This window comes from Physcomitrium patens, chromosome 11 (genome assembly GCF_059467195.1).
Source record: "Physcomitrium patens ecotype Gransden chromosome 11, ASM5946719v1, whole genome shotgun sequence".
In the NCBI taxonomy this organism is placed as follows: Eukaryota; Viridiplantae; Streptophyta; class Bryopsida; order Funariales; family Funariaceae; genus Physcomitrium; species Physcomitrium patens.
The window spans coordinates 3,186,663-3,330,841 of NC_143420.1; the positions used below are offsets into that span (position 1 = coordinate 3,186,663).

Genomic DNA, 144,179 nt, shown 5'->3' on the forward strand with positions numbered 1-144,179 from the left:
TCCAAATCTTATGTCAATGGTAGGAAAGACAGCCGAAGGATAGAATGGGCAGAGCAACTCATACGAAAATATCAGGATGTCTTTCCAATTGACCTACCTAGTGGTCTACCTCTTGATTGAGGTGCCTCATTTCAAACAGAACTATTGTCTGGAGCCAAAGCAACAAGTCGACCAATTTATCACCTAGTACCAAAAGAATTTAAAGACTTATAAAAGATATTGAATAAATTCTTGAAAAAATGCCTCATTTAAGAAAGCACATGACCATAGGAAGCACTTGTATTCTTTGCAAGTAAGAAAGATGGTAGACTTTGTCTTTGCATCGACTATTGAAGTTTCATTAAACAGATTGTTAAAAATGCATATCCACTTCTATATGTGGATGATCTTCTTGACCAACTTTGAGGTGCAATCATCTTTAGTAAATTGGATCTTCGAAGTAGATATTGACAAACACTTATTATAAAAGAGGATGTGAAAAAGACGGCATTTTGTACATACTATGGACATTTTGAATGGCTATTTTTTCCTTTGGCCTCACCAATGCTTGAACTTCTTTCATGGGTCATATGAATAGATTGTTTCAAGACCTTTTGAACAAGTGTATAGTTGTCTTCATTGATGATATCCTTGTATATATTAAAATCTTTGAAGAGCATGAGTAATACCTACGAGAGGTGCTACGCTCATTATAAGATAATCATTTTTATTGCAAGCAATCAAAATATGAACTTTGGAAGTTGAAAGTCATTATTTTGGGACATGTGGTGTCCTTTGAAGGTATGCGTATAGAGCAAGATAAGATAAAAGTATTAGAAGATTCACCAATCCTCAAAGATGTTTCTAAAATTCACTCATTTTTAGGCCTTATTGGATACTATTACAAATTTTTTTTGGCAATTTGCTTACATTACTGCTTTATTAACAAACATATTAGAGAAAGGTGCCCCATTTGAATGGAAGTTGGAGCACCAAAACACCTTTGATAAGTTGAAGGATGCATTCATTATTGGTCCAATATTGCAACCATATGATCCTAATCTTTCTTGTATGCTTGACATTAATACTTCTGACTTTGATATTGGAAAGGTCTTTCAACATGACTTTAGTAGGGGCCTTCAACCTATGCCATATAAATTTTGTAAGCTCAAAAGGACAAAGCGTAATTACTTTGGACGTGATCGAGAGGAATTAGCAATTGTACACATCACAAAGGTGTGGTGACACTATCTATTGAAGAAGTCAATGGTTGTTCAAACTAACCATCAATCCTTGTTATATGATTTGTATTTGGAAAATATGAAATAGTGACATTATTGTTGAGAAGAACAATTGCAACTTTTTGATATCTAGTTGGAGTATAAACAAGGGCAATAACATACTCTGTCAAATAGTTTATTATGGAGACTAGACTTAAAAGAAAACTCGGAAGAAAAGGCAAAAGTCACTCTCATTAGTAGTATCATTTCAGATCTAACCTAAGAGGGAGAATGGAAAGAAGCTATGCAATGGGGTACTTATTTCAAGATGGTTAGTAATTGATTGAAGGTGGGTAATATATAATATCAAAACTACACTTTTAGTGAAGGCTTTCTCTATTTCAAGAAGCAAATTATATATCCAACAATGCTAAATTCTAGACGTGCATACTTCAAAGACACATGACATTCCAATATCTGGATATCTGAGATGAGAAAAGATCCTAGAATATATCTCAAAAGATATGATTTTGGGTAGGTTTGGATCGTGATGTTCAAGCCTTTATACACTCCTATGAGTCATGTTAACATAACAAAGCATGCAATATAGCATCTCTTAGACTATTACAACCAATTCTATTATCTACAATATGTTAGGAGCAAGTGACTATGGATCTCATTACATATTTGTTGCAAATGCCTCATAAACATACCATGTTTATTGTCTTTATGGATCGGCTCTTAAAGCAACTTTACTTAGCCATGGTGCGCTTGGATCTTGATGCCTTAATGCTTGCACGAGTCTTCTTTGATACTATCTTTTATCACCATGGATTACCTTATGTCATCATTTTAGATCTTGATTCATACTTCATGGGAAGTTTTTGGCAAGTCTTGTTCAAGCTACTAGGCATATAACTTGTCATGTTTACAACCTTCTATCCTCAAACAAATAGAAAAATAGAGTGTACAAATTGAACCTTGAAAGATATGTTGTGAGTATTTGTGGCAGTTCATCATAATGATTGAGATGAATACTTGACACCTTAGGAATTTATTTATAATAATAGTATTTAAGCAAGTACTTGCCATTCATTATTTTTCCTTAATATCAATCAATATCCAATTGTACATGTAACTCTTCATTGTCCTATCAACACCAACAATCCGATAGTGGAAGAATTTATACAACAGCTTACAAGAGATACGACATTGCCGCCTTATTGCACAAAATTGATAGAAGCAATATATAGATAACCATCGATAACTCAAGACCTTTCGAGAGAATGATGAGGTGTTACTCTTTAATGCCAACTTACCACTTGCTATATCAACACAAATCTGTAAACTAGCCCCTCGGTGGCTTAGACCTTTCCACATTTCTGTAGTAATATTTCATGTCACATATTGCCTTGAGCTTCTACTACATATTTAGGTCCATCTTATCTTCCATGTTTCGCAATTGGAAGAATTTCATACCGAATCAAAGTGCTTTCTGGATTGACATCAACCACCACCACCACCAGTTGTATTTGATGACTAATAAGAATATGAAGTGGACAACGGTTTGGAGCATCCACCACCTAAGAATATTCTAAAAAGTCTAGGATCATAGGATAAGATATAAATAGGACTGGTTAGGGCCATTTGGAGGCATCTAGTTAGGTATGGCTTTGGACCCTTTCTCTTAGTAAAGTTTGGTTTTCCATCTTTTTGTTCAGATCTGTTCTGTTTTGTTTCTGTTTGCTTAGTTTTGTCTTTCATGTTCTATTCTATTTAGTTTTGTTTAGTTTTGTTTTGGTTTGTTTTGTCCTATTTTGGGAAGAGGCCTTATGTTGTTGAGGATTGGAAGGATCTTGGGTTTTTGAGATAGTCTAGTTCTGTTTCATCACAATTCATTAAAGTTTTTAAGATAATTAAAAACGTTTTATTTTTAATTTTTTTTATTCTACCTAATTTTATTTTATTTTTTTATTTTATTTTATTTTATTGCAACAATATATATATATATATATATATATATATATATATATTTAAAAATAAATAAAAAAAACCTTAAATCCTACCTACTAAATATTTTAGTCTTTCTTTGAATTTTTTTAATTAACTTCTTTCTTAATTGGACCATCCTTAACTAAACTAGGTTCTCTAATTTTTTTTTTTCTAAGATATATTATCATATTTAAAATATTTTTTAACTAAATATAATAAGAAATAATAAATAAAATTAATATATAATAAAAAAGATAACAAAGTATGTATGTTTTTATTAAAATAAATATTAATTATAAATAAAATAATAGAAGAGGTTAATTTCTTCTATATAAAATAAATAAAAGTTAAATTTTTTAAAAAAATATATAATCTTTTTTTTATATATACAACAAGGTTTTATTTTAGTTTTATTTTAATATTTTTAGTAGATGCTTATAACATTTAATATTGTTTTAACAATTCTTCAAAAACTTATAAAAAATAATGTATGAAACATGAAAGATTGATCAATAGATCTGGTAGATGGAAAATTCTTAGAAAAATAGAAGATCAATAGAATAATGCTAACATATAATTTGAGGATATAATTTGCTATAGAGAAGCAAAAAGATATTACAATTTTTTTTTGTTTATATCAAAAAAAATAAATAGAAGTAGAAAGAAGTTAAGCAAATAATAATTTCTCTAATAAATATCAAAGATGCTTTCTATAGAAGTATTGTATTTATTTGTGGCCTTACATGGACGATGTGGCTATAGAAACTATTATTTGGAATTTTTTAAATATTAAAATCTATTATAGTAGCATCCTACAAGTCATGCATGTAGCTTATAAGACTCATGGTTTTTAGAAAGTTTATCTAAGTATTTATTAGTCAATAGATATATAAAGACCAAACTAAGACCATCTATAATATTATCAATGCATTTCTTGTATTCCAATATTGGTTCAGAAGACTCTACTTTCTTTATACAAAGCCATAATCATTCTTGTAGCTTATTATTTTACAAGTATATCTTGTCTAGTTTTATCTTTTTTTTTGTTTTTGTTTTTGTTTTTTTTTTTTTTTTTTTGTTTTTTTTTGTTTTTTTTTTTTTTTTTTTCTTATTTCTTTCATTCTTATTAAATTGTCACCAATAAGTTTATTAAATTTTATATTCTTGACAATAAAAAAAATATCAAATTTACATATATAATTACTTAATATACACAAAATCACACAAGATTACATCTAATCTTATTCCAATTTCAAAATCAATAACTATCAAAATTAATCAAATTTCTATCATAAACATTAATTACACATTGTTTTCTTTTGAACCCCACATTCAGTTTCTACGGAAGTTTACAAGAGTAGTATATTCTGAAGACGATTATGTCAATAAATATATATGTGTTGTTCACAACGTAACAATCCACCCAGCTTCATTCACCAGCAAAGAAACCATATCTCAGTTCTGAATCAGCACCTAAAATCCCAACACGAAACGTCGAGTTCAATCCACGCAACAGTCCCGCATGGGGATTGCTTGCAGTCACCATCTAGACTCTGCTTCTACTTCGGCTGTGTGGGATTCAGATTCCAGCACAACCTGAATGCTTAATCACCATTAAAGATGGTAGCTTGCTTGTGATCTCTCCAGATGGCAAAAACACCGTTTTCTCGTAGCTAGCAACTCATGAACCATCTGTAGAGATCACACAAGAGCAGAGCTGTTTAATTTTTTAATTTTTTAATTTTTGTTTTTTGTTTTAGTTAGTTAGTTATTTATTTATTTATATATATTTTATGTAACGGATTGTGAGAATGCCTTCGCCATCGGCAAATGCTGGTTGCGGGGAAGTGGAAGTTTGATGAATCAGGTCCTTCGTACCAAAAAGTGGGGTACACGAGAAAATGCAAACTTTGATCGCCTTCAAGTTGTATTTGTTATTACGTTACGAGGGGCGTGGTGTGAAGAATCTGGACACATCATGGATGTTACCTAGTGGGCGAGAGAAAGTGTTGGCGACGACGAGTGGGTGAAAGGAAGTTGGACAAGTTCCACGTCCGCCTGACATGGCCATCATGAAGTGCTTCCCATTGATCTGTGCTGTTCATGTTGTTGGTTTTCGCCAGCAAACGGCTGCTGACAACATCTGAAAGCAACGGCTGACAACAGTCGAGCGAGGATTTTATGTCTTCGCTGTCACTGCTCATCTTCTTGACGCAAGTATCTGACTCGGGAAATTCTGAAGGAGACTCGAGGTTTCTGAGAAGCGTGTTTCAGGGCCATGGTAGTCCTTATTTTCGTTGGGTTCTTTGTGTTCAATTCAACCAATACTATGGCTTTCCAAGAATTAAGGGGTAACAGTCTCGAGGAGTAGCAGGATAGTGTAGTCCCCGAGATGAGAGATGCTAGAGGTTGGCATTGTTTTCATTGACACTTTGTGAAAATTTCCCCAGTATGTCGCCGCACGCGGCGAATATGTCTGAAAAGAAATGCAGAGCAAGGATTTGGTGAAAAGGAAGCGCAGAAATGAGCATCTTGCTGTGGGAGATCTGATCAATCGTGCAGTGCCAAAAGAAACGAGAATTATTTCACCGAATCCAGGCTAGTGTCAGTGCAAGTTTCGACTCTAATCTGGGTTATAATATATTTTGTGGCCATGACGTTGCGTGGCGCTAGCAGAACGCTTCGGCCTCCTTCAGGCGCCACTTGTCGGCTTCCATTGTGCAGTGCCAGCTACCCTGTCCCGACTAAGTCCGATCCCATCCAGCTCATATATCAAGCCTTATCTCATCACTGCCCATTGAACTCCCAGAGCTACGTTTGTCAATTCCAGATTTCAAGTTTTTGTGCAAGCAGGTTGATATCGCAAGCAGGTTGGTATCCCAACAGCAAATTGAGCGAGTTTGATAACCATGGATCCGAATGTTGAATACAGTGGAGAAGGGAACAAGTATGGAGTTGCGAAGTCGGTCACCGACGTCGAGGAAAAGTCTACTCCGCAGTCAGAGAATGTAGAGACTGAGTCCAGAGGCCTGTTCGGATTTGGGGTAAGTCCGCATAACTTGAGGTTTTTGATTCGATCGAGTGAGTGGCAATATCCTAGTCGAAGAGTTTTGGGAGTTGGGTCTTTGCCCAGTCTAGATTTTGCCTCTCCATGCTGCGAGCTGCCAGTGATGCGGCCGGGTCCGATGGGTGGATTCAAAGAACATGCATACGTGTTGGGGAATCCGACTGATTAGGTGGGTTGCAGGGTCGATCTGACACCTCCAGCAGCTCCGAATCGGAGTCAGAAGAGGGAAAGGACCGGCAGAGGCGTCGTCGTGATGAAAGAGCTGCACGTAAGCGCCCAACTACAATGACCACGACCGAGGAGCATACTACTGTTGGAGCTGGTACCACGGAGGGAGCACCTCATAAAGTCAAAGCTGCCAATGAAACAGGAACTGATTACTCCTTGGATTCAATCGAAGGCGGTAATCCAACCGGAGGAACTAACTACTCTGGTGCAAGCATGGAGACGGGACACCCGACGGGAGGCACCGACTACTCGGGTGCATCGGCAGAAGGGGGACATCCCACCGGGGGCACGGACTACTCCGGCGCCGATCTCGGCCTTCCTAAGCCCACTCCAGGCTACGGCACCACCGGCTACTCGGCCGAAGAAAAATCCAACAACGGTCAGAAGAAGCACCACGGATTCTTTGGCTAGAAGATTTGGAACATATGCTCATCAAAGCACCGAAACGGAACATTGGGGCGGTAGCCCCGTGATCGGGATTGGTTGTGAACAATCGTGTAACTTAAATATTTGGGCGATCTGTAAATGTCACCGAAGCCACGGGACCGAATGAACTATACTTTTGCAGGTCTCGGCGTTGTTCGAGCTGCGCTACTCAAATGAAACGAGATAATTATGCTGATTATGTGTACTCAAATAAAGATTTTCTATCTGTAAAAATCTCATTTCGATAGTTGTCGCAACAGCCTCACAAAGCGATGCCGCATCCATGAAAACCAGCACAAATGACAGGGTGAATTAGGAAAAGTTCCAGAAAATATTATCAAAAAATGTATGAAAAAGCTTCCACTTGTCAGCATTCCATTTGATGGCTACTACAAACTACATAAAGCACAACTTAATCTGCAAGTAATATCATGTATCAACAAAACCAAGGTACTGATTTAAGGCACTAACCACTGCAAGTGGGTTTGAGGGAGGGTACGGCACAAGAGAAGGAAGCTCCATGTTTTTAAGAGTTTCTATCAGAGTGGCGGGACTGCTGGCATACACTAGATGTTTCCTTGCAGCAAGCTCTTCCGCTAGTTCGCACTGATGGTTGTCCATCAACAGGTCATTCACCACTACCACGAGAGGCCTCTTGGCTCGTAAAGTTTCAAAAATGCTGCCAGAACCTGTTAACGCACGACACGGCATTGTGCTAGAGTTGGTTTAAAAGTTCCTTCAGCTATAGTCACGTGTGAATAATATGAGGACCAATCCAGAAGACAACCACAAACCATCCTAATACTGCTAAGATCACAGTAGTTGCATTGCGAGACACATCCCAAAGTAAGAGTCGTGTTTAGAACAAGCTAGTCTTACAAACCTGACTAAAATTTCTTACACTAGCCTACCATGACCCCCGGCACTGCATGACAAGATTTCATGAGAAGGAAAATGAAGCTACAAAAACTATGATATCTTAACAACAAAGTTTGTTTGACGAAGCTACAAACACTATATAGTGTTATTACCTTCTAGGACTAAGTCTGCTTCATATATATGACAAGACTTCTCATTAGACGAAATATGATAATAAAAACGGTTACGTACCTGCATGACTGATTACTAGGGCAGACGAAGCTATATGGTCCGACAAATTCGGTTCAAAATCAAAAGAAGTCACTTTCAATCCTCCATCCTTGCCATCAGACTTTGCACACAGGAAGATGGATCAAAAAAAGTCATTTGGTTTGTAGAACAACAATTGCCAACCGAATCCCTCCATAGTTATCATCGGGCAAGAACAAATTATTCATGACGAATCCCGTTCTTATCAAGGGCGTTCAAGTGCACTGGATTGTCTAACTGATTCTAGCCACGAAACACCTTACAGATTCAAGTTCATCAAGGTTCATACAATCTATTCCATAAGCATGTATAACAAAAAAAAAAAAAAAAAAAAAAAAAAATGCGCCAAACGTTGCAAGCAATTGCATATGGTAAATCAATGACTAAGTTAGAGATCATGAAGTGGGGCTGAGTAGACTATACCTCGACTGGAATGAAAGATCCCTTCCCACGCTGAATAACGAGAGAAGAGTAGCCGAAATCGGCAAGAACTTGACGACAGGGCTGCGAAGACGCCTCCCTAACCAAAGCATCAAAGAGCGTGGTTCCCACAGTGACCAGCACTTTACCTCCTCTGCCTTCGACCTCGGACATAGCTTATCCCTTTACTCTCTCCTTGTGCCCACGCCTCGTCAGGCCCTCACAAAGCGGAGGGCCTGATCATCACGAATTGAGCAGAGAAAAACTTGGGTTGCTGCAGAATTGATGGCCCACTCAAGTAGATACCAGATTAGCTAGTTGGCACGTCGTAAAACCTATACCTAAGAAAAATAAAGCGATCGGAACAGAAGCGTCAGCAAGGGTATCATTGCAAGTGTTTAGGGCACACACAACATGGGTGCGCGTACACTCCATCGCTGCAAATCCTACTTCCCCAACAGCAACCCATCTACCTTAACACGGTGAAGTAAGAAAGTAAAAAGCAGATCTATGCTAAACACAACACTACGAGTATGACAACGCCAAAATTCGTATGTGCAAATGACACTGGTGAAGAAGGGTCCCCACCATCGCCAACTCATGCTCTCCATTATGAAAACAACACTAGAACCGAACATTAATCTGCCACCTTCAACCGATGCAGTGAAGATTGTACAAATACGGTGAATGGAAATTGCAAACCTCGACATTCCACCTGAAGAATATCATACCATACATCAACTCCAAAGCCTTCAATAAAATTCACCAACAATCAACATCCGTCAGTTCGGGGACCAGTTAAGCCCCCGCACCAGACAACTGCCCTTAAACCCTAGAAACCACGGCATTCAACGCGAATCCCCAACCGAGGAACAAAATGTGAAAGGCTTGCCCCAATTAGACTAGCTCGAGGCCCTTCTTCTCAGCAAATCTGGTATCGATCTGCGCGGGTCCGCGACACTCCATAAAATTTGGACTCCGAAAATTGTAAATTGTCAGAACTGATCTATGATTCGAGCAGCTGCGTGGGTAAGACCAGAAGTCTTTCACAACCCAAAACTCACCATACGGAAGGAACATTCCTTGTACTATACAAGATACTCTGAAGAAAATATCAACGAATACAATGCAAAGACCGCAGCGAATGGTTGGTACTGGCTGGCTGCCAAGAACACTATCAATTCACCAAACGTACCGAGAGATCTCCTAAGCTCTTCGCGTGAGCCGCAAACCTCCGCATGTGTCATGAGTGCCGAAGAATTGGGTCATACTTCGGCTCTGGAGAAGAGCTAACTGAGAACAACATTCAGGAAGACAAAGGAATAGATCGACATCGCTTGTGAGATGTGTCGGTGGGTGTAGGTGTAAATGTATTCGGTTCATCGCTGCAAATGAAACGGAAAATTTCGGTAGTTATTGTCAAGGTTGCAGAGGAATCGAGCACGCCAGCGAAGGTGGGCCATCCGATGCGGGCGGCGACCAGGGGGTGTAGCTCAAATGGTAGAGCGGTAGGAGCGAGGGAGGGGCGGGACGGAGCGGCGGTGGCGGTGGCGGCGACGTGACTGCGAATAGGTTTAGCTCAGTCGACACGCCAGAATTAGCTCTAATCTTCTCTTAAACAGCATTAGCAGCCAGTTATGAAATACTAGTTTTCCGGAAATTAGGTTACGCCTACATTATCGTTTCCATACAGAATCATCGCTGTGACTGCTTTTTCTGGAACTTGAGGGCTGCTATGGCAACAAGTCAGGGCGCTGTTCTTCCGTTGGAGAACACCCAACAACACGGGCACACCTCATAGATCCAGAGAAAACGAGAGCCCCATTCACCGATCACCATGGAATAGATTGTAGTAGTACCGGCCAGACGCCCGCGCATCCTGCTCCCCTCAGCCCAAGAATAGGGGACAATGCAACACAGTCGACTTGCAATACTGACACACTTCAGGTGACATTTTCTACCGAAGAACTCCTCATCATTATTGCAATCCATGACCAGATCGCGTAACACACGATTCTGGGATATATATCAGGCAGAAGCCCAGGCCAAGCCGCAGTGAAAGAGTGGGCATACTCCATTCTACATCACTCGATTCAAACATGCTCTCTACTGGGAAATGGTTTTTTCGAAGTTGTGTTTACCTCCAGTGAGGGCATACAGCACGCGCTCCAAACAGCATTTACATTTGAAGGCAGGGAGATTCCATTTGCCCCATAGAGTCCATATTTTTCCGCAACTAATCCAGACACCTATAAGTTCCTGTCATACCCGGTATGGATTCAGTTTCTAGGGCTAAGCCACTACCTTTGGCACGAAAGTTGTCTGAAGATCATAGCCTCTAGACTAGGACAAGTCCTCTTTATAGAAGAATCGTCCTCCTACTCGCACAAGACCGTAGGACCACATATCAAGGTACTGTTACACAACATCAACAAGACACCTAAACCTACCCTAGACACGCCGCTCTTACATAAGATACTAGCATCAGGCCACCCCCACCTCTGTACAAAATGCAAAGGACTAGGACACACATCGATAGAGTGCAAACACAGACCCCTTCTACAGCCTCCCCCATATAGAGGCCAGAGACAACAAGAACATACCAAGGACAACCAAGGTAAGACACAAATAGGAAACAACACCATCTCCAACATATGGGGAAGAGGAGCCACTGGAACACGCATCCAATAGCATACATCACCTCCCAAGGAGCACAATCCTCCCCCCACCAAGGACAGGACTGCCCTCTCGGAGGAGGCTCCAATAACATAACAACAAATCAATACATCACAGGAAATAGACATGACATCTGAATCCTTCCCACCGATTTCTATGTCTTCTAGATTGAAATCAGTAATTAGACAAGAAGGAGTATCCTCCTGCCAGAGCATGCCCTCTCCATCAACGCCTCATATGATCTTTAGTGCCATGCTTCAGAGACACCGTCCCACGCACCGAGGAGACATCATAGTATCAACCACGCCACCACAAGGGGAAAAGACAGTCAAGGGACCACCCTGACAGAACTAGAGCTCTTCCCTCCTCAACGTCTGCCACCACAACAAGAGTTATTTCCGGAGTCACCACAGCAGAGGCTAAACAAGGATTTTATCAACCAACTGGAAAATGAATCCAGATCTCATCTAGTATGAAAACAATGTCCTACTCGATCACAACTACCCAACAAGGACCAGGTGGATCCAGGCTCCACCAACTCAGATAGCAACAAAAGAGGCCACCGTACCTCCTCGCTATCAGAAACGTTCATTCAGAAGATACCGCTTACACCAATTGTCCATACGCAAACCTATCGGTGCCGGGTTTTTTTCCTTTTTCTTACAAAATCAGGAAGTCCATACTACTACAACGTCCTAGTATGGATGAGCATTAGTAACCAACCCATTTCCTACCAACAAATCATAGTGTTAGAAGATCAATCGACTTGGATAACTCAACAATCAAGGACTCTACTTTTAGACGAAATGGCGCAAGCACTCTCCATGATAATAGTGAACACCCACAACAAAAAAAAATCCACTCCGAAAATGAGAGGATGCAAAATGGGGCTACAAATGGAAGAGAGGAGACGAGAAGACAAGCCACTGTTTATGCGTGGCTTTCATTTCAACCACACTCCCTGACTCCAAACTTCAGAGGCCGCACAGACACCTCTGAACATCCTTGCCCCGGCCCTTAGGATCTTTAGAACTTTTGGAGTACAAGGAGAGATCCGCCTGCTCCCCAACACTGCTATCCATACTCTTTAAGAATTATTGGGTTTCAGGCAGTTCGGCCCTGACTCCTCACTCCCTAGACCAGCCAGAAAGAAACCACACATGCAAAGTAATGTACACCATCTCAGATGTGGGATAGACAACCTGGAGGAAGAGGGTAATGCCATGGCCTCCCCTCAAACCATTCACCTAGAATGATTTTACAAAACCTGGTACTAGCCTCCTGTAATGTTTGATCACTCGGGTAGGAACTACAAGGAGCAAATAAGAAGACAAAGATTCAAAAGTTTTTCTAGAAAGTAACCGCAACCGCAACCGAAACCGAAAATAATATTGGTACAAGAACATCACTACAGCATTGTCGATTGTTTACACCGCACCAACCAACTTCAATTCAAAGAAGGAACTAGCTATTGGAACAATGCCACATATACGACGGAGGGAGGATGATTCTTAGGAGGTACCACAATCGCCATCTCCAACCATCTCGCCCCACAAGTCATCTCATATGGGGTTAATATTGAATTGGGAGTACAATACGTGATTCTTAACTTAAATGGAAGACACACGGGCATATTAAATATACATGCACCAAACACGACTGGTCAACAGGCTCAGATGTGGAGTATACTCTCACATCATCTGTTTCACTCCATTCCATGGATCATTAGAGGAGATTTCAATATAACAGAAATCCCCGAGGATCGTAGTCAAGGGTCTAATCTTAAAAGCATGGACAGACATGAACACACAGCGTGGACCAATTCCGCAATAAGACTCGGAGTTAGCGACACCTTCTATATGGACATTTACCGCTGCCTCCGACAAAAAAACTTCACATGTAGACAAAACTCGACCTCCTGCTCGTCTAGAATAGATAGATTTTATATTAGCTAAGAGCTACAACAAGACGGGGCGCACATGACATCTGGCCTCACCTAACCTACCTATCAAACCTCTCAGTAGTGTTTTTCTCGATTCGCTACAGCTCAATCAAAAGAAAAAAGCAGACGCAGTTCAATCAGGCACTGATCTATGATGCTGCAGCTAAGCAGAGATTCACCAAAGCATGGCGCGATGCCATGGATAATAACAAAATAGGACCCATTGGCAGCCGCATGGCTACGGCTTTGGAACAAATTTGAAGAGTCAACGTGATAATAGCTAGAGATTACAAACGACAACATCGTCAGCTCTATAATGATCAGTTTAAGGAAATCGACAATTCAAAAATATCACTACAAGAGGATTAGACAGACATGTATACGTAAGAGCGAATAAACAAAGCCCAAGCAAAACTGGAATCAGTTAGGATGAGCAAGCTGGAAGAAATTAAGAACACCTCGGTCGCTAGATGGAACTGAGTAGGAGATTGGTGTTCCAAGGATTTCTTTGAGTTCCACCAAGAGAAACGACAACATACAAATATACAATAATTAGTAGACGGAGAACGCAGCCTCTTCACAGACGAGGAGAAATCTAATTTCGTATTGTTTGGTGTATTATTAACATACTTCTATCACAAGAATCGATACACTAGGCCAAAGAAAACAACCAAAATTTAGTAATCTTCCTTCTAGATTTTGACAAAGCCTATGACAAAGTTAATTGGACACTTTTGAAGAAAACCATGAAGAAACTTGGCTTCTCAATGGAATGGATAAAGTAGATGGCAACACTATATCAAAAAGCCAAATTAATCCTACAAAAGTCGTCAATGGGTACAAAAGCCACAAATTCATTTTACAATGGTCAATTAGACAAGGTTGTCCTCTAGTATCATACATCTATCTATTTATTTCTTATATTTTGTCATATATGGTAAATAACCAATATTATGGAATAGAAGGTTTAAGTCTTTTAGACAGATCAATCTTTTGAGATCAATGCTTTGTAGATGACACAACTCTCTATTTAAAAGGCACCTCAAAAATCTCCAATGCACCTTCAATGTACTAGAATTGTTTTGTTGAGTATCAAGTTCATAGTAAATTGAAACAAATCCAAAGCTATTTGGATTAGCAACACACCTTGACAATAGCAATAGGGAGAGGAGAAGGCCTTAATATGGCTCATACAAGCAACATCAACTAGATATCTAGAATTTTTATTTGGAAATAAAATACCACAAGCTACCAAGGATGCTACAATAATCCTTTAAGTCCACAATAAACTCTTCCAATGGACAAGGTGTTGCCTCTCCTTTCTAGCAAGAGTATTAATAACCAATCATTTTATCTTCAGAAGTATCTAATATATAGCATCTTGCATCAATATATACAAAAATATATACTTACAATTCATAGTACTTATTCAAAAATTCATATGGAGAGGGAAACAAAAAAAAAACAAAACAAAACAAAACAAAAAACAAAAAACAAAAGTGGTTTGAGATAAGGCCATTATACCTCAAAATTCTTAGCCCATTTGGTCAATTAAGAGCAGTACTTGCAAAAATTACCTCCAAAGCCCTTCTTTTAGAGAATAAATCTTAGAAAATACTTATAGAATATAGAATTTATCAGCTTCAATTCTACTAAGATAGAAATTGGAAAAAGAATGTAAGATCTCTATTTATCCCGTCTCTCCCTCCTCCTTTCCCTCTCCCATTAAACAAGAAGGATTTAGATTGTAAGAGGCAATTTGGACAGAAAAGGTACAAGTATATAGGAGCCTCACCAAATCTCAGGCTATAATACCAGCAAAACAACTTTGGCAACCTTTGTACCTAAATATAGAAATAAATCATCCATATAATATTATTTATGAATAAAATTAAAATCACGATTCAAGAATTAATTGAAGAAAGATATATTCAAAGTCAAGGACCTATAAAAAAAAAAATAACAAAACATACAAAAGTACATAGAGGATTTGATAACAAACTAGATTGTAGTGAATAACAAATTTGATTATATAAGCTATAAAAGCCATTCAATAGAGCCTGGTTGCTACACTTCTCCATAAAATTAGAAATTTACTTTTAGATTACAAAGGATTCAAGAAGATAAGTCTGCTATGCTTCAAGACATTCATTCTAAGGTTGGATCAATACTAGATACAACTAAGAAAGAAAAAATAGTCACCTTTGATGCCAAGCCTCAAAAACATTCATCTTTAATAATGCCCTCTAAGAGTCTAGAATCATTATAAAAATATCTATGAATAGATTTATACAATATAATCTTATATAATCAATTGAGACAACAGAATTAATTTAGATATATAAGAAAAGAGATATCTAATTACTAAAAATAGATCTTAAAGAATAAAATTAAATAAAAAAAATATATTATAGGAAGTCTTGCTTTTTAATTATATAATTAAAAGATAATATTATATATTCTTCTTAAGATAAGGCCAATGATTCAAATTTGATCCCAACCTATAAGATCAATGCTATATGCATAGCCAACGAAAGAATTATTTTACACGATTGTAGCATCCATAGCTATCAGGGAAGATTTTTGCAAAGATTTCGTTGATTATAGCAAAAGTACTTTCCATCAACGCATGACAAACTAAGATCCAATAATCCAACCATTGCTTATTTTGCTTGAAACAATTTCTAGAGAAGATAGAACATACCTTCTACAAATACCTACAAGTAATATTAGTATAAAAAAATTATATACAAATAAGGTGCAAAATTGATCTAGACAGCCTAGAACCTACATGGGAAAGGATGTTATACAACATGTCCTACTCATATCCACAATCAAATCAAACCACCAACAATACATTCTGAGATATCAGCAACCCGTGCAAGATATCCAAGGATATGCCATAGAACATTCTGAGGTGGTCAATTATCTAAAATATATAATATTAAAGGTACAAATATGACTATTGAAAAGGTTGATTTTATATAAAAGTAGCATTATATTGGACATGGAAAACTATTGTATAAGTAGGAATGAGAGCATGGAACAAATAATAGAGATTTAAAAAACTCCATGTATTAAAAATAAATAAATAAATAAATAAATAAAATAGATATAAAAAATAAAATTCTTGCAATATAGGCACAAGCTTCTTTGTTTTGCACTGGCCATAATTGCCTCAGTTGAAAACCACTTCTTCATCCAAAACTCTTATCTTGTTTACTTGCATATAGTTTCTAGTACACATGCAATATCCTACTAAGAGTAGATCAAAATTTGGGTTCTTCAATATCTTCACTGATCACCACACAAGCTTTACTCAATGTCCTTCTACTGCCTATTATAATTCTAATGCAGCAAAAATATTGATTAGATTAATAGACATAGAACAAAAAGAAATAGCCAAACAACACTAAAGAAGGATGGTAAAGAAAATTTTATCCTAGATAATACAAAAAAATAAAAATGGATTCTCTCAAGAACACTCCATCCAACCTATCAAACTAAAAAACTACTACAATGGCTCTTTTAATTACCTTTCGACAAAAATAAACTATTCAAATTCTTTCTATCTAATAAAAGAATCCACATTTCTTCTCAGAATTCAAATCTAACTACTAAGAAAAGTAATAAGATTGTAGCATTCATAGTCTTGAGATGACAAGCATATACATACTTGATGTCACCAAAAAGCTAGTCACTCCAATAGCTAGACTTTAGCTCAATACCAAAGCAACAAAAGCTTGGCAAATAAATTTTATTAATATATAATTAAAGTATAACTAAATAATTTTAAGACTATTATCTTAGAACTATCAAGAATATGCTTTGGATATCCATATGAATGTATATTTCTATTAACCAAACTGGCATTTACAAGCTCAAATGTTAGAGCACTTACTTAGTATGCAAGAAGTATGAGAAATGATACTCCACTTTTCCATTGTTTTTATAGCTCAATTGGTTAGAACATCTATTAAATAGAAGATCCTAAATTCAACTTTTAATAGAAGCATCAACAATCTTTTTATCTATCTTTTCTTTCTTTTTTTTATTTATTTTCTATTTTTAATTTTTTGTATATCCATCTTATAACCATTCTTTCATTCATTATATAATTATAGTTAAGTACTTCAAACTTTTCAATTATACCACTCTCACTTTTATAGATAGTACCTTAAATAGTCCAAGGATTTGGATGAGTATATAAGTTCATGAATATTCTAATAGAATATTTTATGTTTAAGTAATATACATCAATATTGATTTCTAAATGGATGTATAGAAAAATATAGCATTGAAATAAGAAAATAAATAAATAAATAAATAAAATCAAGCAAACAACAAACAAAATAAAATAAAACAAAAAACAAAAAACATTACTTGCTCAAAGACATACTATGAATCCTAAGATGTATCAATCCAAAAATTGGACAATCTCGTACCATGGATTAAATCTATTGCTCTTAAATAGACAACGGCTCAATACTTAAAAATAATGCATAAGTTTAATATGCTATTGACAAGATATCAATTCATTAAGGCATCATAATTTTTACTTTTTGCATAAGATGCAAACTCTTTTAAATTTTGCCACTTAACTTTTCTACTCCACAAGGCCATCATATGTATTAGTACCATTACCATTCAAAAGTGCCTATAATCCAAAATATAGTATTTGAAATAGTTATAATCATTGCTCCCTTCACAATACATGCTTAACTGACTTGAATAGATATTGTATCTTTATAGGTCGCATACTTTATCTCAAAAAGTAACTATGGTGATGTTGCTTCCAATAGTAATATAAGTGTGCCACCTTGTGTCTACCAATAAACTATCTATATACAAATGTATAGTAGTCATCTTTCTAAATAAGTCCATCTTTGATATTAGTAAAGGACTTTATATCCACTACTACAACACATTGATGCCATGGTGTCATATACTAATATGGCTATTATGTGAAAGAAGAAGAAAAATATTTTACTATAGAAGAGCCTAATTAAAAATATATAATAAAAAATCATAGATAAATAATTAGCAAGTAGTAGAATTTATTAGTGTTAGAACTATCTTTTGTAAAAATTGATTCTATTTACTTTGTAGAACCATAAATAAAACAAAACAAAGTAGATTAGAAAATAAATAAATAAATAAAATAGGAATATATAAGAAAAATTGAAGAATTGATTTTAGCAAAAATTACCTCAAGAAAATAAGAATTGATATCCAAAGGAAACCGGTTGCCAATCAAGATTGAAATTAGACCTTGAGGCACAAAAACGAGCACCTATGGTGACTCTAAGATTTTTTTGTAAATTGAAGAGTGGGATTTGAAAATAAACTCAAAGAAAGATTTTTAAGTATTAGATTCATGTCATTTGGATTAAAATTGAGATTTTGAGAAATTTTCAATGTTGATGATGTACTTGGTGGCTTTAGATTTTAGGATTTTGTGAATTTCGTAGCATATATATATGTGAAAATTGATCAATTTTTTATTGTGAATATATATGAAGAATTTGAGGCCAACCAAGTGGTTAGATTGAAGCATTTTGATTTTTATGGATTATAATTTCAAAAATTTGAGTTTCAAGATAAGTGAGTGATTTTTAGATCTAGCAATATTTGCTAGTTTAATTGAAGCAAAATTTGGTGAAAGCAATTAAGACTTGAATATCTACACACAATCTAATTTTTGAAGCAATAGAATGATTTAGCAAGAAGAAATTGGTATTGATAGATCAACATTCAAGTCAAAGAAGAAGGGAGACAATTGATCAAGAGGTTTTAAAAGCTTTTTTTGCAATTAGTAAGTTTGATTCTGTTCAAAATTTGTTAATTGCTTATTGGTTGAAGTGTGGGTGAATGTGAGTCCAAATTTCACCACTCAATGAAAGTGATGCCACGTAATAAGTTCAAGAGGTGGAATAGAAGAACTTTTAATTGTGTAATTATTAAGTTGATTTAAATCTTAGTGTTAACAATTCAATTAATTTTAAACCTTTCAAGAAATGATTGCCAATATTAATTAGAAAAGAAAAAGAAAAAAATTAATAAAATTACTATGGTCTTTCAAGGCTATTTACATGATCTCCACTTAAATTTCAATGGTTTGTTTAAGATCATTTATATAATCCTTAATTACTAATTTTTATGTGATTACAAAAATATAATTGATTTGATTAAATAAATAATCAATTATTTGAAGCTTATATAATATTATCCCTTAAATAATTGATGGTAAAAGTAATTGATCAAATTATTACCATTAATCTATAATAAAAGTAAAAAAATCTTAATGATTGAATTAAAAATAAAAGTCAAAAGTAAAAGTAAAAAATAAAAGAAAAAATATTAAATGTTAAAAGTTAAAAATTAAAATCTAAAATTTGAAATATGAAAGTTACAAATTACTGTAAAAATAAAAGTAGAAGTGGGACTAAAGAGAGATAAAAGCAAAGATACCTTGATAACGCCCAAGGATTAAAGGCAGCAAATCTTTTCTACTCCAAAATTTTTCAAAAATTGTGATTAATTCCAAATTGAATTATTTTTAGTTTTTTAAAAAATTAACTTAAAAGTGCTCTTGTTCCAATAAAATTAAATTCAATATAGTACCTAAGCCGTGAGAAATGCTCCTTCAAAGTTGAATGACTAAGACTGCCTTGGCAAGCAACCTCCTTCTACTTGATAATTAACCAAAAATTAAATTTTCCTTTAAATTTAAATTTAATAAAATTTATGTCATTAAAAGATTAGCTTAAAGATGTACTTACTTCCAAAATTTCTTAATAATTTATTTAGGAAGCATTGAGAAATGCCTTTTCAAAGGTAGGTGATCTTAGCTATTAAGGCAGTTGACCTTTGCCCATTCAAAATTCTACCAAAATCTCGTCCTTACTCCAAATCAAGCAATTCTTATTTTTTTGGAAAGCTAACACTAAAAGCTACAACTTAAAAAAAATCATTGAAATTCATTGAAATTCAAAAAATTGAATGACTAATTGAGGTAAATCTGAGGCTTTTGAATCTTTGGGATATTTGGAAGACACAGGAAGCCACTCTTATACAATTGAATGGTGGCTTGTGAGAGGGCAACCACATCTCCATCCTTGATCTCTAAGATCCCTAATATAGATCTATGGCCTTCATTCATCTAAAAGCCAATTTCGTTACTAAAGCTGATGGCTCTTATAAGTAGTCAAGAAAGCATTTTTTGGTAAATCTAACTTCATCATTGTATTCAAAACTTCTTTTTATGCTAGGATCAACTACTCACATGCCTCAATCCATATTCAATTTTAATTTTTATGAAAGTTTTTACCTAAAAGAATCTTGGCAATTCTTATAAAATTCATCAAAATGAGAAATTCATTGCTCTACTTGTATTTTGAAGGAGAGGATGCTGATCTTGTTTTCTTCACTCCACCAGATAAATCCAATGCCACCATTGCATTAAAAAGTCTGCTTTTAATTAGAAGAACCACTATGCCACTTGATTTTGTTGAATTTGGAAGAAATTCCAAAACTATCATTGCTAAACTTCACTAGAATTTTTAGAAAATTATAATTCTAATTCACTTTAAATCATATGAAATGATTATAGGCAAACCCATAGGCTTTTAGTCAACCCTCATAGTAGTGATTAAAAACCTTTAAATTATTAAAACTAACTAAATTGCTATTCTAATTTTCTAATTCTTATCATTTTGGTCCTACTTAACCTAACTCAAGGAATTATGCCATGATTTATATCATCAAAGATTGCAATCCTAAAAATTCTATAAAACTCAATTTTACTTATATAAATCCTAATCTAACATGCTCAATTATCATAAACTAAGGAAATAACAAAAATTTAAAATTTAGATCATAATTAAGAGTTCACAATGAAATTTTAGTTAAGATCTATAGTTTAATTAATATTTAATGAGATTTCAAATAGCCATAGTAATTAATTAAAATTTAATTTGGATTTTTTTAAAATTATTTAGGATTTAGGATTTTATTAGAATTTGGTGTAGAATTAGGATTTAGAATTTGTTTAAGATTTGATTAGGTTTTTTTTAGGATTTGATCTAGGATTAAGATTTAAAATTTAATTAATATTTATCTAGGATTTTATTAAGATTTCATTAAAATTCATCTAAGATTTTATTAAGATTTATTAAAGATTGTATTAAGATTTAATTAAGATTCAATTAGGATTTTTAATTTTGATATTTTTTAATATTTTTTTATTATATATATTTTATTAAGATTAATTTATGATTACTTTATTATTTTTTTGTAAATTCTTGTGACTTTATTAAAGATTGATTAATATTGTTATATTTTGATTGAAGTTTGTTTAGAATTTTATTAATGTTGTTAAGATTATCTTATTACAAGTTTCATTTTTCTTTCCACAACTAGATGTCTAGTATATTCTTAAGCAAACTTCACATAATACAACAATGGTAGCTCTACTCTACTAATGTGGCACCTTACTAAAGATACTACACTCATTATCTCTATTACTTTCAAAAAGATTGACTTATATACAAAACTTTCCATAGAAAGATTGTTAATTAGTAGTGTATATTTACTCTACACAAAAGTATAGAATATGTCTATATATTCTATCTTCATACAACCTCCCATCCACTCATTTTTCCAATATATCAAGTCTCAATCAAAAGTTGGTCATAACTTCGATATCACAAAAATGAGAAGCTTTGGATATCATCTTTATTAATAGCTTTTCCATCACAACTCACTACAATTATACATATACAGACAAAAACTATCTATTCTTGTAATATTAAAGCTTAATACATCAAGAAGCCTTAGTTTACATTGAAGCATCATATAAATAGGACTGTCTTTTACACTTATGTGAAGAATCTCAAGCAAAGAAAAGCAGCAAATACATTCCAAGGTTTGATGATCCAGCTCATCCAAATCAATCTATAGTCATGAGCAAACCACATGGAATAGAATGATATTAGATTGAATTAATCATAACATAGCCAAGAAGGTGTGGCTTTAATAAGTTTATAGATATATATATATATATATATATATATATATATTGTAAATTTTAGGATTTAGCTTTGCTTGTTGAAGATTTTTAATTACTTTGTAGCATTATAATGTTTATTAAAAAAGAGTATTAATCATTAAGGACTTCTATTTGTTAGTCCATGTGTCTTTGTTGTAGATTATTTATTTAATTTGGAAGATGTATCTTTATATCATCTAACAAATACTTGTGTATTTTATATTGCTTCATCTTATTGTTAAATTTTGATATAGAATTAGATGGTGATATATATAGTCTTAAATATGCAATTGAAATTTTTAATGGTACCAAAAAAAATTACAATAATTTAATAAATTTGAATATATTAAAAATCAATCTCTATATTCTTATCAAATTAAGATTTTAAAAAATTAGTGATTAGTTTAGAATCATTCATTAAAGTAATCTAATAAATATTATATTTTTTTGATATCCAAATCCTACTAATAAAGTTGTCAAACTCTATACTTGAGAATTAGTCAATAGAATGTTAATAAAAACAAATATATTAGATTAAGACTAATAATGATATTATTTAAGCCAAGCTATGATAAAATAGCCTTGATTTGATATTAGGATTTTGAAAATTTTGAAAGACTTTTTAAACTTTATTTGGAATTTATTTTTAAAAATTTAGTAATATTTTAAATAATATTTAGAATATATTTTAAAGATTTTGGTACAAATAAATTCATCATCTTTGGAGCCCTCTATGAAGAATTAGAATAAGATTTGATGGCTCCAATAGGTTTAGAGGCTAATTGGATATTATAATAACTTGAATTTTCTTTTATATTATTAAAAAAATATTCACATAAATATTTGTTTTTTATTTTTACCATTTATTAAGTAAAAATCTGATAAATTATCTATAAATAGTTTAGAGTGTATATTTCTTTGATTGTATTTTTTTCAATTGTAATTTTTTTTCTTTTTGTTGATTCTACTTCTTATTTCATACCACCAATTACAAGAAATTCTTAATTACAACCATCTTATAGTTAGAAATAAAGAGTGAATTTTAAATTCATAATTTTATATTAAAAAAATATCAAAATATATTACAAATATTTTATAATTTATTTTTAAAATTTTAAAATAATAGGTAATATAAAATAAAAATAATAAATAGTATCAATATTAGTATAATAAAGAATATTCTATTTATAATATATATATATATGCAACTTAGTGGTTTTTTAATATACTATTAAATTTTGAATAAATTGGTGAAATTGGACAATAGTATTAGTTGTCTTTGTATTAGATCTCCAAATAATGATCATTAAACATTACAAAAAATTTAAGTAATTTCATCATTTTAGAGAAATAGAGATTAACAAACTTAACATTTGTTAAACAACTACAAATTGAAAAAGAAAAAGAAAAAGAAATAATTAATCAATTAATCCACTTACAAAAAACATACATATAAATGAATCTCAATAAGCTAAACTAACAATCGATAAGGTAGTCAATATAGAAGATAGAAACTTAACATTGAAGGTGAACAATGAAAATGCTAAAGGTTGTAAATTATTCAAAATTTATTCTACAAATGCATCCATTACGTCTTAATAAAATTCCACATTTGAAATAGGGTTACCATGAATTTGCAATCAAACAAGTGGTTGGACTAGTTCTACATACTGGAGTAGAACAAAGACTGCGAAGGGATCAAAAAGACTGACATCATGGGAGGAGGGAAGAGTGACATGAAATCACGCACTTTCAATGCTATAAGTTTTGCACTTCTAGAATCCACACTTGGAAGGCAGAAGAGTGTCTGCCCAACATCTCCAGTTCATTTTTTGATTGTCCCCTTTTAACTTTCCAACTTGTCCATCTTAACATTTAATCACTGGGCATGGCCCTCAAAATAATGCACAACTCAACACAATCACATACAAATGGCACCTCCAAACCTCCAACGAGTAACAAACACTCAATTATGCTCTATCAATAAGCTCCAAATGCAATAGAGTACAAAGCTCATCACACCATGCCATGCACGCTCCATAACAAAAATTTCTCATGTCATGATGGTGAAATTCCCGAGGTCAGATAGGAATATATTTGTGAAGAAATAATTGAATGTTGGTTGTTGGAATTGATATACTCGCTCCGTGTAACAAAGCTGTCAACCGCAAGCAAGTTTAACACGTTAATACCGGAGGTTTGGTAATGTTTGACCCAAAAACCACTGCTAATCATATGTTTGAGACCCTATGTCATGAGCATCTCAAGGATGATTGTGCATACAAACTCCAAGTTTGTATGTCACAAAACTGCCCTCTACGACCATCGGGTTTTTGATACATTTTGAGCTTGGTCGCACACTATCGTCTGTGCGACCCGAGTGAGAGCACATTATGCACGCACCTGTGATCGGACAGCAGTCCACTCGTAGTTGATGGAGATCCTGTGGGATGTGCCAAAACAAAGGTTCTGCAGTGCGAGGCCATCACATGCACTAGTCACATATTAGAAGAGCTGGTGATTCTGTGTTGTGATTTATTACACGAGGCAGAATTCAGTACAGGAACTTGGAAGGATCTGCTTGAGGGAATGTACACAACGTCCATTGTAGCAACAACACATTCCTAAAACAAACCAAAAAACACACCAAGCATTCCAGAAAGTACCAAATTCTTGTTGACCTGTACTTATCGAATTCGTTGAGGCTAATCAGTTTTATGCATCATGTCTCGAAGTTGGACCGGTGCAGCACCTCTTACGAGCATGCTCTGCGCTTCTAAGAAGCTCGGCTTCACTTTCAAACTCTGATATTCGTGAATCCTGTTCGTGAATTCGAGAGTTCAAGAACCGAATTTGGAGTGGTTGTTGTGGCTGTTCGTCTTGTTGGCGTTGAAACGTCGAGAGTCGAGATTCCAGCTGCTGCATTTGAGACTGCTGCTGGTGATTTAAATTTTGTTGACCCTAGTGCTGGCTTGTCAACTGGGGAATTTCAGATTCCAACTGCTGATTTTTGAGTTGCTGTCGATATGCTTGGCGTTGCGATTCTCTCATGTGCTAGCAACAGAAACACAAGCAGAAGAAGACGAAGACGAAGCGGCAGCAGCAGCAGCAGCAGCAGAAGTAGAGGAAGTAGAAAAAAGAGGAGCTCGGCGATTGCAGTGTGAGATCGGGGCAGCAGGATTTGAGCAGCGCGTGTTTCTCAGGAATTTAGTTTTTTGCAGTCGTTCAGCCACGAGTTCAATCGCTGCTAAGCCCCTTGCTGTGCACGCCTGCATTGAACGACCGTGTCTACACAGGAATATCCACAGCATTTGAAAGTCAATACACACTGAATGAATTACAGCTCGTGGCATATATTTTGTGTTGTAGGGGTTCTAGGGGCAGTGCGGCCTTGTTCCACTACGATGCTGTTCGAGAGTCGAGGTTACAAGCTTCGGCCCTGAAGCCTGATCCCATATAGTTTCCTCACTCATTCTGCTCTGAAACCATTAGTTGCTCTGAAAGTCTGCCTCGCAGCAGCACAACTTGATAGTTCTCCCGGTTGAAACCTTCTCTCGTACCCCGAGAAGGTCAGTGAGCACACTCAACTGGTGTGTTGTGTGGAGAGCAGTTGTTCGCTGGCTGGCAGGCAGCAAGTTCGTTGCTTGTTGTTCCAGCTGATTGTTCCAGAGTTCCTGAGAAGGTGCTTGAGACAGAGAATGGCAGCTTCTAATCCGATGGGTCCATCAACAATGCAAGTTTTGCGGATGACGGTGGCCGTTGCCATGTTCTTCCTGAGCGGCGAAGTGGACGCTACTTCATACAACCTGCTTCGACCGAATTATTACTAGGGCAAGTGCGGCAAATATGATGTCGAATCGGTCATTTACTATGCCATTGCAAAGGCATTTCAACAGGACAATGGAGTCGCCCCCGGCGTTGTGAGGCTGGCCTTCCATGATTGTTTCGTTCGTGTAAGTGTGGACTCTCCCTTCGTCCAGTGCTTGTGTAGCTAGTTTGTGTAGGCTTCGTCAATGTGCTTGCGTCTTGACGAGTTTACGGGTACACGTTTTGAGGATCATGTCATGTCTGGAATGGTGTGGTTTTGCACCGAAATTACTTTTCAGAGAGTGAGGATCCATCTGAAGTTGGACGTTGCTCTTCCTTCCAGGGCTATGACGCCTCATTGCTGCTTGACATATCCAATTCTGAGAAGAATGCAACCATTAACCTAGGGCTTCGGGCGAGCGCTTTCAACGCAATCGACGCTGCCGAAGCCGCCGTGGAAAGTGTTTGTTCAGAGATTGTGTATGGCGGTCTAAAAGACGGAACTGTGTCCAACTCTGCCGACCACCCCCCCCCCCCCCCCAAACAACCTGCCAGTGCCAACAATGACGCCAGCTCAGATGATTCCTATTTTCGCAGGCAAGGGACTGAGCGCCGATGATTTGGTGGCTTTGTCAGGCGGTCACACCATCGGAATTGCTCACTGCGCTTTCGTGAACCCTCGCATCTACGGGAACAACACGGATCCTACGATTCCAGCCGACTTCTTGACGTCGTTGAAGAGTCAGTACCCTGCGGATTCTGTCACTACTAACCCACCCATTGGAGCCCCGATCGACCTCGACCGGGTTTGAGCAACCCAGTTCCACTCGCAGTATTTCCAGAACATTATCGACAGGGAGGGCTTGCTTACATCCGACAAAAGTCATCTGGACGATTCCAGAACCAGTCAAGCCGTATACAAGAACAAAGGGAATTTCTTCAATTGGGAATTCGGATGGGCCATGCAAGCCATGGCTGGAATCGGTTTACTCACTGGCGATGAAGGCAAATCCGCACCAATTGTCGGGCTCTTAACCCTTAGATGGAGACTTGCACTCGACGTGGTTCATGAAATTGGAATTCACTCATGGACGCTAGAATCATGAGTTTCTTTAGGAGAGGTAGTGAGTGACTCAAGCTTAGATGACGAGGATGGAGTGCTTTTGATGTATAAACCGCATTCGATGTACCAGTGTTGCTGTCAACATGAACTGTGCAGTTTTGTAGATGGATCATCGTCTGTAGAGTATAATGTTGGTGTATCCTAAGCGCAGTGTGGTAGAAGAATCATGTTTCAATCTAATAAGCTGGGTCATTCTTTCTTGTACTCTTGAGTTGCGTAGACTCCCTCGTGCTGCATATTCTGACATTTGAGCCGAAAGGGGTGATGTCTCATTGCAGCTGTGACATCTTGTCGCTCAATATGAACTGTCCCGTTCGCTCTAAACTAGGCAACCAAACTGGGGAGAAATCCACCCTTAATGAATGATGAGTTCTTTCGCAACCTCAGTTTGCTAGTAAAAATCTTTGAATTGGAGTTGAAGCTTCAGAAATGAGATGAAAGTAACTGGGCAGAAGTAAAGTCCAGTAGAGTAGCATAATGATGATAATGTCCCCGATGACATTTACAGATATAGAAAACCCACTCCAAAAGCTACATGAACTGCTACCACATATTCCACTCATGAATGTTGCCAAAGACATAGCATGCAGTGATCATGGTACCATTCCTAAACGCATACAATTTTATACCCAAGGAATAAATAAACGCAGAAATTAAAATCCGCCTCCATGTAATGACGGTATTCTTTGACCCCATCATGCGGAACATTTCTTCTCAAGCAAGGTGGACGTGTGTGCAACTTGCCAAGTGGTGCTGACCTACGTCGCAGCCGTCGGTGAAACTCTAGAAGACACACCGAACACAACAAACAAGTACCCTGCTTCATTCCTTGCTAGAAAATACTATTCTTGATAGAGTCAATGTTGTGAGGATTAAGAAGTACTAGTAAGACTGCTCAAACAGGAAGGTTTGGTTCTATGTAACTATCACATCAAGACTGGCAGCTTCCTTCCTTACTATTCGGTAAACTTTGAAGTTCAACACTTCCAGGAACATTTCAATGATAAGGTATAGTTGCTTGAAAGTTTATGGTTCATTGCAGGAAGAGTTCTGCTGCCCGTCAAAGTTTTCCAGTTTCGAAGGGTGATGGGAGCAGAATTGCACAATGCACCTTTGAAGGCAATCCTTCAGAAGTAGGACCTGGTAGCGTGTTGGTGTGGGCTGGGCTTTTAACCAATGAAGCAACTGAACTAGGATTGGAGATCAGTTCTAAATTGGTAGGCTTTATTCGATGATCTTCTTCTTTCTTCCTTTTTTTCACATAAGTTGCTGTTCATGAAAACATTACGTGTGTCATTGTGTTCAGATCATTTTTGTGTTTGATGAGGCGTACTACCAGCACGAACTTAAATAGGGTTGCTTGGCTACTTTGTGATGCTGAGATCGGGTGCACAAATGGGTTTGGCAGTGGGAACGCCAACCTCGGAGGACAAAAGAAATGATAGACAATGAGCCATCTGCCAGCTAGTCGACACGTTCAATTTTGAAGGGTAATAGAAATGAGGCCGCTTGTAGGCATGACAACAGGAATGCAATCGATTCAGAACAACTGCGACAAACTTGGGTGTTTTTGTAGGTATTAACCTGTTGGATTTGTGAAGTGATGACTTCATATCCTTTTTCATGCTGTCAAGGCAACCTAAAGAGGTGGACCAACAAAGAGGATGCCGCTGTATTTTAAGACTGCTGGTGTTCACATTTTCACGCGTCACAAGTCAGACTAGTTCGTCTTTAGGAGTGGTTTGAACAGACAGTCCATCGGCAAGATCGTCAAATCCTAAATTTACTCCGCATGATGCAGATGACATAGACAATACAAGTTTTCGTACTGATGAGGAAGATGGAATCACCAATGCCTCGGGAAAAAGGAATGAGACCCTGGGGTACTATTCAAGTGATCAAGAAGATGACCTGCAGCCTTTTAAACTTTCTTTAGCGTTCACATTAAGCAAAATCTGTGTTTTCACAGGCTATAAAGGCACGGTACTAAATTAACCTATCAGCATGATCTTGGTATCAATGCAGTTGACCACAACTAGAAAGAGTAAGACATGGAATAATTTGTGAGATAGTCTCTACGACCTCTTCAAAACCCTAAAAACAATACAACTTCAACAAACCTTTCCATGGGATAAAACAAATTCAGAGACAGCCATAGTTAACTCAATAGTAGCACAAAAAATAGCTAAAGCCATTTAAACATTGGCACAAATAGCAGCACAAACTTCAGTTCACTTTCACTAAGATTAAGATACGCAATGACCACATATACAGCTGATTTCACCTGAGCATAATAGTGGTTCCAACATATTGCTTTCAAGATTGTTCCTCGGATTCAGGCCAAAAAGTGCTTAACAGAGGATGCGTAAAGCTTTTCCTTGATCAAAGTAACACTTTACATTTCACCACATTCGGCGATAGTGCAAGCAAGCTTGGGCCGGTTGTTTTGCCCTGTTTGCACATTCTCCAATTTCCTCACGACCAGCAAGCCTTCCCCAAGCACGCGCTACAACAAAAGACACCAAACCAGAAGCACATTTAGCTCAACCCCAAAACCTTAATAGAAGAATAAATTTACAAAAGATACTTCGAACCGTCTCAAATCAATGGGTGAATAAATAGAGAGGAAAGTGATGGACACATTCCAGTAAAATCCTAGACTACAATAATTTCTTAATTAGAGCTGTACGCAAATAAAATTTCAATACAGATCACAACTTTGAAAAATAGAATTTCGTGCTTAAGCATCACGCCAACGTACATAATACATGCTAATTGTAGCACGGTATCTATGCGAGAATCTATACCTGGACTTTCCGCAACGAAGAATCAAAAAATTAAAAAAATGCAAGCCGGAAACGAAGGTACAGATGACCTACCCCGAAAACAACGTGTTTGTTGTCCAGCCAGTCGCACTTGGCACATGTGATGAAGAACTGGCATATTCCACCAACCCCGTCAAAGCAGAAACACCTCAAACCACTAAATGGAACTCTTGTTGGTACTTTTACCAATTACAAACAAACTCTCAAGCAACACTACATCAAAAAGCACAGAAAGAATACCCTGCCTCGAAGGGAAAATGTAAAGATGGAGTATTGAGGATTACTGATCCGGATAACCCAAGTTTTGTCTATAAGAAGTAACCAGTTCAAAGTTGAATACCTGACATCCATTTGTATTTGGTCCGCTATTAGCCTACAAGACACGAAACATAGAAAATGTAAATACTTTACCAAAAAATAAACAAATAAATAAATAAGGAAAAGCAGGCTAAGCCTTGCAAGCACATGCAAAAGACGGAAAACACAACAATTCTATCAAAATTAAAATAACATATGTCGATAACAATTGCTAATATGATTTCAATAAGTAAACTACTCAGATTCATAAATCTTATGAATCACTGAGTCTTAAGCATGAAAGAGCGGCATAAACACAAAGGAAGAGGAACACATGCATGTTAGCGTGTGGTCGAATGAGAAGTAGTTTGTGCAAGCTGTGATTACCATAGAAAGCAGCCCTGGACCGGTGTGCTTAGCGATAAAGTTCTCATCGTCAAATTTACTTCCATAGATACTGGTGCAGCCACTTCCATCTCCCTTCACGAAGTCACCTCCTTGGATCATGAAATCCTTAATAACACGATGGAAAGTGGATGTTTTGAACCCAATGGGATTATTACCCTTCCTGCAAAAACCAATGCCGCCGCAAACACAAACTTCATAAATTCAATACGAAAATTCCTTCCACTACAACCTTCCAATTGAGGCAGATCATCCATGTGCTAAAAATATTAATATCAATGTTGACTTAGAATAACAAAAAACAAGAGCAGACTGTCAAACTAAAAAAATATTATTACCTGAATTCCCCAGTGCAAAATTGCCTGCATTGCTCACCACCAGAGTGCACGATCAGAAGAGAGAGGCGAAGATTTTCGTGCTAAAGAAGGAGAAAAAATATCTAGAAGTTAATCCACCCCCTTGACATCGTAGCACGTATTAAATTTTTAGACCTTGAAAAAGGATCTTCTTTTTGGCAAAAGTTAATAGTCACCATGACCACCATTGCGTTCAATTACGATAACGGCCCGTAAGTTCGAAGCTTCGCAAACAGCATTCAATAGACAATCTCTACCCACTCTTATTAAAAGTTATCAGCAGGCCTATGTGAAAGTTGAGAACGACATATAACGACCGGCCAAACTCTGTTGAACCAATGTGCAGAAGACACAAAAGGAAAAAATAAACGATTTGAAAAAACATAACAAGCTGCTCCGGCACTCAATCGCAAACCCTCAAACCCTAATTTAAAGCTCCAACTTGACGCGCTTGCGACGAGCTGTAATCAAAACGAAATGCTGGGATTAAGGCTTGTATACTGCACCTAAAATTCTCTGCGGTTTTGGGCACAATGTCAGCGAAGAGCTCCATCTTAATGCGACCAGCAGGCAGGCTACCAATTGTCACATCGAAAAATACTATAGGGTTTTTGGCATTGGGCGGTCTCAAGTGCCATTCCACTGCAGCTGCTCCTCCTCCTCCCGCTGCTGCTGCTGGTGCCGCCATGTCCGCTCTTCCTTTCCTCGCTCCTCTCCCGGCAAAGCACACACAATCTATCAATTAACTGGGTTGGTGAGTAGCCCTTCCCTTCTCTAACGCTTGATTTCGATGTTGTCGAGTATCGCGCAGTCCGTGTACACGTTCAGCCTCATTCCCATGCTCCTTTTCCTTTTCTATGCTTGAGCAAGCAGCGATGATATTTTGCAGATCCAACCCAAAACCCAGAGGCTTGCGCGGATCTCCCCGCTACAACCCAGCAATCACAACGTGGTTGTTGTTTATCAGGGTCGCGGAGCTTGGCCTTCCAGACTTCCACCCGAAGTCCCAAGGAGAACGAACAAACAAACTTCGTTGGAGAACGAAAGCTGTCGTTGCTTTGAGGAATAGATGAACTGGGACAGATTTTAAGATATATCTCTATATATATATAGATATATATATTGTAGATTTTAATTTTGCAAGTGGTATTGTACATAGAAAAAGATATAAAATTATGTATTTGCATGTCATGTTGGGTTTTTTTCAATTGTTTTCATATTTCAATTTTTAGATTTAAAAGTTTTGCATTTTAGTTTAGCTGTTTTAAATTTTAGGAAATGTCTTTTATAGAAATGATAGTTCTTTTGTAAAAGAACTATTTTTTTATATTTTTATATCCAATAAATATACATTAAAGAATATAATTTTAAAATAATTATTATTGATAGTTATAGTTAAGATTTGTTAATGTTAATTAATAATGAGTTAATATATCTTTACTAATTGATATACCATCTTTTGATTAAGTACTTTAAAACGTTAAATCATAAAAAATAAAAAATAAAAAAGTATTTTGCAAGAAATTAAAGAAAAAACTCAATGACATACAAATCTTTAAATTTATAATATTGATTGTTTATTTAATATTAATCCTTATCCTACAAAAGAATATTATATTGTAAAAATTAAAATCACTATATAGCATTGTGATAAAAATAACAAGTTTAAATATATAAAGGCATTAACAATAAGTATACTAATAAACATCATTAAGCATCATTATGTTTACCATGTAACCCCTTAAAAAATGTGTAGAAACCTTTTAGATTTAGAATGTCAAGGAACCTACATAAATTTGTCAAAAAAGAGGTTGTTTATAAATATGTAAAGATAAGTAAAGAAGATCAAGAAATAATATGTTTTTAGAACCTAAAAGGATCAGAATGGCTAATGTCAAGCACAAAGCAACTAAAAAAAATCTATAAACTAGATTAGAATTCAATAGAGGCTTAGATTAGATAAAGTGGATTTTTGTACTTGAAAGAAAGGTTGAGAGGCCAAAACTTATAAAACTTTTGATTGGCACAAATTAAAAAGCCTCACTTAAATGGCTTTACATTTTGGAAAATCAACTTAAAAGGTTTTTTATTTTTAAATATATGAGGTGAAATGTATTTATTTTCTACATAACATAAACAATGTTGTATCCCTAAAATTTGCAATAAGCCCACCTTAAGAGGTGCCCTTTTACAAAATAATCTCAAAATCTTGTATATAATTGCTGAAAATAATTATGAGAAAAATAAATCATTTTTATTGATATTTTTTATAATTTTTAAAATCAAGATATGAGTTGATTTGTGCAGTCTTAAAATATAAAAATGGTTTGGTATATTTTATGGCTTTGTTTTTTACACAATGTTGAAAAGCCAAAGCCTCCAAAAGAGAGTCTGTTTTTTGCAAAGTGCAAACTTTTATAAAGCTTTTGTACCATAACATTTCAAAGTGGTGGACTTCCAAATAAAAAAAACATTCTAAGAATATTCTCATTTTTGCTTTTATGCAGTAGATGACAAATAGATCATATCCAAGCTTTCTAATAACTACAAAACATGTAAAAAAATATCTCAGATTCATACCCTAATTTAAAGTTACAAAAACATATTGATCAACAAAAAACTTGAATAAATAAAATATGTACATATAATGTCATTATTTTCTAAATTATTTGTTTGATTCGTTTCTATTCCAAATATTCTACTCTTAAATACTCTAGGCATTTCTGACTGTGAAACAGTCCATTGAAAACAATTGCAAATCCTACACAACTTTGCATTGCCATGGTTTGAAACAAATTCAAGTTCCACATTTATATTCCATATCATAAAAATATATATTGGCAAAACCATAACTAATATTCATTATTGAATTCAAGTAACATATTGCACTAAACCAAGATAGTGAATATCATCATGAGCATGTCTGGCATACCCTAATTAAAGATAGTCTGCAACAGAACAAAACACTCAATAGATTCAGATATCTTCCAACTACCAGAGCCACAAGACAAGCCTCTACCCGGAAGCTGCAACATGAGCAAAGCTCAAGTAGCAATAAATATAAGAACCTCAGCAACAGTGAAAACTTAACTGTAACTACCGAACAGTCAACTCGTTCCACTTCGGTAGTGAAGGAAGAAAGAGAAGAACGTCAAGACTAGAGGACTAACCGCCACTGCACAACATGGAAGCTGTAAATAGAACCCACAGAATTTGCTTCTGAAAGCCAGCTCAGAATTGGCAGCCCACGGTGACAACGCCCAACCCAAAATGCCTTCTGAACATGTTTGACGACTAGCTATTGTACAAGTTCTCTGCTCACGATCCAGAAAAGCATGATGTGCTTAACCGAACAAAGAGCAACTAGTACCTGACGAGGGAATATGAATATAATACAGTCCTTGAAATGGACATAAAAATTATGAAAGTTTCGTGTGAATATTTTGGCAAACTCAACCATACCCGCAGGGCTATCCAAATCCAATAAACAAGGTCGAACATGTTGTGCACACGTGATTTCCGCCTTCAAGCCTGCTGCAACGCACACCCTCGACGCCTTCCAGCTCGATAGTTTTCAAAAAGTACATGTCTGCTAGTTTGTCAAGAAACACACGTGGTAACAAGAATTTACATGCATTGGTGGTGAACTTCAGTAGGTCAATACTATGTCAACAACCGATAATAGAAAAGAAGATCACCCACTAAGATTAAAGAACAAGAGTTAACGTCACATATATCCCAGGCCTTCAAATCGAAACCAAAATCGTTTGATCAACCTTCAGAAATCAAGGCTGGAAAAGATGCATTGCTAACAAACTATTTCATTAGAAAGATTACTAGGGAAAGGATACTTTGAAAACTCAAGATGATGTGATATGATCCCGCTAAGAATAAGCTCCGATTTGTACACTTTGGCTCCTACACAACAGCAGAAACAAATTAAACTGTAATGTGTCAGGAACAAAGAAAACCAAATCATAAATTCAATTGATTTATCAAGGCTTGGAGGCTAGACACACTTGACCACAAAACGTAAGATGTGCTCGCCAACTGCCAAGCTATCAAAAAAACATCTAAACGCATTCACGTGAGCCCTGCAACCTGCTAGTAATCTATCTTCTATACAACAGTTTGACTAGCAGACAATTGTTTCTGTTAAAATTGCTGCAAAACAGAATGTAGAGAAGTGAATGAGCTTTTCTATGTAGAAAATGAGAACCTCGCTCAAGGAATGGGACACAAATGTCCCTGTCGTTCTCGTTTGCTAGAACAATACAGTAATCTTCATTCTGAGATTCTGGTGCAGGACCCTCATACTCCTCTACGACCTGCAAGATGTGAAAATAAGGCTTTGAAAACCACCTCTGATCCTTGTACTGAACTGAGCGGGTTTACATGAATCAGAAAATATCTTGGTTTTTAAGTCAATTCAATCAAACAAATTAGCAAATAAATATTTAATTATTCAAAGCATCCTTTCGTTTCTAAGAATGACTATTACATTCATCTCACACACCGACAATGTAATACCTAAAATTGGTAAACCTAGGCAGACGAATAGAATCATAAAAGAGGCAACTTGATACCTGACCACCAGCTGCATGGATTATTGCAGCTATTGCAGGAGGCTTGGGAATAATACTGGGGGTCAACAAAACCCTGACTCCCAGCAATAAAGGTTTGTATTGAGCAGCCAGAATTGTGGCACGCATTGAGAAGTTTAATTCTCTCTCCTTCCTTTCATCTTGCAAAATGAAATTTCTCTCCTCAATGAAACAATTCGCTAACTGGCAGCTTTCCAACCATGCAAATGTGACAACGAACTTCCCTCCTGCCATGGCTTCGAGCATATTAGCGGATCTCACAAACTTCTCTGCTACAAAATGAGTGCAATCAGCAGCCTTTGTTGTTATTTTTCCATCGAGCTTTTCAACAATCTGTGCCAGAAAAGATCCCAATATTTCAAATTGTCTCCTGTCCATGCAGTGCATAGAGAGTGATAATATATCCAAGTTAAAAATACGTATTAAAGAAGGAAAACGAAAAAAGTGGCAAGTATATCTTCCGAAAATGATCCGAACCTTGCGTTGTTTCTTCACGGTGTCTTCCAGCAAGCCATGGCTGAATAATACTGAAACCTTTGTTACTCTTCGACTCCGCAAACTCCCTTCTGTGCTTACAGAAGCACTTCCCTCTTGAATAGAATCCCAAGCATCCTCCGACGGTAACACCAGCAATTGAGGATCTCGTCTCTTGCGTACAGTCCTCATGCGAGGACCCTTACCTGCTGCAGGTACCACAAATGACGGATCGGAGCACTGCAGATTACCGTCCTCAATAATTTCAGGTTTCACAACTGCACCCCGTCCTCTTCTGCCGGTAACCAGCGGGAAGGGTGCCGGCAATAATACTAGTGTGGAGGGACTGGATACATCTGCGATGCTCCTAGTCCGTTTCACCTTCATACGACTAGCATCGTCATCTTCAATTGGTTCGTCCACATGACTAGCTCCCTGATCCGAAATTTCCTCTTGCTGACCTGAGCTGCTAGCGTCATTGGCCTCCAGCTCGTCATTGTCACTATCGCCCTGAAATGATGCAGACCAAGTACCAGTGCTAGCATCTTGTTCAACCTCATTATCCGCCTCATTCATTTCATCTATAGTCGAGGTTTTAGGAACTTCATGACCTCCTCCAGAACCTCTTCTAGCACTCCGCAATCTCTTCTGGACTAGTGCAATTGAAAAGGGCTCAGCATGGTTGTCATCATCACATCTTCCGCGCAATTGCCTTAAACTTCTAGTTCTGACTCCATCCTCACCAAGAATATGACCTATGTCTTCAACCCCTATTAAGAGCTTCGAAGCTTCTGAGATCCTCCTTCTTCGCCTCTTTTGGGGCCTTTCTGGCTCCACAACTGCAGTCTCTTCGTCTTTGTCTGTACTATCTTCGGCTACTTGGGGGGTTCTCTGTTTTAGTCGGCTGCTTGAGGGTTTTTCAGATAGAACGAACTGCACACAACCCAATAATCCAAAAAATCATTACAAATACATATCACAGGTACACAGGATGCAAACTTGTACAAACATGGGTTCAACAAACCTTGGATCACATACCATGGGGTCAGCACCACTGCTTGTGGGACTTGAAAGAGCGTCCGCATTGTCATTGAGTTCATTCTGATCCTCAATATCTTCTTCATCCGTTAACCTCGCATTTTTGGCGCTTCGATCTCGTAGCATGATATTAAGACTTCTCCTTTTCCGAGCTGCAGCTGAGTTCTTTCCCATTTCACAATCCAGGAGAGAATTCTCCTCAGGTGAAGAATAATTCCTTGAAAGGAGCACCGCTTCTGCATCACAAAGACACTCTATTGTAAAACCAAAATACATCAAGACTTCCTATGTGCCGGCTTTGTTAGTGATTACTGCATTAACTGTTCCGTACAAAAGTAAGCAGTTTTCATCATACACTAACATTGCAAGCTTTCTGTCAGATGCAACTCAATACGAGGAAATTGATTGACTAAGTTGCTCAGATTTTGAGACCCACAAACATTTCGTTCAAATTCCAAGTGACCTTAAAAAACCTCGAAACTTTCCATTAAAAAGCCAATGTCCTAAAGGTGCTCCGCGTTATTCAGCAAGAAAAATGACCCACATCCCATGTACACAACGAAACAGAAAAAAAAGTTATCAAATTATTCAAATAAAAAATAAAGGAAAAATTGTAAACCAGCACCCTCCACAAACCTGGAACGCGAATATGCTCACGCCGGTTCCTACCCTGCGACCTTCTCTTGGTCAGAATTTGTGCTCCGTCGAGAACTTTTTCCTCTCTATCTTCTTGGACCCTACTATGCTCCAAGACTTCATTGGAACTTAATGTACTCAAATTAGAGAGCTTCTGCATCCCATCAACGACAACATTTCGAAGTCCATTGTCAGCCACTTGTCCAGGCTCTCCTGAATTTCCTTTCAGTCTCTTCACCTCATCGGTAACAGAGTCTACAGCAGGGCTCTTCGCTAATAAAGGGGTCCTCCCAGTTTTAGGGCTATGCGTTGTTGAAAGGTTCTTCACAGTTGCAGGACTTTTTGTCTTTGTCGCGTCAAGACATGCTTCGTCCTTGTCCTGTTGTAGTTTTGCCGATATACGCTTTGTGCTTGCCGCATGAAGCAGCAATCTAGGCTCATTAATTTTCTCGCGATCGTCGTCTGTTAAGAGCTTACTCAACCTTTCTCCTTCATTCAACAATCCTGTTTCCTTCTCTTTACCTTTTTTTATTGTTAATGCACGATGACACTGTTCTGTTTTCTTTTTCCACTCAGCTTGAATTTCCTTGATTAGGCTCACATCATTGTATGATTGTGAACGCTGTGCCACTGGAGTATCCTCAAATTCAAATACTTGCAAAGCAGGATTCGCAAGAGTGGACGAAGCTGGAGGTAATCCAGGGAAGGACTTCCTATATTTTCTAGGAGGAGATGCCTGAGGAGCGTCAGCACTGTTCAACCACACCAGCTTGTCCACCATGTCCAACGCTTCAGCTTTTACCTCTTCGCCTGGTTCCTGCGATCGAAAAAACATATAAGTAGAGAATGAAGTGCAACCAATAAAGGTATTTCTCACAGTTGTAATGCAGGGATGATACCCAGTGATGCACCAGAGAAAATCTAGAACAAGTTGCTCAATTCTCATAATTCCAAAAGCTCAAGTGATTTTTTAGGCCTGCTAATGCAAACCAAGAACTATTATGGGCAGATACTTCTAATCTAGAACACATTGTGACAAGTATTGAATCACCTTCAACTAATTTCTATAAAATCTGAATGAAATACCAATCGAGGTTCACTTGAGAGATGGACAAGAGAAGTACCACAGAGTCTAAATAGTTCATGCTACCCGTTGGAGATGACAATCTTGGCCCTGATGAGATTCGACGCTGCAATGGAGTTACCAAACCCCTGCCTTCATATCCTAGCTTACCTATGGTGCCTTTATAATTCATATTTAAGATATCAGGTCCAAAGAGAGGTCTCATTCCAGAAAAACAGGTCTGGCGGCCAACATCACCCTGTTCTACCATGACCTCTTGCTCACAGGTGAGGATCCCAGGAAGCTTGCTATCCTTTGGCAATGAGGAATCTTGTACAGATACTCCAGATCTTGGCCCCAGAGCACTGATCCTTTCATCCCGAAATTTGCTCATTAGGAAGTCTCCTTTACTCCCATAGTCTCGCATCCACTCTGGCTCATTCGAAGGGACTTCTGCCCTATCAACGCAATTACGAGCATCAATTCTGTTCCCGGATGGCTTAAGAGCCTGAGGGTTGAAAAAAGTGTAATCGTCAAGTTTCAGTTTTGAAATCCACTGTAAGGGCTGCATGGCTGCAATTCGGATGGACTCGGCACGAACCGTCCCGACACAATTTTGGAAAGAAGAACTCTCTGATGCTTCAGATACTGATGGAACTACTAACAGCTTACTCTCAGTAGTGAGACTCGGTAAGTCCATACAAGAGGAAGAGAACGTTTTGTTTTCTGCAGTTTGTTTCGTAATCTGAATACCGCCGGAACTTACTGGCGTAAATGCTCTCCTATTTTTAGTTTCAAAACCATCATTTTTATCACACGGCATGTCCTTGGAATCGATAGCTGCCACCTTACTATGCCTGCTACTCATGTTGTCAAGAAACTCCTTCCCAGTTGTCGAGACTAACTGTGTGTCACCTTGCCAGTCACGATAATCATCAACCAATTGTGTCTCAGTATTTGTGACCAGCTGAGTGTCGTAATTCATGGGTTCTCCATAATACTCACAATCCATGTCCTCCTCAAGTCTGACATTGAGATCCATTTCAAATTCACACATCCGTTCTTGACGAAACTCCGAATTCGGTTTCTGTAAGCGCGGCGCTTCCTGCTGGTCTAACAAGACAAAGCAAATAGCAAAATGAGGTTCATGGTCCAATTGAACACGATTGAAAACGTAGACATTACAAAAATGCCGTGAATCAGGGCACTAATTGTTCTAGGAATAGCATCCATCTTTTCTTATCTTGACTGAAAATAAGCGAGTTAGGTCAAAAAGCACGCTAATCTATGACTACTGATTCCTCGTCGAACGAAAACCTAGCTCGGAAAGTGAAGAAATAACTTTTCAAGTACCTCAAAGTTAGGTGATAAAACACACTTTTAGTTGCGATGATTTTTCAGTAACTCACCTTGCCTGGAGGTGGTAGCTTCATCTTCCGTGCTCGCTTCTGAATCGACAACCTCAGTCGGTTCTGCCTCATCCGCGGTCTCGGCATCTGAATCAACAGTATCACGCTGAAACTTTTCCAGATCTACACATTTCAGTTGCACGTCCTTGTCAATTGAAGTTACATAAAAGTGTTTCCATAAATCAGTAGCTTGCGAATTACTCATTTCAGAAAAATTCCTAAGTGAAAAGCAACAAGATCCTTAAACCTCAAAGAGTAACTTCAAACAGAAAGCCTAAATGAATGATGTTGAGTATATTCTATACGACAGTCGACGATGCATATATGATCTCTGAGACAAAAGGATTCAAGCGAAGTGAACATACGTAACACCCTCACAGAGGTTGTTGGCGAGACCTTCAGCAACCCCATGTCAACAGCTGATCATTCAAAAATGGTAACAGTGGATAAAGTTATTTATAACAAGCTGTCCTACTCATATCTGTGCAGCGAATGCAATGCTGCGAATACGAAACTAAATTTCAACAGAGCAGCATGGGACTCAGAATTATGATAATAACGTTAATACCTTTCGTATGAACACCATGAATCGCCATATTTAGTGGCAGGTGTATTGGCTTGCTCTTCTCATAATCCGCTTTACCATAGTGACTTATATCATAATTCTCAAGCAACTGAGTTTCCCCAGCATAATTGACCTGTTTACAACCCAATTTCTGTCTGAAATTCCCAGCGGAGAGCGGCAAATCTAGTGCTCCCCTGCATCTAAGTTTCACTTCATGATCAAATTTACTGTAGTGAGCAGCATTATACTGCTCCACTAGCTGTGTTTCTTCATAAACTCCGTCATAATCACTTTCTGAGGCATCCTCTTCTCCATTCGGACATGCGTATCTTTGCAATTCCCGATTGACACCAATTTCATCCCTCTCTTCATCTGAACCCTCTTCAAAATCCTCATCAGATTCCTCTGGTCGCTGTCGGGAAAATTGTCGTGTATAAAAGTCATTACTTAGAAGCTGTTTTGGCTTCATTCCACCATATCCTCCTGCACCACGGTAGCGATTGCTCAGTACGCACTAACCTCATGTAAGTCTAAGCGAGTTATCAAGCGTACGAAAACAGCTCATGCTCTAAGCCAAGTTGCATAAGAATAGAGAATAGTGCGTGAATCAGTAAAGACCATTGCGTGCGCCCAAGTACTTCTGATTACCAAATTCAATTAAGAATAGACTTATTATGAAACATCGCAGTACTTCTAGTAGGAGACGTTTGATAGACAAGGAATCTTTTGTAATCAGATGAATCTTATTTGCGTATTTCTCTTATAGAAAAATTGGAGCTTTCCCCTGATTCTAAAATGATTTAAAAGTTCTGTGAAAATTATGATAGTTACGAAAAGGAAAAGCATCTTACCATTAAGCCAAGATTTTAAAGGAAGGAAATGCAGACCTTCCCGGTTAGATACATGCTGATTAGTCTTATGGGACAGACCCGGCGACCAGCTCCCTGAACCTCCATCACTTGAATTGAAAGATGAACTACCACTTCCTTCATCCTCCATTATTGCAGGCCGAGGTCAGCATTTCAAGTGCACAAACCTTCGAAATTCGTTACTCTAATATTTGGATAGATGCATAAATATCTGTATTCTTTCAGCCTACTGGTCGAGCCTTAAATCCTGAAACAAAAGTGAATTCACTTGTTTCAGACGAATTTGAAACGCGAAAATTCTGCGGTGGCGCAGCAATCTAGAGAGAAAGAGCGAGCTGACACGAAAATACCATTCGAAGAGACGACCAAATGTCTATAGTATACGCTTTCCTCTCAAGACTTGTTGAAGTCCCTCAAAAAGCCATTATCAAAAACGCACACTACTTAAGTAAAAGCGAACAAAGGCGTCACTAGCGGAGGCAAACGGAGTAAAATAATCAACCTAAGAGAAACACGAGTCTGCAATGCACCGGGAACGGGGTTGGAGCTATTCAAGGCAGACGTCACCGAAATCCCGACTTCGAACACCAAGCAGTCTCTGAAGAGTATCTCTAAGAAGTCTCAAGAAGAAAAAAAAGATGAACTTTCCTAAAGCGGAGAGCAAGCAGCCACTCTCTTCACTTCTCTTTCAGAATCCCAAACGAAACGACTATAGGTGTAGGAAAACCAGACATGTTCCGTAGCATGAAATACCCTTTGTCCCTTTTAGTCCCCCATGAATATTTTCACGAAGTACAGTGTCCTAGAGATAGCAAAGCGTAACTGTGAAGCAATTCAAGATGGAACCCCTAAGGTGTTCGCCATTTCTGTGCTGAATAGGGGACCAGGCATACTCCGCACGCATCAACCGATCCAGGTTTCCGAGGACAATAATTGCGAGCACTAAGGAGATGTGAAAGATACCCTCAATCACACCTCCGCCTATCTCCTTGACTCTGTCAACCCTCTGCTATCTCACACCAGCAATCGCGAAGCCGGCGCTGGCCAATCCCACCAGGGAATATGGTCAGAAAGAAATGAGGAGGTTTTCGGCGCACTTATTGCTAGAGCCGAAACACTTTACGTAGCACCCCACAAGCGGCAGTGAGGATATCTACTAACGTGGATGAAACACCTACGATCGCAAAAAAAACTGATTCCCGAACGACCACACGAAAACCTAAGTCCCAGTCTTCCACAGGCTAAAAGTCTCAACCAACAGCCGGCGCTCAACTAAATCAACGCAATGCACAGCAGCACCAAAACTATCCGCGCTCGTGAGCCAGAAAATCAACCTCCCAAAAAACACCGGCTAAGAAACCAAGTCACTTCACCCTAACTCGCCCTCACGCATGAAATCACGCGAAAACCTGCACAAACTTCACAAAACTTGCCATCTCCTTCCGCGTAGAATTCATGCACCTCATCAACAAAATCACTAGCCCCTCCCTCGCTTCACTCTTCACTCCGCTCCCGAATTCCAACACTGGCAACGCGGCATCACCCATAACATTTTGCAGTCACCACAGCTTAAGAGGGGGGCTAAGAGCAGAAAAGAGAGCTAGGCATGGCCATGGATGGGCAAGGGTTGGAATTGACCATGCTGGCTATGGCGGTCGGTGCTCATCAGTGCATTGCAACAGGGCCTCGTAGTCAGTCGCCCAGAATCCAGAAAGACTTCTTATTACCAGTATTAGAAATAGGAAAAATTCCAGCATCACCTTTTAAAAGCGACCAGCATACCCCACTCCGAGTCCGGCTCGCTGAATGAAAGCAAGCTTGCTGGAAGGTGAGGGCCCTGTGCGAGGCAATACCCCTCCATCCCTGCGATTGGTGCCTCGGAACCCTGCCACCACCACCATCACCACTTGCGGGTCTTCTTCCTCGAGCTCCATATTCCTTCGACGTGACCCAGTTTGTCTGTTGCAGGCCATTAATCCTCAGCAACTTGTGGGAAAAGCTTCCCCTAATAGCGGTGATCAACCGTGACTCAACAGGAACTAGGGTGACGGGTATAGGGATCTACGAAGAGTGAGGGGGGCGATAGGGGGTGAGGGGGAGTTCTTCTTCCACATCGCCCCACTTGTGAGACTCTTCCTTTGTGGGGGCCTTGTGTTGTTGCAGACATTTCTCGTGCGAACCCTTTCTCACGTTGTTATTGCTGCGGTTTATCAGTTGGATTTACCAGCTTTGAGCGGTTGTCGGATTTGGTCTGTCAGGATCTTCTACGCAGCAGGTCATGCGAAAGTGAAGCAACAGATAGCAACCCCCTTTGTCGCTCACCGTCACTCTCTAGGCAGACTTGTTTGTTTTGCATGAAACGAGCTACTTGGTGCGCCTTCAATTCCGTCATATTTGTCTAGAGCAATCGTCGCGTTGATGGAACGTCTACCTTCGGCTTCCACCTCCAGTGCAGTTGGTGATGGGACTAGATGGAGAAGTCTGGGTGCAAGTTTTCTCGAAACTATGACGGTTTGTTTTCACGTCGGAGTTATCGTGTTCTAGCTCGTAGTCCTGTTTTACCGGTCACGTGAACCAGATCAATTCTACTCTCAAAAGTTAATCGGTACTCTGGTTGTGTCGAGGAATCCACTTTTTCTCAAGTTGAGTTCTTCGTAATCGTACTCGCTCATCTCTTTGAAAGATAATTTGCATTCATCTAGCGCTCTCGCAAGAATCCTTGCCGGCCTACCACCAACCTGCAAGTTAAGTTTCCGGAGCAATGTAAGATTGAGATAGTCCAGGGATGAACTCTGAACGGCTTTGGTCAATCGTGTGGCCATCTCCTACTCAACCACATAAATGCGCTAGTATTCTGATGTTACGCGGCACTCGGTTCTTTGCCGACTAGTTAAAACCTCCAATATTGGAACCCATCTGCAATCCTCTTTTTCTAAGTTTTTTGAGGCAGGAAAGCTCTGGGACTCGAACGTCGTCAAAAGGGGGCGTTGAAACTTGATCAAGAAGAAGTACGCGAATTCAATCACAGTTTTCGTTCTTTTCTGGATCGATACACGCACGTCTACGTCTAATCAAATGTGTTCGATTCTGAGTTTACCACGGCGTTGAAATGATACCCAATACCCATCTGCTGGTAGGCATGTACAGGGAACGCAAAGCTGCTGGGCTTTTGCAGACTTGGAGGAAGTTTTTCTTGCATCACTTGTATTGTAAAATCATGCTTGAGACGGGAGAGATGGCGTGCCGTGTTGGTCCTGCTGATGCGTCCCTTCGTTTGATTTCAGATCCTGCAGTCATATCCCCGGCCGTTGTATTCGGTGCCAATGCATTGAATGTTCTTACAAAAACCAATGCATCGTGGGAACTTTTGTATCACCATGTGTTAAAATTTGAGCGCTGATTTCCACGGTGATGAGTTAGTAAGCAGAGACTGATACTTCTTACTTGACATACTTCACCGTGGGTGATTTTGAGATGAGGTTTTCGTGGAGTTCTGCTAACTTCTTCATCTTTAGAATCTGTATAGGAGAAACGTTGTTTTGGGATTGACATATTTAAAAGTGCATGAGTGGTACACTTACTGCAAAGCCAATCGTGGTGTACAGGGTTTTGCGACATGGGGTTGAAGTGAATGAAACAGATTCTTTAATATGTAATAATAGCAACCGAACACTACACTTAAAGAATCAGTCCGCCATTTTTTTTATTCTAAGTGTAAGCGTGTTCGGGACGCTAGTCTTCGTCCCTTGAGGCAAAAGGAACCTTTCTGGCTTCTGGTTTCGAAGGTTTTCAACAGGATTCGGTGATCTTGCAAGCGCACACTCCCAACCAAAAGGCTGAAATGAGGGAGTGCAGCATAAGCCCAACGGTGTTAGGCGATTATTTTCATCTTTTTGTGCCCTTGAACAAAAGCTCCGAAGAATACACTGATGTGTGCGTGCAGAAATGGCATCCAAAGTGGACAATGAAAGAAATGTCGCTTGGTTAGTGGAACGTAACGAAAATAAGGAACACATGCGTGATCATCTCTGTGCAGAGTGTTGGCCCTACCTATGCTGCTAACGTAGGTTCCACCATGAGGCTGTGGAAGAGTGGAGGCTCACTCGTTGGCAAATATCAATGTTCTGCTCTGTATAAAATACGGGCACTGAGTGAAGTACAAAATTCTCTAGTGATCCGCAAGGCTGATTTCTTCAACACCAAAATACTCCTGCCACATCTGAGGATCAGCGAATCCCGGAAAATGGTGCCCAAGAGATGTCACTTGTGGATTCTGGGCATGAAAAACAGGGCGTGAAGGGTGTTCTCGGATCAATATCATCCTCATTAGCGTCTTGACACTTCTGCTTCCTACGAAGCTTAGTTTTCACTTTCCTGAGGGCCCGAATGACAACAATGGAAGGCAATTTGATGCAAGCAAAAGTCAAAAGATGAAGAAGAGAGAGAGGGCAACAGCACACGGCTGTACAATCAGCAGCTATCCCCGCTATACACTTGAATACTCCATCCCTCTTTGCATAAAAACCATTGGTTTTCCATTCTTCACCACTCAACTCCCCTTGCTGGTAAGGCTCACCATTGCGGCCACAGGAATAGTTCGACTCCATACCTTGGCCTCTGGGTTTGTGAGGAGAGTTCAAGGAAATCTTGTGAGGTGTCTTTGAAGACCCAGAAATCGTCCCTTCCAACTGACAAACGCACATCGTGCTCCTCGGGCGAGCACCAACAGATTCCCCTATGAAGAGTCTTTTAGATTCGCCATGCCGCACCAACCTCTGCTTGACATGCTCCTTAGCTTGGTTTGTTCTTGATATGCTTATCGAGCGAGGAGATTACGCGGCAGTAACTTCGTTCCCAAGTGATTCCTGCACATACATCGAAACTTAATTGAAATTCCATTGACGAAGTGAATCACTATTACATGTTCGACTTTAACTCTTATTCATTCAAGGATCAACAAGATTCGTAATATAATATTCGACTGAGAATCGATGCTTGGAAGCTTCCCATGGATGTCAAAGGATGAACAATACCATTTCATGTTTAATACAGGTCGGATCTGCAAACACTCACAATATGAATGCTGCGATACCGATCATGAAGGGTGAGCGAACAAGCGAAAAACGGGCATTCTCGAAAACTTCCATCTGCAAATTGCGGAACAGTACTGCTCGTCTCTGCGGGCACTATGAGTTTGCACAGACACACGCTCTCATGTACAAAATCCTTAACTTCTGCAGGCTCTAGATATTCGAAACCTGCAACTAAGCAACACGGCTGGAAGTGCTCACGATCACCTCTTGCACAAAATAGCCGAAGTATGAAGCTTGAAGCAGCGGCATTATGTCATAAGATGACAATTCGTAACGAATTGAAAAAACGCGCGCTTGTTGCTCTCAAACGAGCAAGTATCTTATCCCAAGCTCCTACCATCACCTAAAAAATGTTTTACATATGTATAAAGAGGATGCGGGAACTTCTAAATGAAAGAACCGCAACAGGTTCTACTGTGAGAGTGCGAATGGCAGGAGCTCTCTACATTTCAAAGTCCAACTCAGTACCCAATTTTGTCAACATAGATGAGAACAATTAGCCATCTGACATCTAATTCTACAAATCCAGAAACACAAAAACGTCCTGCATCATGTTAGATTCCAAACAAGGTGCCAATTGCATTATCTCACACAAAGAAATTCTTGAAAAAACAACAACCTACACACGTCTTCAAAAAAGCATGTCCAGCTTCACGACCGAGAATATTTGATCAGTCACCAGATTCTAAGTCAGTGCTCAAAACCCCGCATTACAGAAACACCAACGCTCATCGCAAGGAGCTTGGAACAAGAACCTACCTCCAGCTAGTCAAGTCCACAAGTTGCCTCCGATGACAACACCCTCGAAATAGCTTTCACCTCCAAGAATGGGTCCTGACCACCGGCAGACAACGATGCTTCGGCCACAATCAACACCACGCAGGCACTACCTCCGCTGCGGAAGTCTATACAACACCAATCATGATGAGTACCACACCGTCTACCAGAAAACCTCGCGAAAATAAAACCAAAAAACCGAATGAAGGCAACACCTCGCCACGACTAAACACAGCCTCCATCACTTTCTCCTTCCCATCACTCAACTTCCCACGCCATAGCACCTCTCCCTCTCTTCCTCTCTCTCGCTTTCTCCTAACTCCGCTCAACTGCCAATCCCCACTATTCTACACGGATCTGCTGTATCGCAATGCGGCAGAAAACGACGACAAAACACGTTGAAAGCATGTTACAAGATCAAGAAAGCCGCTGCAATCAAACTAAAGACTTGTGCACGCTACAACAAGGGAAAATTCTCGCTCCCGCGCGCCTCTTCACTCGAGAAGAATCCCCATTACAGACCTCGACGGCATTCAATGAACACCGAAAAGCACAAATCACAAGGGCCAGAAATAAACCGACACTGCAGAAGGTGGTAGTGCAGGGTCGAAAGCTCCAGAGACTAACGACCTTCCTCGCAAATCATGAAACCCCTTCGTGGTTTGGATTTCCTACCGACCTACTGCTCAGGAAAGGGCACTGTGGGTGGTACTGATTGGTGTTGTTCGTGCGTCACTGCGGAACTGGTTGCATCCTTGTAATTCTCACAGAAGTTACGTTCCCCAAAAGCGTTCTCCACTGCGTAGTATAATCAACTTTTGGTTGGATGGTACAATCTTTTGTAATACAAAAGGATAACGCACAATTCAACCTGAAGTTTTAAACACAGTTTTTGTAATAAACTAGAAGGCAGTAAATTTGAGCTTTTTATTTTGGGTTTGATTGTGTCACAATGCTCAGCACCTCTGAAATTTGTGGCGCAGGTCAGAGTTACTTAACACAATTTTTGTGGTGGTTTCATGAATTGATTTCTAAATGCTATGTGTGTATGTGTATATATAGGGTATTGCTAATGCTATCACAATCCTCTTTTATTGTTGTCACTAGTCACTTTTGTTCAATACCCTTCAAATCATTTGATTTGAAATGATTTTTGATTAGATTTTATTTTTTAAAAAAATTGCAAAAATATATCAAGTAGGTGGGTAAATGCAATGGCAATAGCAAAAACTGTGGTGGCACTAACAATACCCTGTATATAAAAATATATAGTTATTGGATGTGATTTTAAAACAGTAATGGATTCATTAAATGAATAAATTTTAAAAATTAAGAAAATATTGGATTCGACTTTTGAATGGATAATGCTAATATTTTGCAATAAAAATGAATAAAAACAGAAAAAACATATAAGTCCTCCACAATAATATCAATAAATCAATAAATTAATTTGAATGTGTTTCCAATGAGGTGGAAAATAAATAAAAAGTAAAAAAACAAAAAACATAAAAACATAAATATCTTCTCACAACCATAAAACATTTTTGGGTGCAAATGTTCTTCATGTAAAACAATCCCATTGAATACCCCAATATGAATGAACTCCCAAAGACTTTAAGATTTGTACATATTTTTCAGAAAAAAGTATTCTTCCATCTTTGATGACTTTTGGGATATTTGATACTTGCAACAATGTCCAAAATGAGCGAGAAATGAAATTTAATGTGGCAAGCATAGTATATAAATAAAAAAACGGACAGAATGTATGTATTATTATATATATATATATATATATATATATATATGCAACTAAATAAAAATTGAATAATAATCGAATAAAAAAAGATTAAAAAATTACCTATTTTATTTATTTTCAGTCAGAAATTTTATTTATATTTATTGTGTTATTTATTTTATATATTTATTTATGTACTTATTTATATATTTGTTCATATGTTTTTAAATTACATATATGTTATACATTGCATTTTTAGACAACAATTAATTTTATTGAATTTTTTTAATTGATTTAATTAGATATAATACTAAAAAAAATTGAATCTATGGATTTCATTTAATAAAACATTTTGATGTTTGATTTTGTTCACATGATATTCTTTCAATCCACTATTTTAGAATAATAATAATTAAAAAAAATGTTAAAGTGTAAAATTATTAAACCCAAAAGTAAATTGTACCAAATTATTTGATTTAATATACTTGTGACTTGGCATCCTTAGGGGCACTCTACACATAGAAGTATGCTTTGGAAGGCCATTGTTCAAAAGCCTCACCAAAGTCTCATGCTTGGTGAAGAAAAATATTTTTTTAGAAGCTCTCCTCTTTGGATATAATACAAAGTGAAAAGAGACAATGAAATTATGTTTATATATATATATATATATATATATATATAAAAATCTAAATATTTTAGTCCATATCTTCATTCAAACAACAAAAAAGAGTATAAAAAAGACTCTTCATTTTTTTTTTAGAAACCATCTTTTAAGATGGGTCCAATAGAAATTCCAAAAGACAATACTATTCATGCCATGCAGAAAAAGATGTATTTCATCTCATTCTTTCCTCTTAAGGCCTGTAGAATTAATTTCCAACCAATGAAAATATTTAAATATTAAGGCCTCTGACCTCATCTCTTCAGTATAAAGTGCCCCATAATTATTCATACTCGTGTAATTTTTTTTGATGTATTAGAAAAATAAAAATAAAAATAAAAATAAAAATGATACATCAGCGCCATATTCTATTTTCCATGTCTACAAAAATAAATATGATCGTAAATTTATTTATTTAATTATTTATTTTCTAGTGGGATCCTGTTAAGTTTGATTAATGTAATTGGTCCCGTTCCCCTTGACTGGGAACACAGTAACTTCGCAATGGGATCAAGATCCATGGAGAACGGGGTCAATGGAGTGGCAGCCACGCAAGCATCCAGCACGGCAGCAGAGGCTGAGCCTCTCAAAAAGCGTGCCCCAAGACCGAGCCCGGTGGGGAGGACGGCCTCGGTTTCAGGCCCAGGATAGACGAGTTCCTCATACGGCGCCTATGGGCGTCCCCTCCACACACCCAGGCGGGGTCCACGTAGGACTGCCGACTCACCTGAGCCCGGGTCATAGGCCCTATTCTCCTGTTCGAACAGGTGGTTGCTCTCCCCCCGCCCGGGCCACGCCACGCTGACTCTTATGGGTCCCAGGAGCTGCAGGGTTGCAGTCCACCTGGGCATTACACCTGGGCATTAGTGTCACGTCATGATCCGCTGGCATCCACGTCACCTGTCATTTTGATAACGAACAGATGAGCGGAATATAGAAACTTTTTCTTTTTTCTTTTTCTGTTGCTTTGCTTTTTCTAAATGTTTTTATATTGAATACACTATTAGAGCAACAGAAATATTTGGTTGACGTTGGGAAGAAAGATATTCTTAAACAAAAAAATAGAATATTCCAAGCATCTGGAAATGATACCATAGGATATGTATTTTAAAATGTGATTAAGAGCATGCAGTGTACTTTATTGTACATATATATGAATGAACATATAAAGAGGGGGGAGAAGATATTTAATTTAATCTACTAATTTAAAAAAGAAAAAGAAAAAGAATGTACATGTTTGAATGCAATGGTATTGTTATGTGTAAAAACATTTACTGCTGACTCTTACAAAAGCATTCTTGCACTTTGTGACATTTTGAATTATTTAATACAAAAAATAAATAATTAGTTTAAACAAATAGTGAAAAAAATGTATTATATTTAGTGAATCATGGTGGAATTATTCACAAAGCATCCATGCCATCCAAAGGAAACATATCAAGGTAATGATTTTATAAATTGTTCATTCTATACACTCAACTCTCATATTGTTTGGAAGATTTTTGAACTCAAATTTTAGAAGTTTGAACATTTGAAATCATCTTTTAAACTGGGAGTGTTTGAGTGTTTGAGTAAGTGTGCATATATTTATAATTTTAATGCAGCAAAATTAGTGTTGTGCTTTTAGATTTATTAAATAAAGGGAAAAAAAAGAAAAAAGTATCATGAATAATTATCACAATGACCCATTACAATGGTAAACTGATAATGCATACCAAATTTGTTTTTAGATGCATTATCGAAATTATGTGTTTTTTTTTTTTTTTTTATTCATTTTTTTTTTTCATTTTGTTTATGGTCATCATATGTGTAAGTGTATGTATGTATATTGAAATTATGATTTGATATTTTAAAAGATCTAAGATTTTTTTTTTTTTTTTTTTTTTTGTTTTATGTTAGAGTTTTTGCAACAAATAGAATATTTTTGGTGATTTGTATAGCTTTAACTATCAAGCATTGCATAATATATATATATATATATATATATATTATGTTACTATATATGTATAGCATGTAAGATTTATTACATTTCTTAAAAATAAAGTTCATCATTTACTTTGGATTATTTAAATAGAGTGAGAACACAACTTTCTAGATATATAGTCCCTTGAACTAAACCAAGTGCTTAAAACATACAATTACAAAGTCATCATAGATTCTTAAGTTAATTGATTGCCCATTGATTTATTATATTTATATGCAAATAGAGGCTGAATTGTAAGACCTTGCTACTCCATCTAATTTTGTATTCCGAATTGTACTCTTATTATGCCTTTGACCATTTGTGGTTTGTTGTACAGCCTCAAGATGTTGCACAATTGTTAGGTTGTTTTTTTTTTTTTTTTTTAATATTGATGCAAATGATTTAAAAATAAATAAATGAATAAACAAATAATTCTACCATATTCAATCAAGTTATCCCAGAATAATTTCCATATGTTGTGTTACTATGTTCCACACCTTCAAAAAAAGAGTTATAAGGCATCTTGATTATGGCATCAGTTCCTTAAATACAAATTAATTAACAAATACGAGATTCATTATAATTTACTTATACATGGACTATGACACTCTGTGAAAATATGACTATATCATCACTTTGTAAAATTACTCGCAACAATAAATTTCAAGAATTTGATTGTTTTCTATAAATAGATATACATTTTTTTAAAATTATTATGATGATTAATATTATTATTATTTTGTGTGTGTTGATTAAATGTACACACACATGTATGTAAATAAACAGTTAAACAATATGTTGCTTATAGTCATGAAATTTTCATTTTTATTTATTTTTATAATTTGTTAAAATTCATGTTAATATGAAATCCGGGGATTTTGTCATTAATAAATAAATAAATAAATAATCTATTGATATTTGTAGCTGTCAATCCTATTTAAACTATATACTATTGACACATTGTCACTTATCAGTATTTGTGAGTGATTTATTTTTTAATAACTTTCTGTGTTACAATTAGATGGTAAGAGATGCCATTTAAATATATATATATATATATATATATATATCTTCACAAACCATTAAACCTTTTTTTTGAAAAAATATACATACATACATACATACATACATACATACATACATGCATTTGGAATAAAATACATATATACATAAAAAATATATATATATTCTTTCATACATACATACATACATTTGAATGCACACTTATTTTTGTGTGTAAGGATATTGGTTAAACACCTTAAACATCCCTTGGCCTATATTTGAATTTTAGTGTTGGAAATTGAGTAATGAATTTACATGCTATTAGTGAGTGAGAATATTGCACATTGAAGGAAGTTGTGTTTTTGACACAAACTTCCTTGAAGGTTGTTGTTGGGTACACAATAATTTCTAATTCACGAAAAGAACACTAAAAAGTAGCATCTCAAACATGAAACACTATTCAGATAATCAGTATGGCACAACAATACTTCTTTTTGTGTAAATATGTGACAATTAAAAGGTATGCACAGGCTAATCTTAAACCCAGACTGAGACCGCATCTTACAAAGAGGGTGATATATTAGCACAACTCAAGGTTGCCACCAAGTTCTTTTTCAGAGGTTCAAAGTTGTCTCATATAATTAATTTTGAGGTCTACAGTCCAACATTACAGACTAACACTCCAAACACAAGCATGCTATGGATTAGGTCTCATAGATTTCAAAGCGGCCTCGCATCAATTTTGTGAAGTATCGGTGAAGGTAGAGCTTATCAATCTGTTAAGCAGCACTCGCACAATGGTATCGTGTGAATTGATTTGAGAATGTCAATACATTCGTAAATTACTTGAACCCATTGTCATTTTTAAATCCCAAACGTTAAGAAATCTCTCAGACCTCACTCAGTTGTTTATGACACTTCCATAACTACCAGTTCCCCCGACTGGTTTTCCATTAATCTGTGAAGTTCAAGCCCTTACATGTGCATTTAGATATCAGACCAGAACAGAGACACGGGCGAATACAAGCAATTGGCTACTGAACACGAGCATCAGGTCTATAATACGAATGAGATAACATCACAAATAGAGGAAGAATTAATCAGCCGTGTATGAGATAAATTGGCATACAACTTAGAAAGGCTCTGCGTCGGTCGAAAAACAATGCCTACGTTTCCAGTCAGCGAATCTGAACTTTAAAAAAAAAAACACAATCGTAATTCACTTAAAAAAACATTGATTCCTAACTATTTAGACTACCTCTAAAAGTCTAGACCAGCTTCACGAGCAGCATCTGCCAACGCCTTGATTCGTCCGTGGTAAACAAAGCCTCCCCTGTCAAAGGCCACCTTGCTAATCCCTTTCTCTAAACAGAGCTTGCCGATAGCCTCCCCAACTTTCTTAGCAGATTCCTACAAGAATGACACCTCTGTTAGGGCGTATCCAACTGCTCTGAAATTCAGTCACCAAATGATATATTCAAACCCTAATTCCCATCTCTTCAGTTTTGGTAACGAAGGAGATAACCTCCATGTGCAAGAGTGCTTTCATAAATGATTCTGACAATTGAGTATTTTAATACAAAGCAAACACATCATGTTAAAGCTGAGAGGACAAGCCAACGAGCGCTCCAACCCAAAAGAAGGAAAAATACTTACAATGGTTGGGCCTGCTGTATCTTCAATAGATTCACGGATCTCCTTGGTGAGAGTAGATGCGGCGGCCAGAGTGTGCTGCTTAGTGTCGTCAATGACTTGGGCGTACAGATGTTGGTTGGTGCGGAAAACAGCCAATCGAGGCCTCTCAGTGGTACCACTCAGCTGCACGAAAAAAAAAAAAAAAAAAAAAAAAAAACAAACAAACAAAACAACAACCAACCAACCAATCTTGTTCGTTAAAGGGATCCGGAAAGGGTTTGAATTCATCACAGATGGGGCCAACCTTCCTTGCTATTTCGAGTGATTGAAGCAGGGGCACATGAACTCAAAATCACAAAAGTATTTTGCAAACTACGCCAGAGAGAGAATTGACAGTTGCACAATAGACATGAAATCACCTTCTTCCTCAAACGCCTGTGACGAGACTTCAAGGATTCCCTCCGAGTTTGATCCTTCAGAGCCTCTATCGTCAGCGACTCCCGCAAGATAGCTGCAAGGGGATTATAAAAGTTTGGCAAAAATATATAAATAATTGGTACAAAGCAACGCCAAACACACGGAAAGACCAAAACCCACAATGCAGTTCAATGGAAAATCCGACCAACTCAATCGCGAACTCCACCCTATCCTCAAATTCCAGTTCTAATGGCCAAAACGAAGCTCACCTGGGCGTGTGGACGTCGGCATTGGAGCGTGGGAAGACGGGGTGGCAGCAGCCAAGCCATTGAATTCCGTGAATGGGGAGCTTCGCAGCGACAACGACGCCATGGACGCCGATGCTCCAGCCATCACCGCTGACGCCATAGCTCGCAACAACAACAACAACAACAATAAACAAGCTATTCAATCGGTGAAGAATGCGAGGAACGAATCCTCGAGTCCGCAACAAATCCTGTTTCTACCTCGCCGAGGAGGAGGCTCTACCGGCTCGGGCATGGGGTGGCGTGGAATTAGGGGCCTTATCCACCTGGGGTGCGAGACGATGTTCCCTTTGTGTTCCCGAAGTTCGACTGCCCACGACGGTTCCGTGGCGGAATCCTGCATCGCTCCTGCTCTTGTTCCCTTGCTTGGTGTTGTTTGTTGTTCCCTTGTTCCCCACGACGAGTTCCCGATTGTGCTCATTGAGTGCGAGATGGTGTTCACACTTGCCCTAGTTAACTAACTAATTAATTAATAAATTAGCTATTTGGTGGATTAAGAAATTGCTTCTTTATTAGCATCCAAGTTTTATTGATATATTATGGATTTCTTTGGGGGGTTCTACTATATCGTTTGATCAAGATAATGGCGTGCATGGATTGCCAACTTTGCACACATGTAATACATATATATATAAATAAATTGAATTGATGTTGCATGTTAATTTCAAATGTTTAATTGTAGCATTAATAATTATTTTTAACATTTTTAATGAACGGTATTTTTATTATATTCAATTATGTTGCATATTTGAAAAGAATGCATTTTTAGATGTATGTCCATTTTGGTCATATAAAACACTAATAAATAAAGAAATAAATAAAAGTCTTTATGTTTATATGTCTCGTTGGTTTACAATTGATGCATGCAAAAAAGAAAAAAGAAATTAAACTAGAATCGTACACACAATATTCTTTTTGATAGCATAATTATTATTCTTAGCATTCTTTCTAACTTTATGAAACAATCTTGTTGTGCACATATATTTCAAATCATATTTACATACTCTACACACAAGAAGAATAAAAGTCAATCTTTGCATAAAACACAATATATATATATATATATATATATAATCTATCCAATATTTTTAAAATTAAATAAGAGAATTCTTATTGGTCAAAATTCACTTACACTCCTATTTCACTCTTCAACTAGATCAATCACTAAAATTCACATAAAATTCACAAACGAACGTCTCAAAAACCAAACTTCAAACAAGACCTCATTACAAAGCTCAAAAAACCCAACTTCAATCCACAACAAAACAGAACAAAAAAAACCATTTTCATCCTAATGAACACAAATCAACAAAACTTTCTCAAAAACAATGAAAATGAGAATGAACTCCCTTTCAATCTGCTTTCACACATTTTGCTTCTTCTTCTTCATCACATGGTTGAATTCCTTCGGAAAGACAATAGCTTCTTCTTCTCACGAAGGCTTCAAACCCAGCAAGCAAAGCTGCATTAGCACCACTGTTGTTGTTTTTGCTGCTCTGCACAAGATTGTTTGTTTAGCCACACAATTGCAAGCATGCGTTGTTGTTGCAGGCCAGGAATTGTATCTCCACAACTGAATCTGCACCACCACCAACAACATCAACAACAACGATCGATCGATCGATATGGAGGCAAGAGCCATTGTTTGTTTGTTTGTTTGTCAATGGCGGCTCCTCTGAAGCAGCAGCGGCAGCAGAATGGCTCCATGGCGAGACTGAATTTCATGAGAGAGCAGAAGCATCAGAGTTTCGTGATGCTTAAAAATCTGCACTTTACGGGGTTGAAAGTACATTCATCGAGGAATGCGGGTCACGGGGTTGAAGCCATTCATTCTATAATGCAGCCACGTCCGAAGCCATGATACAGTCAGTCAGTGTTTTGTCCAATTGTGGTAGAAGTGGAGTGGTGTTAGTGAAACTGGGCGAAAAAAGAGAGCGAGGTTTAGAGAATAATGGTGGTTTGATCCACACCGCCTTTTGAATTGCACATCAGCAACCTCCGAAGGTCGTTAGGGACGAGTCCAATCGACCCCTCGGATATTGTTTTGCAAGTTGTTTGTTAGTCCTGTTCACTGAAAGCGTTTTGTTGTTGTTGTTGGTGTTGTTAGTGGTGGTGTTGTCTTTTTGGGTTTATTTTATTTTATTTTATTTTAGTTTGTGGGTTGTAGCTATGGCGTCCTGCTACCCACTCTCCGTCTCGCGCCCTATGTTGCTGCACCGATGTCGATCGTCCGCTTGTTCTCGCGTACCCAGCTGTGGGACTTCCTCTTCTCTCCAAACACACCTGAATTGTGAGATTTGGTTGGGTATTTTAGCGTCGGCGTGTTGTCGAAGAGTGGCCCCGGTTTTGCTGCAAGAGCTGTTGCAATGGAAGTGGGTCGGGAGGCGGAGGTTCGAGTGCGAAGGAACTGAGTTTTGCGAACCCTCGTGTGGCCTGAGGTGGAGGCGGAGAGGGGGTCGAACGAGGGGATCGAAATTGGCGTGCAGAGCGGGCCTGATTGAGCCCGCGGTGCGTCTGGTGCTGGCAGACATGGATCCCGAGAATTTGCAGAATTTGATCGTTGGAGCGAGTGTTCTGGCTGCCACTTCTGCTTCCCTCTACTACGGGCTCAAGGTGATTCACCCACCGGCTTTTTCATCCTCGAAACTTTTTCGCACTTCGAATGATCAATGTTGTTCGATTTCGTGGAGCATTGGAAGGTTTCGTCTCGTTTTAACGGGCTCGAAAGTAGCTCTCAATTCATGTCACCATGGCCGGCGAGTAATTACTTGTCGGAATTGAGCAAATTCCAATGAATCTGCGGCGATTAGGGCTTACTCGAAGGAGGAGCGAAAGGGGTTGCAGATGGGATTATGTGAATTGAATTCGTGGAGGGGATGCTTTGTTGGTAGACTCTTTCGTTAGTCAACAGTCTGCGTTGAAGAAATCATTTGGCTAGTCAAAGAAGAATTTTCTTTGTGTGATATTTCGTTTGATAATTGTTCTTGTGTGACGGCAATCCAATGCAGGGTGAACCCGAAACGTGTGCGAAGTGTGCAGGGAATGGTGAGCTTCGTCTCTATCCTCACATTTTGTCTGACAAAGCAATGTTGTACTTCAAAAGTATGTTGTCGAAAATTGTAACCAACTTGGCAAGTAGACCAACCTTCTGTAGACCTAATCGATATAGCATTGTGAATCTAGAGTGGGTATTCTTGTTTTGAGTCTGTTTACGTTGGTAATGTCATTGCAATTTATGCGTCGCTTCTAAAACTCGGTGCGGTTTTATGACCCAGGTGGAACAAAATGTGTATTCTGCGTTGACGGGAAAATGAAGACTGAGGCTGGGCTGACGGATTGCCGTGTCTGCAAAGGAGCAGGTTGAATTCTTCACAGTCAAAACTCTCATTGATGTAAATTTTTGCACGAGGTTCTGGAAGAGTCTTCACATTAGAAAGATTCAATCACCTAAGAAGGCCCATTAGCTTCATTCTGTGGAAAATGCTTATGCAAACCTTGTTTAGTCGGCTAGCAGTTTGCAAAGCTGATCCATAGCAATTGCAGTTAACTGACGTGATGTATGGGTGTGTGTGTGGGGTTGGCAGGCCTAATTCTTTGCAAAACATGTAAAGGGTCGGGGTATTCACGGCGCATGTGATAATATGTACAAGGTAGAGTCCATTTTTAGCTAGTTCTTTAGAGTCGGTGAAGACGCTGAGGTTCGGACAAATGTATTGTAGTTCCCACTCATCTCTATCCGTTCCACCAGAATTATTTGAATGGGCTTCAACCAGAGAACACAACGGAGTCCTAGTAATTGCAAATCATGGGAAGAGGCGCAGGAGGATGACGGACCATGAGGTATAAACCGCCGTCCACTCCGCCCGCCTAATCACTGAATTTTTGTTCAGCCTGGTGCATTCAGCAGATTGCGGTTTCTTCAATTCAATTAGTTTCTGAGACCAAAGCCGACAGCACATAATGTCCTTATCTAGCAACTCGTCTAAGTAAACCAGCTCCCATGTCCAAGGACGGTGACTCGTTAGCTTTATATTGCAGAAGGTGAGAACATGTGATTTCCGACTCAAAACTTCCTGTGCAACTTATGTAAAACTGACACGGAGCCAAGCCTGCAACGCGACACAACTGCTCGTGCAGATTCTCGAACGTAGGATACGAAGACCACGATTTATTCTTGGCCTCAGACCCCCAGTAAAATGCACATTTTTCCCCTCTCCTGCAAACGCCAGGATAAAAAGCTACCTCCAATACATACTTAGTGAGTGAGTTGTTTCAACAGCGTTTCACGTAGTTCTTGGAAGATGTTAGGGTTCTCAAATTAGGTGAAGTTGCGAATAATCTTAGAGCACGTTTGAATTGACGCCAAGATAGGTATCCTCGTTGGATTCAAGATATGAATTCATCAGCATTCATATTCTGCACGTCCCAAGGTGAGTCGTCTTTCTGCGTTCATTCTTCTCTGCTAGATCTTTCTCGATTTACCGATTCTGGGTCCACCCCATGATAGTAAATGAAACAGAAAAAAAGGAGGGAAATATGTTGGGGACTTCAGTTTTTTTTTTTTCTTCTTCTTCTTCTGCTAAGGAGAGAAGCGTTGGTTGCGTGCGCACCGTGCTTCGAGGAACGGAAGAAACAAGGCGGCCCACGGAACTGGCCACGTTCCTCCGACTCTCATCGCTCAAGGGTCCACTAATCTATCCCCTCGTTCCTCGTCAACAACTTCAGAAAATTGGGTTGTTTTTGGTGACAACAGTTGTGTCTGTGTCATTGTTGTTCACACATCAGGCACCACCGCAGATCCCACAAACAGATGTGATGGATTCCAAAGGTGACGACACTGAATGAGAATGGTGCTAACGTTGGAAAACCTTAAACCGTCAACTTAAGTTTTTTCAGCTATTTGAGGGAGTTTTTTTTTTGGAAAATAATAATAATAATAATAATGGAAAAATAAGGTTTTGATGCGTTCAAAAAGAAAAAAATAGAATTGCTGCAGTGGTTTAATTGATAAAAATTAACAAAGCATTTTTTGTATTTGATCCTTGAACTAAGGCATAGACTTGAGCAAAACCATTTGTAAAAATAAGTTAAACCACCTCCTCTATCACACTAAACCACCAACTTCATCCTTGTAAAGTTTGCCAATCATTGGTGGATTTGGAATCAACTTAGAATCTTTTTACATTCTTTAAAGCGATTTTGGATTATACAAGGGCAATTTTTGTCAAGGTCTATGAGTTGGTTCAAGGACATGATTGTGTTTAAAATATTTCAATGTTACATCAACAAACTATAGTTTTTTATGCAACCCTTCTCCTTGCGAAGAATCTAAGCACACGGCGTGTAAAGATGCAAGAGTTTGGAAGCTTTGTGTGTGAGGATCTACATATTTGGGCATGGATTCTCTCTCCTTTAGCTAAAGTCTTGTTGTCTCTTTCTCTCTCTCTCTTTGTTGAAGAGTGTGGGATATGAAACATTGTCAACTTAATATATATCATTATTTTTTGTAAATGCTAAAACATCACAATCCTTAATTCTATCCAATATATTCAAGTATTTTTATGGCCTTACTCCTTCCAAATTGTAAAACATCAAATTGTATATTCTATTACTTATAGAACTTATAATCTACAAAGAGCAATTCCAATCTCTCTTAAAATTACTAAATAAAATAGTGGTATTAATAGTTTATAATCATTTTATCTTTTCTAAATAAAGATTAAAGTTGATTAGCAAGCTTTCTAAGTAATATGCTAAAAATATTTAGCATATTTTATAGCATCATATACATCTAAAAAAATAGATTCTTTTTTGTATTATTGTACATTTATCTACATTGGTTACATTGAGATTAAATAGTACTAATTTCTTCCTTGCTTGAGAAGTACATCTTTTAAATGTAGGAATATCTTTTATTAATTGTTTTGCTAATTGTAAGGATTATTTTTATTTATTTTTGAATAAATAAAATAAAAACAACTAGGAATATGTTTAGAAGTTCCTTGTCCACAAAACTAGTAATTGAATAATTTCTTTTTAACTGCAATATTTCTTATTTCACAACTTTAGTATCAACTTTAATTATTGTATTTAGGATTTGGAACAATAAACTTCCAAAGTTGTCAAAAATTGTTTGAGTAGTCCTTCTCCCAAAATCAATTTACAAGAGTTTAGATCTCCAATTGTTTGTATAATTTATAATCTTTCTGTAATTGTTTTTATAAAAATATCACCATTCTAAGATCCTTCAGCTCTTTCATAATTTGGATTTGTTCTTTCTAATGTGATCTTTTGATATAGATGTCTAATGAATTTGTTGTCCTACAAACTTGTGTTGTGTAAGTTTGGTGATTAAATGCTATTATTCAATGCCCTCTCATCCTAAACCCTAACTTTTTTTAATGTTTATAATTCTATTCTTACATTAAACCACAAGCAAGTAATGTCTTTGCACTTGCTTGTGATTTAATATACAAATTGATATGCCATTACAAATCCAAGCATACAATCCTAGAAGATTGTTATCATGTTCTGAGAGTTATATATATTTTTAACAATTATAAGCATTAATATCCAAAGTATTCTAAATAGATGACTAAGTTAGAATGTACATTATTATTACAAGTTTTGTTTTATTTTATTTTATGTGTTCAGTATATAGAGAGACTATAAAAGGTGTGATGTTAATAATTGAACTAGTACTGTAAAGGACTGAATTTCTAATATTTGTTAAGTATTTATATCTGGAAAAGCAAAATAACATTATAAATCAATCAATGTTGGCAATATGAACAATGAAACAAAAACATATAACAAATTGCCAACATCATGTCACCTGCAAGGCTTCTCTTGTTTCTACAAACCAAAAAAAAACCAAAAAAAAACCAAAAAAAACAAAATTAACAAAATCAAAATATATTATACCATGTAACACTGCACCAATTAATAACAGCAAGGAAGTAATCGGATCAAACCCAATGACAAAGAAATCTAGAAATCGTTATCTGATGTCAAAGATATTGCGCAGGAGGCAAGCAGTGGCACTCAATTAAGAAACACATTTGCACAGTAGAAGTTAAGGATATATTGGGTTATAAAAATAATAAGTTCGGTATGTGAAATTACTGTCAAAAAAAAAAAAAAGAAAAAAAGAAGAAAGAGGGAAGTTTCACAACAGCTGCCAAAATTGTTGAGAATCATGTACTGAAGTAAACACCTACAAGAGAAAAAAAAAAAAAAGAAAAAAAAAAAGAGGTAAGGATTGAGTGGCTGCAGTTAACAACTAAACCCTAATTCAATAGATGATTCCAGCTCTTTGCGACTAAACCCTAATTTTGTGAAGAAGACGAGGACAGCGTTGTTGCAGTGAAGCTCGGCAGGCCGAGACAACCCCTTCGCCGTCTTCGTTGTTGCAGAAGCCTCGCGATCGGTTTCAGCTGACATGGAGATTCTGGAAATTGCCTGGGAGAAGACTCGACGGGGAAGGGGTGTCAGCAGATTCGAGGCGAGACGACGGCGCCGATCGCACTACAAAGAGCTGCTTGGACACACTCCAGTGGCGCGGCATGGGGTTGAAGCCACTCCCCCCGCCGCACCCTGCTGCGTCGGGTGCCGCGTCTTGCCAGAAGAATTTCGTGGCCAGGAAGATGTTGTAGCCTTTGGAGTGTAAGCCGCTGACGAGGTCTCGGAAGGTCGTGTCGCGGGTGGCGGAGATTAGAAAAACATTCGAGGGTGCTGGGTTGCTGATCGCCCACAGAGCTATGTCCACGATCATGGTCTTCAGTACTGCTGTCTCCGATCCTGGGAGCTTGCACGGCAAGATGCGGTGCTGTAAAATGATGCCGCTGGCGATGAGAGTGTCCAGCCCTGACTTCGAGCCTGGCCCGCCGTTTCCGTAGACGTTCACCGTGACGCGAATTTGGTCGCAATTCAGGTGACTCTGGAGCTCTCGTAATAATCTGTGTGCCTGGACGGCTGCGCCGCTCGGTGGTGAAGCTTCGAGAGGAGAAAAAGAGCAGGTCTCAATGTCCCACCACACTATAACATCTCTCGTGCCAATTGAGGTTTCACTAGGTTTCGCGCGTCGCTTCGGCTCTTCCAAGCTCAACAATGTCTGGCACGGCGGGCTAAGCTCCTGTTCTTCGAGAACATTGCCAGTGGATACTTCCATATTGTGACTACAAAAAAAAAACAGAAAAAAAAAAAAAAAAAAAAAAAAAACTCCTCACGGTGTCTTCGTTTGAGAAGTCCAAGCTCGGCGGACCTGATGGTTTCTACAGGATTACGACAAGATTTGTGTTGGTAACGCCAGTAATCCAACCTGTGTGGGATCTTCGAGCAATGGAGGAGAAACGGAAGTCCAGGATTCTGGAGTAATCAGATCCCTTCGCACTTGTTCTGACACTCTAACCTCTCTCGTCGGAACATCTCAACACACACGAAAGCAAACTAAACTCTCTGTTCCGAATGCGCGAACTAACGCACGCTCACGACTAAAAGTGGCATTTCGTCTCATCAAGGCTACAGAAGAGAACAGTGCAGAGAAACGGTGTGGTCTGCGTAACTTGTCTTACAAACGTAAGAAGAATGGGTACATTACCTGATGTTGTGGAGGAAGTGGAGGCTACTGTGACGTTCTCACATTGTCGCATCCATGTAGCGCTGCACGCACTCTACTGAACGATCGAAAGCTCTAATGCTCTAATGACCGAGAGAAATCTCAGGTTTATTCTTCGGAAACTGAGGCAAGGTTGCAACAACTTGCGATGATCGATTGCATAACTTGGGACCATGTTAACGGTTTCTCACCAGTTCACTGCTCACAAACAGCGTTTTCTATATTTAGCATCCCTTTCATCGGAGCCAAATCGAATCTGCCAAAGGCTGTAGGAAACTGATATGATTTTGAAACAAGATTGCATCTAGAACGCTAATATCAGCATGGAAAACGCAATCGTCGCTTTTTGTGACGATACTTTGAGCTCAGCAAGAGATCTGTGTCGGTTATGTATCAAAGCATCATAATATCGAAGTCTAGTGATCGGATATCAAATTTTCCCGATCGGATATCAGCAATTGTTGCAGTCCTCTTGGGGAAGACTGCATCCAACGAAGAGATTGTTGCGGTAACTGCACTTCACTATCGACTCTTCTGTTCGCTGACGACAAAGAACAGGAGTGATTCGCCTCGAAAATGTAAAATGGCAGCAATAGAGGGCCAGCCTTAGAAAAGCTTCGGCAACGGAAGGAGAGGATTGCAGGTGACAGCCTCTAGATACGTGCAACCACGCAGCAGGGTTTAGGAATGTTACCCTCGACGGTAGTTTGTTCTGTCCCGGTTCAATAATTTTGTGGGTCATTCAAAACTAAAGCGGACAAGGTTGAGTGTTCACACCCACATGCTCTGACAACAACATGGCGTTCCTGAAACCCAACCATACGCTCCGACATCTCTGACAAACAAGACATGGCGAATCTCCTCATCGCACAGCAGCGTCTCAGGAAAAGCTAACTGAATTCGGCTAAATCCTAAATTCTCTCCCGATCTCACTCAGCTGAAGAATCTCGCATTGCAACTAGATTTACAAGAGTGTTGGAGTGTCAGTAGCGACACCTGCTCACAACCCCGAGTTAGGAACCCCGGGTGTTCGGCGTCCGACGATGTGCAATGAATAGTTGGTGCAACGGAGCAACGTGAAAGATTAAGTCCTGCGTAAGGAGATGCAGGGAGATGAAACCCTAACGCTACGCACCAGGAACTACAAGTGACGACCATGCTTGTGTTCTCTGTAACAGACCCCCGCACAAAAATGATGACACACAACTAGGGTTTTGTTTGTTGTCGAAGAGCTCGAACCCAACCAAATGCGAAGCGGATGACGCGCTCGAGGTCAAGGTAGAACAGTGCCGAAGCATTCCGAGTCCAGTTCCAGTCGGAGAAAAAAATTAGGGTTTCTAGTCGACATAGCCATTTCAATCGTATCGACATCGCTGTGGACGTGAACTCCAAAACCCAGTGCGATTTCAAAATTAGAGTTTCGGATTTGAAGCTCATAGGATAAGAAGTGCAAACATCGGTTTAAAACCCTAAAATCCTAAACCTTGTTCTAGAGGAGAAAAATTTCTGCATGAAGGAAACAAAATAGTAGAAAGATAATCTCATGAGTCTTTGTAATCAGGAGACAAGGTGAGAGAATACAACTTTAAATCTTATTGATTGATTGAAATTACAATGTTTAGAGAAAAAGGATGAGTTGGAAACAAGGGTGATTCAAAGGCTCCACTTCCTCTTGTAAAAACATGTAAAGACAATAATGTTTCTCAAATGAATGAATTGGGTGTTGTTCCATAATGTAGTGGTTCTAGAGGAGTAATCGATTCACTTACAAAACAAGGCATTAACAATAACTTTTCCTACTCACTCTCAATTGCTTGTTAGACACTTCCTTGGAATAACATTTTTTGACATTTTCTCTTACTATGATGCCTACAAATAGTACCTAGTAGAGTTTCTTAAGAAAAAGTATATATTTTTTAAAGTAAATTTGAGAACTTATAATTGTGGTTTCTTCATGATTATAAAAGGAGAGGTTCTAAAATAATTTGCTACTTATATGGTTTTATTGTATGTATCTTTTACATAAAACAGCTAAGGGAGATAAACCAAAGAAGACAAAAACCATCTTTGATTGACAAAAACCATCTATGATTAAAAACTATATGTTGTTGTTGTAGATTGCCAAGAATAGCATTGCAAGATCACTAGGCATTGAGCTTGAAAGCACCACAACATGGAATGACATGCAACATGGAGTTTCACATTATATGAAACTTCAAACAAAAGATTAGTTGTACAGTGTTTTTTTTGTGGCCAATGGTACAAATTTCCACTAATTAATAAATATCTATATATATATATATATATGTTATAACATGAATGTACATAATAAAATTGTTTAAAAAAAACCATGATGATTTGATGTTGCAACATTCATGAGTTACAACATTTGAAGATTCAAGGAAAGAGCTCTTGGGTCATACAATTATTACTATCTCAAAACATTAAGACTGATAGACTTTTGCAAGTACAACATTGTGGAATATATATACTTACTCATCAAAGTAAAATAAATTGTTGTTGAGCACAGTGATTGTGTATACCATTAAATCAAAGTCAAGACAAATCAAAGTCAAGACAATCATTACATTTGATTAATTTTTAACACTTCTAGAAGTTAGACACTTTTGTTGTTTTTTAAATCATTAATTTGTCCACAATTTGATATTTTTTGTAGCACAATATACCAATTTTGTCAAAAAAGGAAAATCTATATCTCTACTTCAGAGTTAACTTTTTTTAAAATAAATCTCAAAATAATAATTAATGTAACCCAACAAATTAGTGGAGTCATTTTAAATTTTAGAGTCTATATATTTGTATATTATGAGATATATATATATATATATATATATACATATTTGTAAGTGTGCATGATTGTATGGTTAATTATGATTTGTTGCATGTAGAATTTAACTTGATTTTACAACATGAATGTTGAAAAAATATTAAACTACGCTCACATTCATGCAAATATATAAATATACAAGAAATACGAGGTTGTTAAGTAATTTAAGTATATATATACATAAAATAAGTTTTTATCTTTGTTTAAAAACAAGTTGGTTCATAAAAGTTAGATAATGATTTTCATACAAACCAATACTTTTATAGATGAGTTACTTTTACTTTTCAGCTTTAATAACTCAATTGAATTTTATAACTCTGTTACTAGATTACCATTTATTTTAAAATAAAATGTAACTAATATTTGAAATCTGAATGTTTAGAGCTAATAAACCAAAGGGACTATCTTTAAAATTATCAAATTAACCAATTTTTTAATAAATATGATTGAAACTTTAAAATGACATGCAACATGCTAAAACACTTCATTTAGTTGGTAGGTGTATGTGTATTTGTAATACATATTTACACACAATAAAAACATTGTTTTGAAGCAATAAATTAAGTTATTTTTGTTAATAAAGTGTTGTAAAAATACACAATTCATGCATGTAATCCAATATATATACATGGATGCTTTAGTTTTTTATTTTAGTTCATTGTTATGACCAATTTGATTTGATTCTGTAGTTGATATTTTGATGATTTGATATTAATTTTGTAATTGATAAAATGTTAATCAAATTGTATATTCTAAATGAATTTCATGAATGTTTTAGTACGTTTTAAAATTAGCCTGTACATGTACATATATAGCATATTATGTCTTGAAATATAATTCTTGGGATAATGACTTTTTAAGTTGTAGTTTATGCATTTATTTATTTTCATGCATAATTTATTTGAAATTACTACATTGCATGTGTAATTTGAAATTATAAATGATATTAATCTTTTACTAAGTAATTTTACTAACAGCTAATCAATTAATCTACAATTTTATAAACCTCCTGAAAATTTGACTACAATAACTTCAATTCAAATCCACAAAATATCACATTAATGTTAAATATCAAATACTCTACATTAATCATTAGAAAAAACTAGCTCAGTAAATAAAAAATGTATTTCAGAATTGAGTATGTGTATATGTATATATAGCATTTAAACCAATCTGTAAATTCATTTAGTCACTGTTAGTTCTGAAATAATAAAAATTAAATTGTAATATAAAACTTACAACTGATATTGTTGTGATTCAAATGTACTTCACAAGCCTTAATTACCATACATTGAACATGAATGCAATACAACAAAATAAAAATTATACTTCACAAAATGCAATTCAATACTACTTAATTTTGATTATTTTTGAATTCACGAATCCACAAACAAAAGCATTCAATCACGAAATCATAAACAATCTTCAAGATAATATACATACTGTGAAACATAACCCACATTTTCTATTTGTTTATTTTACTTTTGTTATTTTTTTACTTAAGTTCTGTTTCAAAAGTTTTTTTAGATTATTGAAACCCGAAACCCCACATCCCGAGCACACTAATCCACAAAACCGCAAACGCAGCATGTGGAAATCCGATGTGGATCACGACGGAAGGGATCGTTAATCATCGTCATTCTTCAAATCAGTGTTGGCTTCGATAAAAAAAAAGAAAAAGAAAAAGAAAAAGAAATGTTTTCCTTTCTACGAGATTAGTTTTTAATAAGCATGGTGAAGTAGGTTTCACGTTGTTGTGGATTTTGGAGATAGAGTCTAAAGCAGCAACAGCAGCAGCAGGAAGAAGAAGACTAAGAAGACGCAACGAAGAAGAAGTAGCCCTCGGCCAAGTTTGTAAAGGAGGGAGAGAGCGAGAGAGCGGGATTTGTGTTTGGGTTCTGAATCACTGCGATATATCTGAGTCGTTGAGAAGCTGTGCTGCATTAACGTCCTGCATTTGTTGTCTTCCATGTGCGAAGTTGTACGCTGTTGCAATCGGACGTGAAAGAGTTCTAATTCGACAGAGCAGTCGACCATGAATTGTGAGGTGTTCCACCTGAAGGAACTTGTAAGCCCTATTTTCATATAACTCAACTTCAATTGTGGGTTGGAAGATGGAGCAGCTTGGGGGGTTTTGAAAAAAAAACGTGTTGCGTATGGGTAAGGCTGGATTTGTTTCTGGATGAATTTGGGGGTCGATTACGATTTGGGTATTAGGGTCGTGTGTTGATGCAGGGGTGGGTTGTGCAGGAAGTGGAGCAGTATCAGATTCGGGAAGTTTTGAGATGTATGTTTTCTTCTTCTGTTGTGGGGTTTTGAATAGTTTTCGCTCGTGTCTGAATTCGGTTCGAAATCATGGACGTGTACAGGAACGAAAGAAGGATTGCATAATGACCTAATTTGGAACAGGAATTCATAATTTGGGGTTCAGTGGGAACCTGGCTTCAGTGGTGTAGCTTGGCCGCTAGGCCCTGCTCTTTATTTTCGGTTGTTTAGGTTTGGAAATCGTGATGCCCCATCAACGTAAATTGAGGAACATGTTGCTATCTTTAATTATTTGCGTTGTGTTAAGAGATTGTTGAATGTTGCGGGTCGATATCTATCATTTTACAGGCATTCTCCACACTATTATGTTCAATAGAGCACTTGGATTGGTGCGGCCTCGTGAAGTTGAATGTGAGCTTTTCGACATCACCTATGTATGTTTCATTCTCTTCTTTATACCTCCAGTTTAGGGTTGTGATAGGGTTATGTTTGAATTCAATTGAGTGACCTTGGATGTCACTTTGTATTCAACGAATTTTTGTAGGAGATATGTGGTATCAGGTGCAGCTAATGGAAGTCTTCTCAATATTTAGAGCAGTAGCATGACTTTATTTTCAGAGAAGGATGCTTGCTGGCGCGTATTCATCAAATAGTTTATGAGATAGAAAATTTACCAGGCTGTTCCTTGACAGTGGCTTTAAGATCTATCCATTCACAAATATTTATGAAACGCACGTGCATTTTGCGCTGATACATTTGTGTTGATTTCATTGTCTAATGCAATAAAGCGCATCGTATGACGAATTACTTTGTGTTAAGTCGCGTGAATTTCGGGTATTCAGGTACAGTGCGGGGATTCACATACGGAGAAGAAGATTGAGGAGAAGATTGACCATTTCTTGACATGGGTTGAAAAGCATCCAGATAAGAAGTCTCGGGTCTGCTACCACAACCCCCGTCCTTATCCACTTGGTTGTTTCTTTTGTATCCCGTTTTTTGTATCTAACCACCTTGCACATTCCCTGTCAGAATTGACTGAAATGTAGATGTGGCAGGTATGTTTGTCATTCTATGAAACAAGGAATAAGCATGTGGGGTGGTTCAGCAAAGTAGAACGACTTTATTGGGAACAATGGTGCATTCAGCTTCATGTACTCCGTGCTGGACCTCACGAAGTGAAGAAACAAGTCTATGACGGTGCTCCATCCGGAAATAATGGAGGTGGGTTCCAGTCAGGCACGCTGGCACTTGCTCTCACTTTCATAAATGTCTTCCCTGTTTTTTTCCTTCACTTACAACTATCACATTGTGAAGCGCGTGCAAGAGTGTCGTGGTTTCTTTATCTCTTGGTTCAAGCCTGTTATCTTGGAGCTTTTACAATGAACCATCAAATTTCTCATCACTCTATGCTCTCCTTGTGCTGTTTTGTTCTCGTTTGACCGCAACCACGCTTAATGACTTGTGGTCATATACTTCCACAAGCAGAAACTGTGTTGGATGAACGGCAAAGACGGAATGCAACTCTTGAGGCTGCACTACGAGACGTGATCATTGAGGTTTTGTCGATCGTCAACGAGAAGAAGGATCATATTCCTCCAGTTCAACAACCAGATGTGGTTGTCTCATTCCCGTTTGAAATTTCTATTCCCAGGTACAAGATGGATGGCAGGAATTCCTCCTGTGATGCGATCTGCTTAGTTTGAGTTTTATAGTGCCGTCTCTTGACATAATTGTTCTTTGTTTTGCAGTTGTATTGTAGCAGAGCATGGTAATGTGCTCATTCACAAGTGACACTTTTTGTTGCCCTTTGCAGCTCTTCAGACTCAACCATGGACATAATCAAGCGTATAATACAATCTGGACCTCCTACGATGCTGAACTGAATCCTTCCTTGTAAATATTTTGAAGAATTCTGTGTACATACATATGAAGGACTTGTATCGAGGTCTGCCCACGGATCTCTACACAAACATGTTGTGCAGAACCGCAAATTGATTTTTATCTAGTTATTCTCTAGGAGCGTATTTGAACACCCCCAAATGAATGATGCATAGATATTACTGTACTTTTGGAGTTATGCAATATTTCATGTTCCTAAATCCTAAAAGACTACTCATTTGAAACAGTTTGCGGTTATTAAGAGAACTCTGATGCAGTCCCTCCGCCTTGTCTGTACGCACACGTCGGACTCCATTGGGTTGCTGACTGAAATTGTATCAGGTGAATTTGGTCACCTGTTTGTGAGTAGGCTCTAGTGTCTGAAAGCCTACACCCGGTCTACAATCAGAAGTGACGTAGATTGAGTATTCAGGTTATCTGTCTAATTTTCTTGCCACCTATCCTTGTTCTTTCACAATACAAAATCTAGATACTATTATAGTACTCATCTCTTCACGCTCCTCGCAATGACTCACAGGAACAGTTGTCTGGTTGACATCACCAGTAGCAGTGAGTAATGAAAACAGTACTGTGCTAAGAGACATTTATCAGTACTGTAAACCACCCATCTCTGCCTTGATGGGAAAACTTAAGTCATCTATTACTGAAAACATGAATTTAACTTGCGTCTCGTTTTATGTCGGTTTATGAGGCGATCTAGTGCAGTGTATTTACTAAGCTCTATTCGGTTTTTTCTTTTTTAAGTTTAAGTTTAAGTTTTTTTTTTTTTTGTTTAAATTTCTGCTTCAACCACCTTTCACGTGGATATGAAGCTCGAAAGGTTAAACCTTGACACCAAATTTACAGTGCTCAGTAAGAGCGTTAGTATTATGCAGACAGGTAAACATCTACCATTGGTGCTAGTTCCAATGCAGATTTGCATGAATGTGTGTGTTTTATGATCCATCCAATGTCCTATTATTCTGCCGGACTCCAGTTTGGATACTGGAAACTGTGTTTTGTGAGACCTTCTCTTGTATAAAATCATACTTTGCAGACAATCTTTGTGGGCATTCTCAAGCCTTTGCAAATTTCTCACTCCAACTACTGCGTCCATGCAAGAAAAAAATCGGTATCTGAAGTGACTTTTAACATGAGAGAACTAGGATAGGTAGCAGGAAAATTTGTTACTGATGGAACGTTTGGTGGATGGATAGGGAGTCTGAAGTTGTCTTGTCAAATGTGTGCCAAAAAAAAAAAAAAACAAATACACAAAAAAAAAAAAATAAAAAAAAATAAACGATTATTGGTTCCCTGACTTAGAGTAGCCTATAATTTATTACAGTCACGACCTTCTTATTCAAGATGAATACATATATATATATATATATATATATAGATTTGTTCTTCAATCTAGTCATTGCTTTATCAGCTGCAATCTAAAAGTAAGCAAAATTGTAAAGAAAGATCATAAATTGAATTATTAATTTTGTGAACAAAATTAAAGGTTTTGTAGTATTATACTGCTCATATACATTAAATTAATTACAATAATAGTTGTAAAATAAAAAAACATGCCATATATATATATATATATATATTTACTAGTGGAAACTTGTGTTGTTGGTCACAAAAAAACATTGTAAACTAAGTGTTGTAAATTAATCTTTAGTTTGAAGTTTCATATGATGTAAAACTCTATGTTGTATGCTGCTACATGTTGTGGTGCTTCCAAGCTCCATGTCTAGTGATATCATAGTGCTACTCTGGACAATCTGGATGCAAATTTTGATCTTTGATTGATTAAAAATTGAGTTATTGTTTCACTTTTGATGAAAACAATGGGATATGCAACCAATCACAGATCGCTTTTGTTTCCTTTGATTTATCCCATTGGTTTATCCCCCAAAACTATTTTATATAAGAGATATCTAGTCTAAATAACAAACTATTGTTTATTGTTAAGAAACCCAATACAAGTCCGTCCAGTCGATTAATGCGGCACACATTACTGTAGAAGATCAGACTTCGAAGGTCCGAGGTGGACGCTGACGTGGGAAAGAATTCGACGAGCTGGCACGTTGCAGAACAGGTCAGCAGTCGGAGTCGGGGTGGAGCCCATGTTTTAGCGCCATTCAACAAGACGTTCAAATTGTTGCTCATCTGTTCAGTCAACCCTGCTTTTTTGTGAGCAAAATTGGAGGAATATGGAGAAGTTTAGGTGGAAGGAAACGTGTGTTGCTATTTTTTTCATGCTTGCTCTAGAATTAGAACTCTTTTCTTCAGCTTCTGCACGGAATTTCAATACCGCTGGAAATATTTGGCTTCACCGACTTCAGTCGGACAGCGCACCTTAGTTTTGGTAACCATTTTGGTGATAACTTGTATGCGAATACTGGAAGCTTTTCTAGACTTGTAGAGTAGCATCGTCATAATACCTCCAATTCTACATTTCCATCCCCGAGCAGACATCGTCATAATACCTCGGGGATGGCGTCTGGAAGGAGCGCGGGTAGTCAAGATCGATGCGCAACGAATATTCTTCTGTTGGAGTTGGCGGTCAATCGGAGCAGAGGATTGAAATAGCCCGCCGCCGACCGTGAGTGAGGACGAAGTTGCAGTTGAGTTTGTTTACCGCTCTTCACCATCGTATCACTATTTTGTGTAGCCGGAATGCGGTAGCCTTCGGTCAATCCTGTGTGCCTGTCATTCCTGTGACTTGGTGCTTCAAGGTTTGGTGACGCGATTCAGGAATAGGACTCGCTGTATCAGGGCTCTCAGGAAACACTATAAGGCCATGGATCTGAACGTCTCCACTGCTTATCACACACTTGCAATTTGCTTCAATGCTCTTTGCACATTCTTGTTGTAGGTCATTGTTGTCAGCTTTGAGAACTTGAGTATTTTAGCTCGCGCTGATCCCTGCTCTGGCGTGTAGTGGAAGGATTAGATATCAAGGAGGAGGAGGAGGACACTCATCACTAGAGATCTTATTTAGGGAAGAATTTCCAAGAGGTTGGCTTAGCCTAACATAATGCAGATGATATTGGAATCAGCACTTGTAGGACGGCAGTTGCAATTAGGCAGAGCATCGAGGATTAATTCATGGAATTCCTCACGGACTTGCCTGCAGTACGACGACTTCTCGGCCAACCATAAAACAAGTTGGGATGTGACCTGTAGGTTGAGTGAGGGGATAGAGAAATCGCCAAGAAATCATGGGGGTTCCGAATACAAAACGCTGACGTTGCCGAAGTCATTAATAACATGTTCATCGGCTGCGCAGACGTTAAAAAAGCTGAAGAAGAACATGGATCGGGGTTTAAGACAGCTGTTGCAGTCCCCGCCTGTCCTGTATGAGGTAGAATCAAGCCTGGTTGATTTAAAGGCCACCATTGTCTTGTGCAAAAAGGAATTCTTCGAATCGTCGGTTGCGGCCGAGGACGGGAAGGTTTGGGACTTGGAAGATGAACTATCAGGGAAGCGAGTGTATCTGCAGCTTGTCAGTAATGACGTTGACTCAAGTGAGTCCTTTCATCCTTCCTACACACAGAGATGCCTGTTCATGCTGTGATGAGGACTTGGGATACTCTTCTGCTATTAGCTGGGGAATCGGACTCTGACTGTGGGCCGTTGCTAATTACAGGTACGGGAAAAGCCATGCGTACCTCGGAAATGATGATTGAAAATTGGACTGAATCGTCTACTTCAAGCAGTCACATTGCATCAACATATCCAACAAAATTCGTTGTCAACTTTAGAGTTAAGAAAGAGTTTGGAGAACCAGGTGCTCTTTTCGTTAAGAACTTTCATCGTAATGAGTTTCTTCTAAAAGAAATCACTGTTGAGGTTCCAAACCGCTCAAGCTTGCATTTCATATGTGATTCGTGCGTGTACAACGTGGACCATTACGCAGCTGACCGCGCCTTCTTCACCAATAAGGTCACTCCTCCACCACCTCATGGCTACCCTCGCTAAATTTGAGGAAGTGCATGACAAACTGTAACTCGTGCAAGAACTACCCCAGCGTTAACCTTCAGTGGATTGTTCTTCATGCCAGAATACGTCGTAAGGAATTTGATGAGCGGAACGATATGAATAATATGGTCAAGCTGTCTGAACATGTATTACATTGTAACAGGTTTACTTGCCACGAGAAACACCAGCAGGTTTGCAAGAGCTGAGGGAACATTTATTACAACAACTCCGGGGTAATGGTACTGGGGAGCGGAAGGAAGCTGACCGAATCTATGATTATCATGTCTACAACGACTTGGGAGACAGCTATCGTCATGATAGCCTCAAGAGACCAGTCCTAGGAGACAGCGACGAGTTCCCATATCCTAGACGGATGCGCACAGGACGACAACGCTCAAAAACTGGTGAATCACTCGGCTAGTTCAATTCGAAACCATGTTTACATTTGCCAACGTTGAATCTTCAACGTTTCCGTTTTAGAGGCACTAGGTTATTACCAAAATTGTTGAAGCATGGTTGAATGTCTCCAGACCCTGAGGCGGAGGACCGAGGTGACTTGTGGACGAATTTTTACATTCCACGAGATGAAAGATACACAATGGTGAAGTCCGAAAAATTGCAGGAAGACGCAATTCAGACAGCGTCTAGAAAACTACTACCGGCTATCCAAGCATTGTACTCCAGGCAGACAGAATTTGAAAGCGTACGCGAAATTGCGGACTTGTTTAAGAAGGGCGTTTCATTGACCGTACCTTCAGATTCAGATATCGATTTAGATTCCGATCGTACAACACCAGAATGTGAAATCATCCTCACGTACCCTACGCCTAAAGTCATCGCAGGTGAGCGCGTAATTCCATATCTAACTATCAGTTTGATGAAAATCCAATACTTCTCGTCGAACATAACAATACACTTCCTTCGTATATTTTCCAATGTTGGAAGCACTAAATATGGGCATGATGCGAGTTATTGTGTAGTTGATGAGACGGCGTGGACCATGGACGAGGAATTTGCCCGTGAAATGCTTGCTGGTTTAAACCCAGTTGTTATAGAGCGACTGCGAGAGTTTCCTATCAAGAGTAAACTAGATGAAGACACCTACGGTGACCCTGTGTCTGCGATCACAGCTGAACACATCGAGCCATTTTTGGAGGACATGGATGTGCGGACAGCACTGGAAGGTCACAAGCTATTTGTCCTTGACTATCACGATGCCTTCCTTCCATTCGTGAGCAAGATCAACGAGAACCCTGCTTGCAAGGCGTATGCGACGCGGACCTTTCTATTTCTAACACATGAAGGCATTTTGAGACCTGTAGCCATCGAGGTGAGCTTACCTCAAGAAAGTGAACCTGGCACTGTAAAACGAATATTCACGCCTCCTCCAATGGGTATGAAAGATTGGATGTGGGAGCTTGCGAAAGTTCATGTGCTCGCTAACGACGCTGGATATCACCAACTCTCCAGTCATTGGTAAGACATAGCCACTCACATCTCCATCTGTCCTTTCTTGATATTCATGATCTACTAGAAGAGGCCTAAGAACTCTTATTTTAAGCACAAGATCGACCCACTAGCGAGAGGGTCGGCGTAGCCGCTGTAGTAAGTGGACAGGGAGACAGACCAATCCAGGTACGCACTGAAGGGCGTCAGTCATGATTCGATGGTAGAAAGTGCAGCTCTTTCCTTGCCAGAGATGTGGTGAAGGCTGCGACGCTTGAACTCTTCTGAGAAGACGGGTTGATCATAGCAGACATTCAAATGCTGCTATGATCTCATTCAATATTTACGTCGTGAAGCGCGTCAATATATTTTAATTTTTTTTCTTTCGTTGAGGTGCTTTTGAAATCAATGGTGGAGAGCTTTATTGGAGGAAACTGTTATGTATGTTTCGGATGGCCGGGTATGTCAGATTAAACGTAGGTATATTTTATCTATTTGCTATATCTTCTCTAGGAGTTTATGGTATTATTACAGCGGGCTAGTCCAGTAATTCCAAATATCCTTGTTTTGGAGCACTACAACCTGCAGATCAATTGGTTTCTTATGAAGTTTCTGTCGGTCTTATTAATATTGCACTAATTTGTGTAGGGTCTTGTGATTTTAGTGAGATTGTAATCGCTCAAAAGCACAAATGGTTTCGCATTTCCTCTGTTTCCTGTATTTATGATGTTCATTTTTTCGTGTTTAGCAGAAACTAATCGAGCTCTTCCGTGGATCTTTTCCGTGGATCTTTTCCGGGAATAAAATAAAATAAATAAATAAAAAAAGATCCACGGAAGCGAGCATAAAGAAGAAAGAGCCAAGCGTTTTGTTGGCCAAACGAAAAAAAGAAATAAAATGAATTTAAATTTCTTTCAAATAAACCAATAATATTCGTTTTTTTTCTTTTCTGCTCAAATCTGCAGGTTGCGGTCTCATGCAACGATGGAGCCCGTGATCATTGCAACTCACAGACAGCTCAGTACTCTGCACCCCATTTACCAGGCTCTGGTGCCCCATATGAAGAATACTCTTGATATCAATGCTGCGGCACGTAAGGCGCTCATAAATGCAGGTGGAATCATTGAGATGACCTTCACCCCACATGCTTACGCCATGCAAATAAGCTCTGCTGTGTACAAGCAATCGTGGCGTTTCGATGAACAGGCCTTGCCGACTGACTTGATTAAAAGGTAATTAGCCTACTTTTTTTTTTTCTTACCAGGTAGAGCTTGAAGTAGATTTGCAACGTTTGGTATTGCTTATGATTTCGTGTTGGTATCCTAAATCGTGGGCTATGACATTTGCAGGGGCATGGCAATCCCAGATAAGAACGGGGACAATGGATTGAAGTTAGTGATAGAAGATTATCCATTTGCAACTGACGGACTCGAGCTCTGGGGTGCGATCAACGAATGGTTGCGTGAATACGTTGACCTCATCTATTCGGATGATGGGGAGGTTGAGGAGGACAGGGAGCTTCAAAGCTGGTGGTATGAAATTCGGTATGTAGGACATGGCGACAAAAAGGACGCTGAAGGCTGGCCTACGTTGAATTCAAAGGCTTCGCTTGTCCATACCTTGACCACCATTGTTTGGATCGCCTCCTGCCATCACGCAGCTGTCAATTTCGGCCAGTATGAGTATGCAGGTTTCATGCCGAACCATCCGACTATGACGCGACGACTTATTCCTATGGAGGGCTCTCCAGAGTTTCTGGAGCTTGAACAAGATCCTGAAGCATTTTACTTGTCAACTATTTCAAATGAGACTCAAGCTACAGTTATCATGACCACAACAGAGGTGCTCTCCACACACTCGAGTCACGAGGAATTTCTAGGACAACGCTCCACACCTAACTGGACAAGCGATGAAAAGGTAAATTAGTTTGGGTCGATATTTTACAATGAAGATTCTGCATCTTACCATATTATGAACTATGCATACTCTGTACAAACACAACATAAAATTGAATGACTGGAGCTGTTGCAATTGGACGGAGCAGATTTCGGCTGTTTACGGGAGATTCCAAGAGAGGATAGGTGAGATTGAGGAGCTGATCAAGGCACGAAATCAAGAGAAGAGGCTCAAGAATCGATATGGCCGTGTTCAGTTACCATATGAACTACTGTATCCATCATCTGACCACGGTCTGACAGGAAAAGGCGTTCCTAACAGCACTTCAATCTGACGATAAGAAGCATTAGTGCATTGCCACGAACTCATTCTGATCGAAATATCACCTAGATTGAAGATCAGTCTTGCAGTGAGCCAGACAGCAGACGATACACTTGTAGATAGGTTTCACCGTTGACATCCAGCAAAGCAACGTCATTGTGGTCACCAGATAGTGACGTCAATACATGAGGCGAAGAGCCAAAAGTTTCTGCACGCACGTGTCTTCGACATAGTAAAATATTGTTATAAACAAAGTTTTAGATTCTGAAGGGCCCTCCATAAGTAGAAACTTCGTTTCGAACAGATACTAGTGCAGACTTAATCTGTTGATTATTTTACACTAAACTGACACCCTAAAAGGACGGAACTCCCCATGAAGTACCCCTTGAATCAAAGCCCGGCCATGAAAACTGCACTTAGGCTAAAACAATACACAACTAAGAACCTAACAACATGGTTATTCTTGTAAAACGCGCATATCTGGAGGCAACATAAATTACACGTCTGAAATATGCGGCGACGCAAGAGTCGGCCATTTCAAAGAGCAACGTTGGAAGTCTGTATGAAAGCCCATTTGGGCAACATGGGCAAGTTCCGTACATGTCCACTTATTAAACCAACACAAATTTATCTACGTCCTAAATACACTCCGAAGGAGTGCGACTTAGATAAGAAGCAGACATCAAGGAGACAGTTTGAAGCTGCTTAAGTGGTACGCAGTTGGCTTTATTGATATGGACAACATCGACGTGAATGAATGCCAAAGTTGGATGTGGGTACAAACGTACGAAGTCTAAACAAGCCTCCGAACCAACTAGCAGGAAGGAAGAGGCATCGATCAAGAGCACATCCCTCACCTGCATCCTGATATGATACGGGAAGTGAATATCCGCACACAGTTTCATTCGGTGTTTGAGAGTGTAACAAATACAATAAATGGACTTCGGGACGAAAAAATGAAGGTTATCGGAAATTCTTCCCAAGATTGGAAAACTGCTTTGGAGTTGCGAAGGTGGAGCACTTAGACTGAGTAATTAATGAATCTTTCCTCTTTGTTGGAGGCTCAGCAAGTGTTGAGAATGAAGGGGCCACTGCGGAGATCGCTTTCTTCTTTACTTTCTCTTTAAGTTTTGGGTGTTGCTCGTCGCCCTGGAAAAGAACAAACACAAGCACTTTCAGCTCAATCATCTGAAAGGACAGTTACAAATTCAATGAGCATTATCTACATCTAGGGGTGTACCCTGAAAACTCGGCCACAGTTTAGAATGAAGCCTCTATATCGTGCTGGAGGGGTATTGAGAATAAGTAGGAAATCAAACGCAATCCCACCTGTACAGCGGCGAGTACATTGGTGATGTCTTGCAGGGGTTTTCTAGTATACCACTCAGGCAAGGGACTGGAGCTCTTCCTGCCATCCCAGTTGCCGTTGGGATCCCGATTCTCCTTACCACGATCATCCTTGCCAAGACCCTCACATGGTTCTTTCATATCTACTCCAGGTGCTATCTTCCGCAGGACAGGAGAAGAAAAATCCAATTCAGACTCATTCATCAAGCTGTGAGCACTTACGACTCCCTCAGGGGGATCTTCGTAGATCTCCAGCGTTACCTTCGGTCCCTCCTTCGCAGGCAATGTCGAGTACAAACTACTCTGCAAAGTTCGCAATACGTAATCTCTAGCACCGGCCATGTTTGCAATACTCTCTTGCATGCCGTTGGAATTTCTTAGGGGAGCCCTTCGATTTGATTCTCTCTCAGATAATACGAGCTTCAAATCTTCTGAAAGTGCTCTCTGCAACGTGCTGTGATCTCCATATACTCGAGAGCAGATACCCTCCACGGTGACTTCTGCTGGACTTCCCCTGCTGAATGAACTAGTGAACCGGAGTTTGCGAGTGGTCATACCAAAATTCCTTGACACTGGACTTTGCTCCAGAATTCCTGTCTCCAGAGATGCGATGGGTTGTTGCATCCCGAACTCGCGGTGGTCACGATTCCGCTCAATGAGATTACCCCTCCTCATGATTTCTTCAACTTGATATCAGTACTATACACAGTGGCAACAGAAAGTGGAAATAAAAAGTGGCAACTTCTACTACTCGATTCGCGAGAACAAACTCGGTGACTAAGTCGTGTCACCAATAATGATTGGCAGTGTAATACTCGAAATCTACATCAGCTACAATGCAGAGCTTACAGAGGGAAGGAAAAAAAAACTGATGTGTAAGGCAAACGCCGGTACGAGGTGTTAGAGAAACGCCAGGTATGTTCTCAAATTATACTCAATACAGAAACACACACACACAAGCTAACTCTAGCATTCTCCAGACTTGACACAAGCGAAAACTGCTTGATACCAAAGCTGACAGGTAACAAAGCATCCGTCACTCAAGTCAGCAGCTCACACCGACTCAATCTCCACGCGCCAAACCACTACTTAACATTAGGCAGCTTGGCTGTGCGCCAGAGCATAGCCAAAGGTTCAATGCAAGTAGCAATGGAGCCAAAGTGCACCAACTAGCTACCAAAAACAGCAACCCTAGACACGACTGCAGCCTGCAGCACCTTCAGGAATCGCAAGGCCGCGCTGCAAACCACCGCATCACTCCTCCTCGCGAGTCCGGAAACACGCACTCACTCACATTCCCACGCAGCGCAGAAACATTCCGCAACCAGGTGACTCTCGCCCTCAGGAGCAGCCCCTACCTCGGCTCTCTCGAGAATGGAGCCTCATCGCCACAGCCACTCGCGTTCTCGTCACTCGAACCAGGGCGACCCCGCGAAACATCGGCCCAAACGGGTGTGGCCCATGGTTATCCCTCCCTGGTCACCCGCCGTTTCGCCCGGTCCAGGGTACAATTCAAATTTCGACCGTTCACAGCTTGTTGTGCCCTGCATTCTACCGTTACAATTATTTTTTAGAACAAAGTGAAATGGGAATTCCCTTCGCCTCCAAAGCATACTCCTGGGAGCACACGTGTCGGTTACAGGGTGTGACAGGGATACCTGGCGGCAATGTGATGGCTCTGACCTTGCCTGTCCCTAGTGAACTTTTCCACACTTTACTCAGTTTTATTTCACATTTTTCTATATAATTTTTAGTGTATTTATTTAGTGTGTACTACGTTGAACTGTGGTGGTGATGTTGGCTTTTAACCTCGGGCACGGAGATGGGTTCAGGGGCTAGGTTGGCGAAGTGGGTGACAATCTGAACGTGGGTTCGGTGGGGATATCGGCCACTGGGCGATGTGAGTGAATGCCGCTGCAACAAGTACTTTTACATGAATTCTTCCAGGGTCCTCGTGCAGATTGGAAAAGTCTGCAGAAGTATACCACTGAAATAGGAACGAGGCGATGAAGGTTATTGAGGGCTGTACCAACTCAATCCAATTGTGTTATACATCTTCGTGAACGGACTGTGGGACATCTGTCTTCCCCTGTGAGTGCTGTTCACGACGGCTGCAACATGAAAGGGAAGAGTGCAACAGGGATAATGGATTCGCACAGGCGCAACAACAGATCAGTTAGGCACACTTGAAATGTGTGCAAATGTGATGGACTATTGGACTCAAGAGGATTTTTGAACGAGTGTATAATACAAAGGGTTAACAATGTCAACATTGAATGGTATGTGCTACATGTTCAGACAATGCTCATCAGGAAACTGTGAACATATGTCAATTGACGATACATGCACTTGAGGCCACAAGCGATTGTGTACTTGATACCCAAATTAAATCCTACCATTGGGAAACAAATAACAGGAACTGTCGACCTGCAGATGGTAAAATTTTCATAAACCAGGGCTGCACCTTCGTGATATTTCCCTTCGGGATTAGTGTACATGTGCGATGACCGCGCTACGAAAGCTACATAATAAGTGTGATTCGAAACTTAAGCGCGCACTATAAGAATTGAACATACTTCTACCATGGTTTAGTGTACCATACAACAATGCGGAAGTGTCATTAATGATAGCTCCTATAAAGCATGACGCAGAGTGTCGGTTATTCACGTTTTTTCAGGTAGGCATCATCCATGATCAGGACTGTTGGACCAAATTTTGAGTCCAGCTCTCAAATGAAGGGGTATGTCATCTTGTAATGAGATGACTAGTCAACAGGGGCGAAAGAGACATTCACCAGCAGTGAATCTCTCTTCCGCTTGTGTAGTCATCAGCAGCTTGAACTATATTCAATTCGTTTTTTAAAGTGTCACAAACAGTGACCAACTAAAGAATATGCTATCACCTAAAACCTTTCCTAAGATTGAACACTTGCCTCGACGCTACGCCGCTCAACACCGTCGGTCGACTGACACCTAGACACTGCTTCCTGGGTGGAGTCTCAACCAAAGTTAACAGTGATGATCCCGTACCATCAATCATGTTCTTGTTGCGCTTTTTCTTTGGTGGTGGAAGTTTATCATCCTGTTACAGACCTCAAAGTCAATGACATCCAACGGATTGACACAATGTTATACTGGTTTCTAATAATTTGCCCATTAACTAGGCTACTACTCACATGCAAATCCTTGTCCAAACTCAATTCAAAAGATTCAACAAATGGACTCCGTACAGATATAGATACGCTCAAGTGACTTGAAGCAGATGAATCATTAGAATGAGTAGGCATGCTGTTCGAGTTACTCAGCAATGAATATGTAAACAATACCGGATCGGAAACCAAAACATTGGTGATGTCTTGTAAGGGCCTCCTCGGGTACCACTCCGGCAAGGGACTTCGGGTGTAAGTCACAACCCCCTCAACGATAGGGTCCTGATTTTCCTTATCAGCGTCATCTTCGAATTTACTTTCGACTACCTTATCCGATCCAACGCCGGTCCCGATTCTCCTCAAATCGATAGGAAAAATTGAGTTGCTCGACTTACGGACCACTCTCTGGAAAGTATCTTCACTTTCAGCCGGATCATTGTCCTCATACACTTCAAAGACAGGGACCTCGGAATCATTTAAGAGACCGTAACCTGCACCTGACACGCTAGCATCATGTTCGTGTAGATCATTCGACCTTTCATCGAACCTATTCCCCGTAAATTGTGCCCTTCGACTTGCAATCATTTCAGACAGCCGATCCACATCCACATCTCCCCTAGTCCTGTGGGTTCTTCTGTGATAATCACCCTCTGGATAGGCTGAATCCTCCAGGGCTGACATATCCTCTACGCACTCTTGGCTCATCGCAAGAGTGAACCTCAACCTGCGAATGGTCGTGCCGAAGTAACTTGGCACCACACCATAGTTTAGGACAGCATCCGCGGACACAAATTCACAGGGAATTACATACTCCCAGTGTCCGCAATTATCCTCCTCATGCTGGTTCCTCTTCATCTCTGACAGATCCCTTGAATCCGTTTTCCCAATCGGCTGGAGTATATGTAGAGCCTGTAAAACGCCAGTGCAGGTGGAACAGCACTCACAGTACCCGCACTTGATTCACGATGCGAACAACAGTACCTTATTTGCCCAATCCTTTCATCGTCTGGGACAACGAGCGAGTTGTTTTCTTGTCAGATCGGCAAGTTTTGTCGAACACAGTGTCACCAGGTCATTATATTGTACATCCACGACAGCTTTGCAAATTTTAGCAAACACGTCAGTGTGCAATAGTTTGCACTGCCATATCAAATGCCAAAACGCGACGACGTCCCATGGCCTGAATACAGGTGATCGCAAGCAACGACTACAACATCCACAAACGAACTGCCTCTAGGAGCTCCGAGAAAGCGAAAGTGCCCATAGACAAAGACACCCCACACGTACAGCATGGGGCTCCGTGTCAAACAACCTCCGACACAGACACACCCGTCACCATAATACGGAATCGGGAAGAACCAAGACTGGCCTTACCACAGCCTGCCTTCGTCGTGCACCTCCGCTCAAATCAGAAAACCCAGGCACTGAAACTTTTAAAAGAGAATCAAGCTATTCCGTATTAAACGACCAGAAACAACATACCAACTCTTCAAGACTATCACATCAATTCACACATAGACTGAAACGGACCGCGGGAGAAGCCACGCACGCTTGCTCTCTACTCAAGATGTGTCAACAGATTGACTCGTCTCAGGCGACATACACTCCCAGCAATAGAGAGGGCCAGTGTACACATGGAGAACCGGTGGGCGGGGTGGCCCAAAGAAATGGCGGCTACAGAGATGAAGCTGGCGCTTCCCCGCCCAAAAATTTGAAATCAGATCGAGGGGCGGCATATCGTTTTACCGGGTGGGGGTGGAGGGAAGGACGATCTCGCGCCAATTTCAAATTTTGAACCTCATCCGGTGCGGCCCGGTTTTTGTGACTGGTGATATCCAGTCGATTGGACTAACCGTGATGGAGTTGGCAAGGTCCGTCCGGTGGGATCCACATTCGTCCAAGTTAGAGCTCTGTTCATCCACCTTGCAATGATTGGAGCGAGGAGGAACGTGGTTTGGACTATGTGCACCATATCACAACATTGTTGTGATATTCATATTTTCACGTTAGAAAATAAATTATTAGAAAAAATAATAATTAAATAAATTCATGATCTTGTATGCAGAAAGTATATTGGAAGCTTTAGTGATGTCCAAAAATTCATTAATATTATTATTATTATTATGTTTTTGTATGAATTAAGATTTATGCACAATGTAAAAATGAAGGAAAGATATAAATATATATATATATATATATATATATACCAAAGCGTATAAAATAATATATCTTGTAAAACTTCACTGAATTATATATATATATATATATATATATATAATTGTGTTTAACTCAAAGATCATTTAATTCTCAAAATGGATTCACAATTTACTTTTTTGAGACACTCTTAGTAATGAAGTTGTGTGTTTGATCCTGTAAATACTAAATAAAGAAATAAAATTTGACAAATTGACTATATTTGTGCTTAATAAAAATTAAACCTCTTATTCAATAAAATATTATTTTTACATTTGATTACTTGTATTATAATAAAGTTGATAAAACAAGATGAATCGTCAAATAATATGTTTACTTAAATGCATTAACCAAAATCATAGGAATGTAATAAGTCAAAATTAAAACCAGGGAAAAACAAATATTATTTAAAAAATCCTATTTGTATGAAAAGATATTATTTTTTTACAAAATAGTTTTTGCATAAAAATGCTTCTTTTAATACAAAAATAAAAGGTACTAAGATTGAACCATTTAAGAAAAAGAAATATTGTCTTTCCGAAAATCTATATGAATTTATATATATATATATATATATATATATATATATATATATATATATATATTACAAAAAATTTACTTAGGAAGCTAAATGATTGTATAACCATTGCAATAACCTTAAATAATTAATATTTATATCTAAAAGAGATGATTTGGAGATGAAAATGTATTATAAAATAGTTACCAAAAATTACTATAATCTTTAAAAGTTGTATAATATTTTTTCTTAGTTGAGAATAAAAAATTATAATTATTTAAACCTTCTTAAGAATTTAAATTGATAAATGAATACACATAAATAAATCAAGTCATTGAATTAATTTACTGTTATTTTTATATAGATTTATTTTTAAAAATATTATTAAAAAAATCCCAAAATTATTCACAATATACATAGATATGTTAGATAAAAAGAATGTGATAGATAAAACTATAAAAGTTATTGTATTGTATATGTATATTAAAAATTGATTAAAATACTATTATATATATATATATATATATATATATATATATATATATTTATAAATTTGTATTTATATCTCTTTATCTCTAAAGAAGGCAATTTTAGAACTTTAAAAACTTACTATAATATTTAACAATTTTTATTTGTAAGGTGTGTACCATCAAGCTCTAACCAATTCAAATAGTAATATGGCTTAAATTAGTGGTTTGGTATTCACATAGGTAAGTTTTTTACTTATAAAGGTTAGACAAGTAATGTAATTGAAAGACTTTCTTTAAGTATTATCTAAATACCTTTAGAATTTGAAGAGGTTTTATAACATTTTAGAAGCTTCCAAAAGTTTGCAAAAAATATGGAACTTTTTAACATTACAATACTATGAAAGAAGCAAGAATAAATAGTGGTATTGAAGAACATTGGATTTAAAAGGGTGTGATGGTCAAAAAAAAAAATCTTTGTATATCATCATAGTTTGACTATTTCCAATTCACTACTAGTTTTATATTACTCATTTATATGTTTAATAATTTTTTTAAAGATGTATATGATAATATTGTATAAAATCAAAATTGTCTTTTGTCAATACAAGAAAGATAATCCTAAGTTTACATATAATCAACTTAAGGACTAGCTCAAAAACATATTCAATACCATGGTTATTTAAACAACCATATCCACAATCCTCAAGCATTCAACAGAGTTGTCCAAAAAGGTTAATTATACAAATTTGAAGAATAAAAATCAAAGAATTATTAAGTATATGTTAATAGAATCAGCAATTGTCAAATGGTCTCATTTAAACCATGAGCATATCAATATCAATGGTAATTTGCTCAATAAAAAAGTAACTATCATCTTAATCAATTAAACTTAGACATAACAAGTTTGTATTGTCTATTAGGAGGCTAAAGACATTCAAGAATCGCCATAGAATCCACTCTTTCTATTATTTTGGAGAGAGTGGATTAGTTAACATGAATATTGTTGTGAATTCTTTTCTTTTGATTTGTGAGACCCTCAATAAGTTTGAGTAGAAAAATATTTATAACTTGGACAAAAGTAACATTTTCTACTACATAAATATAAATTACTATATAATATGCATTGTATATATATTATATTTTTATGCTAATAAGCTTTTAGAATGCTATTTGCTAATCTTACTTTATGTCCAAGTAAATAATTCTTTGCCCAAAAAACAATTTGAAGGAAAAAAAAAAAAAAAAACACTTAGAGAATTGCAATGATTTTGTATTGCAACAAAGATGACATTAACAAGCTTTCTTTTTAAGTTATTAAAAAGTTCAATAAGCTAAGATATTTTAAGAATATCAATCAATCTAATCTAAATTTTATATACTAGAGTAATATCAAGGCTTTGATGACACAACTAATCTTTGTAAAATAGCTCAAAGCCTTTGATAGGCATGTGGCAAATCAAATTTTTTTCTCATTTTGAATAATTACAATGTGCATATCTCAATGATAGGGATTTTCAATCATGTCTAGTTGCAAAATACCATAGTCTATTATATCTCTCTAAATACAACCTCCAAGATTTAATCTTGTAATTCTAAGATCATTTAAAATTTAAATATCTATTAATGATATACTTCTATCACCTTTTTTTTTTAGTATCTTGATGATGACATTAAAGATTCCAAAAAAATTAGCATTCTAGATGTCATTTACATGGTTATACCAACCTAAGCTTAAGATGTAAAATAAAAAATCATCCACAGCTATTTCAACTACTATCAAATTTTTATAGAAGAAACTAGATAACTTGCTATTACGAATTTAGAATACAGACTGGAAATCTAAATAAGAAGCTCTAGAAGAATTGGCAAGAACTAGATTAATGAGATGAGTATAATAACAATACTAGAGAGGTGAGCTAGAGCTCTAAAAGATGTGTTGTCGAGACTGAGGATCTTCTCAGTCTCGGTTCCTATATTTACTTCAAGCTAGGAAGCTTCTCAAGTAGCTTCCACAAACTAGGAAGCTTCTCAAGCAGCTTTCATAATCTATGAAGCTTCTTAAGTAGCTTCCATGAATTAGGAAGCTTCTCAAGCAGCTTCTATAAACTACAAAGCTTCTCTAAAACCTTTTAGAATCTTCTACAACTTTCTAATGTATGTCCTTGATATCATCCCCCCCTATAGCTTCGAGGTCTCTGAGAAGCACTCCTATTACGAGTCAGTACCAACGTAAGAAGTTAAAAATTTGTCGCATAGTGTCTCAATATATTCCAATTGTTATTCGTGCGGTAAGTAGTTCATTGGTCCTTGTAACCAACGATAGTGTCCTACTCTTTCAATTTCCAACCAAGCATGAACTTCCATGTCTTCATTGTGAAAATACCATACAAACACTCCTTTTCGAAGATCACCTTAGGCACGTTCTATCTCAAATATAATCACTAGTGACCTGTTACTAGGTATCCTCCGTCGTCTTCGTGGTATATGTGGTTCTTCATCTCGGGGTCGTCTTCATGAGATACTTGGTTGAGAAGACATAACTAATATGGTATCTATCTCTTGGCTATCCATATCACACCAAAAAATATAAATACTAAATATGGAAGAATGGACTCAAGTTACAGATTTATAGTCTCTAACTATGTCTTTTAGAGGTTCTTTCTCTCCCTTCTTTGTAAAGCCGAGGATTAAGAGACTTCAAGGAGAAGGAACTTCAATGAAAAAATTTCATCAAAAGGACTTAGATTTCTGAGGATAGTGTCGATGAAAGTCTTGTACTTTTTGGAACACATTGATAAGATTTTTCACTGGATCCCATGTGCGTTCATTGATATCATAGCCGCTCAAATGCAGTAGATATTCCAATTTCTTCCACTTATGCCATGAATCTAGTACCTTTTTTACCTCGTATTCCCCGTGGTTTTCAATTTTAATACTAGGTGGCAGACATTGCACTCTTCCAGGAAAAGATGATTCTTGATAAGGTTCCAAAAAAGAAACATGAAAGACTGGGTGTACCTTCATAGTAGCCGATAATCCCAGACGGTACAAAATTGGATTAATTTTCTTCTAGATGATAAATGGTCCCAATCTCCAGTAGTCCAACTTATCACATAGCCGTTTGGTTTTGATATTCTGTCGAAGTAGCTATACTTTATCTCCAATTTTGAAAGTAGGTGCCTAATTCCAAAATTTAACTGCAGACATCTTGTAAGCTTCTTGGACAGTTTGCAATTGAAGTTTCAAAGTAGTTTGAAGCTCCAATAGTTGTTTCACAAATCCTTCAATTGCTAGGTTGTTATTAGTTGAGAGACTCAACAAATCAAGCTTCGGATGATATCCATAGTTAAAAAAGAATGGTGTTTGTTGAGTCGACGCATGAAGGGTGTTGTTACATGCAAACTTGGCTAATGATAGATATGCAGTCTAATCATCTTGCTAGTAGTTGATGCTGCATCGTAAATAGTGCTCCAAAGTTTGACTCACTCATTCTGTTTGGCCGTCAGTTTGAGGATGGAAAGCTAAAGAAAGCTTGATATCCACCTTCAATATGTCAAAGAGAGATCTCTATAACTTTGATACAAATTGGATTCCTCGATCCGACACAATATCATCTGGTAAATCATGATATCGATACACACTATCAAAGAAGAGCCTTGCTGTGACTTTGCTTGATGATGTTTTCTTGCAAGAGACAAAGTGTGCCATCTTTGTAAGCCAATCTACTACAACAAAGATGCTGTCAAATGAATTTGATGGCGATAGGTCCATAATGAAGTCCATAGAAACTAAAGACCATGGCCGATGTGGAATAGGCAATGGTTGAAAAAGACCTTAAGGACAATGCTGAGGGTTCTTGGATCTTGAACAAATATCATAGGAGAGAACAAAATCCTTGACATCCTTCCACATTTGGGGCCACTAAAAATCTTGAGAAATAAGTTCCAAGGTCTTATTGAATCCAAAATGTTCCACAACTAGAAAGTCGTGTTGAGATTGGAGAACTCGGAGTCATGCTAGTCCCTTTGGAATATACAACCGCTCCTCAAAGTATAAAAGATCTCCTTCCACCTTCAACTTATCATTAATGACACGTTGCATAATATCGAGGGCTATAGAATCTCTAATAGTTGCAATACATACCTAGTTGAGGAAGTCAGCATCAATTGGCACTATAGCAAAGTAAAGCCTGAATTGTTCCGACTTCAACAATGTTGTACACTGTTGATTAAACGTTGCTTCTCCAACCATTGGTACTAGATACAATCTCCTCGATAATGTATCGGATAGTCCTTATTGCTTCGTAGGCCGATAAGTAATAACAAAATGAAACCTGGATAGCAACATATTCCATTCAGCTTGACGACGATTTAGAACTTGAGCCAACATGAAGTATTCCAAATTCTTGTGATTCATGTATATGGTCATCGGATGCGCAGCTCCTTCGAGAAAGTGATGCCACTCTTGGAAAGAATCTACTATTGCAAGAAGTTCTTTATCATGGATCTCATAGTTGATCTCAATAGCAGAAAACTTTTGAAAGTACAATATAACAAGATGAAGCTTCTTGTCTGTGTCTATCTGCAAAAGTACAGCTTTCCTAGCAAAATCTGAAGCATTAGTCTCCAAATAGAAGGCCTTTGCAAAGTCCGAATGTACCAAGATTGGAGCCATAGTAAATGCAGTCTTAAGGTCTTGAAATGCTTTTTCCATTAGAGGTCTCCATTTGAGCTTGTCTTTACATGTCAACCGAGTGAGAGGAGCAGCAACTTGAGAATAATTCTTGATGAAGATCCGATAGAAGTTAGCAAAGCCAAGAAAGCATTGTACATCTCTAATCGTCTTTGGAATTTTCCATGATACAATTGCTTCCACCTTCTTAGGGTCCATCTTTAAGCCTTTTGTAGTTGCAATGAATTCCAAAAATTCCATCTCAATTTAGTTAAATAAGCATTTCTCCAATTTTGCGTGAAGTCCTTGCTTGTGAAGTTTTTGAAGGACCAAACGAACGTATTTTTCATGCTCTTCTTGCAAAATCTTTTCTCCGCTAGTTGGAGTCGCATAAATGTTAAACGGTGCACCTTCCTTAGATGATGTTACAAACACTCTTGCTTCAATAAATAAAGGTTTTATGATTCGGGATCTTCTATTAGGCTTACTTTCAAAATGTTCTATAGGAAATGTCATCTTTTGTAACTTCCAATCTATGGATAGATATACATTTCTAACCAAGAAAGACCAAGAATAATAGGGTTTGATGGGGTTCTAATAATATTAAAAATAATATAACTACTGTGGTCTTTAAACGTCACCTCTATAGGTTTTGATTCATGGATGACACTACCAGACAATAAAGGTCATCCATCTATTACTTCTACGTGAACGGATTTAGGTTTTTGTACAAGAAAAATCTCGTGACGCTTAGCAAATTCTTCGTCTAAAAAACAAGCAGATGCTCCTGAATCTAATAACACTAAGGTTTTTAATTTCTGAGGGCCAAAAGATAGAGGAATGGTAAAGCAATGGGCAGGCTGAGCAGAAAGAGAGGAACTTGATTGTTGTTGTGGTATTGAATTGTCCGACCATATGGTCCCTATTGTGGCTGGGCATCCTCGTTTTCTTGAACAAACGTGCCTCTGGTTCTGACAATGTGTCAATTTTGCTTCTTGGGGCAGTTTCTAGCTCAATGGCCTTCTTCACTACAATACAAGCATAGTCCTTCCTCCATATGCCACTTTTTTTCTTCTAGAGTTAGGGATTTGACATGTACCATGTCAATTTGTATGTCTTCTACCTCTGAATGTGAATTCAAGCTGCTTGCTGACATAGTTGGAGCGTGGTGAGCTGTATATTGTCTTGAGCATTGATCTTGGCGACATTGGAATATGTGATTATCGTACTTCACAGCTTGGCTAATGGCTTTGTTAAGTGTTCACGAATCAGGAAGAGATAATAACAAATCCTTCACGTTGTCCTTCAAGCCTCAATAAAATTGATTCATCAATGCTTTCTCATCCCAGTTGATGTCGCATGCTAATTATTTGAAATCTGATGCGTAGACTCACGCAGAGCGTACTCCTTGTCGTAGTGACCAGATCTTTGTTGTATCCCATTGTGCCTTGTCAAGTTTGCCAATTGCTTCAACAAACGCCTCTAAAAAAATTTCAAAGTTGTTCAAAATTGATGATCCTTTCTCAAATAAAGGAGCAAACTATGATAGAACTTGCTCCGTGAGCAAAGTTCCAACCAGTCCAACACGTGACTCCTCCATTGGATAGCATCCGTGTTGTAAAGCTGTTATCAATTTAATTTGATTGACAAAACCTCAAAACTTAGAATGCGTACTATAGAATAGATACTAATTTGTTTTTGAAAGATATTAGTAAAATGTATTAATAGTCTATATAATAGGAAATTCAGGAGGAGGGATGAGTGATTTAGTTCTTAAAAGTGATTAATTACAAAATTACGGTTGAAATCTAAAGAATCAGGAGAAAGTATATAAGAGTTGTAGAAGTTAATTAAGGTGCCATCGCTGTGATAGTTGTAAGCCAAGGTAAGCTTGGTGCTACCTCTTTTCTTTTGTTTGTTATTTTCTTTGAATAAGAGGATTCAGAGTTTCTGAATATTGTGAAGTGAATTATGGAATGGAAATGTGATTGGTATTATTTGAGAAGAAGAAAGATTGAATGCTGAAATCTGATTGTAGTTCAGCAGAGAGAATGAGTCTGTATTTGTGTGAAACACTGTAATGTGAATGGCAGTTCTGTGTGAAGAATTCTAGTGATTGGAACGAGGATAATTGTGTGTTGAAAGTTGTGAGGGCACAGTATTACAATTGGAGATTATAAGGGTGAATATATTGGTGGAAATAGCAGTTATTAATATGACTAAATTGCTGTAAAGAAGAGACCGATAAGGTGAAGGAAGAGATTATAGTTTCTTTGTATGTTCAGAAATTAGAAATAAAGATGATACATTTTAAGAGGTAGTTGATTGTGTGACCCTAATGTGAACGCTTAAGCAACTAGTCATTCCATGTATTTGAATTCTCCTATACGGATTTATTCTGGGAGGTTTCTTTCAGAATAAGTAAAACGACAACCACACATACCATCGAACTTATCTAGAAAGCTAATTTGAAGCTCCTTTCATTGTAAGACCAATGGTCCTTGTTGAACTAGAGGCAAAGTTGCTTCTCTTGGTGCTCAAGCTTGAGGCTGATGAATCTTCCATTCTGCCATCTTGGATGTTCCATCATCATGAAGTCTTGCAATGATTCCTTCAATCTCTACAATTTTCTATAATAATGTAGTAAGAGCATTCATAATAGCATCCAATTTGGACGCTGAACTTTCAGTCATATTAATATCTTGACCTCCGACCATTCTAAGAGAAGAAAAGAAATGATTCTATAAGAAGGTAGTATTGGTTTAGAGGAGGATATTCCACAATCTCTAAAATGCCTTAAAACCTTCAAGAAGAGGGATAATCTACTATCTCCAAGAAAGATAAGACTCCAATATTATAATAGAAGAAATATCAATTTAGACGAGGGTAATCTGCAACCTCTAAAATGCCAGCACTTTCAAGCAGAGGGATAATCTCCACTCTAACAAGAAAGAACTAGCTCTGATATGAAAGATGAGTGCAGTCTTGACAAACTGTCACGAATTTAGAATACTGACTGGAAATCTCAAGAAGAAGCTCAAGAAGAATTGGCAAGAAGTAGATTAATCAGATGAATACAAGAATAATACTAGAAAGGTGAGCTAGAGCTCCAAGAGATGTGTTATCAAGACTGAGGATCCCCTCAGTCTTGGCTCCTATATATACTATAAGCTAGGAAGCTTCTCAAGTAGCTTCTACAAACTAGGAAGCTTCTCAAGCAGCTTGCACAATCTATGAAGCTTCTCAAGCAGCTTCCACAAACTACAAAGCTTCTGTAGAACCTTCTAGAATCTTCTATAACTTCATAGTATATGTCTTTGTCACTTGCACTAATAAAAGAATAATTTATTAGTCAAGATACCATTTAAAATCTAGAATCTTAGATTTGTGAATTTTACTATAATAATCTAATAAATATCTATAACTTATTGAATTACTTAGAGGAGTAAGTAGTCACTTTCCTTACAGACTTGTAGGATATCATTGATGAGCATCTTGCGTAGCAAGGTGAAGTTGTTAATGATGAGACTAATGATGATAGCTAAGAATTCATTAATGTGATAGCTTTTGAGGTTCTCAAGTTGATCCAATCTTTGGAGACTTTTTTGTTTCAATTAAATAAGAAACTTCTTGAATTCATTATTCTTATTGAAAAATTGAAGGATAAGACAAGCATGCTTAAGATAAAGCAATTGGTATAGAAGCTAATTTATCATTATTTTTTTTCTTATGTAAGAATTAAAGTTAGCAATTTTCATATATATGCCAGATGAATTCTAAAAATATTTACACATGTGAATGTATCATATAGTATTTGAAATATGCACATTATTCATTCACTCAATATAGAAGACTTTTAACAAAATTATGCAATAACTACTTATATAGGTTTATTTACTCTAAATATATGCCCAAAGTTGAGACTAGGACATTAATATATATTTAAGGAGGTTATACATTTAGTCAAGTTCTTCTATATCTCTCTCTATATATATAGATATATTTAGGATTCATTTTATTAAAACAATGATGTTGATTATTCCAACAAATTAAACCAAGGACAATTGCATTCCAAACAAGGATGGAAAAAAGAGACAAGAGAATTGAGGGATTAGGATAAAGGATGATTCAAGGTGAGATAGAGCTTATTTAAACCAATTTAAATATGTGATTTTGAATGATGCAAACAACCTCAATCAATCAATTATTTTATTTGGATAGAGAAGCAAATATATACAATTTTTTTACATAAGTAGATACCAACAAAAGACTTTTTGAAAAAAATTATCAATGCTCCAAACATCAGCAAAACTTCAAAATGAGATTTATTTGATTTATTTTAAAGAAAATATGTTTTTATAAATTTAAGATAAAACATGATTCTCAATGAATGATTAGAGCCATATTTAAGTTTTGAAAAATTTAAATATGCATTGAAATGAATAGATAAACAATGTCTTGTGTTAGATAATTCAACTTCTAAGAATGAGATGTTAAAAAATACTCAATTTAATGCCAAGGCAAACCATCTTGAAACAAGATTTTCAATGGTTTAACTATTACATTAACTTATCATATATTCAACAGAATCATCAACAGTATTTGACATTTATTTTTAACTACTTGTAATTTGTATATAGAAAAACAAATGTTGTTTTAATTTGATTTTATGTCTTCTATTTTAAAGCCACAATTAGAGTTTGATTGATAAAATATGTTTTGTGTGTTACTTTTGGAATTAAATTGTATTAAAAAATAGAAGACCAATAAGCTACTTACGAGATTATACAAGATTTTATAACTGTAGTGAATCGGTTGCAGCAGCAGCAGCCAGCAATTGCATGTAGTCTCTCTGTATCACTCTGTTTTGAAACTGAACCCTCTTGTTTAGATTTGCACTGCAACGCAACTCTAGACGCGCATCTCAACATTGCACATCAACAAAAACTGTCTGGATCTAGGATTCTCCATGGTAGTCTCAAAATGAGTTCCTCAACATTTTTGCCGAATCGTTCACCTGCGTAGGGCGTCGAAAATGCAAGCATGTGTTTGTGCGAGAAGGTCCAGCAATCATCGGGTTGGAAATACCTCTTCTTCATTGCAGAAGCTGACCCTGCTGCTACTACATTTCTTCTTTAGACGACATCGAGTGCTCCTGCTCGTCCCCCTTTCTCCACGTCTCGGAGAGGCTTCTTTACACGGGCGGCGATATTTCTGTAGACTTTTAGCCGTTTCCAGATCTGTGCATAGGAGTGACCAAGTGTTTGAGAATCTGTGGCTGGAGATGGAGCGGGCTGACTCTGGCTCGTGTAGGGTGAGCATCCTTCTCGTAATGTGTAAGGATTCGGACAGTTATTGTGTTTTGAAGATGCCTTTTCTTCCTCACATACCTCTGACTGTCATAGTTTACAGCTTCTGAACTTTTAGAAGTGGAAGCGAGTCTAGTTTCAATTGTAAAGCCTCTAAGGTTTGAGACAGGCAGTTCCGTCCGACAGTTACTCTTTGAGCTCTGGGGTCTACCTGGATGGCATGGTTTTCTATAATCTTTTAAAATATGAAATAAATTTTAGGGTTTAGGTTTTAGGGTTCTTCGCTAAAACATCATTGGATTGATTGTGGATATGCAGAATTTGGAACTCTAAATGAGGCAATTGGAGGAAGTCATGGACCATAGGTTCCGTTGGTCTGAGAATATCCTAAACACTTATAAAAAAGAAATATAATATGATGAGATATTTTAATCTTTGTCAATAAGCAATATACTCTAATCTAAATTATTTAAATTAGAATATATATTTTAATAAAGATCAGTTAATATACTCATGTGTGTATATATATATATATATATATACATACACACCTAGAGTATGTCCTTAGAATTATGTATTAAATAAAATATTAAAAATTGTGATAATTGATGGTGTTTTTAATAGATTCATAACAACCACATGATAAGTTTTAGGTAGACCCCATCATAAATCTTATTATTGAAGAAAGAAAAGTTATAAGATCCAATACTTAACATTGGCAAGGTTGTACAAAAAAAAAAAAAAAAAAAAAAAAATGTGGAATAAGATGACTCTCACTTCTAACACTCTTTTCTTATAGGATGTATTATATGGCATTTCTATTGCCATTGAGATATAAATTGATCTCTACTTGCCACCATGATATTCTTTGGTACGTACTTTGTATCCTTCTACACTCCAAGAACTAACTCTTTGACCATTAGCAACTTATCTAAGGTAATTCCATTTACATTATAACTTAAATTTATTTTTATTAATTTCATATTATTAATTTTAATAATTATCACTATTTAATATAATAATAGAATAATACATAGAACAATCAAGTACATTTGCTTTTCTTTAGACTGAAAATTATATATATATATATATCTCTATTTTTTTTATAAAAAATAAAAAAATATAAACATTCAAAAGATAATAAGTTATTATGTTTGTATTTTTTAAATTATAAATTATGAATATTTTCTTCATACATATTAGAATATTATTTATTTAATTATTTTTATAATATAATTTTTTATTTTTTATTTTTTATAGTATATAAAATACTTTATAAACCAAATATTACTCTTAAAGCATCAAGATAATATAAGAAATACAAATCATTGGTGATTTGATTTTATTATATACAACATATTATCTTGGCTTTGTAATAATTAGTTTGTTATATCTAATTTATAATTTTTAAACTTTTCAAAGAATAATGCTATTTTTTGGAATTCTATTCATATTTGTTTCTTGATTTTATTTCAATTATATTTATGTATGTATGTATCTATCTATCTATCTATCTATATATATATATATATATATATATATATTGTGGATTGTAGACTTTGCCATTGTATAACTTTGTATTTGAAGAAGATATAGATAGAAATAAAATTTCTACCTTATGAAGAGTGTAGAAAATTTGGATATTTTAAAATAGCTATTTATAAAGAAATAAATCTCATAAAAGATTATACATATTTAGTACAATTTTTCTCTCTTGATACTAAATATGATGTCCATATAAATTTTAAGATAAAAGAAGGTCAAATTATATCTAATATAGAAAAAGATTCTATTCAATTATTTACTTCTAATATTAATGATGTGTTGTAAAATAATTGATTCTATAAAATTAGACTAAAAATATTTAAGAAACTTTATAAGAATTCTTAAAAAATATTTATAACATATTATATATATATATATATATATATATATATATATATATATATATATATCTATATACTTTTACATAATTTAATAAAAGTTATGTTCTCTAACACCAAACATGCTTTATGTATCAACTATCTACTTTGTAGAAATAGAGTAGATTAGCCTTAGATACAAAGAGACATTTTAATTGTAATTTAAAAAAAAAAATCATAGTAGATATGTATGAATTTAAGAATATTTTTTTAAGATTTTTTAAAATAACAATTCTTAGCCATAAGATATTTTTTTAATTTATTAAAATATCACAAATTATTTTTGTCATCTATTATAAATTAATGAAATTTTTTTTTAGTATTTTATTTCTTAAGGTTAATTTATTCTATATTTCCAAAAATTTAGAAGGTTAGATTGCTAGGTATGATTGCTAGAAACATCTACTTGACTTCTAAAATAATATGGGTTCTTTTTGGATCTTGGAAATTTAGTCTTTAATTTTAAATGAAATCTTATTTTTATGTGGATTTCTTTTTAACATAAAAGAATTTTAATATATTATAGTAAATAATGCACATGGAATTTGAAAAGCCTTTTTAAATCATTATAAAATATATGATGGATACAAGAATGATGTAATTAACAGTTAAAAGTCTCTTTATTAAATTAAATGTAATGTAACATCAAAATTATAAGTTTTTTTGTATCTTTTGCATTAAGAAGTTATATATTGATATTATATTATCTTCTAAAATAAATATAATTTTTTTATCAATATTATATTAATTGGAATATAAACATAATAATAGAAGTATTGATATATTCAATAATGACAGGTTGATTTGATATTTTAGAGAAGAAGTATTATTTGATTTATTTTTTATTATTAATTTTAATATTATATTAAAAATTTATTATATAATAAGAAATAAATAGTTAATAAAAAATATTTTTTATATCTTTTGTTGAATAAATACTTTTAAAGAAAAGATGCCAATAATAATTATTATACTCTTTATATTAATAAACATTTTTTTGAATTTTTTATTTCTATGAATTTAAGTTTAGTACCAAATATTGAGTAGCTTTGAGAATATAACCTTAAATTTTAGACTCATAGGCCTTCATGAAATAAAATTTGAATGTAAATACTTTATATTGAAAGGTTTTTTGTCTTATGTATTGTTTTGTAGTTAACTTTAACATACTAAAATTATACTTGAGCTTAGTTAATTAAATTAATGAGTACTAGTTAGATTCTTAGCTATAAGATTTTTATAAATATTATATAAGTGGTATTAATTAGATAATTAGTCTATAATTACTATATAAAATAAAATATATATAAAATATAAATTATTCATATTTTAAATTATGGTTATAAGAAGAGTATTTCTTGCTATAGAGCCAAATTTTGGTTTTGTGTAGTCTTTTTTAATAGAAAATTTATAAGACTTATAAGATTTTATTATGATATTATTTAAATATGGATTTTTTTGATTATAACATAAATTATTATAATTTAAAAAATAAAAGTTTGATATTTAATAAAAAAAAAAGTTTTTATGTAAATTATTATTGAATACATTAGATAAGATGATTTCAGGAAGTTATTCATCTTATAACATAGATTTGGATAGAAAATATAGTTCATAGAAATAAAAATAAAAATAAAATTATCTTATGTATATTATTATAGTCTATAGATATAAACAAAAAATATGTAGACAAAAGTATTGAATGATTAATTAATATTTTTAACACTTATATAACTACGTATTGGAATAGACAATGTCTAATAAATAATTTGAAATTAATATCCACATAATATTTGATAGAAAAGAATTGAAAAGATGACCATTGTCAAAAAATACTTTACATTTGTCTTGAGATTGTTGCAAGAGAGACCACAAGTCTTACTATCACGGACATATGTATTTACTTTCATAATTGCTTAGATAATATAAATAAGTAGAATTATATTAAAATAAATAAATAATAATATCTTATAGACAAGCTTTCTAAAAGCTTTATAAATATAACTTTGACTTTATTAGTATTTATAGGCAATTGATAGATTAGAAACTTGGCCAACAAAATAGCCATATATCACATGTATTGATAGCTTGTGGTACAAGCTAACTATGTGGTGTACATATTAAAAACTTGCTTTGCAAGTTAAGACATGTATCTTACAAGTTGGATACATATCAAAGATCTTATAAAATATTATAATGTAGCTCCGAGCTAGATAGTATATATGGAGGCAAGAGTGAAGCCCTTTTCACTCTTGTTAATGCCTTTTTAGTCTTTAGTCTTATTTTAAGACTTTTTAGTTTTTTTATCTTTAAAAATAGCTATTTTAGTTTAATAATATACCATCTTTGATTGATTTTTTAGTCTTTTTGAATGACAAAAGAGTTTATTGATATTTTAGTTTTTTAAAATTCATGTCTTTGAAAGTTTGACAAGAGTGCCAATTCATTGTTCTTATTTTGTTTTAGAAGTAAATGGATTATCTTTCTTCTATTATTATATTTTGATGATTTTAAAGTATCCATCTTTGAATTAAAATTTAATTTTTTGATATTGGTTTTTTTCTTAAAGAGAGATGATTATCCATCTTCATGGAAATTTTTATTTGATATTAAAGATTGCACACTATTCTCCTCTAATTATTTTCACTTTTGAATTTTTTTGAATTTTCTATGAAAGAAAAAATCATAAATAGTACTTTTAGCAAAAGTAAAAATAAATTTATAATTTTTGGAGATTTTCACAAGCTTATTAATACTCTTAAGATGGAAATCTCATATATTTTTAATATAAATTATAGATGTATTATTCCCACACTTATGGAAGAAGTCAATAATGAAGTTCAAAGTCTATGCCAAGCAGCTGTGCAATTAAAATAAGTAAGTAGATCGAGTTCACAATTGAATCCAAGAAGCCTTATGTCACAGACATACATATTTATTTACATAAGAAGTGCTAGGTAGAAGATAAATATAAATAGATTTGAAATTATCTTTTGGCAAAGCTTCGTAGAAGCTCCAGAGACACATATTTGACTTTATACATGTTTATAGTTAATTGTTAGGTTAAAAATTTAGCCAATGAATTAGCCAATGACTTAGCCATGTGTCACATGTGTAGATAGCTTGTGATATAAGGTAACAATGTCATATTACGTGAAGCCTTATTTGAAAATGTACTAAGCACATGACTATGGAAAGTAGAAGAAAAATTGCAACAAAAAGATTCTAATTCTAATATAATCCTAAATAACTCCAATTAAATCTTATAAAAATTATAAAAGAAGTATGAAGAAATCCTAAAGAAATTCAAAGGAGGTATTAGAATAAAATCTAAAATATATCTTAAATAAATTCAAATTGAAACTTAATTTAATCCTAATTAAAATCTTAGTAGTCTTTAATTAAATCCTAAATCAAATCCTAACTAATCCCAAATAATCCTAAATCCTAAAAAATCCAAAAGCCAAACCAATTCCTAAATCCTAAATCAAACCCTAAATCCTAACCAAATCCTAGTCAAATTAATCTCATCCTATAATAATTTAGAACCTCAATATCTATCTATTATATTATTGATCTTGCTTAATATTTTAGACACATTTCAACAACTAAGTTGGCAATAAGCATACAAAATTTGAAAAAGATCAAACTTACAAATTAGAAGATTGATCCTAAATTCCATTTGGAAGATGGCCGGCCTCCTACTCCAATTTGAATGTTGAACTTCTAGTATTAATATTTCCTTCTTGAACCATTGAATTAATTCTAAAATTCATCTTAACTATTGAAAATCAAGTCTAGTTTCTATACAAAAAAAATGACTTCAATCTAGTAGAAAAATTACTAAAGATCTTAAAAATACTTATTAACCTTCAAATTTCAATTTTTGAGACCTCAATCCATAAAAACCTTTACACACTTTGATCTAACCATTTGATTGATTTCAAAATTTATACATGTAGTTACAAATAGCATATCAATATTCTAATTAAAAATTATCCATATACATACCACATAGCTCAAGAAATCCTCAAATATATAAATATAGTTTTATTTCTCAAAATTGAAACCAATAGAAAATATTACTAACTTTGAAAATCCTCCAAAAACTAAATCTTAACTTGATTGACATAAAATGAATGTCCAAAAATCTTTCCTTAAGTTTTTCTTTAAATCTACCAAAGAACTTTGAAGTTGTCATAGGTACATGGTTTTGTCCGTCAAGGTTTGATTTTGACTTAGGTTGTTGATTGGTTCTCTTTAAATATCAATATTCAATAATTTGAGATATTTTTTTATTTAAAATTATTAATAATTCTCTCTTTAACATGTCTATGTCAATTGCTTATCTCATTTACTTTGATTTGAGGTATATATATATGCCTACACAGTAAATAGAAGCTCTTTCTTTAAAAAATAGCATTAAGACTAAACCTTTTATTATCTTTTATCATTTATCTTTGTTTTTATACTACATCTTTCTACTAGGTTCTTCTATAATAGTATCCATGTTTTTATTTTTTATTATATAATCATGTTATTATACAACAATAATGTAGCATCGTATATTAGCTCCTAATAGATAGTATATATAGAGGCAAGAGTGAAGCCTTCTTTACTCTTGTCAATGCCTTTCTAGTCCTTAATCTTATTTTAAGACTTTTTAGTCTTCTTATTGTTAGCGATAGCCATTCTAATTTCAATACTATATTAATTTTGAATAAATATTGATTCTTTTTGAGTTACACAATAGTATAGTGAATTTTTGGTTCATTAAAATTCATATTCTTGACAGTTTGACAAAAGTCCTAATTCATTATTTTTATCTTATTTTTAGAAGTTAATAGAATATTCTACTTCTATTATTGTATTTTCAAGGTTGTGAACTATTCACCTTTAATCCAAGATTTTAGTTCCCTTATAGTGATTTTTTTTAAAGAGAGTGATTCATCTTTCTTTGTGAAAATTTTCATTTGATATTAAAGTTTGCTGATTATCTTCTTCTAATTTGACATATAATTTTTTTTGAATTTTTTAGGAAAAAAACATTAAGAATGCTATTTTAGGCAAAAGTGAAAATAGATTTACAACCATTATAGATCTCTATGAACTTTTCAAAGTTTTTAAGGTGGAAATTTTACATATCTCTAATATCAACTATGGAGGTAGTATTCTAATGCCTATAGAAGAAATCAATAATGAAGTTCAAAGTCTATGCTAAGAAGTTGTGCAATTGAGAGAAATAAATAGATCAAATTTATAACTAAATCTAAGAAGTCTTGCTACTACAAATTAGAGGGAAGTAAGGATAAATATGTTAGAGAAGTTTGATAAAATAAGATAAAAATTTTAAAGATTTTTACAATAAATAAAACTTTATGTAAGATTGCATCTTTTTCAATACATTGATAGATTTGATTAATTTAGATTCATAGGTGCACTTTTCTCTAAGAGTGCTCTTTCTTGGTTTGTATCTTTGATGGAAAATAATTCATAACTACTCTATAATTTAAATTCATTTTTAAAAACCTTCATAGCCACATTTGGAGAAAGTGATAAAAAAAAATTAATAGAGACTAAACTTGTATTTTTACAACATAAATTATATTTTGCCACTATATATGTTTTTGAATTCTAAAACCTTGCTTACATTATGGATTGGAAAGTTAAGGCCCTTATCAATCAATTTTAGTATGGATTAAAAGATAACATCAAAGATTTACTGTTGACAATGCTAAGAGCAAAATCATTAGAGAAATTTATTACTCAAGTCAATGCATGCAATAAAAATTCTTTGAAAGATACTAAGAACAAAGATTTGGTTGGATGGTATAAGACAAGTCATAGCAATAAATTTTAAATTCATAGAAGCTTATTCATCAAGATCAAAATCTTTATAAATTGACATGGTACGTTTCAAATTTCTTATCAAAAAAAAAAAGAGTTAACATTGTTAAGAAGGATTATGCCTATATTATGGAGAATTTAAGCACATTGCTTAATATTATTTAAAGAAGAAATATAACTACAAAATAAGGAGTATGGTTGCCAAAAAAATAATGTATCAAAAAATCAATTTTTTTAGCTACAATAGGAAACATGTGGCTGAAATTTTGTGCAAGCTCTAATAAAGGTCCTATCTTCTCATCAAATCTTTCACCTTGTTTTATGGTAGAGATTTTTTTACAACCAAAAAATCACAAAATCTTAGCCTTTTTAGATTTCGGAGCCTCAATCTGTTTTAAAGAGAAAGACTTAATTAAAAAACAAGAAACATCATTCATTAAAAAAAACCAAACCTCTGCACATAGAAGTAATAAATGATTATTTGTTATCTTTTGGAGATGTCACCTATAAAACTATTCTTTTATATGCAGAAACTAATAATTATAATGAATTGATAATTTTTAATGTGATTAAATCTTCTTTTAATCTAATTATTTTAGAATTATCTTGGATAAAAAAATATGACCTTAAAATTGACTAGACTTCTTATAACCTTGATTCTTTTTTTAATTTAGCTCATAATTTTGCTAGTCAACTAGAAATCCATAAGTCTAATATATTCAAATCTTTATTAGTAGATACAAGAGCTTTCATACATGTATGAAATAAAGGGCCAACTTTTGTTTTATATGCCACACTTATTTTTGATGAAAAAAAGATTTCAAGTGGTATTCGAAGTCAATATCAAGATTATCTAGAAATTTTTGAAAAGATAAATGTAGATATTCTTCCAAACCATTGTCCCTATGATTGTTCCATTAATCTTTAAGAAGAATCTCAACCATCATTTGGACCAATCTATAGCCTATGATAGAACAAGTTGGTTATATTTAAGAAGTATATTGACAAAAATTTAGCCAAAAATTTCATATGCCACCTTAAATCTTCAATAGGGACTCCTATCTTATTTGTGAAGAAAAAAGATGAATTTGTGCAAATGTCTATGGACTATTGAAGACTCAATAAAATCACTATTAAGAATAGATTTCTTCTACTTTTGATTTCAAGACTTCTTGAACAACTCAATCAAGCAAAGATCTATACCAAAATAGATCTACAAAGAATAGACAATCTAATATGTAATAAATAATGGCATGAATGAAAAACTATATTTTGAATTAAGTATGGATATTTCAAATATAATATCATGCCTTTTAGATTCATGAATGTATCAACTGTTTTTCAACAACTAATGAATGGTGTCTCTTAAGAATTTCTTCATGACTTTATTGTTTGTTAGTTGGATAACATCTTAATCTATTTCAAAAATATAAAAGATTATGAATTTTATATTTGCCATGTGTTACAAAAATTAAGAGATGCAAGATTATATACCAAGATAGAAAAGTGTGTATTTTATATTAATTGAATTGACGTCTTAGAATACATCATTTCAAATGATGGCTTTTTGATAGATCTTAAGAAGGTCCAGACTATTATAAATTGAAAGATCTCAAAAACAATCAAAGATGTGCAATGTTATTTAAAATTTGCTAATTATTACTAAATCTTCATCAAGAACTTTTCTTAAATTGTGGCTCTTCTTATACATTTGATATGTAAAAAAAAACTTGAGTAGAGCAAAGAAGCTAAATCATCTTTTGAAGCCTTAAAGACATCATTTTTTTTATAATAATTTTATATCTTATTATCTTTTTTAAGATATTCTTTATGAAAATATTTGCATCAAACTTTGCTATGAGTGATATTTTCTCATAATAAAATTTGATGACAATCTCCACATGATAGCTTCATATTCTAAAGTTTTTTTAGTATCGAAGACTAATTACAAGATCCATGACAAAGAGCTCCTTACAATCATGGATTCATTTCAAGACTAACATCCTTATTTATAAGGTACTTTTGGTCTAATCATTATATATACAAATCACAAAAATTTCAAATATTTCATGTTAATATATGTTAGAATCATAGTTAAGCCCATTGAAGTATGTCTTTATGAAGATTTGATTTTAAAATTAAGAACAAGGTTTATCAAATGCCTTTTTAGATGTTATTATCTTTTCAACAAAGTATGATTCTCTTGAAGCGAGAGTATTTCCATCTTTGAATAATGAAATCAACATTAATTATTGATTTGACCTTTTTCAAGCAAATTCAATTAAGTATGCACTCTAATCTTGTTGTTCATAATATTAAGAATAATATTTTAAAGTCTCAAGGTACTTGAAAGTTTAAATTTAAGAATAATCTATTATATTTTGAAGAATGATTATATATTTTACAAGATGAATCACAATTATGTGTTCTTCAAGCTCGTCATAGGTTTTTAGTAGCCAAACATTTTGGATACAATTAGACTTTGAACTAATGTTTAAATATTTTTGGTGGTCTCAAATATAGAAGGTAATCAAAGACTTTGTATAATTATGTGATGTTTGGTTAAGATCAAAAACTCTTCATCATCAACCTTATCGACTGCTTCAACTATTATCTATTTTGGAACAACCATAATCTTTTATTTCTATGGATTTCATTATAGATCTTGTAATCTTATGTTTGTATGATTTTATATTTGTAATAATGGATTTTTTTTATTAAGATGGTATATTTTTTATTATATATAAAATCTATTACTAGTAAATATATATATATATATATATATATATATATATATATATATATATATATATATATATTTTGACAACATCTATTGCTATTATGGATTATCCAAAGATATCATATCAAATAGAGAGATTCAATTTGTATTAATATTTAAAAAAATTCTTTTTAAGATTCTAAAGGTAGAAATAAAGCTATCTTTGGTTTTTTTATTGTCAAATTGATGGAAAAATAGAACATATAAATAAAGTTTTGGAGTAATATTTGTGGTGTATCATCAACTATCCATAAGATAATTAAATAATTTTTTTAGAATTAATAAAGTTTACTTATAATAACATAATATATTCTTCTATTCAATAAATATCTTTCTTTTTTTATTTTGATTATCATCTATGATTTGATGTTTTTGACTTCTCAAAAGTTTATAATTCTATGATAGAAGATTTGACAAATTATTTATTTGAGTTACATAAAATAATTAAGGTATAATTAAAAGAATCTCAAGAACAACAAAAGACCAATGGAGATGCTTATCATAAAGAACAACTTCAATTTCATGTTGGTAACAAGGTATAGTTACTTTGTTGTAATATCAATACTAGTTTCTTTTATGACAAAGTAGATTATCATGAGCTTGGACCATTTTCTATTTATGAATAAATTAATTAATTTTTTTATTGATTATATCTACTTGAATTTATGAAAATCCATCCTATATTCGAAGTATCTCTTTTTGAGCCATATGAGACAATGAATATCTCGGGAAGAAGAGAAATGCCACTTCTTCCTATAGAAGTAGATAATAATCAAGAGTTTAAGATATAAGAAGTTTTAGATCCAAGGTAATGCCAAAATAGATTAAAATATCTTATTTATTTGTAAAAATATGATATTAATGAATATACATTAGAATCAATTAAGAATCTTATAAATATAATAAAGAAAATTGATGCTTTATATCAAAAATATCTATCAAAATTAAAATGAAGAATAAAAAATCTTTGCTATAAAAGAAATGTAATTTAGAAAAGATTGTATGTTATCTTCTATCTTTATTTATAATATTTATAAAGCTAAATAGATAGAGAATCAATAATCAACAGATTCAACTTAAGATTTATTATTTTTTCACTTATCAAATAATATATTACAATTGTCAAATCTTTCAAAAAGATGTAATTAGGATAAATATCCTTAAGAATGACTTATTCTTCTTTAAATAGATGGAAAGATATAATATATTTGTTATCACAAACTTCAAAGAGATTCTTAATGTTTGGTGATTTTATTAGAGGTAGAAACAATTTATGATAGTCTTACAATTTTTTTGTTTTAAGGAAGTTACAAAAGTCTCAATAATAATTAAATAATAGTGTAGTCTTCTTGCTTTGGAATGAGACATTATTGATAGCTGAGAAGACCTATTAATTACCTTCAAAGGAACAAAGATCACAATATGTAGTAAATATAAATTTTCACATTTTGAATTTCTTCAATATATGATAACCATTCTTCATAGAACTTATTATAAGAAAAAAAAATAATATTGCAGACATATATTTTTACCTAGATAAGAAGTACTAGATAGAAGTTAAATATAAATAGATTTGATATTATCTTATGGCAAAACTTTTTAGAAGCTTTATAAAAACATATTTGTTTTATACATATTTATAATTCATTGGTAGGTTAGAAACTTGGCCAAAAAATTAGCCATGTGTCATACATATAGAAAGCTTATGATACAAGCTAACAATATAGCATGCATATAAAAAACTTGCCTTATAAGTTAAGATACATGTCTTACAAATTGGACATGTGTTAGAAGTCTTATATAATATTGCCACATAGCTCCTAGTTGATAGTATATATAAAGGTAAAAGTGAAGCCTTCTTGTAAGTTTGCATCTTTTCCAATAACTTGATGGATTTACTCAAGTTGGATTTATAAATGCACTTCTATCTACAAGTGTTCTTTTTTGGTTTGTATCTTTGATGGAAAATGATTCATGACTATTTTATAATTTGAATTTATTCTTGAAAGTGTTTACAATCACATTTGGATAAAATAATCAAAAAAAATAAAATAAAAACCAAATTCATATTTTTATGATAATGATCACATTTAGCGACCATATATATTACTAAATTCAAAAACCTTACTTACAACATAGATTGGAATGACTAAGCCTTTATTTATTATTTTTGATATTATTTAAAAGATAATGTCAAGGATTTATTGTTAATAATATCAATAGTAGACTCATTAGAGTAGTTTATTACTCAAGCCATTGTATATGACAATCAATTCTTCAAAAGATGCTTAAACCAAAGATTTGATTAAAGAGATATAAGTCAAATCATGGCAATATCTTATAAGTTTTCAAAAACTTATTCATCTAAGCCAAAGCTTATGAAAATTAGCACAATATGTTTCAAATATCTTATTGAGTAAAAAAATACTTAATATCAAGAAATTTTATACATATATTATGAAGAATCCAAATATACTACTTGATATTGTCTAAAGAAGCAATGTTATCACAAAATGAAGAACATGGTTGCCAAAGGAGACAATGTGTTAAAAAATAGGTTTTTTAACTAGAATATGGTCTATGTGGAAGAATCTTATATAATAATTAATAAAGGTCATATTCTCTCCTCAGATCCATCACCTTATTTTAAAATAGAAGTTTGTTTAAGACCAAAAAATCACAAAGTCTTTGCCTTGTTAGATTCAAGAGCCTCGGTTTGTTTTATAAATAAAGATTTTGTCAAAAAATAAGAAATATTTTTAATTAAAAAAATAAAACATATATATATGTAGAAGTAATAAATGGTTTTTTATTGTCTTTTAAAGATATTATCTATGAAATTATTCCTTTAAATGTAGCAATTAATGGTTATAACAACTTAATAATATTTAATATAATTAAAACTTTTTTTTTTCTAATTATTTTAGGATTATCATAGCTAGAGAAGTATAACTTTCAAATAGATTAGATTTTTTGTAACCTTGATTTTTCTTGTAGTTTAATTTAAGATTTTATTTTTTAAATAAAAATTTATAAATCTAATACAACAAAATCTTTATTGGTAGATACTAAAAATTTTATGCATATTGCAAAAAAGATCACTTTTTACTATATAAATTTTTGTATGATAACATGATTACATAATGAAAAATAAAAATATTGATTTTATTATAGAAGAGTCTAATAAAAAGATGTAGTAGAAAAATAAAAATAAATAATAGAAAGGTAGTAAAAGATTTAGTCTTAATATTGTCTTTTATAGAAGGAACTTCTATCTACTTTGTAGAGGCATAAATGAGCCAAATCAAAGTAAATGAGATAAAATATTAATATAGACATATTAAAGAAATAATTAATAGAAGATTAAAGTAAATCCTATCTCAAATTACCAAAAATTGATACTTAAAGAGGACCAATTGTCAACTTGGATTACAACCAGACCTTGAGACACAAAACTATGCTTGTATGGTGTTTTCGAGGTTCTTTTATAAATCAAAGAGTGGAATTTAAGAGTAAACTTGAGAAGATATTTTTAAGCATTAATTTTATGTCATTTAAATCAATATTAAATTTTTGAAGGAATTTCAAAGTTAGTAATATTCTTGGTTGGTTTAGATTTTGAGAAATAAAAATATCTTTACAAATTTGAGAATTTCTTGAGTTTTGAAGTATGTATGTATGTAAAATTTGAGTAATGTGTTAGTATTCTAGTTATAAATGTATATGCAAATTTTAAGATCCATCAAATAGTTAGATTGAAGTATATGAAGGTTTTTGTGGGTTGAGATCTCAAAAATTGGAGCTTGAAGGTCAATGAGTGTTTTAAAGTTCTTTAGCAACTTTTCAATTAGATTGAAGTGAATTATTTTTATATAGATGTAATACTTGATTTTCAATGTTTGAATAAAATTTGAGAGTAATTCAATAGTTCCTGAAGAAGGTATTAGCATTAAAAGTTTAATATTCAAATTTGAGTAGAAGGCCACCTAATATTCGAATGTATTATCTTGCATTTCTCTCAATTAGTAAGTGTGATTGTCGTTTTACTTACTCTAACTTATCTAATCAGAGTAAACCTGTATAGGGGAATTCGAACACAGGGAAAGAATACCGCATGAGCTTACACGTTAGGGTCACACAATTAACTGTATTCCGCACTACTTAAAACATCCAGGAAACACTACAATGCTTTCCACTTCCTAATAATACTCCACCATCACTGATAACAACAACATGTAATCCCGCACTATCCTAAATGACAGGACATAATCATACTATAATCCAAATTCTGGAGTTCTTCACCATTAACTGCCTTCACATTACAGTGTTTCACACAAACACAGGCTCATTCTCTCTGCTGAACTACATTCAGATTTCAGCATTCAATCTCTCTTCTTCTCATTCAATAACATATAATTCCATTCACACTTTCATTCCATGATTCACTTCACAATATTCAGAAACTCTCAATACTCTTATTTCAAAGAACATAACAACAAAAGAAAAGAGGTAGCACCAAGCTTACCCCGGCTCACACTATCACAGTAATGGCCCCTACTTCCTCTCTCCCATCCTCCTTATGCTACCACGAGATACCAACTGCTACATCTCTAATGAAAACTGCTTTTCCTAACTATTCATCCATTTTACATACTGAACTACCTTTTCAACAGTCATCTATCCCTGTTTACACTATGAACTAAGTATCTACAATTCAACAAATAACTACTTATTCTACATAGCCCCACTCCCATCTGTGCAGCGTCCTCGCAAACATAGAACCGATACATAACTAAAAAAAAACTTCTCCAAAATTTCTATTTATTTGATATATCCAATTGATCAATTACTACATTATCCATTATTGGTTCCACCGATTCTGGCTGTAGTGGTACGTCTTCATCCTCTTCCAATATTTCAAGCCACTCCTTTCTCAACTGGGCTGAAAGATCTTCATTGTATTCTCCCAATTCACGGATCTGAGCTTCCAGTTTCAGGATCTGGGCATCGCGAAGTTCCAACTGATGTTGCTGCGAACTCATCCCTTCTGGGACATCTTTAATCGACACTTGAGATTGGCTCCTCACAATTAACTCTTCCGTCAGTTTTGACACCTCATTTTGTAAAACTTCAATTTCAGACCTCATTTTCCCCGTTTCACATCTCAATTGGTCACACAATAACGCTTTCTCTGTCGCCAATAACTCTGTCTTGTCCACTTCCGCTTGCAACTGGCATTTGAACTTCTCCCGTTCCAAATCCCATGACTTCCTATTCTGAATCAATTCGTCCCGTTGTCCTTCCACAATCCGTGAAATCTGTTCTTTTTCCTTTGTCCAAGCCTCATATTGGAGAACCAATTTCCGCTCCAGGACCAACTTGACTTCTTCAATTTCTTGAATCCTCAGTTCTTGCTCCCTGATTTTTTTTATTTTGATCCGATATCCTTTTTTTACTGTCCTCCCAATCCCGTTTACTTCTGTCTTCGACATCCAATGCTCGTACCATACAATGTATTTGCGAAATGTGCTTCAATACGGCATTTTTAAGAGATACTCCTTCAGGGAATCGACCCTCTGGAAACGCCAACTGGTTGATATCTATCAATAATGGGACTTGATTCTCCTCTTCCACCGCAAGACCACTTGGAACCCGTCTCGCTTCGATAACCGGAGCTACCTCTTGAACCACTGTACGACTTGATTCTCCAATTTCGTGTATTACATCCGCTACATTGTGATTCTGTGCCAACAAATTTCGTTCTCTCTGCAAAGGTGCTGACACTGGTATAGGGTTTTCCTCTTCTGACGGTGGTTGACGCAATGTGTGCGCGATGACAGCATACACATAATTTGAACAAAGCAAGGATGTGAACTTCCCCAATTTGAACTTGGCTCCTATCTCCGCATGAATACGAGTAGCTACGTAAGCCGCCCAGTTGAACACCATCCCCTCAAACGCCCCTACTGCTGCATACAATAATCGTTTTGACACATATGTGGGGTGTCGGTACAATCCTAACCGCCTCAGCACGAACCGCAACCATTCCACATATTCTGGTGTAATCGCCTCCTGAGTCCGCCATCCTTGGCTCCTTTCAAAGGATGACATTCCTCCCTTGAAATATCTACCTGGGCTGAAATCGCCTGACTCATCAGTCCCAACTGCCATCTCTCCAATGGGAAGAAACAACACCTTTTCCAGGATTGTTTCATCAATCCCAATAATTCGCCCTTGAACGACACTCGATCCATCCTCGGGGTCGTAATTCTCAATGTATTCCTCCACTAATGACACATTGATTGATGGTAAACGCTCTGAATGGTGCAAAAACTGGAACAGCTTCGCAGTCCGAAAATCCCTTATTTTTCTCTGCGTCCAACAGATTTCTAACTTCATCGGCTCCATATTGGTAACGATTATCACAGCCGGTGGTTTTGCTGTGCGTTTAGCTCTCACATTCCGGCCACTTTCATCTCTGTCTACAGCTCTCTTGGTACTTTCAATCGCCATGACTCAAACGCTTACAGGTCCTAACCGTCAATGCCACTCTCCAGTCTGCCCGAAACACTAAAATGAGACACAAATAAGCAACAACATAATATAACACCACAGAATAACCCTTAGTAGGAGCCCCACTCCTATTCTATTACCTAGTGATGAGAGCGACAACATGGTACCCATACTGTCCATTTCTCACTTCCTTCGCATCTGACACAATAGTGATTACTACATATCCTTGCAGCCGCCTCTACGTCTTATACCATAATTAGGTCCCTCCTGAGTCCATTCGAAGTCCCCTCCCCTCAAATGAAATAAAACCCGTCCCGGGTTTTAGGTATTATATAACCGTAAACGATTTCCATTAATGCGGGTACTGAAACGATGGCCCGTGAAATCCTCCAATTGAACAGACCCATTGGAAAATCCTTCAATTACGCGATATGGCCCATGCCAGCGAACTTGAAATTTTCCCGGAAAATGGTTGAATCGGCTGTCATACAGCAATACCAAATCATTGGGCATAAAACACTTCGGCCGCAGTTTACTATCATAGTAACTCTTCCTCCGTTTTTGAGTGGCTTCCATGTGGAATAGAGCGACAGCCCGTATTTCATCCAATTCCTCCAATTTCATCAACCGAGAGTGTAATGACTCAGTGTCACTGAGGCGTTCTTCTAAGGCAATTCGTAAACTGGGAACCTCCAATTCGATAGGTAAAATTGCCTCTTGACCGTAAACTAATTGGAACGGAGTAGAGTGGGTAGTTACCTTATAGGCGGTACGATAAGCCCACAAAGCTGCAAAGAGTTTGGTCTCCCAATCAGTACCGGCCCCTGAAATTGTCTTAGTCAAGACTTTGCACAAAATGCCGTTGGTCTTTTTCGTTTGCCCATTGGCACGAGGATGGTAGGGAGTGGTCTTACGATGCTTGATCTCATATGTGGTCGTCAAGGCGGCGATGGTAGCATTGATGAAATGGGTGCCTCGATCGCTGACCAATTCCTTGGGACACCCAAAGCGAGTGATAATATTCTCATACAGAAAAGTTGCCACCGTACTGGCATTATCGGTGCGGGTAGCAATCGCCTCTGCCCATTTGGTGACATAATCGGTGGCGACTAAGATATACCGCTTTTGACCAGGTTTTGACGCTGGTGCAATGGGACCAACAAAATCAATACCCCATTTTTCAAACGGAACCTGGGCCAAGATTGGGACTAACGGCATGGCGGAAGTACCCGTAGGTCGACCAATTCGTTGACAAGGATCACAACGGCGAACGAACTGGTGGGCATCAGAAAACATTGTGGGCCACCAATATCCAGCCATTAAAGCCTTGCGGGCAGTGCTGTCTCCTGCGAAATGACCACCACAACTATCCAAATGACAACCTGTAAGTATCGACTGTACTTCACTGGGAAAGATACAGCGCCGTAAAAGACCATCGCGTCCTTGTTTATACAAAGCATCACGAATCATCGTGTATGGGGCACTCTTCAGAATAAGGCGCTTCTTAAGCTTGTCCGTGAAAGTCGGCGGAAAAGTATGGAAGGTCAGAAACTGAATAATTTCGCTATACTCGGGGGATATCACATCCACCACAAATAATGCGGCGTCGGGAAGATCATCGGGAACAGGCTCGTTGTCGAGAATATTAGACAACCGGGATAAATGATCTGCGTTCGCATGTTGCTTCCCAGGTCTGACAACCACCGTAAAATTGAACTCCTGGAGGAGTAAGACCCAGCGAGCAATGCGCCCACTCAATTGAGGCTTATTAATCAGATATTTGAGGGCATCATGATCCACATAAAATACAAACGGATACCCAAGCAAATAGTGCCGAAATTTTTTAACCGAGTATATCATACCCAACGCCTCTCGTTCAGTAGTAGTATAGTTGCGTTCGGCAGCCACCAATTGTCGACTGGCATAATATATTGGATGATCGAATCCCTTATCATCCTTCTGGCTTAACACCGAGCCAATAGCAGCATTGGATGCATCAACATACACATGAAATGGCTTTGTCCAACAAGGAGCCACCAATATTGGTGCAGAGACCAATTTTGACTTTAAGACCTCGAAGGCTACGGTACACTCCTTGGTCCAGAGGGGACTAGTACCATCGGACGGAGGTTTCTTCAGTAAGTTCGTTAAAGGTTGAAAAATAACCGCAAACGAACTTATAAATCGTCGATAATAACTGACATGACCAACGAACCCTCGAACACCGGAGACTGTCTCCGGTCTGGGCAAGTTCATGATATGCTGCACTTTGTCAGGATCTGTAGCAATACCACGACTGGAAACAATATGGCCCAATAATTTTCCGGACGGAACACCAAATTGGCACTTCTCCGAATTCAACGATATTCCAAATTTGGCACACTGAGCCAAACATTTGCCTAAACAATGAAGATGATCTTGTTTGGTACTGAATGTACAAAAGTCATCTAAAAAGATCTCCATAAACAGTCGGAGATAATCTTGAAAAGCCTGAGTCATCACGCGTTGGAACGTGGCTGGGGCGTTACATAACCCGAAAGGCATCACGCGATAAGCAAATGTGCCCCAATCCGTAGTAAAGGTTGTCTTGAGCTGGTCTTCTTTTGCAATTTGAACTTGATTATACCCGGAGAAACCATCGAGAAACGAATAGCATTCGTGACCGGCGACGGCGTCCAATATACTATCCGTGAATGGTAACGGAAAGTAATCTTTCTTGGTGGCTGCATTAAGTTTTCGGAAATCTTGACAAATTCGGATTTTTCCGTTCTTTTTCGGCACCATCACAATTGGAGAAACCCACTCACTATTCGGTACCGGGTAAACGAAACCCACCGCAAGAAGCTTGTCTAATTCTTCCTTCACCATAAGAGAATATTTAGGATTAAGGCGATGTTGCCTCTGGCGTACCGGTTTAGCGTTTTCTTCCAATATGATACGATGTTCACAGACATCAGCGGAGATACCTTGTAGATCATTATAAGTCCAAGCAAAAGCGGATTTATGATGTAAGAAAAAGTCTGTCCAACAGGTCAACTTTTGTTCCTTAATACCTTCGTAGACCTTAATTAGCCGAGGTTCGGCCGTGGTCGCTAAGTTAATAGTTTGACATACAGGGTCAGCAACAATACTCTGTTTCAATTCCCGCAGTGATTTAAAGTTACTCGGTATGTCCGACATATGCGAAGTAACGAATCCCGTCTCGAGGGCACTAACATGGTGCACATCGTACCCAGGTTTCCAGTCAATACTTACATAAGCAGAGTTTTCCGAATCCTTCGGGTATATCAAGTACTCCCCCGAACCTCCACATTGGTACACCACCTCAGGGTGCTGTGCTGCCTCCACATTGGCCTCCGTACTCGGTACTTCTGTGTCATCATCGGAGCTAAGCCCTTCGTCCGACGTCAATTCAGATACTGGCAACTGAGACTCCCCGTGATAGCGTACTGAGTACATTTGTAACACCATTTTATCTACACCCTTACCAATTGTCAAAGTACCTCGACCCCAATCGTTCTTGGCCTTCGCTTGATACAGCCAGGGTCGTCCCAATAAAATAGGGTACGATAAAGTCGAACGTTGTAAGCGAAAGACAATGTAGTCAATTTCATAGGCAATACCTACAATTATAGTTTGAACACTCCGTAAAATACCCATTGGCTTAACTCGGCTATGATCTGCCATCCGTAATACCAATGTCGTGGGGACTAATTGTTCCAGACCTAAAGCATCCATTGTATCAGCGTTCATTAAATTGACGCTGGAACCTCCATCTACCTGGACGCCAGAGATCCGAACACCATCAATCGAAACATCAATGGTTGGTGCACCTGGATCAGGGTTCAAACTAACTTCACAAACTTCCATATTACGATGCCGATGTCTTGTTAGGGATGAATTCAAGGTGGAACGACACTCTGGTGCGACTGCTAGAAGTTGCTTCATAGAGATTGAAGGCCGAATAGCGTCCAAATCCTTTAAAATGTCATAGGGTTCCATATTTAGGGTAATTCCCAATGCCCTCTTCCGTTTCATGGGTTTGAGCTTAACTCCGTGAGGTAATTTATTCTGCCGCCCTGGACTTGGAATTGGAACAGCAGATTGAGCTTCCTTGGGACTTCCTTTCCCAAGGGGATCTTTCAACGGGTATGATGCTTCTTGGAACTGCGGTGGGAACAGACCGGTTCGAGACGGAACTGAAGACTCCGTAATTGGGACCTCATTGGGCTTCGCAACCAAATCAGGGCTCAAGACTTTCCCAGTTTCCGGGCCTGAATGGGATTGGTCCGTAATTGGGTGTGATTGGCCCTTCGCTTTAGGATCTTCCAAATGTTTAATTGGGCCTTTCCCTTTTTGCTGGCTCCTAGTAAGAACGGTATGGACACATTCCACCCGATTTACTGGAGAGTCTTGAGGTCCTCGATTTATTCCCTCCATTTTTCCTGGACTCTGGATCTGCTGATCCCGATTATTGAAATTGAATGGAGCATTACATTGTTGATACGTATGCCCTGACTGCTTGCAATTCCCACAAACTGGGGCATAATCGTCACTGGCTCTTGGATTGGGACATTCATTGGCATAATGACCAATCTGTCTACAACGGAAACAACGCAATGGCCTTTTTGCACCCCCATCAGGCATATTGGGTGTCTCCACCGGTATATACCTACTAGGTTTGTTCCATGTAGGTTGAGAAAACGATCCTGGTTGTCCTGGTTGTACTTGGTTCAATGGCATCGATGGAGCATATGGCTGATACCCATGCTGCTCCTTACCATAGTTCCGAGGATTTGATACAAACCCCTCACTATAAGTGGAATTCTGAAAATGATTGACTGCTCGATTTTGTCGGTTAGATCGATTTCCATGCCATCTAAACGTATTTCCTGTTTGAACTTGATTGACATCCCATGGAGTTGGTGGAATCATGGTCGGATTACTGAATTGTTGTTGTCTTTGCAAATTCCAACAATTAGCGGTTAAGTGCTTGCCTCCACAAAATGTACATTTACCCAACACTTGTGAAGGTGACGGGCATTCCGTTACCAAATGACCGTGGCCCTGACAATTACTGCACCATACATTGGTCCTAGTATTGGTTGGCTTTTGCCTCTTCTCCTTATCTTTGGCCATATTAACGGCCATTTCCTCCATTTTCTTCGTCAAGTTCAATAACAAGGCTTCATTGGAATCTTTTGAAGCTGATATTATTTGTTTTTCCGCCAAAGTTGACTCGTGTGTTTGATATGGAAAATATGGGGCATACGCTGTTGTTACTTGCGGTGGTAAAGCTTGCAATGGGGTAACATTAACTGGCCCCTGAGTATTGGCACTTGACTGGGCAACTGTTTCGATCATCTGTGGATAACTACCCACTGATCCGTTCAAAGCCGGATATTGATAATTGCTTTAAACTGGTATCATCGTGGCACACGCAGTTAAAAACTGATCATAATGGCATTCCTCCCAAACCTTGGCTCTATCAAGGGATGCAGATATCGTAACTGGTTGAGCTTCTTTTACAAACATTTTTAGCTCTGGTGGGTGCAAACCATTTATTAATATAGATAATATAAATGCCTCCGGCATTTGGTGGTTCGGCCACTTACTAAGTATATCAGCCACTCGGCCATAGAACGATTCCACCGCCTCTCCTAGGATCATTTTGCTGTTCATTAACCTTCCTCGAAGACGGTCTTCAAAACCAATTGGTCGAAAACGGGTCAAAAATGCATTCTTCAATGCTTCCCAGTTCGAAAATTGACCAACTGGTTGACGGTTATACCATTCAAACGCCGTATCCTTTAAGGTTGCTGGCAACCATCGTAACCAAATATCCTCGGTTCTCCCATTATTGGCGACACATGCTGTCAAAAATTGCGACAAATATTGATCTGGATCCGCACCCGGAAAACCCCTAAAGGTAGGTAATGGAGCCACGCTAGTTGTGCGATCACTCACAGTACCCATTTGTACTGCTATGGGAACCGCTGGACCTCCCGTCGTCATTGAATTTGACAATGTGACACTTAATCGTTTGTTAATATAGTCTGCGTCTCTCCTAAATATATTTTCCGAACTTTCCACCTTGCTCAATTTGCTATTATTATCCTTGAACAAGTTTATTGGTTGAATAGGAGGTGAGAATGATGGATTTTGAAACACACTGAATTGGCCCTTATTGACCAATAATTTATGCCACTCTATGGAACCAGTTTTGACGGAATCGGCAGTTTCCGCTATTGGAAACGTACCCAATGGAGTACCCAACTCTTCTGTGATTCCCCCACTCTCAGTTAACGGTCTCAGAAGAAACCCTGGCCTATTGATCAAATTTTCAGCAAGTGCTCTTGGCAATTTCTCTAACGGTATATACTTCTGAAATATTAGATGTCGATTAGCTTCTGGGTATGCTCGAATATGACGACAGGCATGCAACCATGGCTTAATCCAGCTTTGTCTATGATTCCTTTTTAACTTTCTTTGTTGCTCGTTTCGCAACAAATTTCTTGCTTGCGATCTCTCTATTCTTTCTCTTGACTGCCGTATTTTCTTTACTGTTAAGTTCTCATTCTTAATAACCATACTCTTTCATTATATTCTTCTGCGACTGCTACCTATTTCCCATCTACTTCAACCGGCAGTTAAAACCTAACACTCCATGCTATTATCAATTTCCCCGGCAGCGGCGCCAAAATGTGATTGTCGTTTTACTTACTCTAACTTATCTAATCAGAGTAAACCTATATAGGGGAATTCGAACACAGGGAAAGAATACCGCATGAGCTTACACGTTAGGGTCACACAATTAACTGTATTCCGCACTACTTAAAACATCCAGGAAACACTACAATGCTTTCCACTTCCTAATAATACTCCACCATCACTGATAACAAACAACATGTAATCCCGCACTATCCTAAATGACAGGACATAATCATACTATAATCCAAATTCTGGAGTTCTTCACCATTAACTGCCTTCACATTACAGTGTTTCACACAAACACAGGCTCATTCTCTCTGCTGAACTACATTCAGATTTCAGCATTCAATCTCTCTTCTTCTCATTCAATAACATATAATTCCATTCACACTTTCATTCCATGATTCACTTCACAATATTCAGAAACTCTCAATACTCTTATTTCAAAGAACATAACAACAAAAGAAAAGAGGTAGCACCAAGCTTACCCCGGCTCACACTATCACAGTAATGGCCCCTACTTCCTCTCTCCCATCCTCCTTATGCTACCACGAGATACCAACTGCTACATCTCTAATGAAAACTGCTTTTCCTAACTATTCATCCATTTTACCTACTGAACTACCTTTTCAACAGTCATCTATCCCTGTTTACACTATGAACTAAGTATCTACAATTCAACAAATAACTACTTATTCTACAGTAAGTGTAATCAATTTCATCTTTTTTGTGCTTCTTTCTAACTAAGACATTTAAAAGTGTGCAAATTTTGAATCGATATCAATAGTTTGATCATTAATTATTGAAGTTTTAATTTGCTACAGGAATAGTTTAAGATTTAGATTTTGATAAGGATTTTCTTAGAATTTGTTTAAAGATTTTTCCACGATTTAAGATTTTATTAGGATTTCAATTAGGATTTGACTTAGGATTTAATTAAGGTTCAATTAAGGTTTCAATTAAGATTTGACTTAAGAATTTGGTTAAGATTCATTTAAGTTTTATTTAAGATTAAATTAAAATTTGATTAGGATTTATTTAAAATTTCTATTTATATATATATATATATATATATATATATATATTTTAAAGATTTTTTTATATATTTTTAAGATTTCTTATTATATGTTTTTTGAGATTAGTTTAGAACTTCTTTGTATTTCTTTTATAACTTCATTTAAATTTATTTTAGATTATTCAAAGTTTGATTAGGATTATTAATATTTAGTTAAAATTTATTTGAAATTTTATTAGACTTAGAAGAATTATTGTTGTATTTTTATTTATTTTTTACAACTAGAGACTTGATGCATTTTTAAACAAGAACACATGTAATATGAAAATGCCACACTTTTTTTTGATGGTGGAATGACTATTAGCAACATTCTATATTGGTATTAAGATTTTCAATATTTTTTTAAAGAAAATATTGTAGATATTCTTCTAAAACATCATCCATATGATTATTCAATTGATCTTGAAGAAAGAGTTCAATCTCTATTTGGTCTAATTTATAGCTTATTACAAAACAAGTTAGATGTAGTGAAGGAATATATTGACAAGAACTTGGCTAAAAATTCCATATGCCATTTAAAATCTCCAATAGGAATTCCTATCTTATTTCTAAAGAGAAAAGATAAATCACCGCAAATGTATGTAGAATATCAAAGACTCAATAAAATCACCATCAATAATAGATTTCTTCTATCTTTGATTTTAGTACTTCTTTATCAATTGAATCAAGTAAAGATCTATATGAAAATAGATCTACAAGAAACATATAATTTAATATGCATTGAAAAGAGAGATGAATGGAAAATTCAATTTTGAATTAAGTATGGATATTTTGAATATAATTTTATGTCTTTTATACTTAAGAATGTACCATCTACAATTCAACATCTAATGAATGTTGTTTTATGAGAGTTTCTTATTGATTTTGTTATTTTTTTTAGACATCTTAATATATTTTAAAAACACAATAAAATATGAATTTTATATTTATCATATATTACAAAAACCTTAGAGATGTAAGATTATATGCTAAGATAAAAACACGTATTCTATACTATTCAAGGTGACTTCTTAGAATACATCATTTTAAAGAATGGCCTTATGGTTGATCTTAAAAAAGTCCAAACTATCATAGATTAGAAGATCCCAAAAATAATAAGACATGTACAATGATTTTTGAAATTTGTGAATTATTATCAAATCTTTATTAAGAACTTTTGTCAAGTTGTAGCTCCACTTATACGTTTGACATATATAGACAAATTTGAATAGAATAAAGAAATTAAAGCATCTTTTGAAGCCTCAAAGATAATATTTATATTTATACCAATCTTGTATTGTATTAACTTTTCTAAGGTATTTTTTATAGAAATAAATGCATTATATTTTGCAATGGATATAATATTATCAAAAGAAGTAGCAAACGATAAGCTCTACTTGATAGCTATTTATTCTAAGAAGTTTTTAGTGGCTAAGATTAACTAAAAGATCCATAATTAAGAGATTCTTATAATCATGGATTCATTTTAAGAATGGAATAATTACCTAAAAGATACTTTTTAATCCAATCACTATATATTTTCATCATATATTGATTGTTGATTCAACTTTTCTTAAATAAATTCAATCCAATATGTCTTCTAATCTTTTTATTCATGATATTAAAAATTATTCTTTTAAGTCTCATGACTCTTTTAAGTTTAATTCCAAAAATTATTTATTTTATTTTGAGGAATGATTATATATTCTAGAAGGTGAAGTACAATTACGTATTTTTTAAGCTCATTATAGATTTTTAAGACCTAAATATTTTGAATAAAATAAGACTTTGAAGCTAATATCCAAAGATTTTTGGTAGCATCAAATGTGGAAGGTAGTCAAAGATTTTGTACAATCATATCATGTTTGTTCAAGATAAAAAATTTCTTCTTATTGATCTTATGGACTTCTTTAGCCATAACCTATTTTAAAATAATTATAATCTTTTATTTCTATGGCTTTTATTATTGATATTTTAATCTTAGATTCTTATGACTCTATATTTGTGATAGATAAATTCACTAAGATGATATATTTTATATTATATATAAAATCTATTATAAATAAAGAAATAGTTAAGTTTTTTTTAGAAAATATTTATTGCTATCATAGATTGTCAAAGAATATTATATTAGATAGAAGAACTCAATTTGTATCAAGATTTTAGAAAATTCTTTTTAATATTTTAAAAGTGGATATAATACTATCTTTGGCTTTTTATCTTCAAATTGATAGATGAACAAAGTGAGTGAATCAAATTTTGGAATAATATTTGAGGTGTACTATCAACAACCAATGTGATGATTAGATAATTTTTTCATCATTAGTTCAAAGTAATTGACAATATTTGCTTATATCAATATTTTTATTATAGATAAAGTTTATTTATAGTAATATAATATATTTTTTTAATTAATATATATATATATATATATATATTTTCTTTCAATAATAGCTTTCACCTACAACTTGAAATTTTTGACTTTTCAATAGTTGATAATCCTACGATAGAAGATTTGACAAATTGTTTGTTAGAGCTATAATCAACAATAAATACACAACTAAAAAAAACTCAAAAAAAACAAAAAATCAAAATAAATATTTATTTGAAGAAATAGCCTCAATTCCATGTTGGTAATAATGTATAGTTACTTTGTTGTAATATCAAGACTATTTGCTCTTACAACAAGTTGGATCATTGTAGATTTGGACCATTTTTTATTTTAAAACATATCAATTCAATTGCTTATCAATTATACCTACCTGAGTCTATGAAGATCCATTCCATGTTCTATGTATCTTTTTTTGAGCCATACAAGATAATGGATATAATTAAAAAAATAACAAATATCACCTCTTCTTATAAAAGTGGATAATAATTAAAAGTATAAAGTTGAAGTTTTAAACTAAAAAAAATGCCAAAATATGTTGGAATATCTTATTCATTGTCATGGATATAATATTAATAAATGCATATGGAAGCCAACCAAGAATCTCACATATGCAATAAAGAAGGTTGATGTTTTTTTTTTTTTTTATTAAAGACATCCATCAAAACTAAGATTAAGAATAACAAATCTTTGCTATATAAGAAACAAGATTTAAGAAAGATAGCATTCTATCTTCTAAATTTTGTTGGTAGTTTTTATGAATTTATGGTAATAAGGAGATAAAGAACCAATAAATAATAGATTTAACTCAAGAGCTATTGTTTGCTAATTTATTAGATAAGATATTGTGATTGTCACAGCCTTGAAGATGACGTAATAGAAACAAAGATCTTCAATAAAAACATATTCTTTCTTAAATAGATGGCAAGTTACAATGCATTGTTATGATGTAACATAACTAATGAATAAAATTGATAAGAAAATATTATATTATAAAAGATCTTATTTTACAATATTATAGAAAATTATCTTAAAAATATAGATAATAGTCAAAAAGATTATAAAACTAAAAAGTGCTAATGCTGCCTTTTTATTAAATAGGCTTCTATTTACTTTGTAAGACCATAAATGAGGCAAAATAAAGTAGATTGGAAATTTAAATAATATAGACATATTTAGGAATGAATTAAGAATAGATTTTAGCAAAATTTATCTCAAAAAGCTAAGAATTGATAGCTAAAGATGACAAGTTATTAATCTAAGTGAAAATTAGAATCCAAGGCAAAAAAATATGCACCTATGGTGACTTTGGAAATTTCATATAGATTGAAGAATGGAATTTGAGAGAAAACATAAAAGATATTTTTAGGCATTAGTTTTATATTATTTGAATCAATATTGAGATTTTGAGGGATTTTTAAAGTTAATAATATTCTTAATTGATTTAGATTTTGAAAATAAAAATGTATTTATAAATTTAAGGATTTCTTCAATTTTATAGTATATTTATGGTTGAAATTTGGATAATATATTAGTGTACTAGTTATTAATGTATATAAATTTAAAATCAATAAAAAAAATTAGATTGAAGTATATAAAGATTTTTCTGGATTGAAGTCTCAAAAATTGGAGTTTGAAGATAAGTGAGTATTTCTAAGATCTTGAATAATTTTTCAATTGGATTGAAGTAATTTTTTTATATAGATACTAGACTCAATTTCGAACTTTTAAGTGAAATTTGAAAGTAATTTAATAATCCCAGAAAGAAATATTGATGTTGGAAGTTCAATCTTTAGATTGAAGTATGATATTGTCCAACACTCGATTGGATTATCTTCTATTTCTTTCAATTAGTAAGGGCAATTGATTTCAGCTTTTTTTTACATATTTCTAACTAAGATATTAAGAAGTTTACAAATTTTGAATTGATATCAATAATTTGATCATTAGTTATTGATATTTCATTTTACTAAAGGATTTATTTAGAATATATTTAAGATCTAGGATTTGATTAGAATTTGATTTAGGATTTGATTTAAGATTCGGTTTGGATTAGGATTTGATTAAAATTTTATTTAGAACTTGATTAGGATTTATTTAGGATTTATTTAGGATTTATCTAAGATTTAGGATTATATTAGAATTTTATCTAAGATTTCATTAAGTTTCAATTATTATTTTAATTAGGATTTGATCTAAGTTTTGATTTAGATTCAATTAAAATTTTAATCAAAGTAATATTAATATTTCTATTTTTAATAGTTTAAAAGAATTTTTTTTATATTTTTTTTAATTTAAAAAAAAATTATTTCAATAAATTAAAGTTTGATTGGATTTATTAAAGATTACTTGAGGCTTATTTAAAGCTCTATTAAACTCGGTAGAATTATTTTTATATTATTACTTATCTTCAAAACTAAATATCTGGTGTATTTTCAAGTAAGAATATATGACAAGTAATATGATCAAGTTTGATATTATAATCTTAAAAGATATTCTTGATGTTTGGTGATTTTATTAAAGGTAAGAGCAACTTTTGAAGGTGTTTCAAATATTTGTTTTGAAGGAAATTACAAAGACCTCAATAATAATCAAATAATAAAATAGACTTTTTTATCTTAAAATGGAACATTATTGATGGCTAAAAAGACCTATCTATTATATTTGAAGAGAATAAAGATTAGAGTATGTTGCAAATATAATTTATTGTATCTTGGACTTCATCAACATGTAATCAATGCTTCTTATAGAATTTGTCCTTAAAATGAGAGGTAATGTCAATATGTTATATTAAATTTTTTTTATATTATGTAAAAATTAATTAAAATATATAATATATTTATAAGTTTTGATATGTATTAAAGTGATTAATAGGTTAATTTAAAGAAGGTTGATATAAGAAAATTTATTTTGAGGTTTATCTATTTTAATTATAGTATTTAAATTACATAAGATTTATATATATAGTATAAATTTTTAAGAGAAGATTGGAGCTAAAAGATAAAGATTCAAACTACTAAAAAGCTTATTTAGAGGATAAAGGTAATATATGAATGAATGAAGGTCTTCATCTCTATTAATCAAAGTTCATATCCAATAGGCTTTTAGTAGGCTATCTACAATAATAATAATAAGGATTTTGGCAACTTTTTAAAGAGCATTCAAAAATCAAAAGTAAAAATTGTACGATTTAGGATTTGGACTCGAATTTTTGCACAAAGTTTAAAAGATTTGGAATTAGGATGAGGAAGTTATAGCCGTTTGAAGTTAAGAGGGCTTTTAAGACATATTATTATTATTATGAAGTTACAAGGAGTTTTATAATAATTTTTGGAAATCAAGAAGTATCGTTGTAAAGGCAATTTTATAACCTATGTCTTTTAAGAAAAAATTATTATATTTGGAATTTGTATGAAAGAGTTATAGTAATTTAAAAATGGCATAAGTAATTCAAAATAAGGAAAATTTTATATATAAACTTGTTGCTTTCTTATCTTAAAACTTGATTAAGTAATTAATGACATCCAAAAGCCTAGTGCTTTTTTAAAGAAAATTCTTTCTATTCTAATATATTGATGTTTCTACTGAAAGAGCCTTAAGACACTAAATTTTTCAATAAGTCAAAATGGAAGATCAAAATCTAAGTTTTATATTACCAAGTGGAATGGATATTGAAGTTTTATTCACGGCATTTGCTTATTTTTTTGGAAGAGAAGCAATAAGTATATAGAGAAGATAAAAACACCACCAAAGCTTTATAAGTATTGGTAGATAAGGTTGAAAGGTTTGATAGGAGGAACATCACTAAGTTCCTAAGAATTTACACATGTAAAATAGAGATGCATCAAGTTTCAGAAATAAAGATGATTACCACCTTTGATTTCATAGTGACACCAAAAATTAGAGAGAAGGTGTAAGATTTGCATAGTGAGGCTATATTCTGGAAGAAATTTGAAGAACTCTTGAAAGATGATTTGTTTGAAGAAGTTTCAAAAGAATGAAAAAATGGACTTTATTGGAATAGATTGAGCAAAGGCAAGGAAATCAAATGAATTAATCAAGGAATTTGATATTAAGTTTAAAAAATTGCCATAGCAAAAGAGACAACTCTTAGAAACAAAGAAAATTGGATTATTTTTGCAAGAAACTAATAAATACTTCGATAACAAGCTACTCTTTATTTAATAGGCAAGACATTTGAGACTGGTTTCATAAATATTTGGAGGCTAATAAAGGAGATAGTGGGACTTTTGGCCAAGCAACAAAAGATTAAGACTCTTGGTTTAATATCAAGGTTGGAGCTAGTGCATACATCTCAAAATCTAGTGCCACTTTAAAAAATGATTAAGATTATTAAAGATGACACTCTTCAAAAATAGATCAAGAGCATATAAGATTTGAAGGTAGAAATCATTGAATTATAGAAATTCTACATAACAAGGTCATTGAAGGTTCAAAAGAATTTGTGGAGAAATATATATAGTATGATAATCCAAACTTTAAGCATGGTAAGTGATATAATTACAAGACTGAAATTAAGGATGGTATTGTATATTTCAAAGAAGACAAGATAAGATTCATAGGATCAAATGAACCTTTGAAGACTAATTTTGAAAAGAGTGGCATAAAAAAATTGATAGAAGAGCAAACATCAAAGAATAATGCCATACAAGGAAAAGAAGTTGAGTCTTACTCTATTATAATTGAATAAAAAGTAGTTAAGGCTAATTCCTTATCAACTTTAGAAGCGATGATTAGGAGAGCTAAAGCTATCAAAAAAATGACTAGATAGAATAATCTAGTTGATGCTATTAATATTTAAGTATTTTTATGTGGAAATAAATATAATGATGGTTTGCATGATGCTATGGTTGAGAAAAAAAGATGTAGAATTATTCATAAAGATGATGTTGTTGAGCCTAAAAATAAGAAGAAGTTTCTAAAAAACAATGAAGTCTTTTAGGAGGGAAAACTAGAGAAGATGCCTTCTTCTACTCATTTAGGTGGTGCACCATTATAAGAAGAGTGATGGAAGAAGGACAAAGAGAAGAAAAAAGATGATACAAGCAAACTTAAAAATAAGAATCCTACTTACAAGCTTCAATCTAATATTAACATATCTATAAACATTTTAGAAGAGAAGATCTTGAATGCTAAAATTGAATTCACTCTAAAAAAGGCTCTTGATATAGCTAAAAAATATTTTCATAAGTTTATCATCAATGTAATAAAGAAGAAGAGACAGATGATAGTTGAAGCTATTATGATAGAGGTATTAGATACTTGAGTAACTATAGATAAAAAAGAAAAGATAGAAGATGTATTTGTACAATTTGTAATACTAGAAATTGGAAGTAAGGCTGATATGAGAGACAAGGCTTTACTTAAATTTGTTAAGGCTATAGAAGACTATCAAATGAAATTCATATCTATAGAATTTATGAAGGTAAAGAAGTATGCATAAGAAGCATGTGTAGATACTTGCTCTAAATGTGATAATTTATAATAGCAATTATAATTGCTAGAATTGAGATTAAAATCTTGGATGATAGTCATATTATGTTAGGATTTGTAGTTGAGATGGAAGTAAAATTGTGCAATTTATTATTATAAAATCTAACCATGAAAGATACAAAAAAAAATTAAGTAAGATGCCTTTGGAGTTCGAAAATAACTTTGTGGATTTTTAGAGAATATCTTTATAGAATAGGGACACATAGGTATGAATAAATCATTTATAAATTCTAATATAGATAATATGAAATTTGGATTTTTAAACTTAACTAATAATGGATTTATGAGTATTTAAAAGATTAAAGATTTAGATTCTATAAATAAAAAGGATAAAGAAATAAGTAAAAAACTTTAAAAAAGTGGATTTGATTTTAAATGATTAAGGCATAATTAAAGTAATAAAAGAAGTAGATTTAGAGGATGATTTGATAAAAATTCTAGAAAATTTAGCTATAAGTATGGATGGAGATGCTATAGTAGAATTACACTAAAGATGGAATTATGAAGAGTTAGAAAAGATAATAGCAAATGGTAGGCTTGTTATAAGCTATATGTTGAAATTTGAGGCCAAAGTATAAGTTGAATATAAAACTGTGGTAAAAAAGATAAAACCTATAGTTATTCAATTACCAATTGATACTATGAAATACATTAAAGAGGCAATTAAGGAGCCAAGTTTAAAAGAGATGTGAAAAATTGGACATCAATTTACTTAAGAATCATTATTTAAGTTGAAGATTGGAGGAGGTGATTTCTTAACATTAATGGAGGAAAATATGTTTTAAGAAATATTTATTGGACATAGTAAGGCATTTTCCTTAACTCCTAATAAGATTGAATGTATGGATCCTAGTATTATAGTACCTATGGTAATCTTTACAATGTCACATATTCTATAGAATTTAAAGCCTATATATGTGCTTAGAGCTTTGTTTCTAAAATTAATAGATTTATTAAAAAAAAAAAAAGCTGAAGATGGATATTTTAGAACCTTTAAATTTTTCTTATTTTAATAGATAATTTATAGTATCTAAGAATTTATAAATATTAAAGTTTATTTAAGATATGAAACTTACAAATAAAGTGATTATTTTGAAACATAGAGTCAAATCTTGTAATAGATGAAGTAGTTGAATAATTTGCAAGGCATGCCATCTATTCTATTAGAAAACTATATTTTGAGTATGACCAATTTTAATTAGTTGAAGAAAATAGAAATTCAACTACTATAAAAATTCTTTTGGATTTAATGAGAATATGTACCTTACTTCAAGGTATAATCAACTCAATGGCTTATATACAAAATGCTATGAATCAAATGTTAAAAGAATTTTTACTTAAAAAAACTATTATATTTTTTAGAATATATACTTATGAAAAGAAATAAATAAGAAGACAAAGATAAAACAATAGAAGTTGAAGGTTGCAAAAAGTTTGTTGAGAGGCATATTGAAGATGTGGCTAGGATATTAGAGAGATTGGAGTCAATTAAACCTACATTATGTTTAGAAAAATCAAGCTTTGGAATTTATGAGATTCTAGTAGTAGAACACATATATGATAGATATGATAGGAAATCAAATTTTAATAAAATTGATGCTATATCTAGAATGAAGGCTTATAAAAATATTAAAAAAATCAAAAGATTTTTAAAAGCATGTATATCCTATCACATTTAGATGCCTCACTTTGTCCATATCTCACAGCTACTATATAAGTTATCAAAAAAAGATAAGAAATTTATTTGAAAAGAAGAATAAAAAATAGCTATAAAAAATCTAAAAAAAATATTGAGTTTACTACATGTACTTAAATAAGTGGATTATTAATATGAAAGATTAATGGTTGTAAGAGTGGATACAAATTCTATAGCAATTAGATGGATTATTGGATAAGATGATATAAAAGAAAAAAAATTTGGTATAAGATTTGGAGCCAAGGTTCTTAGAGAGTGGCAAAGAAATTTTTTATAAGCTAAAAGATAGCTTTGGAGAGCACTCGTCATTATAAAGATTGAGAGGAATTATTTAATTGGAGTAAATATGGTTTTAGAAATAGATTATTTGCCATTATTTAGAATGATAATTAATTGTACTACTCTAGACATAGCCATACTGAGATCAATAGCCTATATAAGAATATTAAACTTTGTTTTAATACATATTATTGGTAAAAAAAACTTGGTGGCAGATATGTTATCCAAAGCTAGTTATATCTTTGAAAAAGAGATGATAGCACATGAAAGAGGTGAAGATTAAGAGAAAAAGAGCTATAGAAATTCATTTGCTACTAGTAGAATGGATTTTAGTGATGAGATTGAAAATTTCTATGAAAATTTATATGAAGGAAAATTGAAGGATATTAGAATTTATTTGAGTACAATGAAGAAGTAAAAAAGATGGATGGATAAAACATTCAAAGGTATTAGACACCAATCCAATGATTATTTGCTTAAAGATGGATTTCTATGAAAGAGGCCAAAAAGAGGTGAAAAAATCCCATTTAAGGTAGTATGAGACTTTGAAACTAAATTTAAGGTTTTAAAAAAATATCATGATATATTTTAGACAAGATACAAAGGACTTTGGAGCACACATATCAAGATGAAAGAAAGATATTGGTGGAAGAGATTATACAAGGATATAAAAGATTTTCTAAGCTTATACACAAAGTGTCTAATATAGTTTAAGGTTAGGTATAGAAATGGATTACATCCTACTTATCCATCTTTTATATATTTTCAATGTCTAATTATTTTGGTAGCTATATTATCAAGACTTTGGAACATAAAATACTTGATTTTAGCATGAGAAGAATTATCAAATTATGTTAAAAAGAAGAATTTGAGAATCAAGATTATAGAGGCAGTACATAGATTTATATTAAAAGACATCTTTAGTAGATATGGTAGCATAGGAAAGATGAGAGCTAATGGATGAGAATTGAATGTTAATGAAGTAAGAATTTTTTTCAATAGATATGAAATTCAACTGAAGTTAATTACTTCTTATATTCTTGAAGCTATTAGAAAGAATGAAAGAGATTGTGAACACAATTAATAGCTTCAATGATTTATTATAATCACTTTTGTAATTTTTAACATATTTTTACTAATTTTAATGCTAATATGATTAATTTATGGATCTAAATTATCTTTTTTAGTCAATTATAACTATATGTATAATTTTAGATTATTAATTAGGTAGATACTTCTAATTATTAAATTGAATGATTATTTAAAAATTTAAAAATAATAAGTTTAGAATTTCTATAATTTTTTTATCTAGTTAAATTTTTTAATACTAAAATTAGAAATTTAGTATAATTTCTCTTATAAGTCTTAGAAATTATATCTTAGATTAATTAAAAATCTTAGTTTTCAATTCCAAGGCTAATTCCTAATTTGACTATAGTTAAAAAATTCCTTAAGTCTAATTGTTCTATCTTCCTATTTAATTTAAAGATTTTTAAGCTTAAATTTCATGCCATAATTTAAATGTATTAAAAATCTAAAGTATGATTGTTAAATTATTGACTATTTCTAGAAAATGGAAGTGAGTTAATTTTTGTGGTGGAATTTCCTCTCTTAATAATTTTAATTATTATTTGAAGCTTTTAATAGGCTAACTATGAGAATTATAAGGATTTTTGTGACTTTAGAAGGATCATTTTAAAATCAAAAGTAAGGATTCTAATGTTTAGGATTTGAACTATAATTTGTGTACAAAATTTAGAAGATTTGGAATTAAAGTGAAGAAATTACAGTTGTATGAAGTTAAAAAAATCTTTTATGATAAATTTTTATTCTTTTGAGATTTCAAAGAGTTTTATGTTATTTTTTTAAAATCAAAAGGTGTTGTTGCAAGGACAATTTTAAGACCTTTGCTTTTTAAGAAAGAATTTTTACATTTGGAGTTTGTATGAAGGAATTATAGGAAATTGAAGACATGACAAGTAATTCAAAAGTAAGACAATTTCATATATAAACTTCGTGCTTTCTTATCTTGAGATTTAATTGAGCAATTAGTATTAGCAAGAAGTCTAGTGCTATTATATTACATGTGTTTTTGTTTGAGAATGCATCAGACATCTAACTATGGAAGATAACTAAAAATGCAAGAACAATCCTATGAAGTCTAATAGTATCTTAAGCAACCTTAAGTAGACCTTAATAATCCTGATTGAACTTTGATCAATCTAAAATATATATATATATATATATATATATAAAAGTAATAAAAAGAATCTTTAAAAAAATTATTAAATTACTTCTAAATTTTATTAAAATGTTGATAATAGAATCTAGTATCTGTACAAAAATATTTCACTTCAATCCAATTGACAAATCATTGAAGATCTCAAAAATACTCATTGATCCTCAAACTCCAATTTTTGAGACTTCAAACCAAAAATATCTTTATATACCTTGATCTAACTATTCAATTGACTTCAAAATTTGCACACACATTTGCAACTAGGACACCAATGTACTATCCAAAATTTATCCATACACACACCATAGAACTCATGAAATCATCAAATTTGTGAACATATTTTTATTCCTCAAAATCTAAACTAATTAAAAACATCACTAACTTTGAAAATCTTTCAAAATCTCAATAATTATTCAATTAACATAAAAATAATTCTAAAAAATCTATTCTTAAGTTTGCTCTCAAATTCTACTTTTCAATCTACTTAATAACTGTTGATTCATTATAGGTGCACAGTTTTGTACCTAAAGATCTGATTTTGATCCAAATTAATAATTGATCTTCTCTGGGTATCAATTCTTGGCTTTTTGAGATAAATTTTACTAAAATCTATACTTATCTTCCTCCCATATATGCTTATATCATTTAATTTTTTAAATTACTTTATTTTACTTTATTTATGGTCCTATGAAATAAATAGAAGTTTGTTTTATAAAAAAGTAGTATTATCTGTTTTAATTTTACTATCTTTTGACTATTATCTATATTTATAAGATAAATTACTATTATATTTTAAAATAAGATCTTCTATAATATAATATTTTTTTCTCTCTTTTGTTCATTAATCATGACAAATTACAACATCCACCTCCCTTGAACATATCCATCCTTTGGCATGTGTCAAGTTTTCTTTATCTTTGTTAAATTCTTGATCTTTAATTTTTTCCTTTTTCTTCTATTTCAATGTCTTGTCATAGATTTTTTTCTTCATTAAAACAAATTTCTTTAATTTTTTTTTAAATAATTTGATTTATTTACGTGCTATAGATACCTTTAATTTTGTACCATCAAGTTTTTGTAACAAATATATTCCATTATCATATACTTGTATAACAATGTAAGGTCCAAACTATCTCTTTGCTAAATTCTTTATTGTGCTGTATTAATTATCCAAGCTACTATCATAAACTAACATCCAATTGCCATATTCAATTGCCTTAGGTCGTAGTTGATGTTTTTTTATCAAATCTTTCTTTATTCTTTTTTCTTTCTTCTTTCAACCTCTTCATTGGTGCTTCAATATCATTAGGTCTTCTTTCTAATTGTTGAATCCATAATATTAAAAGTTCTTCTCTATTGAAATAATTCTTCTAAAAAAATACACCTCATGTATGTACTACCTTTTCTATTGGCATTATTAGTTTTTGTCCATATATTAATTTAGAAGACATATAATCTATTACTGAATTATGAGTTATACATTCAGCCTATAATACAAATGGTAGTAGTTTAAGCTATTCATATACTTTGCTATTAAATTCATTTATTAATGTCTTAAAAATGGATGAATGTCTATGCTCACTCTTAACATTACCTTCAAGTTTATATGATTTTTTTTTAAAATTTAATTCTTGCTTTACTAATAAATTTTTATATTTTTCTTGCATCCAATTATTTCTTATCTACTATAATCTTTCCAATACAACCATATCAATATTATATTATAATTATTTATAATATGTAAAAATTAATTAAAATATATAATATATTTATAAATATTGATGTACATTAGAGTGGTTAGTAGGTTAATTTAAAAAGAATTGATGTAAAAACTTTTATTTTGAGGTTTATCTATGTTGATTATAGTATTTAAATTATATAAGATTTAGACATTTAGTATAAAAATTAAGGAGAAGATTGGGGCTCAAAGATGAAGGTCCAAACTTCTAAGAAACTTATTTGGAAGAATGAAAGCAAGGTATGAATGGATGAAGGCAAAAGATAAAGATCTTCATTCATGTTAGTCAAAGGTCATAGCCAATAGGCATTCAACAAGCTGTTTATAATCATAATAAGGATTATACGGTTTAGAATTTGGGCTACAATTTGTGTATAAATTTTAAAGAATTTTGAATTAAGGTGATGAAATTATAGCCGTTTGAAATTAAGGTGTCTTTTTAAGATATATTATTTCTCTTTTGAAAATATAAGGAATTTTATGATAGATTTTTGATATTTAAAGATGCAAATACAAGGATGATTTTAAGTTCTATATCTTTTGTGAAAGAATTTTTGCATTTGAAGTTTGTATGAAGGAATTACAAAGCATTGAAGATAGCATATATAATTCAAAGGCAGTAAGTGAATTTTTTTGTTGATAGTAATGGTTGGAGCCATATTTTGAGATTTCGAATGAATTTTTGGCTCAAAATTTCTAAAAGTGTGTAATATTAGGTTAAAAAGTGATATATTAAAATTTAATGATATTTAAGTACTTAATTTATGAGATATGAAGAAAATTATACATGGATATATGTAAGCAAGGGTTTGAAGCTATTGTTAGGATTTTGGCAATATCTCAAGATCCGTAATAAATTTACAATTGAAATTTGTTGTGGTAGTTGTTAAAAGTTCATTAGTACTTTATATAAAATTTTGGTTTATTTGAATGGTCCGATTGTGAAATATGAGCTATTAAAATTTAAAAAAAATCCAACTTAAGGATATATAAGTTTTTATAATATTTTTATCACATTTTAGGTGATCTTTGGTACTTAAGACTTATATATAGATGTAATTGCGTCCATAGAGATAGTTTTATATATAAATTTGGTGTTTTTTTTTATCTTGAGACTTGGTTGAGTAATCAATGATAGCCAAAAGTCCAATACTTTCTTAAAATAAATTCTTTTTATCCCGATAGTAACAAATAACATCTTCCAATAAAAATTAGCATACATTTTCAATACTTTTTGTTCTTAATGTTCTTCCTTGAATCATATTTAATAAATATTTTTTTGCAAGTATCAAATACTTTATTTATTCAAGTCCCATAGGCATTGCTACAAAATCCACCACTAACTTATTATCTAAAGCTAAAGGATATGTTGGATATAATCTATTTCGATCTCAAATATTAAAATATATTTGACAAGCTTCACAAGATCCTACTAAATTTGCCACATCTTTGTACATGTTCTTCTACCAATATTTTTCTTTCAACTTAGTAAATTTTGCCCAAATACACTAATACCTTATCCATAAACTTTCATAAAATTCTTTAATAATCTTTTATTGATCTTCTAAACCACATATAATTCCTTGTGGTATTTTTTTTTTGGATGCTTTTATAAATACCTATTATATAAAAAATAATTTTAAGCTTTTTTATAGATTTTTTTAAATTCTTGATTTGTCTAATTTTCTTGTTGCTTTAATATACTTAAATATTCTTCAACAACTTTTTTTTCTTCTTCATATAAATTTCTTAAAAATATTTTCAATGATATATTTAAATATATATATTTTTTCTTCTATAATGCAATAGTATAAAAAGTTATATCCACATTATCTTTGAATTTAATTATATCTTTTTCATCAAGATAACATATCTATAATTGAATTTTCTTTCTTTGTATTGTGTTTGAATTCTAAATTTATAGATTTGATATATACTATCCACCTTAACATAGAAATATTAGGAGTTGAGCAACTTATAATCATATCCAATAAAAATAGATAATTTATTCCTATAACTATTAATGCTTTAATTAAATATTCTTTTTTATTTTTTATAGCTATTATTACATCCCATAATTATCTTTTTATTTTTGCATATACCCTCTATTTAACATTTAAAATCTTTGTTCCAAATCTTATTATATATCTATTCCTTGATTCATCATCTTATCCAACTTTCTAACCTATTCTAATTAGACTTGTATCAAATATTAATATTATTGGCCTTTCACAATCATAACTTATTTTTTTCAAAGTTGGAGAAAAAAAAAAAAGTTCTTCCAATTTTTCTATAGTTTTTTTTTTATTCTTATTTCTATTGAAATATTTGGTTTTTTTTAATAATTCATATAATGAATCTACTACATGTGTAAAATGTGATATCCATATATTATAGAAAATATATGCTCCTAAAAACCTTCTAACTTTTCTTATATTTTTACATTCTTTTATTTTTTTTTAATAATATCAACCTCTTTCTTAATTGTTTTGCATCCATATGATCCATACATGTGCCCTACCATCAAAACTTCTTTTATTCAAAGTATTGATTTTTTTCTTGATAAGATTAAATAAACTTCTTATAATCTTATCAATTTTTTTTTACAATCATCAATATGATCAATCACAAACTTTCTACATCCTCTTGAATCCAAAGTCTCATCTTTTCTATCTTCTTCACATCCCTTAATTGGCACATCATCTAAAAAATATATTTTTATATTCAAAATAAATTCTCTTAATACCTTATGCATTCCATTGGTTATGTGTGGTACATAATTTGTAGGCCTTTCTAGCAAGGTACACATTTTAACCAATCCTAATGGTGTCTTCATAGTTATTAAAACTCTACTTTGCATTATCAATTAGAATTGATCATATCTTAAATAAAGATCTTTTATAGAATAAATTATTCTTTCCACAAATATCTTTGTAATTTTACATATAATTTGACTTAAATCCATGATTCTAATAATTATCTTATTTACTAATTACATGTCTTGTATAAACCTCAATATTCTATTTTTTTTAGGTATTATGAATAATTGATTAGAATAGAATATAGTATATGCTTCTAAAATCTCTATTGTAATCTTTTTATTGAGTAATTTGACTAGGTTTGGAAAATGGATCTTTAAAAATAGAATTGGCTTCAAATTCCAAGGTTCATGTAGAATTGTGAAAATAACCATATGTAGTTCATGTAAAATTGTGAAAATAATACTTGGAACAATACACCCTATTTCATGTGATTGAAATGCAAATGGCCTTACCATATCATGAAAGCATTTCTTTAAAACATTTCTCTTGAGTACTTGTCAAAAATTTTTCACATCCAACTTTCAAACCATCTAATGTAAATTGATCCTTGAATTTATGACCTATTTTTTTTGGATTTCTTAAATTGGATTATATAGAATTCTTTTCAATTCTTTCTTTAAAATCCAATGGTAGTAGTAATGCTATTGGTTTAATCTTCTTTACAATGATATTGTATTTTGTATTTACCTTCACTTCATATTTATCTACATATTCTTTCATTCTATTATAAAATTTCTTAGAATATATATTTATTATATTATCACTTCCTTCAAAATCTAAATCCAATAACATTTACAAATTATTTGTAGGATTACTACAACAAGATTCTTCAAACACCTCGTATATATATATTCATCTTCATCAATCACTCCAAATTTCTTCTACTCAGATTTCATATTTTTGATATTTTTTTAATCTATTCTTCTAAATAATTTTTTATTTTTTGAATAAAATATATCCATCTCATGATAATCCTATAATGGTTTCATTTCTTCTATTAGGTAAGAGACCATCATTTCTTTTATTATAGAAATTTTATTTTACAATGGCCTCTAATAAAAATCCTTTGAGTTGTCTAAATCTTCAAATTCTTTTTTTTTATCTTTGGCAAATATTTCTTCCTCAAATTAACTTGATTTCTTTCATAATTTGCATAAATTGTCAAAAATTGCATTGGTATCTTTCTATCTTACCTTCTTATGTTTACATAAGCCAAACCATTATCTAGTAACTTTATTTCTATTTGTGTAGTAATAATATATGGTTGTTCAAATATAATAGGATATATAGACATATCTTATACAAAAAAAATTTGTTCATGAATAACATCTCTTATTATTACTTTAATATTTGAATAAGGTCCATATAAATTTTATTTTAAATTATTTGGTAATTTAATAATCCATGCATGTTGAATATTATTAGGCTATTTTCTCCTTTTATATAATTCTTTTGATATCAAATTGATTTCAAAACCATAATTAATCAATGTTATGATTGATTTTTCTAAATCTTCTAATTTTATTTAAGTTTTTGTAGTGGCTCTTATTCAATGACTTTAAAAAGAATGTCTAAAAGATTGAATCAAATCTTCATTTTTTATAAATCTTATTTGCAAGACATCTCCAAAAATTTGCATATTGTCTTTTTTGTCTTGATTGCAATCTATTACTCTTCTTCTTTATGCATTTGATGTCAAAGTATCTCCTATAGATTACTGTTTTCTCTTTATTGTGTTAATAATAATTTCATGAAATTCACGCTTTGCAATTCTTAGGATTTTATCAATTATGGATTCAATCTTTTTACTTAAAATTCGCTCTTCCAATACCTTCTTTAAATTTGTAGTAGCTTCAATATCTGATTGTAATTTATAAGCAAGAGTCTTTGCTTTTTCTTTTACATTTTTTTTTTTTTTTTTTTGTAGAAATATTCTCTGTTGTTTCTTCATACATAGGATTTTTTCATTGTCATGTTTTTTTTCTTCTTGTAATTCTTTTTAGTAGCTCTTTATTATTTTTTTCTTTCTTTTACTTATTTTATTATTTTTACTTCATGATGACTTCTTGCAATATGAGAATGTACCAATAATTCATCTACTAGATCATCCTACCTAGTAATTTGTCAAATACTATTGCCAACACATTTTAAATCATATGTAAAAAAAATTCTTTTTTTACATAATTTATTGTACTTGACGACAAAGAACTAGATTCTTCTAAAAATTTAAGATTTATGCTTAAGCATTTACTTAGATTTGCTTCTATCTAATATGTTGATGCTTCATTTCTTGAGATTTTAATTGCTTCTTTTGTAAATACCTTCATCTCCACTTTATCAAAGTTTGTTGGTGGCACAATTAATAGCTCTAATGGTTAGTTATAATCACTTTTGTGATTTTTTACATATTTTTAATAATTTTAATAGTAATATGATCAATTTATGGATCTAAATTAGTTTTTTTAATTAATTATGATTTAATTTATAGTTTTAGGTGATTAATTAGATAGATACTTCTAACTATTAAATCGAATGATTGTTAAAAAATCTAAAATAATAAGTTTAGATGGTCTATGATTTGTTTTTCTTGATTTGGTTTAAATACTCTTTTAGTAATAAAATTAAAATTTTAATAGAACTTTTCTATTAATTCTTAGAAATTATATCTTAAATTAATCTAAAATCTTAATTTTTAATCCAAAAGCTAATTTCTAATTTGACTATGGTTAAAAAGTCTCTTAAATCTAATTGCTCTATCTTCTTAATTAATTTCAATATTTTTAAGCTTAAATTTTATTTTGTAATTTAATTAGATTAAAAATATAAAGTCCAATTGTTAAATTAATGATGATCTTAAAAGGATGGAGAAAAGTTAAATTTTTTGGTGGAGTTTTCTCTCATAGTGATTTTAATTACTTCTTGAACTTGAAAAAAAAGAGAAAAAATAGAAAAAAAATCACAAGTATATTAATTCAAGGCCAATTTGCTATTAGGTTTTGGATTTGCCAAGAGCTCATACTTAAGGGAGTTTAAATTGAATAATGGTGATCATAAAGGCTTTGATGGTAAGAATCCTTGCTGATCTCTTAATTAAGATAATTAGAATTAGAATTCTAGTTGAAATTTATAACTAGATTAGAAAATTAATTAATTTTAATGATTTAGAATTTAGATTTGAGCTTGTGAATAGTCGAACTTGAGGTAAAAATATGTTTTAGACACATTAATGGTATTAGTTTTGCCAAAAAGGCATTAATTTTTGAGATATAGGTATTTCCAGACTTAAAATTGGGTTTAGGTTTAGGATCACTATGGACCCTTGATCTTGGTTAGAGATTTTTGATCAAGATGGTGGAGATGTATCCGCCACTTTTGGGCCTCCTTCCACCTAGTTAAGAGGGCTTGGGTGGCTCAGCTACCTCTCTCTCTCTATTTTTTTCTTATGGCGAAGCCATGGCAAAATATTTCCCCATTTTGTGAATGCAAATCTTATCCTTTGACTTGTACTACATCGGTTTTTTTTTGCTCAATCTATCTATTTTTTTTTCTTCTCATAAAATTTTGTATCCAAATTCTACTTACTTTTAGCTTTGTAACGGCACAAGGCACGCTTGATTTGGAGCTATAACAGATTTTTGGCAAATGTTTAAAAAGTCAGGGGTCTACTACCCTTGGCAGTGTAAAAGTGTCAAGTTCAAAAACCCATAACTCAGTGATCCCTACATCAACTTTGATGTGAATTTTTGAAATGAGTGCTTTGAAGTCTAATTTACTACAAAATTTGAATTACTAACTTCCAAGCTTTAACAAATTTGTAATAAACTATTAAGTAAGAAGTGTTCTGCTACCTTAGTAGTTAGAACATTTGTCTTTGAAAAAATCATACCTCAGTATTTACTTAAGTCTTTGTGTTGAATTTTATTTATAAAGAAGTTATATAAAGTATTTTTCTAGGAAAAAATAGAGTTGTGAACTTTGAATCATTAAGCAATTTCTAGTAAATTTTTAAGTAGAAGGGGGTCTGCTGCTTAGGCAGCTCAAGTCCTATTATTTTGAAAATTCATATCTCAACCGTGAAGAATTGAATCACTACGAAATTTAGAAAACAGAAAAAATTCTAAGTCGAGTTCAATCCCAAAAATTTTCAAGTACATAAGAGCTGTGGAAGAATCTTGGCAAATTTTTGAACAACAAGGGATCTGCTATCTCAACTCGACATACTCTAAGTAAGTTTTCCTTCCCTAATCACCCTCTAATCACATTATTTAGCACCTAAATTGCTATATTATCACTCATTCATCTTATTATCATTAATTTATATTATTTGATAATTTTAAAGAATTTTTTACCTCATTTTAGAAATTAATCTTAAATTCTTAACTTTCCATCCATTTTTACCCTTTAAGGATAAAATAAAAATAAAAAATATAAAAATTAATCTGATATTTTAATTTTCTCTTGTTTCTTTTAACCTTAATCTTTAAACTTTTACTTTTAATCTTCAACTTTTACTCCCATTACTTTTGAACTTTTCACTTAACTTTTAATTATTTATTTTAACTTTAATTTTTATTTAATTTTAATTTTTTTTAATTTTTAATTTTATAATCTTCCAACTTTCATCTTTTATCTTAAAAATCTTAAGTTCATGTTAGTGCTGAACTTAAATATTTAAGGCTATTTACTACAAGATTTTCAATTTTGGATGAAGTTTGGTCATCAAAACTTCATCCATGGATAACTTCCTACATATATCTCCGGTTCGCATGGTTTAATATCATTATAGAAAGCCCTAGATTAGTGCTTTAGAATGGTGTTATTTTTTTATTTTTTTTTCCTCTCTTTCTTTTATACTAATTTGTAATTTTCAGAGTTTAAATTTGATGGGATAAGTCTTGGAAGGTACTTAACTAAATGAACTACAAATGCTATAAATTAAATCATAAAAATGTATAACTAATTTGTTTGTGTTATTGGATTATTTTTGATTATTATATCATTTTATTTTTTTCTATCTCATATATGATTTGCATCTCCACATCAATTAATATTGGGCTCTAATCTAAGTTATAATCTAATTAAATAAAATTTAAGTGAAGGGAGAAAAAACCACTCACATTTGTCTCTAATATTTCTCCACTTTCTTATAAATATATCATACCATCTTTAATAAAAATAACTCTATTGTATAATGCCTCTATAAGATCTTCACATTTTGTTCTTGAATGATCCATGCTATCACACTACATGCATCTATGTACTACACCTTCCATTAGTCCCAATTTTTGTTTTGTAGATATTCTTCATAATTAACTCTTTAAATAAAAGCTCTACTTTATTTGGATCTAATAATTGCCTTTCAATCTATTTAAAAATTAACTTATTTGTAACTCAATCACTATCTTTTTAGAAAAATTCATCTTTCAATATTTATAAAAATTTCTTCCATAAACCTCTACAATATCTTACAATGGACTTCACTTGATTTCTTATCTCTAGTGCAATAGCTTATTCAAATAATTGAACCATTTCTTTTTCTAAAACATGCTTCAATTCTATTTATTTTAAATAACATATTAAATATTTTATAATATTTTTTCTTTTGAATTGATCAATCTTGCCTACAACTACTCATAATGGTTTATTTGTCACATTTTTTTTTGGATATTTAACCTATTGCTATTGCATGAATGGGACAAAAGCCTCAAACATGCTTATAAAGTTAGAATCAAAATATATATCTTGTCTTCCACTTATAGCTCTACTTTCAACTCCACTTAAAGCACAATCAAAAGCCTTTCCTTCCATTTTCTTGCCTTCCTTCTTTTAAATTGAAATAAACCAAAAGCAATTCCAAACACCTTCTGCTTCAAGCTTTTTATATTGAGTTCAACAAATATATTATATTATGTGTGTTCTAGTTTGTGAATGCATTGGGCGTCTAGCTATAGAAGATGAGTAAAAATATAAGAACAATCCTACAAAGTCTAATAGAGTCTTAAGTAACCTTAAGTAGACTTTAATAATTCTCATCAAACTTTGATCAATCCAAAATAAATTTAAAAGAAATTATAAAAGAAATAAAAAGAAAATTTTAAAAATATAAAAAATAAAAATCCTAATATAATTCTAATTAAAATTCTAATTGAATCTTAACCAAATCTTAAATCAAATCCTAGATCATATCTTAATTGAAACCTTAATTGAATCTTAATCAAATCCCACGTCAAATCCTAATAAAATCCTAAATCCTAGACAAATCTTAAGCAAATTTTAGACCAAATAAAAACCAAATCCTAATCAAATCTTAGGTCTTAAATAAATTCATCATAAATCCTATAACAAATTGTACTTTAACAACTAATAATCAAATCATTGATATTAATTCAAAATTTTTATCCTTTTTAATTTCTTAGTTAAAAATTAATACAAGAAAGATAAAATCAATTGCATTTTTTAATTGAGAGAAATCCAAGATAATACAATTGGATATTAGGTGGTTTTCTACTCCAATCTAAATATTAAACTTCCAATACCAATATTTTCTTGTTAAAATATTGAATTGGTTCCAAATTTTATCTAAAAT

At 34.5% G+C, this 144,179-nt stretch overlaps 12 protein-coding genes, 1 long non-coding RNA gene and 1 pseudogene across 23 annotated transcripts; 6 read left to right on the plus strand and 8 right to left on the minus strand.

Annotated features, from left to right (window-relative positions):
- Nucleotides 1-6,000: 6,000 nt before the first annotated feature.
- On the plus strand, nucleotides 6,001-7,159 carry LOC112289049 (uncharacterized). Its single transcript, XM_024533976.3, has 2 exons — nucleotides 6,001-6,235; nucleotides 6,439-7,159. The coding sequence occupies exons 1-2, from the start codon at nucleotides 6,101-6,103 to the stop codon at nucleotides 6,895-6,897; spliced, it is 594 nt and encodes a 197-aa protein (XP_024389744.1). The 5' UTR covers nucleotides 6,001-6,100; the 3' UTR covers nucleotides 6,898-7,159.
- A 65-nt stretch (nucleotides 7,160-7,224) lies between these two features.
- Nucleotides 7,225-12,980, minus strand: LOC112289050 (UDP-N-acetylglucosamine transferase subunit alg13). Of its 6 annotated transcripts, XM_090254100.1 has the most exons (6): nucleotides 11,705-12,979; nucleotides 11,285-11,510; nucleotides 10,602-10,719; nucleotides 8,464-8,801; nucleotides 8,023-8,122; nucleotides 7,225-7,601 (listed from the first exon to the last, which is right to left on the minus strand). In XM_090254100.1, the coding sequence occupies exons 4-6, from the start codon at nucleotides 8,632-8,634 to the stop codon at nucleotides 7,342-7,344; spliced, it is 531 nt and encodes a 176-aa protein (XP_090110226.1). In that variant the 5' UTR covers nucleotides 8,635-8,801; nucleotides 10,602-10,719; nucleotides 11,285-11,510; nucleotides 11,705-12,979; the 3' UTR covers nucleotides 7,225-7,341. The 6 variants fall into 6 exon arrangements, with proteins under 6 accessions (XP_090110226.1, XP_090110227.1, XP_090110224.1 ...); XM_090254101.1 differs by having other exon boundaries at nucleotides 8,464-8,734; nucleotides 10,602-11,510; nucleotides 11,705-12,980; XM_090254098.1 differs by having other exon boundaries at nucleotides 10,602-11,510.
- A 12,282-nt stretch (nucleotides 12,981-25,262) lies between these two features.
- Nucleotides 25,263-27,363, plus strand: LOC149988107 (peroxidase 51 pseudogene; annotated as a pseudogene). The gene is made up of 2 exons (XR_016505323.1): nucleotides 25,263-26,080; nucleotides 26,278-27,363. The product of XR_016505323.1 is annotated as a peroxidase 51 pseudogene (transcript).
- Nucleotides 27,364-29,227: 1,864 nt separating this feature from the next.
- Nucleotides 29,228-31,864, minus strand: LOC112288198 (peptidyl-prolyl cis-trans isomerase CYP22). Its single transcript, XM_024532154.3, has 6 exons — nucleotides 31,447-31,864; nucleotides 30,923-30,946; nucleotides 30,567-30,747; nucleotides 30,223-30,255; nucleotides 29,937-29,993; nucleotides 29,228-29,563 (listed from the first exon to the last, which is right to left on the minus strand). The coding sequence occupies exons 1-6, from the start codon at nucleotides 31,626-31,628 to the stop codon at nucleotides 29,453-29,455; spliced, it is 588 nt and encodes a 195-aa protein (XP_024387922.1). The 5' UTR covers nucleotides 31,629-31,864; the 3' UTR covers nucleotides 29,228-29,452.
- A 1,911-nt stretch (nucleotides 31,865-33,775) lies between these two features.
- LOC112288715 (uncharacterized) lies at nucleotides 33,776-44,797 on the minus strand. Its single transcript, XM_024533208.1, has 16 exons — nucleotides 44,696-44,797; nucleotides 44,337-44,423; nucleotides 44,030-44,151; nucleotides 43,747-43,798; nucleotides 43,359-43,659; nucleotides 40,733-41,212; nucleotides 40,530-40,583; nucleotides 40,165-40,287; nucleotides 38,817-39,868; nucleotides 37,693-38,509; nucleotides 37,057-37,292; nucleotides 36,022-36,951; nucleotides 35,527-35,877; nucleotides 35,160-35,268; nucleotides 34,792-34,858; nucleotides 33,776-34,529 (listed from the first exon to the last, which is right to left on the minus strand). The coding sequence occupies exons 1-16, from the start codon at nucleotides 44,795-44,797 to the stop codon at nucleotides 34,466-34,468; spliced, it is 4,947 nt and encodes a 1,648-aa protein (XP_024388976.1). The 3' UTR covers nucleotides 33,776-34,465.
- Nucleotides 44,798-45,563: 766 nt separating this feature from the next.
- On the minus strand, nucleotides 45,564-47,999 carry LOC149988108 (uncharacterized). 3 transcript variants are annotated; one of them, XM_090254103.1, is made up of 2 exons: nucleotides 47,451-47,999; nucleotides 45,564-46,463 (listed from the first exon to the last, which is right to left on the minus strand). In XM_090254103.1, exon 2 carries the CDS (start codon nucleotides 46,299-46,301, stop codon nucleotides 45,825-45,827), a length of 477 nt encoding a protein of 158 aa, XP_090110229.1. In that variant the 5' UTR covers nucleotides 46,302-46,463; nucleotides 47,451-47,999; the 3' UTR covers nucleotides 45,564-45,824. The 3 variants fall into 3 exon arrangements, with proteins under 3 accessions (XP_090110229.1, XP_090110231.1, XP_090110230.1); XM_090254105.1 differs by lacking the exon at nucleotides 47,451-47,999 and adding an exon at nucleotides 46,672-47,034; XM_090254104.1 differs by lacking the exon at nucleotides 47,451-47,999 and adding an exon at nucleotides 46,632-47,034.
- Nucleotides 48,000-53,914: 5,915 nt separating this feature from the next.
- On the minus strand, nucleotides 53,915-55,339 carry LOC112288294 (uncharacterized). The gene is made up of 4 exons (XM_024532352.3): nucleotides 55,151-55,339; nucleotides 54,884-54,975; nucleotides 54,486-54,647; nucleotides 53,915-54,239 (listed from the first exon to the last, which is right to left on the minus strand). Exons 1-4 carry the CDS (start codon nucleotides 55,287-55,289, stop codon nucleotides 54,090-54,092), a joined length of 543 nt encoding a protein of 180 aa, XP_024388120.1. The 5' UTR covers nucleotides 55,290-55,339; the 3' UTR covers nucleotides 53,915-54,089.
- A 1,317-nt stretch (nucleotides 55,340-56,656) lies between these two features.
- Nucleotides 56,657-59,075, plus strand: LOC112288311 (uncharacterized). Of its 2 annotated transcripts, XM_024532398.3 has the most exons (5): nucleotides 57,053-57,190; nucleotides 57,354-57,799; nucleotides 58,195-58,231; nucleotides 58,462-58,545; nucleotides 58,771-59,075. In XM_024532398.3, exons 2-5 carry the CDS (start codon nucleotides 57,356-57,358, stop codon nucleotides 58,821-58,823), a joined length of 618 nt encoding a protein of 205 aa, XP_024388166.1. In that variant the 5' UTR covers nucleotides 57,053-57,190; nucleotides 57,354-57,355; the 3' UTR covers nucleotides 58,824-59,075. The 2 variants fall into 2 exon arrangements, with proteins under 2 accessions (XP_024388165.1, XP_024388166.1); XM_024532397.3 differs by having other exon boundaries at nucleotides 56,657-57,799.
- Nucleotides 59,076-62,246: 3,171 nt separating this feature from the next.
- LOC112288343 (uncharacterized) lies at nucleotides 62,247-65,526 on the minus strand. The gene has a single exon (XM_090254102.1). It carries the CDS (start codon nucleotides 63,354-63,356, stop codon nucleotides 62,619-62,621), a length of 738 nt encoding a protein of 245 aa, XP_090110228.1. The 5' UTR covers nucleotides 63,357-65,526; the 3' UTR covers nucleotides 62,247-62,618.
- Nucleotides 65,527-68,383: 2,857 nt separating this feature from the next.
- Nucleotides 68,384-71,061, plus strand: LOC112288233 (autophagy-related protein 101). The gene is made up of 7 exons (XM_024532227.3): nucleotides 68,384-68,719; nucleotides 68,902-68,938; nucleotides 69,265-69,350; nucleotides 69,759-69,854; nucleotides 69,972-70,137; nucleotides 70,402-70,567; nucleotides 70,730-71,061. Exons 1-7 carry the CDS (start codon nucleotides 68,687-68,689, stop codon nucleotides 70,797-70,799), a joined length of 654 nt encoding a protein of 217 aa, XP_024387995.1. The 5' UTR covers nucleotides 68,384-68,686; the 3' UTR covers nucleotides 70,800-71,061.
- A 1,888-nt stretch (nucleotides 71,062-72,949) lies between these two features.
- LOC112288202 (putative linoleate 9S-lipoxygenase 5) lies at nucleotides 72,950-78,700 on the plus strand. 2 transcript variants are annotated; one of them, XM_073537391.2, is made up of 9 exons: nucleotides 72,950-73,414; nucleotides 74,081-74,318; nucleotides 74,441-74,736; nucleotides 74,936-75,176; nucleotides 75,303-75,614; nucleotides 75,753-76,248; nucleotides 77,184-77,450; nucleotides 77,568-78,135; nucleotides 78,263-78,700. In XM_073537391.2, the coding sequence occupies exons 2-9, from the start codon at nucleotides 74,105-74,107 to the stop codon at nucleotides 78,446-78,448; spliced, it is 2,580 nt and encodes an 859-aa protein (XP_073393492.1). In that variant the 5' UTR covers nucleotides 72,950-73,414; nucleotides 74,081-74,104; the 3' UTR covers nucleotides 78,449-78,700. The 2 variants fall into 2 exon arrangements, with proteins under 2 accessions (XP_073393492.1, XP_024387934.1); XM_024532166.3 differs by having other exon boundaries at nucleotides 72,950-74,318.
- Nucleotides 78,701-79,126: 426 nt separating this feature from the next.
- On the minus strand, nucleotides 79,127-80,457 carry LOC112288203 (uncharacterized). Its single transcript, XM_024532167.3, has 2 exons — nucleotides 79,765-80,457; nucleotides 79,127-79,584 (listed from the first exon to the last, which is right to left on the minus strand). Exons 1-2 carry the CDS (start codon nucleotides 80,455-80,457, stop codon nucleotides 79,399-79,401), a joined length of 879 nt encoding a protein of 292 aa, XP_024387935.1. The 3' UTR covers nucleotides 79,127-79,398.
- Nucleotides 80,458-82,485: 2,028 nt separating this feature from the next.
- Nucleotides 82,486-84,628, minus strand: LOC112288310 (uncharacterized). Its single transcript, XM_024532396.3, has 2 exons — nucleotides 83,108-84,628; nucleotides 82,486-82,863 (listed from the first exon to the last, which is right to left on the minus strand). Exons 1-2 carry the CDS (start codon nucleotides 83,783-83,785, stop codon nucleotides 82,681-82,683), a joined length of 861 nt encoding a protein of 286 aa, XP_024388164.1. The 5' UTR covers nucleotides 83,786-84,628; the 3' UTR covers nucleotides 82,486-82,680.
- An 11,025-nt stretch (nucleotides 84,629-95,653) lies between these two features.
- LOC149988109 (uncharacterized) lies at nucleotides 95,654-96,811 on the plus strand. Its single transcript, XR_016505324.1, has 2 exons — nucleotides 95,654-96,095; nucleotides 96,409-96,811. It is a non-coding gene; the product is annotated as an uncharacterized LOC149988109 (long non-coding RNA).
- Nucleotides 96,812-144,179: the final 47,368 nt, after the last annotated feature.

Bases quoted from the DNA above. Each gene is read 5' to 3' on its own strand.
- LOC112289049 (XM_024533976.3), top strand. From the start codon at position 6,101: ATGGATCCGAATGTTGAATACAGTGGAGAAGGGAACAAGTATGGAGTT. The intron at 6,236-6,438 runs GTAAGTCCGCAT...GGTGGGTTGCAG, and splicing joins GAGGCCTGTTCGGATTTGGG to GGTCGATCTGACACCTCCAG.
- LOC112289050 (XM_090254101.1), bottom strand. From the start codon at position 8,634: ATGTCCGAGGTCGAAGGCAGAGGAGGTAAAGTGCTGGTCACTGTGGGA. The intron at 8,123-8,463 runs GTATAGTCTACT...CTGTGTGCAAAG, and splicing joins GATCTTTCATTCCAGTCGAG to TCTGATGGCAAGGATGGAGG. The intron at 7,602-8,022 runs GTACGTAACCGT...GTGCGTTAACAG, and splicing joins CCTAGTAATCAGTCATGCAG to GTTCTGGCAGCATTTTTGAA.
- LOC112288198 (XM_024532154.3), bottom strand. From the start codon at position 31,628: ATGGCGGCACCAGCAGCAGCAGCGGGAGGAGGAGGAGCAGCTGCAGTG. The intron at 30,947-31,446 runs GTGCAGTATACA...TGAGCAATGCAG, and splicing joins AAAACCGCAGAGAATTTTAG to GCAATTTTGCACTGGGGAAT. The intron at 29,994-30,222 runs GTATTCAACTTT...GGAATATGCCAG, and splicing joins CAAATACAAATGGATGTCAG to TTCTTCATCACATGTGCCAA.
- LOC112288715 (XM_024533208.1), bottom strand. From the start codon at position 44,797: ATGCAAGAAAAACTTCCTCCAAGTCTGCAAAAGCCCAGCAGCTTTGCG. The intron at 41,213-43,358 runs GTGATGCTGGAA...ACCGTGGTGCAG, and splicing joins ATGCTGGTCGCTTTTAAAAG to GAGGATATGGTGGAATGAAG. The intron at 40,584-40,732 runs GTATTAACGTTA...TTGAATGATCAG, and splicing joins TCATGGTGTTCATACGAAAG to CTGTTGACATGGGGTTGCTG.
- LOC149988108 (XM_090254103.1), bottom strand. From the start codon at position 46,301: ATGTGCGTTTGTCAGTTGGAAGGGACGATTTCTGGGTCTTCAAAGACA.
- LOC112288294 (XM_024532352.3), bottom strand. From the start codon at position 55,289: ATGGCGTCAGCGGTGATGGCTGGAGCATCGGCGTCCATGGCGTCGTTG. The intron at 54,648-54,883 runs GTGATTTCATGT...TTTTTCGTGCAG, and splicing joins ACAGGCGTTTGAGGAAGAAG to CTGAGTGGTACCACTGAGAG. The intron at 54,240-54,485 runs GTAAGTATTTTT...TCATTCTTGTAG, and splicing joins ATACAGCAGGCCCAACCATT to GAATCTGCTAAGAAAGTTGG.
- LOC112288311 (XM_024532397.3), top strand. From the start codon at position 57,356: ATGGCGTCCTGCTACCCACTCTCCGTCTCGCGCCCTATGTTGCTGCAC. The intron at 58,232-58,461 runs GTGAGCTTCGTC...TTTATGACCCAG, and splicing joins TGCGAAGTGTGCAGGGAATG to GTGGAACAAAATGTGTATTC. The intron at 58,546-58,770 runs GTTGAATTCTTC...TGGGGTTGGCAG, and splicing joins CCGTGTCTGCAAAGGAGCAG to GCCTAATTCTTTGCAAAACA.
- LOC112288343 (XM_090254102.1), bottom strand. From the start codon at position 63,356: ATGGAAGTATCCACTGGCAATGTTCTCGAAGAACAGGAGCTTAGCCCG.
- LOC112288233 (XM_024532227.3), top strand. From the start codon at position 68,687: ATGAATTGTGAGGTGTTCCACCTGAAGGAACTT. The intron at 70,138-70,401 runs GTGGGTTCCAGT...TTCCACAAGCAG, and splicing joins TCCATCCGGAAATAATGGAG to AAACTGTGTTGGATGAACGG. The intron at 70,568-70,729 runs GTACAAGATGGA...TGCCCTTTGCAG, and splicing joins TTTGAAATTTCTATTCCCAG to CTCTTCAGACTCAACCATGG.
- LOC112288202 (XM_024532166.3), top strand. From the start codon at position 73,829: ATGCAGATGATATTGGAATCAGCACTTGTAGGACGGCAGTTGCAATTA. The intron at 74,319-74,440 runs GTGAGTCCTTTC...TGCTAATTACAG, and splicing joins CAGTAATGACGTTGACTCAA to GTACGGGAAAAGCCATGCGT. The intron at 78,136-78,262 runs GTAAATTAGTTT...TGGACGGAGCAG, and splicing joins ACTGGACAAGCGATGAAAAG to ATTTCGGCTGTTTACGGGAG.
- LOC112288203 (XM_024532167.3), bottom strand. From the start codon at position 80,457: ATGAGGAGGGGTAATCTCATTGAGCGGAATCGTGACCACCGCGAGTTC. The intron at 79,585-79,764 runs GTGGGATTGCGT...GTTCTTTTCCAG, and splicing joins ATGTACTCGCCGCTGTACAG to GGCGACGAGCAACACCCAAA.
- LOC112288310 (XM_024532396.3), bottom strand. From the start codon at position 83,785: ATGAAGAGGAACCAGCATGAGGAGGATAATTGCGGACACTGGGAGTAT. The intron at 82,864-83,107 runs GTATTGTTTACA...GGTCTGTAACAG, and splicing joins ATGTTTTGGTTTCCGATCCG to GATGATAAACTTCCACCACC.